We start from the raw sequence: 144179 nt of genomic DNA, 5'->3' as shown, positions 1-144179 counted from the left end.
CTTAATACCTGTGTAAACTGGGACGAGTATGAGCCTCAGTTTCCCCTTCTGTAAAATCAAGGCGTTGGGGCTAGATGGTCTTTCAGGATCCTTAAAGATCTGATAGTCTGTGGCTCAGTGACTATGCTATGACCTAACCCTCTTTTCTTCCCACCCACACAGAGAAAAAAGTCTGTACCCTTCCTCAATTCCCACCCCAATACAAAGAAAGGTCTTTGTCTCTTTCTGAAGATTTATGTATAGATTCTGATCTGAGGTAACATTCAGGAAACCCCCAATGAGAGTCAAACATAGCTAGAAACAAAGAAAAAGTCCATCATAGATGGAATTTTGGGGAGACGGAGTCTCCATCTGGGTTTGAAGCAATTTAATGTCAGTGTGAGAACTTTTCACAGACTCTATGCTTACTTTGGGGAGAGAACAGAAAATCAATCATGTTTGGTCTAGTGACAGAAAAGTTTGAATGGATCATAACCTGTAAGACCCAAAGACAAAACAGATAACAACTCTTCATTTGCTAATGATCATTTGGTATGCTAGCTGTGTGACCCTGCATGAGTCACTTAATTCTGCTTGCCTCAGTTTCCCCATCTGTAAAATGAGCTGGGAGAAGGAAATGGCAAAGCATTCCCAGTATCTCTGACAAGAAAACCCCAAATGGGATCAGGAAGAGTCAGACACGACTGAAACAACTGGACAACGGAAGCAACAACAAGCACAAAATCAGTGGAATCATAGACCAGAGAACGTTAGCACGTAGAATACCAGAGCTGGACTTTAGGACATATAATGGCAGAGCAGGCAGGCACCACAGAGCAGAGGATGTTCGAACACAGATTGCTGGGGCTGGAAAGAATTTGAGAACATAAAATGTTAAGACATAGCATGTCAAAACTGTAAGGTTTAGAACAGAATGTTATAATTTGTAATCCTTACTTTCTATCAACTGCCTCTTTTCCATCTGCCTGCAGATATGTAAGTGTCTCCTCCATCCTTAAACCAAACCAAAAAACCCACTAGACTTTAACGCGCCTTCAAGCTATCATCCTACATCTCTTTTCCTTTATCTAGCCAAACTCCTGGGGTCTTTCCACTGTTTCCATTTTCTCTCCTCTTTCACTTCTAATCCCTCTGCAATCTGACTTCCCAGCTGAAATTGCTTTCCCTACAGTTATCAGTGATCTCTTACTTGAAAGATGTGATACCCTTTTCCTTCTTCTTGACAGCTCTATAGCATTTAATACTATTGACCACTCTCTCTTCTAAGATACTATCTTTCCTCTGGGCTTTCCTGACAATCTTCTCTCTTGGTCCTCTTCCTACTTGTGTGAGTACTCATCATTTCTTTTGCTAGATTGCCATCTATATCACATTCCTTACTTTTGGGGAATCCCAAGGTTCTGTCCTGGACCTATTCTCGTCTCTCTGTCTCTCCTTTGGTGATCTTGTCAGCTCCCATGCATTCAATGGGGTCAATTACAGGTTCTCTGCAGATAACCCCGAGATCTCCATATCTAGCCCTGGTCTGTCTGCTGAACACCAGTCCTGAATCATCCACTGTTTATTGGACACTTTGAACTGGATGTCCCATAGGCATGTCAAATTTGTTAGGTAAAGAACAGAGCCCATTATCTTTCCCCTCAAACTTACCCCTCTTCTGAGTTTCCCAGCATCTCTAGAGAACACCACCATCCTTTCAGTTACAATCTTTGTCATCTTCACTTTCCCTTACCCAACATATACAATCCACGACCACATCTTACCATTTCTACCTCCACAACATTTCTTGTATTCATCCCTTTATTTCTACTCACATATCCACCACTCTGGTTCAAACCCTTATTCTCCTTTGCTTGGACTATTACAGTGGCCTCATAGTTGGTTTCTTTTACTTTAGAATGTCCCTATTCCAATCCATCCTCCATGCTACTGTCAAAGTAATTTTCCTAAAGTTTAGGTCTGACCATGACGTTCTCCTGCTTAAGAAACTCCAAAGACCCCTTATACTTCTTGTCATTCAATTGTGTCTGACTTTTTGTGACCTCATTTGGGGTTTTCTTGGCAAAGATACTGAAGTGGTTTGCCATTTCCTTCTCCAGCTCATTTTTTTTAGATAAAACAACTGAAACAAACAGTGTTAAGTGACTTGCCCAAGGTCACGCAGCTAGTAAGCATCTGAGATGGATTTGAACTCAGGGCTTCCTGACTCTAGGGTTGATGCTCTATCCACTGTACCACCTAGTTGTCCTCCCTATATTTCTAGGATCAAATAAAAACTCCTCCATTAAGTCTTTCGCAGTTTCCCCCTAACCAGAGGTCCAGAAACTCGAGTTCATCCCAGAGTTTTCTAGCAGCTGAACATACTTGGAAGACCACATGGAGTATAGCATCGGGCAGAGCATATGTACTTGCTCATGAGCAGTGGGCTTTCCATACTTCTACTGCAGAAATCTCCAATATAATTTCCTTTTAGAAATTACTATGGTACTTTGAACAGAATGATAGTATACACTTCACTAAAAAAGGCACTAATAGCCACAAAAACTCCCTCTAAGTCATCAGGGTAACATTAGAGTGTGCCCACACTGCTGAGAGTTAAAAACAGAGAGTTCCTACTAAGAGGAATACTTTCAAAATGATATGATCACATCATGTGCTCAACTGAGTGGGTTTTTAAAAAAATTTTATTTTGCAAACAGAGAAATAACATTTAATAAAGCTATGATTTTTTATGGAAAACTGTAATGATGGGCTAATAATGATTTAATTGAGAAAAATGAAAAATAGAGTAAGCTATGTATTCCAGTTGCACAGTGTAGTACCTCAGACTGCAAGAGCCTGTGCCTTTGAAATGATGACACCCTGTCACTGTGGTGATCCAATCATACTTTAGCTTGGTTTGACTCCAGCATCTCATGTAAATTAAAAGGTCTCTATTATAGAAGATTGTGCTAAAGCCCATTGAGATTCTGCATGCTGCTGTCACTCTTCTGCTCCCATTCGTCCTTGGTGTCCCTTGGGATAGTAAAAGAAGTCTGGTTTTCTATTATATGTAGAGGCTAGGCTATTCCTTCTCAATTAACGTAATATAATTAATGTGTAAAGTCATGATGAAGTTTTAAATCCCTGGTTTAGTTGAGGGAAGGAGAAGGGATAAGAGAAAATTCAATCTTTCCCACTCCCCACATTATCCCCAGGGCAATTCCTTCTTAGTAGTACTTCATCTTGGGCTAGCTAGGGTATGCAGTGGAAAGAGTGCTGGGTCTGGAGTCAGAAAGACCTGAATTCAAATCTGTCCTCAGATACTTACTGTGTGACCCTGGGCAAGTCACTTAACACTGTTTTCCTCAGTTTCCTCATCTGTAAAATGAACTGGAGAAGGAAATGGCAAGCCACTCCAGTATCTTTACCAAGAAAACTCCAAATGGAGTCAGGAAGAGTTGGACATGACTGAAAACAACTGAAAAACAACAAGAAGTCCATCATCACTAGATCTGACCACTACTTCACCAGATGGATAATCCAGCCAGACTTGCTGAGTCATAGATACACCCAGAGGTGTGTCTACTTCTTTTAGCCAATCACAAGATAACTCCTTGGAAGGTGGGATGGGGAGGGGTTGGTGGTGTGATCTGTCTACCCAATGATCCAAGCAGTTTATCCCTCTCAAATTGATAAAGAGTTTATTATACTTCTGATTAACTACTGTTTTAATGTGATCCATTGATTCAAGTGAGCCACCAGGGCCTTTTGTCATTATGCTAATTGTTATTATATTAATTTCATTTCCTTAAGCTATTACATACAATTTTTTAGCTTTGTCTCCCCAGGACCTAAGAGAGTATCTTGTTCAGAACTGGGCATTTGTCAATGTTAACGAATGTGTATTGATTACTAATTAGTTGAACAATTTTGGGGCTGTGTCATGAAGTGGTGAGTTCCCCCTCTTTGGAGGTCTTCAAGTAAAGATTGAATGAAGGTCATTCCCTGTTATGTTGTAGAGAGGATTCTTGATCAAGGAACGAGTTGGGTTGTATGGTCTCCAGGGGTCCTTTGCAACTCTGAGATTTTGGGTACATAAAAGGGACAGGGGATTCCTGTCCTCATAGTCCATGAAAATACACTGAAGATGTGGATTCTAAACCTATTTCTGCCAGTAAGGCACTGATGTCTTAGTCCCATTTTCTTTTCCTGTAAAAAGAAGGATTTGGAATAAATGCTCTCTACAGTTTGTTCCAGCTCTGACATTCTTTGTTCTGGCATTCTCTCTTCTAACATCAATCAAGCTATGTTGTTCTATATTTCAACATTCTATGTTCTAAAGCAGAGGGGTCCAATATGCTGTCTGTCACTTGTAGATGTCCTGCAATTCTCAAGAGAATGCAACCTGAAGATGAAAATGTAATTGGGAAATGTTTAAATGAAAATACAATAAAACATAGATGATGTTAAGTTATGGCTTTCTAAGACAGTATGCAGCCCCTTTGACTTTCACACCACTATGCTAAGGTACCTCCTGGCTCTAACATTCTATATTAAATGTCTATAGTCTAAAGTCCCTTCCCATATTGCTATTAATTCAATCAAACAAAAATAACTATAATGTTTATTATTTGCCAGGTAAGATACAAGTTGCAGGGGTTCCAAAGACAAAAACGAAACAATCCTTGCCTTCAAGAAGTGTACATTCTATCGAGAGAGAAAACTGGTATATATCTAGGCATATATAAGATTTCTGCAAAATAAGAGATAATTTTATGGGGTGGATGTTGACATTGGCATTAATAGAAATGTTGAATAGTGCAGGACCAGGCATAAATTTCTGGGATGCTCTACTAGAAACCTCCTGCCATGCCGATGTTAAACCATTAACAAGCTACTCATTGTATATACCTAAATCCATTGGATTCTATGGTCATGTGATTGATACATCTCCATCTTCTCAGAGAGGATAGTTTGAGATACTTTGAGAAAAGCTTGACTTAAATTGAGGTAAGCTCTATTGACATCAGTTCCTAATTCAGTAATCTTGTCAACAACAAAAAGAAATGAGGTTAGTTTGGCATGGTCTATTCCTTGATGAAGTCATGTTGTAATCATCGTTTCCATTTCTAGATGTTTGCCAACCATCTGTTCAATGATTCATTCTAGAATATTCCTGGAAATTGAAGTCACGCTAACTGGCCTATATTTTGCAAACTCTCTTCTCTTTCCTTTTCTGTAAAAATTGAGATATTTTGTTTTTCTCCAGTCTTTTGGTTCCTCTCCTCTTTTCCATAATCTTTTAAATATTGCTGACAGTGACTCAGCAATCTCTTCTACCAGCTCTTTCAGAACCTTTAGAAGGTGTAGTTCATTTGAGTCAGGTGGTTTGAATTCACGATGGCCAGCCAGGTGCTCTCTTACCACCTTCTCACTTATGTTAACTACTAACTCCTAGTTAATCATTTTTGTTCTGTTACGTCCAGGTTAAAGGTCATTCTCCTTTGAAGAAAAATCAAAATCAAAATAAGAACTGAGTATGATTGTTTTTTCTGTGTCATCAGTCAACACTGCCCCATCCTTACTAAGCAAAGGTCTTACTCAGATGTATGCCGGAGCCAGCTCAAACCAGCTTGAGAGAGCTGATTGTTAAATTTTCAGTTTGAGCATCTATACCTCAGAAATCAGCAAATACTATTAATCAGAGCCTGGTTTATTATTTTGTTGATTGTCTAGATTTAGGTGGTAGAGAACACGTTAATAATACTGATCCTACCTACTGGGTTTCCACACCACCCCCCTCCTTTGGAGAGCTGGTTGTTAAACATTTGCTAGCATTCCCCTGCTTCTATTCCTTCTTTAAGCCTCCTTTTTCTCATGATACTACTTTAAAAGTCCTATTGTTCTTGTCATTACCTTCCTTTGCCAACCTTAGCTTATTCTGAGGTTCAATGTTTCTTTTTTCTTTTTATTGTATTGGAGAGGGGAAGGCAGAGCAATTGGGGTTAAGTGACTTGCCCAAGGTCAATACAGCTAGTAAATGTGTCGAGTGTCTGAGGCCGGATTTGAACCTCCTGATTCCATGGCCGGCGCTCTACTCACTGTGCCACCTAGCTGCCCCTGAAGTTCGGTATATCTAACAGTATTTTTATGAATGTCATACTTATATTCATTCTCTGTTACCTACTTGGCTTGCTTCAATCTTCTGTACATTTCTTTTTAAAACTTTAGTTGGTCAGTGAGTTCCCTGTGTATCCACATTAGTTATTTTTTTAAACATGTCCTTTTCCCCCTTCTCAATGGAATTTCTTCCCTTTATATCTTCAGAACCTCATGAGTTCCAGATTTCCTGGGTTCCTTGCTCAGGGCCAGCTGTCCAGAGGGACGTGCAGCTTCTTAGAGAAGATCGCCATTGAAAGGATCGTTCTGAATCTGAACGGACTAAAAAGCCAGGCCTGACTGAACAGGAGACATGGATATGGGAGTTGCTCTGATAGTACAGATCCAAGGTCAGTGTGAAGTATCTGTTCAGCAGTTCTATGAACTTGTCTTTACCTTCCAGGTGAGTATCCTGGGTGTGATACATTATTTCTTTGTGTTTGAAGTATTTGGTAGCATACTATCAAATCTTACGTTTTTAAACAATTCTGTTGAAGTGATGGAAATAAATAGCTGTCCTATATCTTACATCTATTTTGTATGTTGAGTGGGTAGAGTGGATTATAAAGGAGCCAGCCCTTGAAGGGTGCATAGATGTTTCCTATCATTTTTAGACTAATTTTGGAGAAGCTTAGAGAGAATCTGTTTCTGGACTTGCATGATAGGGGCTGGTATTTTGTGACCTTGGGCAAGTCACAACCTCTGCCCACCTCTGTTTCCTTGTCTGTAAAGTGGGGATAATAATAGCACCTACCTTCCTGGGTTGTTGTAAAGATCAAATGAAATAATATTTGTAAAAAGCATTGAAAATCTTAAAGTGCTACATAAGTACTGGTTATTGTCTATCATTATAGTTATCAATTATTATTGTGTAATGATGAAAAGTCTTCTAATTGCTTGTGGAACTAAATAAATGAATAAGCAACTCACGGATTGCTTATTTAGAGCTGAGCGTATATACATATGCCTCAATTGTCCTCTTTTCCTTTACATCTATGATGAGGCAAGACTACTAAGAGCTTAACCTAAGGGCCCAGCCCATGCCCCATCTGGAAATCATAGCTTGGAGTGGCTTCTTCTCTCTCTTTTTCTTTTTGTTCTTTCCCAACTTTAGGTGAATGACTCCTGAGGTGGAATTGTCCAGGCAGCAACTCTATGTTTTGGGGATGTCTAGTGGCTCCTCCAGAGATCTCACTGAGGGCCAGACCTATGCCGGCAGCAGCAGTGATGACTGGGGCGATAGCGACCTCTGGCAATGAAAGAGGCTATCATTGGATATGGAGAGAAACACTGAGGACATATAGACAAGAAGTGATTGTCTCCACAGGGAAGATCATTCCTGGGAGCAGGACCCTCCAGGACTCTTCCATAAATGCTGGCTATAGACTCAAGAGAGGCACATTACTTGGGAGCCACACTTAAGGGGAACTGAGTGAAGACTCCACAATGGAAGAAGGGTACTCCCAGTGTCAGGAATCACAAGATACCAGCCCTGTGTGTTCTCTATGAATTGTCTCACTCCCTTTGTACTTAACTTTAAGCCCTCTCTGCCTATGGACCTTGTGTGTGCAAGGGGACAATTATCCCTAGGTTTGGAAGGAATGTTTACACCAATTGTGTTTACTGCACTCGCGTAGCAAATATATTTGATAAAAACTAATTATATCTGGATGTGTGATTGTTGCTGAGGAGCACACCAATGGGGGCTTGGGAGGGACAAGATGAGAAACCTAGATCCTTAGAGTTACCCCAAAGCCCCAAGAGTAGTAATAGTTGCTTATTAATAATATAGTAATAAATTAATATATTAAATATAAAATAAATTATATATTAAATAAATTAATTAATAAATAAATATGATTATTATTATAATAGTGCCCCAAATCTTTGAATATAAGTCTGAGTAGACGAGTGAGCTCAGAGGGAGTGCTGAACATATGTTGAACACCAGTACCCCTTCAAGAAGGGACGCTGTTAACCCCTTTTGGGGACTCCCCAATTGGTCAGTGTCTTTGCTCCAATGTAATCAGACCAGGGCCAAGTCCAGCAACATTGTTACCTCTTATTGGTTATGTCTAACCTCTCCCAGGGATTCTTGCCCTTTGAAATGCAACTTTTCTAAAAGGCTTTGTCCATGTTTAAAGAATCTCTTACCTCATTGAGCAGGCAGGAGATATTGGGGTTGGGACCTTCCTAGTGTCTGCGAAATACATGTAATAACCTACCTGTCCAAGCATAACATGGTGGACAGATGGGGTGTATTAGACCCATAAAGAAGGTATGCCCAAAGAAATCAGTAGTGGTAGTGGTGGGGATGAGGGGGTGGGGCTGCATTGTGAAATCAGCTTTGTAGTTCACAAGCCAGTCTTTTTGGTATGGATCCTCCTCTGCCCCACCCCAATCATGTCATCTATGTTCGGTATACAGTTGTTATCTTTAAGATATTAAACAGTTTTTAATTCTCCAGTTCCGGTTCCATTACTCAAACATTCCTCACATTCCAAGGAGTTCACAGGAAAGACCCTGGAGCGAGAAAAGAGGCAGGTTTCTCTTGTTGTCTCAGAGAAAGGCAAGGACTCAGAGTCTTTCCAAACTGGCAGTTCTAAGAAACATTCATCATCAACATTTTCCCATGGGTCCCTGGGGCAACTGAGGAGCTATGATGGTCCTTCAGTCTCCGGAGCAGGGGACTTATATCTAGAGGAGATAATGTCAATTCATCCATTAAATCTCATTATTTACAGGTAGATCTGCTTCAGTCCCAGGACCATAGGATTTACATTCAGAGGAGATCATGTCAATTCACCCATTAAACCTCATTATTTTATGGGCGGAAAAATTTGCCTAAGGTCACAAAGATAGTAAATGAGACAGCTGGGATTGGAATTCAGATCTTCTCCCTCGGCACTATGCTGTTTCCCATGGGGAGTACTTCCCCCACCCATAGTTTCTACAAAAGAAGGGAAAATCCATGATCCATTCTCATACTCTCAGAAGTCTTCTGTATAATCTGATCTAAAAAGGAATGGAGGTCCCCACTATGGAAATGAGAAAGTAGAGTATATGTTTACCCTTTTCAGGGTAAGCAAGGGGATCTGGTGCTTATGTCCTGTTTCTTTTAGTATAGAGTGAGCAGGACTTTTGCATGGAACGGGCCATACCCTAGGAGAATTAGACTGATTTTTCTAGGCTGGTTCAGTAGAAACAAGAATTAACCTTAGAGTAGAGTCTAGGAAAAGGGTCAGAGGCAAGAAGAGTGTCTAGCTATGGAAGACACTATAGTGGACGACAAGGAATCAATCTTTAGGTTACAAGGAGGGGGTAGGCATAGTCTCACATTTTCATGGATTTATTGTTGTAAAGGACCTTGGAGGGCCCTGATGAGGAAGCTAAGGCTCAGAAAGGTTCAGGGACTGCCCAAAGTCACAAAGCCAGCTAAGGGCAGACTGAGAACTCAAACACAAGTCTCCTGATTTCCCAGTCCGATGCTTCAGAAAGAAGAGTGGTAGATTTGAGGTGTGACAAGATCTGGGTTCAAATCCTGCCGTTGCTACTTACAGAATCATTGATTTAGAGCTTGAAGGGAGCTCAGAGGCCATGGAATTCATCCCCCTCATTTTGTAGATGAAGAAAGTGAGGCTCAGATTTACAGTGTGGTCTTGGGGATCTCCTTTGGTCTCAGTGTCCTCATCTGTAAAATGAGGAGGTTGGACTCAATGGCCTCGAAGGTCCCCTTGAGCTCTCAATCTATGTTCCTTCTAGCTCAAAATCTTAGATCCTTCAAGGAATCTGGGAAGGTTGTTGTTTTTCAGTGGCATCCTACTCTTCATGACCCCATTTGGGATTTTCTTGGCAAATATCCTGGAATGGTTTGCCATTTTCTTCTCTAGCTCATTTTATAGGTGAGGAAACTGAGGCAAACAGGGTTAAGTGACTTGCCCAGGGTCATGTAGCTAGTAAGTGTCTGAGGCCAGATTTGAACTCAGGAAGATGAGTCTTCCTGACTCTAGGCCTGGCAGGCCTGGTGGTATGCCCACTCTCCTAGCCTATGAATAGTGGAGTGTGTGAGTATATGTGTTGGAAGTTGTCAGATTCCCTTATTTTTTTTTCTCCTCTATCTCTTGAAAGGGAAACAGCTGTGTTAATATGGCAACGGACATTGGACACAGCCCAAACATTTGACCTCTTGAAGATGGACTCAGTTGAGAAGGAAGGAAGAAAGGAAAGGAAAAAAGGGAAGGAAGAAAGGAAGGAAAGAAAGAAGGGAAGGAGGAAGGAAGGAAGGGAGGAAGGAAGGAAGAGAGGGAAGAATGGAGGGAGGAAGGAAGGAAGGGAGGAAGGAAGGAAGAGAGGGAGGGATGGAGGGAGGAAGGAAGGAAGGGAGGAAGGAAGGAAGAGAGGGAGGGATGGAGGGAGGAAGGAAGGAAGGGAGGAAGGAAGGAAGAGAGGGAGGGATGGAGGGAGGAAGGAAGGAAGGGAGGAAGGAAGGAAGGACCCAGATTTAGGTGTGGAAGACACTTCAGAGCTCATCAAATCCAATTGCCTCATTTTACAGAAGGGGAAGCCAAGGCTGAGAGATTATGTGATTTTCCTGGGGTCACACAGCTTGTAAAGGTCTAAGGCAGCATTTGAATGAAGGTCTTCCAGACCCCAAATCCAAGCCATTATCTACTATGCCATGCCTCTACTGGAAGTCACTCCTTGGGTCATCTTGTCCAACTGTTTCATTTTAGAGAAGTTACTTGTCTAAGGTAAAGGCAGGATTGGATCCCAGGTTGTGTGACTGCAGGGCTCACTGTGCCATAAGCATCTCACCAAGATCTCTGGGGATGGGAATTGGGAGGCCAGGAGGAAGAAGGAGGAGGAGGGGGAGGAGATGAGCACAGTATATTCATGATAAAAGGTCTAGCCTGCACCTTCTCCCACTTGAGGCCCTGGCTCATTGATTCCAGCCAGCTCCTCCTCCTCCTCCTCTTCCTCTTCACAGCCACCTCTCATTGGTTAATGAACCTGGGTTAATGAAGCAGAACCTCACCCACTGCAGGTTTCCCTTCCTGGATCTGCTGATAATTTCAGCCACTGTGGCTTGGTCTTCTCTGCCTCACCCTCGGTCACATTTTCCTGTCTGTGAAGTCCCCTAACCCCTAGCCATGGCCCGATAGCATCAGAGGCCTCTGTGGCCCCTTCTCTGGGGTTTTTGGTCTTTTTCCTCTATAGCCAGAGATTCCCCCTTATCACTGCTTCTCACTCTCCCCCTTTTCTTTCCTCTCCCACCTAAGAGGGGGCACGAGCATCACTCTTTCCTGGGTGTAGGCATCCCTCCTGGGAGTGGCTTACCCAAACCCATAGGGTCTGAACTGGATGCTTTGCAGCTCTCTTGGTACCTGGATCTGAAGATGCATCATGGGGCAGGGACCCAGTCTTAAATCCTGGCTCTTCTATTTGTTATCAGTATGAACTTGAGAAACCCACTTTACTCTTAGACCCAGAGGTGCCTTAGTTTCCACACCTGAAATACAAAGGGGTTGGTCTAGATGGATGAACTCAGATATAAATTCTAGAATTCTATGAACAATTAACAGTGAAAATCAAATTATTCCCTATCTTTTTTGATTCTATAGAAATAGAAACCTTACCTCATGCATGGAAAATATACATATATTATTTTAATCTATTTTACATGCATATAATTTGGGTTTTTATGGACACATGGGGTTTGGGTGGTGTTTTTGTTCTTTATCTGACACTTCTCTCCAGGGGTGTCCTGGAGCCAATTCAAACTGCCTCAACCCAATTGTTAAATTTTCAGCGTGAGGATTTATACCTTGGAAATCCTCAAACCCTATAAATCAGGGCCTGATTTATTGTTTTGTTGATTGTCTAGACTTAAGAAAGTGAGGGAGAAAATGTTAATAATGTAGTTTAAACTTAAAAAGTTTGTTGTGATTATATATATGTATATATGATATATGTATATGTGTATAAATATGTGCAATATGTATATATCTATAGTATATATGTGTGTGTATATATACATGCATGTATATGCATATATATGTTTAGTATATTTAAGAACACCTGGCTGTTAAACATTTCCTAGCACGCCCCTGCTCTTCTCCCCATTACCCAGTCCACTCTATAATACATCAAGGCTGCCTCTCTCCTATAGTACTTTCTATCACTTACTTGAACCTCCATTTAACAGTGGTGCCGAGGACAGCCATCTCTTCATTCCCCATCAAATTGCACTTCAGAGTTCCCTATCATTCCCAAGAAACCTCTTTGTCCTGGAATTCACACCTCAGAAGCCCTCTCCATTTCTGTGGCCCTTCCTTTTGATTGGATGGCCCCTTTAAGAACCTCCATTTAAGAAAGGTTGTAATCATTATTATTACCCACCCTCAGCACAGTCTGACACCTAGAGGTGCTTAATAAATGCTTGTGAATGATTGTTCTACACTTACATTTCTGTGGGCCAAACCATGAGCCTGTGAACTAGTCTGAGCCACTCTCCACCCCTACCTCCCATCCTGCATCAAAAAGGCCAAGCTGACCTGTTCCAACATATGGGTGAGAAAGGGCTCCATCTTTTTCTGCTCCTTTAATAGAGATGAATAAATCCAAGGACAAATGCTTCTGTAATGTAGGTATCATCTGTTAACCCCTAGTCTTATGATACTGACCTGTAGTTAGGGCTCACAGGGTCCCCATGTTCACGGACCAACCCAGCCTCCTTGCTTTCCTTATCTTCTTATAGCCCCTACACTACTGGGGTCCTGACCCCAAAAGAAGGGTTATACTCAGGGGTGGGAGGATAAAGGAAGAAGCGATAGCTTCTGGCTCTGTGGCCTTCATTTTCAGCCCGACCTTTAACCTTTCCCCTTCCCCCAACTTCTTTTCTTTCTCTGCCCTCCCAACTCCTCTGTGGGTGGGTTTTGAATATAAAAGGGCTCCTCCTACTTTCTTGGCTCTCATCTCCTTCCTGTGGTTATTTTGGGGGCTGAGTGCTGGAGTCCGCCACATCCTCCTGAGTCAGTTTTCCATTCCCAACCCCCACAGGGTAGCATCTAGTGTTAGAACACCTCCTCTGGGCTTTAACTCCTGCTTCCATCTACATTAGCCTCCTTCCCATTCACTAGATGAGCTGACTCTTCCCATCAACATCCACCCTGGTATTCTCAGGCTCTTTTCCCAGAACCCCAGGTGTTTTGTTTCATGGCTGAAATATATTTATCTGTGCTAAATTCAAAATTGCTCACTCTCTAAATGAGACCTTAACCAGAATAAGCTGAATGGACAAGTACTGGTTGGCCCAGAAATAAGATGAGTTCACAGATAGCAACTGAAACTTGAGGCCAAGGTGCCATTCTGAGGAAATTTCATCCTTGGCCCTTTCCTCCCACTCAACAAGCCACTGGTCTTCGAATTTCCCAGAGACCAGAAGTGGTCGCAATATGTGGGAGGATGGTTGGGGGACGGATTCTCCAAGTACCTTAGTAGATCTCAGAACAGAGGTTTCCATATGACCGAAATCCAGATGTGTGAAGAGTAGTCTCTGCAGTGTTTTCAGTGCGGCAGTTGGAACAGGTGGCTTCAGTACCCTGTCCGTGGCTGTCATTAATCAAGGTCAGGTTGGAGCACTGGCCACAGAACTCATCCATCCCAAGGGACATCTCCTTCCATTCCCATCCTCAGGGCCCCATATTATTTTGGAGTCAGAGACTCCAGGTTCAAATCCTGGCTCTCCATGTCCCTTCCCCTTTCTGGGCCTCCTTTGTAAAAAAAGAGTGAGGTGGAAGTAGATGAATTCTAAAGTTCTTTTCCAGCTTCCAATCTACTATGTTGTGATGCTTCATCTCCTTGAACCATATCATCTAGCCCTCAGCTCCCCCAGCTCAGATAGTGCCAGAGGACAGACTGCCAAAGCTTCTAAGGACCTGAGCCAGGATATGCTTTGGAAAGTACTTGGTCAACTTTTAAAATGCTTGTCTGGGCCCATTTGAGATTTATTAACTTGGGTGGAGGTAACCCTCCCTCCACCCATCTGTCAGTGTGCCCATACCATATTCTGCTTTTGGTTGGGTCTTGATCAGATGCAATCCTTCCAGCACTCCAGCTTGGCTTGACATCCCAGATTGGGGAATTTACATGTACTAGGGCTGTGGGATGTGCAGGAAAAGGCCCAAGTAAAATCTAGGAATGGGGTTGAATCTTGAGGCAGGTTCTCTACCTCTCTTTGGAGTTCTGGTACTGTAGCAGGGCCTTGAATGCCATCAGTCAAATAGTAAATATTTATTAAGTACCTACTATGTGCCAGGCACTATGCTAAGTGTATAGTCATCTGAGATCTGCCCCACTGTCTCTAACACATGATCTACTGGACTGGGGTGATGAAATTCCCTCAATGTCTAGCACTGTGTAAGAATTTGGATTCAGGAAGGTGACAGATGGAAAACAGGATTCTAGGAGCAGTAATTTGTCCACTCGTCATCTCCAGTATGCCCAGTGGTCTTTCAAAGCTTCAGAGTCTCAATAATACTGTAATGTTGGATGAACCTTTCTCCTTAATAATCTCAAAAGATGTCTGTCAGACAGACTGGGGCTTGTTAACTTCTGTTACATTGTCTGGTGAAGCCTGTGGACCTCTTCTCAGGGTAGTGTTTATATATATATATATATAAAATAACATAAGATTAAAAAGGAAACCAAAACTAAATATGCAAAAAATAGTTACATATACATGTGTACTGTATCTCTCCCCCTACCTTCTCTCTACTCCTTTCTCTTAATATCTGGAGTGAGGAATTATTCTAGGAAGGCTGATCTCTACTCTCAACCGCAAATACATATATAGACAGATACTATAGATACGTAAAAACATCTGTCTATAGATCTAGCTATGGATAGATGTAGATTCTCTCTCTCTCTCGATCTATTGAGAGAAATATAGATACAGAGATACTATATCTATAATACATAATATATACAAGTCAAAATATAACATATGTATCTGTAGTATCTATCTATATATCTGCCTACATTATAGATACATAATATATAGATATATCATCTATATCTATACATTAATATATCTATATCTACAATGTATAGTATAGATAAATAACTATATATATGTTATCTATACAGTATGTGTCATCCATCCATCCATGTGTCTGTCTATCTATCTATCTGTCTGTCTATCTATCTGTCTCTCTGTCTGTCTATCTTCCTCTAGGCTGAAGGTCCATGAACTTACTATATAGTAAGTAACTTCTAGAGAGGCATGGTAACTTGGCAGGGAGGAGATGGGGTTCTCATGGGTGGGGATGTCAGAGGCCCATATGGCTAGAGGGTGTCAGTGTATGGGTATAAGGATGTTTTGGGATCAAGGCCTGCCATGTCTTTCTTGGCTTGGTTGCCTCTGCTATATCATCCTCTGGGTTGTCAGCTCTGGCAGTACTTCTCAGATGAAACATCACTAGGAATTCTAATGCCTGGGGTTGAGTTTGCAGGTGAAGATGAGGAGGGCCGTCGATACAGAAGAAGCACAGGATAAACCCTGGGAACATTGGAAGAGTGAAAGACTCAGGGTGAAGAGGAAAGTCCCCTGGTCTTGAAGCATTCCATGGCAATCCTTGGGAGGAGAAGGAGAGGAAATGAGGTGGGTGCGGAAAATGCTTTGCCCCCATTGGTCACAGGCCACATGATAGGGCAATACCCTGGAAGAGGTAGCAGGTGGGTGGGGATAGCTACAGGATGAGGCAGAGGAATAGGAGCCTTTAGGGGTCATGGGCCCCAGAAAAGGGTGGGGTCCCCCAGTGCTATAACACTCCTCCTCACCCCAAGAATGTGAATCAGAGGGGTGTCCTGGCAAAGGTGGAATGACTTTCACTTTCTCCTCTCTACTCCACAAACAACAGGGCTAACCCTCATGGAGGAGATGGACTGAGAAACTACATGGAGGAGGCAATAGGAGGACTTGGGAAAGAGGATGGGTATAGAGGTAATTTGGATATAACCTCATTGGGCTACCCCAGAGGGGACTAATGGGGAGAATAGACTCCTAGAGAAGGGTAGGCTTCACTGTCTCATGGTGTAAGGTCCAAGAAGACCAGGAATGCTGAGAACTGGACAGGAATAAGTGAACTCCCAGGTCTCATGTAAGACATAAATAATGTAATGAAGCAGTGAAGTTGGGCTCATAACCCCCCCCCACGCACACACATACAGACACATACAGTCACACACACATACACACACTCACACTCATACCCACACACATATACACACATTTACACACACATACACACACACTCACACATACACACGCACACACACACACACACACACACACAGACCTAGGATTTCATCCTTATTGAGAACTGCCAGTGAGGAAATGCATTCTCCCAATGCAGATCAGTAAGTGTTCTGCACCTGTGACCATCTTAGAGTGTTCTCTGTGGCTCTGAGATGTTAAATAATATGCCCAGGGTCACACACTCTATATCAGTGATGGGGCTTGAGTGTAAGTCTGTTGGATGCTTAGGTGGGCTCTCTGTCTGCTACTGCCTGTGAGATACACATACCAACAGACAGACATATACAAACAGACATAGACACAGAAACATACATGTCAAACATAGATGTGTGTATGTACACACACATATACCTATCTATAACACATATGTATACACACACATATACATATATATGGAGAGAGAGAGAAAGAGAAAGGGAGAGAGAGGCAGGGAGGGAGTAGAAGTGGCTATGTAGGGCAATGGATAGAGTACTGGAGACCTGAGTTCAAATCCAACTTGAGACAGACTTAACTGCTACCTGCCTCAGTTTCTTAATTTGTAAAATGGGTATTGAAAATAGCATTTACCTCTCAGGGCTGTGGCGAAGGTAAAACAAGGCAATATTTGTGAAGTGTTTTGCACACTATAAAGTTCTTCATAAATTGCCAGTTATTATTTGTTATTATCATCCCACATACAGATGCATATATACACACATGAACATACATATATGCATGAATATAATTCCCATGTGTGTACCTATGTGTATTATAAAGCAATAACACAAGTATATTATGCACTCACCATATATGTATGGGTATGTAATATTTATCTGCCTATATATTTTTGTTGTTCAGTCATTTCATCTACTTCCGACTCTTGGTGACCCCATTTGGGGTTCTCTTGGCAAAGATACTGGAGTGGCTTGCCATTTCTTGCTCTAGCTCATTTGACAGATGAGAAACTGAGGCAAACAGGGTTAAGTGACTATATATATTGGCACATACAACTTATGTGGCTAAGTATGTGCATGTATGCATATAATACATGCATGTATGCATATAGATATGGCATATATATGTATGCATTGCAGATATACATTGTGTGTGTATTTGGCTTAAAATGGTACTAAGACTTTTTGGGATATCTGTATCTATGTGTCTGTACACCAATTCCTCAACTAGACCTCGGAGGTAGGTACTCCATTTACAACTTAAAGATGAGGAACCAGAGACTGAGATTGTGACAGGTTAAATTACTAGTCCATGGCCACACAGCTAAGAAGAGCTATAGACAGACTTGGAACTCAGTTATCTCCAGATTCTGTCAAGCATTCTTTCTGCTTGAACTGCCTCAAACTTGTGCATAATCTGCTCCTATGGAGACTTGTTGAACACTTTATAGGTTATTCTTTATGGTAGCCCAGTGGCCTAACAACTAGGGTTATCTGCCTTCCAACCCATTACCCTCTGCTTTCTTGCTCTACACCTCTGCCCTTAGAGACCTCCAGGACTCAAGGCACATTCTCCTGTCAAGGTTTCTTGCTCTTTGGCTTGACACTTATTCTCTCTCTCTCTCTCTCTCTCTCTCTTTCCACCCCCCTCTCTCCCCTCTCCTTCCCTCTCTCTGTCTCTCTCCTTCTCCCTCTCTCTCTTCTTCCCCTCCCTCCTTCCTCCCTTTCTTTCTCTCTCCCCCCTGTTATTCTTATTGACACTTATCTGCTTATCTCTTCTTCTACTTTCTCTCCACCTTCTTTCTCTTAATCTCTGGAGTGAGGAATTGTTCCAGGAAGGCTGATCTCCACTTTCATCTTCAAGTGACTGTTAATCCTCTGCTAAATCCTGGTTCATGTCTGCTGCCCCTTCCCCTACCCCTCCCCATCCACCACCCATTCCTCAAAAGGTCAAGGGAGGGGGTACGGTATATGTCCCAGAGCTTCAGTGGCTAGCCCACATTTATACAACTAATCAGTAAGAGAAGCAAGACTCAAACCTAAGTCTCCAGAACCATGTAAGCAATCTTGTGTGCTCATGATGGCTTTTGTTCCCCATTTGAATGGAACCAATTGCAAGATGGCAGATTCCATTGGTGGCTTCTTATCTGTGAGACTGAGATGACTCAGTCATATCACTTGTGTTTGCCACTGTCATCAAGAATAGTGAGTCGAGTGACAGTTGTGGGGGAAACAGTCTTGGGCTTCACATTGGGGTGTCTGTCACCAGCATCCAAAACAATGTGTTAGAAATGAAAGTTAGAAACTCACTGGAAAAGCAAATGAAAGAAAATCTTTTGAATGATGCAGGGGGAATAGCTGGGAGGGTCCTTGTTGCCTTAGTCTGAACACACACACACACACATACACACACACACACACACATGATCCTGGGTCCAACTCAGACATTATTCTACTTTTTTTTTAACATTTTGCATTTTTATTGGTATCTTTGTTTGACATCATTGTCATTTACAAATGTATCCCTCATCCCCCAGCCCAGTGAGTCATAAACTTGTAACAAAGAGCTTTTTTAAAAAAAGAAAGAGAAAAATGAATGAGTCCAGAAAAGCTAAACCCCACATTAGACAACTAGGTGGCACTATGGATAGAGCACGTGCTTGGAATCAGGAAGATTTAAATCCAAATCTGGCTTCAGACACTTACTAGCTGTGTGACCTCGGGCAGGTCTGCCTCAGTTTCTCATCTATTAAAATGCCAACACACTGGAAAAGGAAATGGCAAACCATTCCAGTATCTTTGCCAAGGAAAGCCCAAGGACAAGTCCATGCCATCACTAAGAGATGGATAAGACTGAAGAACAACTACACATCAGCCAAGTTTAACAGTACATACAATGTTCCCCACGCAGAGTCCCCCAGCCCTGCAAAGAAAAGAGATAATTACATTTCTTTATCTCCTTTCTAGAGTCAAGTTTGCTCATTATAAATATAGATTGTTCATTATTCATTCATTCATTCATTATTTACCTAGCTATGTATTATTCATCCATCTATCGATCGATCTATCTATCTATTTATTGCTGTGGTGGTTGGTTTTTTCCATTGACACTATTGTAGTCACGGTACGTCTTGTTTTCCTGGTTCTGCTCACTTCTCCTTGCATCCCTGCTCACATCTCCATTGCACGTATGTCTTCCCATGCTTCTCTCCACTCTCCATAGTCATCATTCCTTAGGCTCAGTAGTATCCCATTCCATTCATTTAGCATAATTTATTTAGCCTCTCATCAAGCAAAAGTACTTTACTATCTTTGTCTACTAGCTACTTTGTCTGCAATTCTTTGCTACCCCAGAAAAGTGTGGCTATTAACATTGTAATATACAAATCTTGGGTTGTGGCTACTACACATACGGCTAATATGGGAATTTGCTTATCTATCCAACCTTGGCTACTAAAAGACTGGCCAATGTGACCACTCAGCCGTGGTTGGCGATATTTGAAAGGTTGTAGAAAATAAGAGAGGTGCTTGAATATTAGAAAAGGACAAATGTCCTGATGTTGTAAAAAGGAAGAGAACAGAGTTCACAGAAATAATAGTGCTTAATGATGATTTCTGGAGAAATTCTAGAAAGATCATTAAAGAGATAGTAGACACTGAGAAAAGGAAGCAGTGATTACAAAGAGTCCTCAAATCTTTATCTCCCAGAACTCTAGAATGCCAGAGGTTTTGTTTCTCTTCCTTTTTCTTCGTTTCAGTGGGCAAAGAACCAAGAGAGAAAATAAATATTTAGTTAAAAAAATCTGAAATAATGTCTTATATTTCTCTTTTCCTTAGCTGGGGGGTTACTTGTTGGAATTGACTTCAATATTTCAGGGATCTGGGGTTTTGTCCTTGTATAGAATCCCTCTACCAGTGTAGAATACACTTCTTTGACTTGACAAGTGATGTTGGAGAGTTTTTATGGCTGAAAAATTCATCTGCCTGCAGCCAACCGGGAATCAATGAGCTTCCCTGACTAACTGCGATGATACTGGGATGGCAGCCACTCGTTAGTCAGTACTTGAAACCTTTCCAACATGATGGGACCTGTCCAAACTTGCTCTCTGCCACCATAGCCTTCCTCAGATGAGCTAATCCATGCATCACCAGTTTGCAGTTTCTGGGAGCATGCATCAAGGCTGAATTGAAGCTTACCTTTGGCCAACAATAAGATATAATCAATGTTGTGGAATTGAAGTAAATGTTCAACTCGTTCTGGAGATCAAGCTACTTTCAAAGATTTTGTAAAAGCATACCAACATAGCACAGCCATACACACACAGATCTATCTATCTATCTATCTATCTATCTATCTATCTATCCATTCATTCATCCACCCCTCCATTCATCTATCTGTCTATAGACCTCTGTAGTGCCTGCGGTTTGGTGTGATTATCCTAGATATAACAGCCTCCTGGTCTTCATAGTACCTACTGTGATGGAATATTGGGGGGAGAACCTCAGTGATGACTTCTTTCTGGAAACCATGTCCAGTTGCTTCTAATGGGGATCCTGCTGAGCTGATTAAACAGTGGGTCCTTAGAATACCAGATAGTTTAGTCTCAAGGAAGCAGTAGTGGACTGGAAATGGGGAGATCTACATTTTAATCCCAGATCTGTCACTGACTATTCCTTGTCCCCTTGGGGAGGTCCCTCATCTTTCCTCTTCTGCAAAATGATAAAGTTGGAGTAGATTATTTTTGATTCCTCTTATTACTCCAAAATTCCATGAGTATAGGATTTTAGATTTCAGAGAGACTTCTGTGGCTACCCAGATCATCCCATATCCAAAAGAAAAACAATTATAACATGTCAGGCAAATAGTTATCCAGTGTCTACTTGAAGACCTCCAACTGGGGTTGGGAGTTAAGGGAGCCTTTCACTAACAAAATTCATTTTGGCATCTGTGTGATGCAACTGAGAGAGTGACAGCCCTGAAGTCAGGAAGACCTGGGTTCAGATCTGACCTCAGACACTTACTAGCTGTGTGATCCTGGGCTAGTCATTTAACCCTGCTTGTCTCAGTTTCTTCATCTATAAAATGAGCTGGAGAAGGAAGTGGCAAACCACTTTACTATCTTTGTCAAGAAAACATCAAATGGCGTTATAGAGAATCAACCACTACTGAAACAACTCAACAACAACACCTGTTAAGCACTTTTCCCCTGGCATCAAGCCTCAATCTGGCTTAGTACAACTTCCAGGACTCTCCAGGACCAAAGAGAACTAGCCTAATCTCCCTTCCACATGACAGCTCTTCAAATACTTGGTGGTAGTTAATGTGTTCCCCATCAGCCTTCTCTTCTTTAGACTAAACATTCCCAGTTCCTTCAACAGATCCTCTTCTGGCAAATACTCCAGCATCTTTACCATGCCCCTAGCCACTATCCAACTGATGAAAGTCTTTCTTGTATTGTGATGCCCAGAACTGCACAGTATACAGCCTTCTACATGTGCTCTGACAAGGGAGGAAGAGGAGCTATCAATCATCTGCTGATTCCTGGAAGCTATACTCCCCATGTAGCCCAAGATTGTATTAGCTTTTTTCTGGCTAATGTCATGTTACACTGTTGACTCATCCTGAGCTTGCAATTCACTAAAAACTCCAGATTGTTTTCAGACAAGCTATTGTCCAACCATTCCTTCCCCATTCTGTACTTATGAAGGTGATTTTTTTGCACTGAAAGGAAAGTCTTTACATTCATCTAGATTTAATTTCATCTTCTTAACTTCAGCTCAGTGCTCTAGCCTGTCAAGATCTTTTAGAGATCCAGACTCCGTCCTTCACTGTGTTAGCTAGCTATCCCTCCCAGCTTTGTGTCATCTGCAAATTTTTTTGATGAGGCTACCAATCTATGTCTTTATTCAGATCATTGATAAAAATGTTAAACGGTGCTAGGCCAACCACAGATCCCTGAGGCATGCCATTGCAGACCTCATGTCAAGTTTACAGAGGACTATTCACAGTTATTCTCTGAGTCATCATTCATGCCATTTTATATCCTAATTGTACACTCATCTCATCCTTGACTCCAGGTCTTTGCCACAAGAATATTATAAATTGTTTCCTCAAATGCCTTTCTAAAATTTAGCTAAAATATACCTATGGTTGGGCAGCTAGGTAACACCACGTATATGGAGTGCTGAGCTTGGAGTCAGGAAGATTCATCTTTCTGAGTACAAATCTGGCATCAGACACTTACCAGCTGTGCAACCCTGGCCAAGTCACTTAACCCTATTTGCCTCAGTTTCCTAATCTGTAAAATGAAATCACTCCAGGATATCTGCCAAGAAAAACCCAAGAGGGGTCACAAGTAGTCAGGCAAGACTGAAAATGTTTGAACAACAACATACCTATGGTATTCAGTAGCCCAGGAAGATAGAGTCGTGTGAGCTCCTTGTAACCACCACTCCCTTTTTCTCAGTGTCTACGATCTCTCTCTTTAATGCTTTATCTAGAATTTCTCTAGAATTCATCAGTAAGTTCACCGTACTAGTATTTGTGAACCCTGTTCTCTTCCTTTTTTTGAACATCAGGACATTTGCCCTTTCTAATCTTCAAACACTTCTCTGGTTTTCTATGACCTTTCAAATGTCATCATTGGCAGCTGAGTGTTCACAGTGGCCATTCATTCAGTAGCCAAGGATATACTTCACTTGAATTCATCTGCTTCAGCTAGGTTACTACTTATGATCTTTTTTCTCCTCATTAACCATTTTTGGTTGGTCATCTCCAAGACAAAGGCCATTTTATTTGGTAGACAAATAGAAGGAAAATAAGAATTCAGCAGCTCAACTTTCTCTCTGTTGTCAGTTTACATAGTCCCATCTATCCCGAGAATTGATTGTATTCCTTTGTTAATCTTTGTTTTTCCCCTCCCAGTGCAGTTAAAAAAAGACTCATGACAAAAGCCCCTAACGAAAACTCCCTGTTTTTTATTGCTCTTAGGTTGCATCATAAGGCTCAGTTAATTTCAAGCTTTAACATTGATGATGACACTATTTTTACAAGACTATGCCTGCCTTTGCATTTACCTTTCATACCTATTTTTAAAAAAGCAGAGGGTGGGAGGTAGATGGGGTTGTTTTTCTTTTATAGCTAGTTCAGTTTTTGAACATGGGTTAAGATGTGTATTTCAAGTATTGGTAATTTGGATATTTTATATTTTTGTAACTACTTTTTTAAAATTCATGTTTTGTGGCACACAATTGTACATAGTTCTGATAACTACTTTTATTCCTCCTCTGCTTGTCATGGTTCCAACTCATTCTAGTTTTTTTTCTTCTTTTGGCAATTTGGTTTTTCTTCATCTTATTTTTAAATAGGTTAGCTAAGGATTTAGCAACTTGTTAGTCCCCTCAAAGAATCAGCTTTTGGTTTTTGTTGACTAATTCTAAAGTCTTTTTTGGTTTCCAATTAATATATTTTTCCTTAATTTTAAAATTAGTTTTTTTGTGTTTATTTTGAGTTGTATATTGATTTAAAACAATCAATTGCATGTTGAGGGCATTAACTCTCTTGTTTTAAATGAACTACTATGAAATATGATTTTTCTCTGAGGAATGATTTACCTACATCCCAGAGATTTTGGCATGTAGTCTCATCACTACTATTCTCTTTCACCTAGCTATTACTTGGTTCTATGACTTCTTCTTTGATCTGCTTCATCATCTCACTATTAAGTCTCCATTTAGGTATGGATCTTTTGTTTGTGTTTCCTGTGTTAATGACTATTTTTATTATCATGGCCTATTATTAATTTATTGTAGTGGCCTTTAGTAGGGTGTGTACTATAAATCAGTCAGTTAAAAAGCATTTATTAAGTGCCTACTATGTGTCAGGAACTGTGCTAAACTCTGGGGATAAAAAAAGCAAATTATGATACTTGACCTCAAAAAGCTCATGGTCTACTGGGGGAAACAATATTCACACAATGGTGTACAAACAAGATTTACACATAACAAATTGGGGATAATCAACAGATTTCAAAAATGGTATGTTTAGTCTTTCCGCCCTTTTATATTTATCTTACCTATTCTATTATTATCTACTAAAATCTATTACTTATCTATTATTAATTTATCTATTCAATAGTTAATAGTCATTAAACATTTATTAAGTACCTACTATGTGACAGGCACTGTGCTAAGCTCTTGGGATAGAAATAAAATACAAAAAGAGAAAGGCAGTCCTGACCCTCAAGTTGCTGGCCTCAAACTAGGGAAGACAAAACACAAAAGGAAAGTGGAAAAGGTCAGGGAAAAGAAAGTATCCAACTCAAGAGCATGGTGGAGAACTCAGCAAGAGAAGTCTTAAAGTAGTGTAACCAAGTGAGAAATGAGGAGATGTCTGAACTGGACTCTCTCCTTAAATGATGATTTAGAGTTCATGATCAATACTCACATCAGAGAGGAAGTAGGTAGTGATAAAGTTGAGTATTAAACCTACAGGATGATGAGCTTATTTTAGTAATGAGCTTCTAGGGGCTTGGAAGAGAAGTCAGTCAGACAAGTTCCAAAATAATTCAGTGACTTAGAAATTCTCTAGTACATAGTCTATTTTTCTAAAAGTACTATGTAGTTTTGAGAAATATGTATATTCTTTAGTGTTCCCATTCAGAATATTCCATCAGTCTTCTAACCCTAAAATCTCTAACAGTTTGTTCACTTCTATGTCAACCTGTGATCTATGGACACATGGACTTGCTACTAGAAGTCTCCCTTACTAGATGATAAAAGATGACATTTATATAGCTGGATGTGACATCAGAGGTCATCTACTCCAACTCTTTCACTTTCAGCACTGTTTAGAGTGCTTAAGTGCCTTATTGATGACCACACAACTGGTTTCAAAGGTAGGATTTGAAATCAGGTCTTCTCGGCTCAAAGGCTAGCCCTCTTTCCCCTTGACAAGCTGTATTCCCTGCATCACTCAGTATAATACATAAGCAAACATGCCTTTTGTAGACTGAATAAATAAGTCTTCCATATAAATTATTTTTTCAAATGTTTATAGATTCTACTGGGATCACTACAGTACAAGTCCATTTAAAAGGGTTACTGTATTCTCAGTAGATATTTTGTTATCATATATTTGTGTCAGTCAAAGAATACTAAAAGGATAAACTGTTGTGTGGGGATGAAGGAATTTCTTTGACATTGAAAGAGGAACTGTATATTTGAAAGATGGGAAACCACTGAGATAAGATGAATAAGGAAATGTGACTTCTTTTGACCAGTTCCAAACCATCTCTTAGTTCTTTTGAGAGATTGGGTTTTTGAAGGGTCACACTCTGGATTTGGCCCTGTGGCTGACTAGCCTGAAATAAAGTGACAGAGCTGCCATCATTATGAAGAGAAATCTTTGGCCTTCCTCTCCCCATAAGTTACAGGTTCATTTGAATAACATTTTGCTGAAATGAGTCCTTTTTTGCAATCATTTTTTCATTTGATTCTCAACAACAGCTATATGAAGTAACCTGAAAAAGCATTTTTTTAATCCTCACTCTAAAGATGAGAAAAAATGTGGTCCCGAGAAGGGAAATGACTTGCCCAAGGTTATATAGCTTGATAGTGGGTGGTGTATTAAGGTCTCAGGAATCCCAACCTAATGCTTTCTCCATGACATTGGAGGGCAAAGAGGTGGCTAGCTCAGGATCCCAGGAAGAACTGACCACCTGCTCAATGGTGCCTCTGGCTGTCTATGAATGAGTCATTTCAAGAGTATCACTAATGAGTTTAGCTGTGACATTTCAGAAATTTGCTGTCCACTTCCTTTATCTTCTACTTAATGAGCATCTTGGAAATAATGGGGGATTTTGCACTCTGGCAGGAGTGGGCCTCCAGGTGCTGCTAAGTTGATTCTTGAAAAGTGCACAAGAAGAGGAAGCCCACAATAAACTGGCTGACTAGGGTCATTCCTACATTCTTTAACTGCATGCCAGATCTGTGGTCCTCAGGAAAAAAAACAATGGTGATTTTTAGAAGAAGGCAGACAGTGAAAAATGTTTTGGATTGGGATTTGGAAGACCCAGGCTCTAGCCTGGGCTCTGTCATGAACTTTCTTTAAGATTGTGGGCAAGTCAGGGAAGGGGCAGAGCCAAGATGGAAGCTGGAAAGCAGGGACTTGCTTAAGCTCCCCCCAACCAGGTCCCTTCAAACAACTATAAAAATAACTCTGAACAAATTCTTCCACTGCAGAAGCCAGGAAGCAAAAGGAAGCAGGGCTCCAGCCCAGGAGAGCCTGGATGGTTGCTGGGAAGGATTTATCATACAGAGCTGGGAGAGGAGCAGAGAAGAGCCCAGCATGGGCTGCACCAGAGCCAACCAGACCAGAAGCCAGGCAGAACAGGCATACAGCCCTAAATCAGTAAGCTGTTGCAGTTACCAGACTTCTCAACCCACCAACGCCAAAGACAACAGAGAAGGTTAGTGGCAAAAGCTGCTGGAACAGAGTAAAATGAGTTCGCAGTGGGCCACTGCCCTGGAGGCAGCAGAGGTGGTGCAGCTCTGAGGCTGCTTCCAGAGCTACAGCTGCAGTTGCCTCTGGCCCTAGGCCCACCTGGTGGGAGGAATTAAGCAGCAAATTAGAGCAGGAGTGCAGAGCCTGCTTGGATCTGAGTCGCGCTCCCAGATCTGAGTTCCGGTCCAGGTTGGCGATTCTTGGGGGAGGAGGAGTGCTTGTGTGGCAGAGCTGGCTGTGTAGAAGTAGCTCTGAAAATAGCAGCACAGCCCCTCAAGCTTGGGACAAAGTGCTCTCTACAAACAGTCATACCATGACAAAAAAAACCCAATGGTTAAGTAGCTGGCTGGGAACATGAACAGTCAGCAAAAATGGTCTCAGATTCAGACTCAGACTTTGGAATCTTTTTGGTGACAATGAAGACCAAAACATGCAGCCAGAAGAAGACAACAAAGTCAAAGAGCCTACATCAAAAGCCTCCAAGATAAATATGAATTAGGCTCAGGCCATGGAAGAGCTCAAAAAGGATTTTGAAAAGCAAGTAAGAAAAGTAGAGGAAAAATTGGGAAGAGAAATGAGAGTGATGTGAGAAAACCATGAAAAACAAGTCAATGACTTGCTAAAGGAGACCCAACAATACCTTAAAAAGTAGACTAACTCAAATGTCAAAAGAGCTCCAAAAAGCCAATGAGGAGAAGAATGCCTTGAAAGGCAGAATTAGCCAAATGGAAAAGGAGGTCCAAAAGACCACTGAAGAAAATACTACCTTAAAAATTAGATTGGAGCAAGTGGAAGCTAGTGATTTTATGAGAAATCAAGATGTTATAAAACAGAACCAAAGGAATGAAAAAATGGAAGACAATGTCAAATATCTCATTGGAAAAACCACTGACTTGGAAAATAGATCCAGGAGAGATAATTTAAAAATTTTTGGACTACCTGAGAGCCATGATCAAAATAAGAGCCTAGATATCATCTTTCAAGAAATTATCAAGGAGAACTGCCCTGATATTCTGGAGCCAGAAGGTAAAATAGAAATTGAAAGAATCCACCTATCGCCTCCTGAAAAAGATCCCTAAAAGAAAACTCCTAGGAATATTGCTGCCAAATTCCAGAGCTCCCAGATCAAGGAGAAAATATTGCAAGCAGCCAGAAAGAAACAATTTGAGTACTGTGGAGACACAATCAGGATAATACAAGATCTAGCAGCTTCTACATTAAGGGATTGAAGGGCTTGGAATATGATGTTCCAGAGGTCAATGGAGCTAGGATTAAAACCAAGAATCACCTACCCAGCAAAACTGAGTACCAGGCAAAATATGGATTTCAATAAAAGAGGGCTTTCAAGTTTTCTCAGTGAAAAGACCAGAGCTGAATGGAAAATTTGACTTTCAAACACAAGAATCAAGAGAGGCATGAAAAGGTAAACAAGAAAGAGAAATCATAAGGGACTTACTAAAGTTGAACTGTTTTGTTTACATTCCTACATGGAAAGATGATGTGTATGCTTCATGAGACCTCAGTATTAGGGTAGCTGAAGGGAATATGCATATATATATATATATATATATATATATATATATAGACAGAGGGCACAGGGTGAGTTTAATATGAAGGGATGATATCTAAAAAAATAAATAAAATTAAGGGATGAGAGAGGAGTATATTGAGAGAGGGAGAAAGGGAGAGATATAATGGGGTAAATTATCTCACATAAAAGTGGCAAGAAAAAGCATTTCTGTAGAAAGGGAAGAGAGGGGCAGGTGAGGGGGAATGAGTGAATCTTGCTCTTATTGGATTTGACTTGAGGAGGGAATAACATACACACTCAATTGGGTATCTTACCCCACAGGAAATAAGGAGGAAGGGGATAAAAGGGGGGCATGATAGAAGGGAGGATAGATAAGGGGAGGAGGTGATCCAAAGCAAACACTTTTGAAAAGGGACAGGGTCAAGGGAGAAAATTGTATAAAGGGGAACTGGGTAGGAGGGAGCAAAATATAGTTAGTCTTTCACAACATGAGTATTGTGGAAGGGTTTTACATCATGATACACTTGTGACCTATGTTGAATTGTTTGCCTTCTTAGGGAGGGTGGGTGGGGAGGAAAGAAGGGAAAGAATTTGGAACTCAAAGTTTTAAAAGCAGATGTTAAAAAAAGTTGTTTTTGCATGCAGCTGGGAAATAAGATACACAGGCAGTGGGGTGTAGAAATTCATCTTGCCCTACAAGAAAGGAAGGGAAAACGGGATGGGGGAAGTGGGGTGACAGAATGGAGGGCTGACTGGAGAACAGGGCAATCAGAATATATGCCATCTTGGAGTGGGGGGAGGGCAGAAATGGGGAGAAAATTTGTAATTCAAAATCTCATGGAAATCAGTGCTGAAAACTAAACATATGAAATAAATAATAATAAAAAAGATTGTGGGCAAGTTAATTATCCTTTATCTGTCCTTTATCTGCACCTCTGATTCTTCCTCTGTAAAGGATATTGGATTATATGATGTCTTAGGTGCCTTCCAGCTCCTTCAATCAATCAATCAACAACTGTTTATTGAGTGCTTCCTGAATGCTAAGCACTGTATTAGTTGTTGGAGACACAAAGTTAAAAATGGAGCAATCTCTTTAATTAATGAGCTTATATTTCATCCATCCATCCATCCACTCACCCATCCATTCACTCATCAATCCATCCATTTACTCATCTATCTGTCCATCCATCCATCCACACATGAACTCATCCATCCATCCATCCATCCCTCCATCCAATAACTTATGTATTAACCACCTGGAGTTCTATGAAGTATGGAGGAAATGGCAATAGGAAAGGAGAAAGTAATATATAACAAGAGCAAAGTAAGTGAAAGATATAAGAGGCAAAGGTCAAGGAGAAAAGAGAACTGGCTATGTCATAGGGATTGGCAATGGGATGACTTTCAGCAAAGGTTTCAGATATCCTAGAATCCCTGGGTCATATATTCAGTTGGACTTTTGAGGTCATCCTGTCTCCATGTCTTTGCAAAGCCTGTCCTCCATTCCTGGAATGCATTCCACTCTCACCCTCACCTCTTGAATTTTAACTCCCTTCCAAGCTCAGCTCAAGTGACTCTTCCAAAAGGCCTTTCTTGATCTCCCCAACTGCTAATACTCCTCCTTGCCTCAGAAACTACTTTATATTTACTTTACCTATATGTTGCATTAACTTTACTGCATAAATGTTGTTTCCCCCAATTGAGTATAAGCTCCTAGAGGGTAGAATTTATCCCATTCTGGGCATTTCCTGGCATGGAGCAATTGTTTAATTAAGTCCTCATTGATTGATTAACTGATGTATCCACTTCATTTACAGAGAAGGAAACTGAAGTCCAGAGGGATTAAGTGACCTGTCTAGTGTTACACAGGTAATAAGTAGTGGAGTCAGGATTTGAATCCAGGTCCTCTGGCTTCAAATCCAGTTCTATTTCTAGCATGGTTAGCATTAGCTTCTGCATCAGCATTTCAATATCCAAATGGATACCTGTCACACAGGTTGGTGATTTTTATGTCAACCCACAGAGGTCAACTATAGCCTTGAAAAATGATCTGTTTGTCAAAAAGCATGTCAATTTTCTTCCTGACTGCAGTGTTTTCACAAATAAAAAACCAAAAATGACATTTGTATAGAAGTTCTAATTTGCAGGGAGCTTTGTATTCCTCATCACATTTGTAGATAGAGATACTGAGACAATAAAGTATCTGAAGCCAGGAAATAATTGAACCCTAGCCTTCTTGGCTACAAACCCACAATTCTATTTATCACTCAACAGTTTGTCATATCACCCTGATAAATAACAGTGAAAGCATAACTTTCATTCCTCCTACTAATGGGGCCTTGGAGACCACATGCAAAGAAACTGTTTACTGTGGAGTACTGCACAGTGGGTCAGGAGCCTTCTTGCACTTTTAGGCCCTGATCTGCCACCAACCAGCTTGGATAAATCTCCTCACCTCATTGCACTTCACTATACTCACCTGTAAAGTGAGGGGGCTGAACCACACAACCTCTGGGGTTCCTTCTGGTAGTCTGTGGTTGTAGGTCTATGTAGGACTAGTGTCAAATAAGCTGAGATCTGCAAAGAGGCTCAGTGAGGCAGTCAGTCAATAAACATTTATTAAGTGCCTACTATATGCTAGGCACCTTGCTAAGCCCTGAAAGTACAAAGAAAGGTAAAAGACTGCTCTTAAGGTGTTCACAGTCCAATGAGGGAGAGGACAAGCAAACCGCTATGTACTAAAAAAGGTATATATGAGGAAAGTAAAGAGGGAAGGAAGAAAAGAAAGAAAGAGGAAAGGAAGGAAGGAAAGAGGAAAGGGAAGAAGAAAGAAAAGGAGGAAGGAAGGAGGGAAGGATAAAGGAAAAAGAAAGGAAGAGAAGAAAGAGAAAGAAAGAAAGAAAAAGAGAGAAAGAAAGAAAGAAAGAAAGAAAGGAAAAGGAAGAAAGAAAGGAAGGAAGAAAAGAAGAAAGAAAGAAAAAAAGAGAGAACAAGGAAGGAGGGGAAGGAAGAAAGAAAGGGAGGGAAGAAATAAACATTAATTAAAGAACTACTAGTCTGTACCAGGCACAGTGCTGAGCACTTTGCACATATATCTCACTGATCTTCACAACAACCCTGGGAGCTGGTATATTATTTTCTCCATTTTAGTCAAGGGAACCAGGAGGGAGAGAGTTTAAGTGACTCGTCTAGGGTCATATAATAAAGTCTCTGAGGGCAGATTTTGAAATCAGGTCTTGGTGATCCTAGGCCCAGTGCTCTTACTGCTGCATTTCCTATCTGCCTCTAGGCTAGATAAATTTACAGGATAAATTTGAAATAATCACCAGATGGAAGGCACTGGAAGTAAGGGTGTTCAGGAAATGTTTCCTGTTGAAGGCTGGATTTTATCTGGGACTTGAAGGGAGCCAGAAGAGGAGAAAGAGCTTTCCAGGCATGGAGATAACCAGTGAAAATGCCTGGAGTTGGGAGATGCAATTTCTTATTCCAGGAATTGCAGGAAGGCCAATGCGCCGCATCTCAGAGATTGTTTAGCACACCAAAAAGGACTCTTAAAGCTGTAGTTCATTACAACACAAAATCGAATACCAGAAACACCAACGAAAGAGTTAAATCTCTCTCTTTCTCTCCCTCTTTCTCTCCCTCCCTCTCCTTCCCTCTCTCTCTCTCCCTCTCTCTCTCTCTCTCTCTCTCTCTCTCTCTCTCTCTCTCTCTCCTCTCTCTCTCTCTCTGTCTCCCTCTCTGTCTCCCTCTCTGTCTCTCTCCAATGCATACATAAGCACATGCATGCATATATACATACACACTACACATACCGAGGCATGTGGCCCAGCAGATAGAGACCCTGCTTCATGGTCAGGAACACCTAGGTTTGAGGGATGCCTGTGACACTACTGACTGGCTGTGTGACCTTGGGCAAGTTAGTTCAGCCTCAGATTGCTTCCTCATCTGGAAAGTGGGGATCCCAACAGCACCTGCTTCAAAGGATTGTTGTGAGGATCAAAACAGATAACAGATATGAAGCACTTTGCACATTTTAAAGCACTATGCAAATGGGATTATATTATTAAATATTATTATTATTATAGACCATCCATTCCAGAGGTGCTACCTGTATTGATAGGAGGAGTTTCCTCATCTGGGAGCTCCCTGTGTCAATGACATCTCAGGTCCAGAACCTCTGCTCCCTAAGAGGATGCAGACTAGATGTGGGATGTCACTGGCATCGGGAATTCCCAGGTGAGGCATCTTGGTTGGCAGGTCATCTTGACCAGCTGCCCAGGGCCCTGCAAGGTAAGTGCCATGCCCAGGCTCACGTAGCTCGTATGTGGCAGCGGTGAGACTTGAACTTGATGTTGTGGCTCCCAGGCTAACTTTCTGTCGATTACATCATGCCGCTCCTTATTTTCTGGCTAGCAAGGCTGTATTCAAGCCTCAGTTTAAGAGAACATCCAGCTGCCCTAAACGAATTTAAATTTCTGAATTATACTCCAGGGCACTGAAATAACTTGCAGATTTAAGCACAGAATTTGCCATATGGAGGTGAGCATGTTTCTTCCCACCTATGAGTCTCAGTGATATTTGAGGAATCATAGATAATAGGAGACAGAGATGTTGGGGGTCTGGGAGGGAATACATATTTGTACAGTGCCTACTATGTGCCAACCAATGGGATAAGCACTACTTAAAAATATTGCCTTATTTGATCCTCCAAAAAAATAAACCTGTGAAGTATGTGCAATTATTATCCCCACTTTATAAGAGAGAAAACTGAGGTTAGGTGACTTGCCTAGGGTTACACTTTGCCTCAGTCAGTGTCTGAGGCTGGATTTGAACTCAGGTCTTCCTGATTTCAGGCTCTATATCTACTATGTCACCAGTTGCCTGGAGACAGCCAATGTCTCAGTTTCCTTAAAGGAGATGAAGGTTCTGGAATGACGTACCTCAAATTGAGGTCTGGCAAAATTCTAGAATGGATTATTAATTCAATTATTTGTGAGTGCTTAGAAAGGGAAGTGGTGTTCACTAGGAGTCGATCAATGAATCAATAAGCATTTGGTCAGCATCTATCATGTGCTAGCCAATAGGGGTACAAAGGCAAAGAATGAAACAACCCATATTCTCAAGGACCTGGGTTCAAATCCCACTTTAAAAAAATTTTGGTGGGGCGAAGGCAGAGCAATTGGGGTTAAGTGACTTGCCCAAGGTCACACAGCTAGTAAGTGTGTCAAGTGTCTGAGGCAGATTTGAATTCAGGTCCTCCTGACTCCAAGGCCAGTGCTCTACTCACTGCGTCACCTAGCTGCCTCCAAATCCCACTTTTGACACTTACTACATTGTGACCTTTGCCAAGTCACTTTGCCTCACTAGACCTCAGCTTCTTTTTCAGTATATGAATAAATTGGACTAGCTGGCCAATGAGGCCCCTTCCAGCTCTGGGTGTATGTGCCTTTGATTCCACCATGGATTTACTAGAGACAGATCATTTCATATAAAGGCAACAATTTATGTTCTCCCCAATACCTAGAAAAGTTCTCTTTTCTACAGGATCTAATAACAATGGGTTGAACATTATTAGTCTGCGAGAGCCTTGAGAAGAGATTGATTTTTGCCTTTCTTTTCTAGGTAGGTGGCCCAGGGGATTGAGTGCTGGGCCTGGGATCTGGAAGACCTGAGTTCAAGTCCAGCTTCAGACACTTACTAGCTGTGTGACTCTGGGCAAGTCATTTAACCTCTGTTTGCTTGTAAAATGAAAACTAATTACAGCACCTACTTTACAGGATTGCTTTGAGGATTAAATGAGACATTTATGAGAAGCACTTACCAAATTCCTGGCACATAGTTGGCGCATGAGTATTTCTCCTTCCCTTTACTCTTTTTTTGCATTCTAAGAACTTAGTACTTAGAACTCACATATAGTAGGTTTTAATATGACTTGATGTGTTGATAAGGTTACTAAATAGCTAACTTGGAAGAATGTTGTAGACAGACATGTGGAGGCCAGCAAAACATTTTGACAACACTCCTCACAATATCCTTCTGTGGGTGGAATGATACAGTATATTGGGGTGGGTTCATAGACGGTGGACTGCACACATTTGAGAGATGCTGTTTTCAGCCTTGGTCTGGTAAACACTTTTATCAACGACATAGATGAAGATAGAAAAAGCATGCTTATTTAATTTGCTGATAATATAAAGCTGGGAAGGATAGCAAATATGATGGATGACAGAATCAGGATCCTGAAAAAGCCCTCTCCATGTCTGAAACAACGGTGCAAAATCTAACTAGATGACATTTAATAAGGATGAATGGAAAGTCATGCACATAAGGCCAAAAGATCGCCTATTTGAGTACTGGCTGGAGACAATGCAGTTTATCCATAGTTTAAATGAAAACAAATATCTGGGAGTTTCGACTGCCCTCTGGCTCAATGTGACCTGACTTCCCATCTTATGCAAAGACATGAAGAATCTGTGATTGTATCAGCGTAGGGGACTTCGAGGTTGGAAACTCCCGTTGTCAATGAGATAGTTAGGTTGTATAGTAGGTTGGAGTCAGGAAGATCTGAGTTCAAATTCTCCTCAGACACTGGCTTTGTGATTCCGGACAAGTCAGTTAACATCTCCCAGTTTCCCCATTTGCCAAATGGGGAAATGATGGCACCTACCTCTCAGGGTTGTTGTGAGGATTAATTGAAATGATATATGTAGAGTGCTTCGCTAACCTTAAATAGCTACATAAGACCCAGCCTCTATGGAACTTAGGATACAAGTCCAACGGAGTTGCCTGAGGTTCACAGAGAGCTGCCCAAGGTCACACAACTAAGAATTTGAAACCAGGTCTTCCTGACTTTATGTTCTGTGCTCTGAACATCACAGTCCCTCTAGGTTCTTAAGATCATAGATATAGAACTGGAAGGGACCTTGAAAGCCATCTATTCCAGCCCCTTCATCTTACAGTTGAGGAAACTGAGGCTTGGGGGTGTCAAATGAACTTTTGCTCAAGTTCACCCAGACCTACAAGTGTCAAAGATTGGATTTGCACCAAGGTCCTCTGATTCCAGAGCCCGTGCTCTTGCTATTGTGCCACATTTCCTCTCTAGGACATAACACCTCTTGGTCCGTATTAATACAAATACAGTGTAAGGAAGGGATTATGTTGTGCTCTGGTCAGCATTCATCTGGACTATTGTACTCCTTTCTGGGAACCTCCATTTAGAGAAGACATTGAAAATCTAGAATGGCCCCAGGGGAGGGGACCAATAATAATACTGGTTGATTGATGGAAAGAATCCTTGGAAGAACAGGGAATGCTTTGTACGTTTTGTTGTTCAGTCATTTTTCAGTCATGTCTGACTCTTTGTGACCCCATTTGGGGTTTTCCTGGCAAAGATACTGGAGTGGTTTGCCATTTCCTTTTCCAGCTCATTTGACAGATGAGGAAACTGAGGCAAACAGGATTAAGTCACTTGCCTAGAGTCACACAGCTAATAAGTGTCTGAGACCAGATTTGAATTTAGGAAGATTAATCTTCCTGATTTCAGGCCCAGCACTCTATCCACTGTGCCACCTAGCTGCCTATGCTTTGTATAGATGAGAGAAAAATCAGAGGGGGATAAGATTGTTGTTTTCAAATACCGTATTTCCCCATGTATAAGATGTACCCTTTTTAAAACAATTTGGGGTCTGAAAACTGAGTGTGTCCTACACAGTGGTTGTAGATTCTTTTACTTGCATTTCCCGTTTTTTCGCACTTGTATTTGGGCTCATCGCTGTAGATTTTTTTACTTGCATTTCCCACTTTTTCACGCTTGTTGTCTTTTCGCTCAGTTTCCCATTTGTTACGTCTTGCCACGTTCTGCCCGCAAATGGCTCAGAAAAGATTTTCGTACAGTGCTGAATTCAAGTTAAAAGTGATCCAGTTTGCAAAAGTGAATGGAAATTGTGCTACTGAACATAAGTTTGATCCTCCTCCAACTGAGAAAACAATCCCAGACTGGCTATGGGAAGAAGAAACCCTACTGAAAATGCCACGGCAGAAGAAGGCCCTGAGAGGCAAGTCAGCAAAATGGCCTGATTTAGAGAGGGAATTGAAGATATGAATTGAAGAGCAAAGGGCAATTGGAATACCTGTGTCCACAAAGATGTCAGCATGAGGCAAGAAGAATTGCTGATGAAAAAGAAGTTACTGATTTCAAAGGAGGACACAATTGGAGCTTCAGGTTCATGAAGCGGAATGGACTAAGCATGTGTACATGCACCAGACTTGCCCAAAAGATGTCTGGAAGCTAAGAGCAGATGAATAAAACTTGAGTTCAATAACTTTATGTAATACTTTTTTTTTTCAAATTTTGGGCCCCAAAATTAAGGCGCATCTTATACGTGGGGAAATATGGTAACTGGAAGGCTACTATGGGATTATAGCTCTGTGGGACCCCAGGATGCAGAATTAGGAGGAATGTGAATAGCTGGGATGCCAATTTACTTGATTATGAAATGTCTTAAGCTAGAATTCAGATGAGACATAGAGCTACAAACAGAATTAAAACTGTCCAGCACAGGCATAGGCTATCTTTTAAGGTAGTGATCTCATCACTAGAAATGTCTAAGAAGAGAAGGCAGTGTGGGATGGTGGAAGGATCACTATATGGAATCAGAGCTCCAGGGCCTGTTAAAATTCCAGTCCTTCCACTTAGCTCCTGTATGACCCCTTGGGTAAGTGACTTCAGCTTTGGGGGGCTCAATTTTCTCTTCTGGAAAATGAGAGGTTTGAACTGGATAATGTGTAAAGTTTCTCCCTGCTCCGAATTTATGACCCTAAGCTGAACAACTGCCTGTCAGAGGTATCATAGCATGGATTCTTTCGGAGGGCATAATCTAGCAATCAAGAAGCATTTATTATGAACCTAATTTATGCCAGACATAGTGCTAGGCACTGGGGATACAGAAATCAGAACATGTTCCCTGTCATTATATTATATAGGCAAGACATTTACTTATTAACATATACATAGTATATATAAGGTATTTTTGTTGGAAAGGCCTTTAGTAGCTGGGAGTGGGGTGAGAGGGGAGGAAGAGGGAGGGATCTAGAAGGACCTCCTGTAGAATGTGATATTTCAGCTGAGTTTGGAAAGATACAAAGGATTCTAGGAGGAGGAAGTGAGGGAATAGTGTGTTCCTTGGATGGAGGTCAGTCAGTACAAACATAGCTATGGGAAATGGAGGGTCATCACTGAGGAATAGCAAGAAGTCTAGTCTGGCTGGAATTTCTTATTTGATCCTAAAGGCAATAGGGAGTTTATCGAGTGCCAAAGTCAGATTTGTGCTTGGCGGGGGGTGGGGGGGGAGGGCGGCATTTTTACCACTATTGAGGATGGATTGGAATGGATTGAGAGACCTGAGTCAGGATGACCAATGAAGAGGCTTTGGCGAGAGGTGGTAGGGTGTGATCTGGGATGCTCGCTATATGAGTAGAGAGAAGGGTATGGATAGGAGAGATCTTGTGAAGGAAGAAATAAGATTTGGCAATCAACTAGATATGTGGGGTGAGGGAGAGTGAGGAGTTGGGAATAAGGTCGGTGTTATGAATCTAGGTAACCAGATAAATAGCTGTATTGTTGGCAGAAATATTGAAGTTCAGAAGAGGTATGGGTTTTTGCAAAAGACAGTAAGTTCTGCTTTGGACATAGTTAATTTGAGATATCCATGCAACATCTAATTCAAAAAAATGTGACAAATTGGTCACGTGGCTCTGGAGCTCAGGAGAAGATAATGTAGTTGCATCTGAAGATTTGGAATCAACCACAGAGAGATGATGACTAAAGCAATGAAAACTAATGAGGTCACCAAGAGTGCACAGAGAGAAAAGGCCCAGACAGAGCTTTGGGGTATACCCACACTTAGGGGATATGAAACAGATTAACCAGAAAAGGAGGCTGAAAAGGAACAGTCAGAAAAGTAGGAAGATACCCAGGGGAGAGCAAAGTCATGAAAATCCAGAGAACAGAGAGGATACAGGAGGAGAGATTGGCTAGCAACGACAAATATAGCAGAGAGGCTGAGAAAGAAGAAGAACAAGAAAAGGCCATCAGCTTTGGAAATCTGTCTCTTTGGAAAGAGCAGTTTCAGTATAATGATGTTGGAAGCCAGATTGGAGACAGTTTAGATGTGAGTGAAAGGAAAGGAAGAGGAGGGGACAAGTATAAACAGCTTTTCCCAAGGAATTTGGCTGATAAGGAGAAGAGAGGTATGGGATAATATCTTGAGGGTTTATTAGCATCTTGTGAAGGTGTTTCAAGGATGGGGGAAGAGGTGGGTGTGTTTTGAGACAACAGAAAAGATTCCCACGCTAAGTTCTATGATTATTTGTGAGTTTTGATTACTTAGTTAAAAACATTTTAAGTACCACCCTCAAAATCAGTCAACCAAGAAGCATTTAAGTACCTACTATGTGCTAGACATTGTACTAAGCACTGGGAATGCTGTCTGCCTGCTGACAAGGAGCTCATAGGGGAGACAACTCCAATGGGGGAGAAACAGCTATGTACAAACATGAAGATAAATGGGAAAGAAGAAAGTCAGGAGCCTAATCCCATCCAAGGTACCAGAGCCCTCATGGTTCCATCCAATCTCACTTCTTTTGACCCTGTCTCCTTCCCATCCAGTGATGCAGAGGAAGAACCATTCTCTTTGGGGTAGGGGATTCTAAATCACCGAACCCTCAATTTTTAATTAGTCCCAGAGCTGGCTAGTTGATTCTTCATTTCAGCAGATTCTTCTAGGGATAGATATCAATTCTATACGTATCAGGATAGATAGGTATAGGAGGTTCTCTCTCTCCTCTTATTATGCAGCCCTCATATTTATCAATTGTCAAGTTCTGTGGATTCTAATCCCATATTTTCTCTCCAATCCACAGCCTCTTTTCCATTCTCACTGCCAACATTTATAGACCCTACATCTTTTCTACAAGCCTTCTTCATCTTTGGCTTGGCAGATTTCAACAGCCTCCTAATAGTCCTCTCTACCTTCAGTTATCGGTTCTGGATTGGATTTATTAATGTACAGTTCCCCACTAAAGTCTTTCCCAATTGCCTTCTTGGGAAGCAGAGGTGACTTTAGATTCTGTAAGCCAATGGAAGTAGAGCACAGGTCCTTGTTGCACTGTAGGTGAGAGAGTGGGAGATTTGAAATAGGAATGCTTGGGTTCAAATCCAACGTCTGACAGTTTTGACTAGTGTAACCCTGGGTGAGTTAATTTCTCTGGGCCTCAGCTGATATTAAAGAAGATGTTTAAAATTTTAAGATGTGAAATCATCTGCATTGCTGCTGTAACCTATGAACCATGGCCCCTTTCTATCTGACTTGCAACTGAAAATTTCTATGTCAGTTGTCTACACCAATGGTGTCAAGCTCAAATAGAAATGGGAGCTACTAACTTGTACATAATGATCCCTGTGGGCCATATTGACTAAGAAAACCACACATGCTTGTTTATGCCAAAGCACACACACACACACACACACACACACACATACATATGTATACATTATGTATACATATATGTATGTATATAATATGTGAGTATATACACATATATACACATGTATACCTATACATCACAAATATGTATACATCTGCTTTGGGCTACACTCAGGAGTGTTGGGGCTACAGGCTATGCTTGACACCTCTGGATTATGCCATTAGAATGTGAGCTCCTTGACAGCAGTGACTGTCATACTCCTCTATTTGTAACTCCAGCACTTTGCATATCATGAGCTTAATATACACTGTTTCATCCATCCATCCACCTACTCACTTATTCAGTCATTAATTTAGTTTTCTTATCAGTGTAAGGAGTAGGTTGAACAAGATGTCCTCTATTATACCATCCATCTCTTTTTTTCATTCCTACTCTTTCCAAGCTGTAAAAACTTTGAATATGTGCTAGGTTTGACCTGCCATCTGAGGGTCAGCCTATCTAAGTTTGGGAGGTCTCATCAACAAAATGTTGACAGGCAGGCAAAGAACTGCACAGGCAGATCGGCTCCCAGGCTATCTCCTCAGGAACAGCATGGTTTCAATGTGCCATGATGTCAGGGTTACTGGCATCAGTGCAATTCTAGATGTTTTGAAATTTTGAGACACAATTTTGATCATGCTACTTGCCTGCAAAGAAATTTTTGTGGCTTCCCATTGCTTCCTGAATAAAGGCCAATATTAATAGCTTTCAAAGCCTTTCAACATCTGAAATCACTTCATTTTAAAAACCTTATCTCAAACTCCTCCCCTTTGGCAAATCATTGCTCCCCAAGCTTCTCCCACACTCTCACACCTCTGCACCTTTGCTCAGGGTGCTTTCCACTATCTCAAATCCCCCTTTCCCTCAACTTCTTGTGTATTTTTAAATATATATTTATTTAATACTTCATTTACAATTACATTTATTTTTTTAAAAAAATTGCATTTCAAATTCTTTCCCTCTCCCATAGCCCTCTCCCATCCTTTGAGAAAGCAAACAATATGATATTAACTATACATGTGAAGTTATGCAAAACACATTTCCATATTAGCCATGTTGCAAAAGAAAACAAACAAAAACCCCAAGAAAAATAACGAATGTGAAAAAGTGTGCTTTCTGCACTCAGAATTCATCAATTCTCTTTCTGAAGGTGGATAGCATTTTTCAACATGAGTCCTTTGAAATTGTCTTGGATCATTGTCTTGATCAGAGTAGCTAAGTCATAATTGATTGTCATTATAGTGTTGCTGTCACTGTGTACAATGTTCTCCAGGTTCTGCTCTCTTCACTATGCATCAGTTCGTATGAGAATTTTCAGGCTTTTTGGAAACTCATCATTTCTTTTTCCCTACTTAATAGTATTTTATTTTTTCCAATTACATGTAAAGACAGTTTTCAATATTCACTTTTATAAGATTTTGAGTTGGAAATTTTCCTCCCTCCCTCTCCTCCGCCCTCCCCAAGACAGCAAGCAGTCTGATATAGGTTATACATGTACAATCATATTAATCATATTTCCACATTAGTCATGTTGTGAAAGAAGAATCAGAACAAAAAGGAAAGGACACGAGAAACAAAAAAAAAAGTGAAAATAGAAGGCTTTGATCTACATTGAAACTCCATAGCTTTTTCTCTGTATGAGGATAGCATTTTCCATCATGAGTCTTTTGGAATTCTCTTGGATCATTGTATTGTTGAGAAGAGCCAAGTCTATCAAAGTTTATCATCACATAATGTTGCTGTTACTGTGTACGATGTTCTCCTGGTTCTGCTCACTTCAGTCAGCATCAGTTTATGTAAGCCTTTCCAGGTTTTTCTGAAATCCACCTGCACATCATTTCTTATAGGACAATAGTACTCCATCATAATCGTATACCACAACTTGTTTAGCCATTCCCTAATTGATGGTCATTCCCTCAATTTCCAATTCTTTGCCACCACAAAAGAGCTACCACTAGGGTTTTTGTACATATGGGCTTGTTTCCTTTTTTAAAATCTCTTCAGAAAACAGACCTAGTAGTGGTATGCTGGTATCAAAGGGTATGCACAATATTACAGCTCTTTAGGCATAGTTATAAATTGTTTTCTAGAATTGTTGGATTAGTTCACAACTCCATCAACAATACCAGTGTCACAGTGTCACAATTTTTCCGTATTCCCTCCAACATTTATCATTTTCCTTTTCTGTCATATTAGCAAATCTGATAGGTGTGAGGTGTTAACTCAGAGTTGTTTTAATCTTCATTTTTATAATCAATAGTGATTTAAAGCATTTTTAATGTGACAACTGATAGCTTTGATTTCTTCTGAAAAGTGCAGGTCCATATCCTTTGACAATTTATCAACCAAGGAATGCTCTTATTTTTATAAACTTGACCCAGGCACATATATTTGAGAAATGAGATCTTTATTAGAGAAACTTGCTGTAACCACTCTCCCCCCTCAGGTTCCCTGCTTTCCTTCTAATTTTGTCTACATTAGTTTTATTTGTGCAAAACTTATAGAATTTCATGTAATCAAACTATGTATTTTACTTCCTGTAATAACATTTCATTTATTTGGTCATAAACTCTTCCCTTATCTGTAGGTCTGGAAGGAACATTTCCTCATGCTCCCCAAATTTACTAATGGTATCACTTTTTATGTATAAATCTTTTATCCATTTTGACCTTACTTTGGTATGATGTTGGTCTATGCCGAGTATCTGCCTAACGGCTTTGCAGTTTTTCCAGCAATTTTTATCAGAAGGTAAATACTTGTCCCCAAGGCTGAGATCTTTGACTTTATGAAACACTAGACTGCTAGGGTCATTTACTACAATGTATTATGTATGTAATCTATTCCATGGATCCACTGCTCTGTTTCATGATTGTTTTCATGATTACCACCTTGTAATGGTTTGAAACGGTACTGCTAGGCCTCTTTCCATGACATTTTTTTGCATTGATTCCCTTGATATTCTTTACCTTGACCTTTTGTTCTTCCAGATGAATTTTGTTATGATTTTTTTAGCTGCATAAAGTAATTCTTTGGTAGAATGATTGTTATGTAATTGAATACTGAATTTTTAAAAACTTAGGTAGAAATATCATTTTTATTATGTTGGCTCAACCTGCCCATGAGCAATTAATATTTCTCCAATTATTTAGATCTGTATTTGTGTGAAAAAATATTTTGTAATTTTGTTTATGTAGTCCTTGGGTTTGTTTTGGCTGGTAGACTCCCAACTATTTTATAGTGTCTGCAGTTATTTTAAATAGAATTTCTCTTTCTATATCTTCCTGCTGAGTTTTGTTGGTAATATATAAAAATGCTGATGAATTATATGGGTTTATTTTATGTCATGAGACTATGCTAAAGTTGTCATTTCAACCAGTTTTTAATTTGATTCTCTAGGGTTCTCTAAGCATACCATCATATCATCTGTAAAGAATAATAGTTTCGTTTCCTCATTGCCTATTTTTATTCCTTCAATTTCTTTTTCTTCTTTTATTGCTATAACTAGCATTTCTAATATAATATTGAAGAATAGTGGTGATAATGGACATCCTTGCTTCATCCCTCATCTTATTAAGAAGGTTTCAAGTTGTTTGCCATTATAGGTTATGCTTGCCCTTGGTTTTAGAAAGATACTAGCTATTATTTGAAGAAAGGTGTCATTTATTCCCATGCTTTCCAGTGTTTTTAATAAGAATGGGTGTTGTATTTTGTCAAAAGCTATTTCCTGCATCTATTGATATAATCATGATTTTTATTGTTTTTGTTATTGATATGGTTGATAATCTCACAGTTTTCTTACTATTGAACCAACCCTGCATTCCTGGTATAAATCCTACTGGTCATAATGTAGGATCTTTGGGACATATTGCTGTAATCTCCTTGATAGTATTTTATATATATGTATGTATGTATTGCACCAATGTCCATTAGGGTAATTGGTCTAAAGTTTTCTTTTTCTGTTTTTGCTCTCCCTGGTTTAGGTATCAAAACCACATATGTGTCATGAAAGGAATTTATTAGGAATCCTTCTTTATCTATTTTTTTCAAATATAGCATTGAGATTAGTTGTTCCTTAAATGTTTGGTAGAATTCACTTGTAAATCCATTTGGTCCTGTGAGAGTTTCCTTAGGGAGCTCAATTGTGGCTTGTTCAATTTCTTTTTCTAAGGTTATTTAAGTTATGTAGGGTTATTTATTTTATTTCCTCTTCTGTTAATCTGGGCAATTTATACATTTGTAAACCTTCATCCATTTCACTTAGATTCTCTGTTTTACTGGCATACAATTGAGCAGAATAACTTCTAATAATTGCTTTAATTTCATTTTCATCGGTGGGACATTTGTTCTTTTCATTTTTTATTCTGGCAATTTGTTTTTCTCCTTTATCTTAGTTAATCAAATTAACCAATGGTTTTGCTATTTTATTGGTTGTTTCATAAACTAGCTTCTAGGTTTATTTTTTAGTTCAATGGCTTTTTTAATTTCAGTTTTATCAATCTCTCCTTTGATTTTCAGGATTTCCATTGTGCTGTTTAACTGGAGATTTTTAATTTGTTCTTTTTTCTAGGTTTTTTTAGTTGTTGCCCAATTCATTGACTTGCTGTTTCTGTCTTTTATTAATGTACATACCTAGATATATACATTTTCCCCTGCTTCAGCTGCATGCCACAAATTTTGGTATGTTGTTTCATTGTAGTCATTCTCTTTAATGAAATTATTGATTGTTTCTGTGGACTGTTCTTTGACCCACTCGTTTTTTTAGGATTAGATTATTTGGTTTCTAATTAATTTTTAATCTATCTTTCCAAAGCCCTATGTTGACTGTAATTTTTTATTGCATTACAGTCTATAAGAGGTGCATTTAATATTTCTGCTTTTCTGCATTTTTATGTGAGGTTTTTATGCTTTGTCTGAGATCATGATTGCCACCCTTGTCTTTTTTCCCCTCTATCGCAGCTGAAGTATAATAGATTCTGCTCCTACCACTTATTTTAACTCTGTATGTGTCTTTCTGTTTCAAGGGTGTTTCTCATAAGCAAAATATTGTTGGATTCTGGTTTCTAATCCATTCTGCTGTCTGCTTCCATTTTAGCATCTGCTTCTCACTGCCTACAGGGAAGATATTCATTTCAGTCCAGAATGGACCTCTCTTCCAAAGCAAGTCTTCCCAGACTACTTTTAGTCATCTTCATCTAGATTTCTTGTTCTTTCCCACATACTGATGCCATCTTTCTTTCTTGATGGCCCCTGACTTAGGACCACAGCATCATAGATTTAGCAGTAGAGGTGTCCTTAGAGATTGTTGAATCCAACCCTTGTTTTTTTCTCAAACTTATGATTTCAATATCATGTGAAAGTCCCCATGAGGAAAATCCCCCACAGATATAGATTGACACCTGCTCTGTAATCTGGTCTTAGAGAGTTGCCCAGGGCACTAAGAGGTTAAGTAGCTTGATCAGTTGATATGTGTCAGAGTTGGGACTTGAACCCTGACCAGTTCTCACCTTCAAATTAAAGGCTAAAGGCCAAAAAAACTGAGGTCCAGAGAAGTCAGATAAGTTGTCCAACATTACTCAAAGAGTAAGTAGGCAGTGCTGAGATTCAAATGCCCATAGATGAACAGAGTTCCTAAGATTATGATCCAACAAAAGAGACTTAAGGTCTTAAATCCTTAGGGCAAAGCGTCACTGATGAGAGGGAGCCTACAATTCTGCCCTTCCCACTCTGCTACACAAGTGTGGACATATGTGTGGATAATGACACACATGGTTAGAAACACACATATACATGCATACCCCAGGCGTCCTGGTTGTCTTCCTGACCGTATCTCTACCTAAAATATACTTGTCCCATATCTCTTTAAAGTCTTAGCCCCTTTTAGAGATCAGCTCAAGGATCATTTCCTGCTTGAGACTTTCCTGATCCCTCTAGTTGCTAGCACCCTCCCCCATTACTTTTTCATACTGTATATAATTTATGCATATACGTATACATGTTGTCTCTGCCAAGAGAACCTAAAGCCCCTTGGGCAGGGTCTGTCTCATTTTTATTATCTATCTTCAGCAACCAGAACAGTGCCTGGCATACAGTAGGTGCTTAATAAGTACTTGTGGATTTATTTTGTTCAGTGTTTCATATATTGGTGTGTCTTGTATCTTTGGGCTGAATTGGCAATCAAGTAGAGTGCTACAAGAAGCCACTAGAACATTCCAGAAGCCTAGATGCTAGTGCCTTCTCATCACCTCCAAATTGCCTTGTATTCATTTCCTTTTATGTATATGTTCATATGTAACTTTTCCTCCTCTTCCAATAGGATGGAGGCTCTATGAAGGCAGGGATTGTTTCATCTTTGTGTACATTCACCTGGTGAAGTGAGTGGATGCTCGATGTATGCTTGGTAATTAATTGATTTGAAAATTAATGAAAAATTTCATCAAAAATTGATGAAAACCTGAGCTATACTTTTAGTGGGAAGAAGAAAAGGGAGAATGAAAAGAGGAAAGGGAGAATGATGGAGGAGAGGAGAAAGCAGCTTTCTCAGATAGTCACTGCTTCCCACTGCCCCCTGCCCCCACTCCACTCGTTGTTTCCCACCACACCCACTTATCTGTATTCAGGATCTAACTGCACCACACAGCTATACAGGATCTTTATCTGTCCCCTGCTGAGGGCAAGTTTTCCCCAGAGCCTTACTCTACTCTCAGGGAAAGGAGTTTTCCATGTGGCCATTGCGTCATAAATAACTTCCTTTCCTCTTGTGAGTCCCCCCACCTCTGCAGGGATGGGCAGGGAAAACCCCAAGTGCTGGATATAAATACCCCAGGCCTGGCGATATGGGGAGCCAGCAGAACTTGAAGGCGCATCACCATCAGAAGCCACAGCTCACTCCAAGATGCAGCACACCTCCGTGGTCCTGCTATGTCTGCTGCTTCTAACATCGGGGCCCCAGGACAGCTTCAGCAATAGTTGTAAGTATAAGGCTGATTACTTATTTTCTTACTGATTCTATATCATTCCTTAGAGAAGCAGAGCAGATGGCCATGTTTGAGAGACTTCCCCAGAGAACCTCAAATTAATTTCTATGCAAGATTTCCTCTGAAGAGGAAAAAGCCAGAGAAGAGAAGGGGGCACTTCTCAACTTGGGTTGCAGGGAGATTGTAGGTGAGGGCCTATGACACACATAAGGTAGAAGGAACCTCCTAGAGAGCAGGGACCTTTTAACCCATTCTCCCCCTGGAGCTGATGGACTTAGAATTAAGCTGGGTCTTAAGCATTATTGAGCCCAACTGCTTCACGTCACCCTGGAGATCCCAGAGGGCTGTGGTGAATTGCTTCAGTTTGCACAGCTTTGACACGATAGAAGGTACCTTGCAGGGTTAGAACCTATATTTTCTCATTGCCTTTCCACGGCTTCTTGCACAACAATGTGTCACTGCCTTATTGGTATAGGTGGGTGGTAAGGATTCAGTTGAGTAGGTTGAGCAGGCAAGCCCCTGAAGGGCCCTGGGGTTCTGAGCCCCTTTTCTCATTGAGAGAACATGTAGGTGATTTTCCCAAAGGTACTTTCTCTCCTTCTTTTCAACTTCTGTATGAGTGGAGAGGTTGATGACTTATATAGCTGCTCCTGTAGCCCTGCTCAAGCAATCCTCAAGCAGGGCACAATCTTGGAGATGCCCACATCATGCCAATGTTGCTGGTGAGGTGAGCAGGCTTCTTGGCAAGAGGCAGGTACAGACTGTCTTCTGGGGTTTCCTTACAGTGGTTGATTCGAAGCCCACCTGCTGCTTTGCCTTCCTGAAGAGGAGCCTTCCACACCATCTCATCAAAGGCCATGATATCACTAGCCGTTCCTGCTCCTACAAAGCTGTAATGTAAGTTTCTTGACCCAGACATGGTTTCACACTAATGGGGGCTCTGTAGATCCCTCCACCTGAAATGGAACTGCCCATGACAGAATAAGGAAAATAAGGAATAGCTAGGAGAATCTCAGGGAGCAGAAGAAACATTTTAGCTGCTTAGGCACTGAGGAGTGCTCTTAGATTATAATCAGTCCCTCTGACCTGGGACTTAATGGGATCAGAGTTCCAGATTAGGTACTGGAGGGAGGGAACTGGGCCCCCCCAGGTCCCTTCTCTGAAACATTTTACTAATAGGATTCTCTGAAGGGCAGAGGAGCCAGGGGAGCAGCCAATGAGTTTTGTGTGAGAGGAGGAGGCTTTAGTCTTTTGAATAGTTTCTGTGAAGCAGCCAGAAGTCAGATAGATGATGTGAAACAGAAAGTGTGGTTCAGTGGTAGGATCATTAACTTAGGAGTCAGAGGACCTGGAATCAAATCCTGCTTCTGACACTTGTCATCCCTGTGACCTTACAAAAAGGCAAGTCAGCTCCCTGGGCAAAATAAAGGGGTGGTGCTGAACCGGATGGACTCTGAGGTTCTGTCCAGCTCTAGATCTATGAGCCTAAGTCATGTAGACGGCATGAAGAAAAGAGCCTATAGTAAGAGGAAAGAAAGAATCAAAAGGGCTATGGGGACTTGTGATGAAGTCTGGGGTTTGAAAGGGAAGATTGATGGGGCATTATGTTCTGGAAGGAAATAAAGGACTTTGCCCAAGTATGGAAGGCATGAATGGGACTGATCTTGGTTTAGCGATCCTCTGTTATTCTAGTGGGGAGGACCTTTAACTCAGAGCCTAGGGGTCCCCCAATGCATATTCCAGGGTCAGGGAGGGACAAGTTACTACATTGGGTACCATTCTGTAAAGCAGTTATGACAGGCTGCATCCATTAACTGGGGCTGAGTTAGAAAGGAATGGGAGGGTAAGAGAATAGGAGGCAGATTTCTGGGTGATAAAGAAGAGGTGAGATTCCTATTTTATGGTCCAAGGATTAACTCTCCCTCCCATACTTCCTACCCTTTTAGGGCTTTGAGCTCGATGCCCCGTTAGGAGTATTTAACTTTTCTTTTGGCAATGGTCTTCAGACTTTTTCTTTGTCTCCATCCACAGGTTTACTCTGAAGAAGGGCAAAATATACTGTGCACATCTTGCAGACAGATGGGTTCAGGATTACTTGACTAAAATGAATAAAATTTGAAGGCCACCTCTAACCAGAAGACGATCCTGATTCCACTGGTTGCAATCGTACTCCTCCTTCCTTTGTATATATTGTATATTTAATTGTCTGTCTATGTTGTGTCTCTAGTTAGAATGTAAGCTCCTTGAGGAGAGAAAAGGCTTCCCCTCCCCATACCTTTTTTGTCTTGTATCTTCAGGACCAATCACGTTGTCTGGCACATAGCAGGGAATTGACAAGTGTTCGTTGAATTGAATTGAAAGTGGATTTCCAACAAAGAATGAAGGCAACCTGGGCAGCCTAGAGCCCTGTTTATCCACTATTCCCTTACTGACAATTTTGCCAGGCTCTGAAGCTCGAACGAGGTTTCAATAAGCTATTATTATGTCTTATTTATTGACAGGTCTAAAACCTCTTATTTCTGTAACCTATTACTTGGACTCTACTTGGAAATGGAAGTGTGGCCTCAGTTGGCCTCAAACTGAGTGTCATAAGGCAACATAGGCCTATTGGACTTGGAATGAACATAACTTATCTAAATTAAGACAAATAAATGCTTTAACTCCAGCTCCTCTGTCTTTTCTGACTCTCCTTTGTTCCTGGGGACAGTAATTAGTAGACTCTTCTGCTCCAAGCCATAGGTAGAAAATCCATATCTTCAGGCAGGTACCCAACTCAGAAGGGCTGAAGCTGGGTTTATCTGGGCTCTGCAGTCAAAATACACAAAAAATACACTCCTCTTTACATGATAAGGATCAAATACTAGAGACAATATCATTACTCACTCTACTAGCCTGACTGGAGACTCCATCCCTTCCAGTGTAGCCTTGCAAACTCCTGTGGCAAACACAGCCATCATGAGACCAGAGAGTTAGAATTTTCTAGCTGGAAAGAACCTTAGTTAGTTTGGGGCAAATCATTTCCCTTCTCTGGGTCTTAGTTTCCTCACTTATTAAAGGAGGAGTTTAGGTTAGATTATCTTCCAGGTCCCTTTCAGTGCAACATACAATGGGTGGATGAGTTTTCATTGTGTGATACTGACTGTTCCCCACAGCAGCTAGGTCCAAATCTGTTATGCTACAGCAGTCCCCCTGCAGAGTCAAGGAAGAACCCTTGCAGGATTAGAATAATTCTAGGGTCCTTCTTTCCACTTCCCTTTCCCTCTCAGAATAACCAATGCATGGAGAGCCCATCCCCAAGATACCGTTCAGTGTCTTCTGCAAGAATATAAAGAAAGAGGGTTATCTTTGATCAGTTTTTCAGTTGACTTGCATCAAGTTGAGTTATTTTGTTGGAGTACCTAAGCCATGCCTCATGTGGGTGCCTCTACAAATGCTTTGCCAAAGCTCTTTGTAGGTCAGCACATACTTAAAACCATAACTCACAAGCCCCTGAAATTTTTTTTCCTTCTCTTTCTTTCTTTCTTTCTTTCTTTCTTTCTTTCTTTCCTCCCTTCCTTCCTTTGTTTGTTTGTTTGTTTCTTTCTTTCTTTCCCTTCCTTCCTTCTTTTCTTTCCCTTCCTTCTTTTCTTTCTTTCTTTCCCTTCCTTCCTTCTTTTCTTTCTTTCTTTCCTTTTTCTTTCTTTCTTTCCTTTTTCTTTCTTTTCTTTTCTTCATCCCTTCCTTCCTTCCTTCCTTTCTTTCCCTTTCCTTCCTTCCTTTCTTTCCCTTCCTTCTACTTTCTTTCTTTTCTTCTTCCCTTTCTTTCTTTCTTTCTTTCTTTCTTTCTTTCTTTCTGTCTTTCTTTCCCTTCCTTCCTTTTCTTTCCCTTCCTTCCTTCCTTCCTTCCTTCCTTCCTTCCTTCCTTCCTCCATCCCTCCCTTTCTTTCTTTCTTTCTTTCTTTCTTTCTTTCTTTCTTCCTTCCTTTTTGTTTTACCAGCAAGTCAGAGGACACACTAATTCAAAGCAAAGAACATTTAACCAAATAGCATACTAAATGCAGAGACAAGAAAAGATTCTCTTACTTTCCTATGGGGAAAAACACTGTTCTACAGGTGACCATTCTACTGGTGTGGGAGAAAGCACACATGCTGAGGTTACATGTGACTTGGAAACATATATGAAATCATTTTGCTCAGAAACATAGAGAAAGCACACACTTGGAGACATATGTTGACAGGGTTACCATAAAGATGGTATAACTCATACTGTTGATGCTACTGCGCCACTGATGTTTTCTGGTGATATCACTGAGTTGCTCTTAATTTCTTTCTGTTGGGCATTCAATCTCTGATCTCCTCTGGATGTTGACTCCCTAGCACCATCTCCTTTGTCTTGTGCTCTTTGACCATCCTCTCTGCTACCATCTCATGGATTTTGACTATTTGGTCTCTTCAAGTTTATCTGTTGCTCTTTGCCACCATCTACTGGACTGCCGTGAATAGAAAAACCTGTGGCAAAGATAGCTAAGCCAAGCAGGCCATACAAGTCACCCAAATACCACAGGCTAAGATAAAAATCTTTTCTTTCAACTGTCTTTCTCTTCATCCTTGGTTTAGTCCCCAGCCCCAGATAACTGTCAGTTGGGACTGGGAAATCCTTTGTAACTCCTGTCAAATTTTTGATTGTGAATGGAAAATGCATTTCATGGACTTCCCCCTCCCAACTACCCTCCCACAGAATTCACAGGAGCTATTTAGGGGGCTGAGGTGCTGAGGTTCCCCTTATTACTAAGATCTTCTTTGAATGACATGCCAATGAACCCTAGGTAAAGCAGTCAGAGCCTTTGGCTTCCGTAAATGGGTTATATTTCTTTAATTATTATGTATATGATTATCTACTTACATAGATTTTTGAGGTTACGCATATAAAATTTCCCACAAGAATGTTTTCTTTCACCTCTTCCAAGAAATAACTAAGTAGTGCATGAAGGGAATGTGGAACAGTAGGAGCATAATTTGGATCCAGGTGACCTAGCTTTGAATCCCAGCTCTGCCACTTACTACCCATATGACTTAGAGGAAATTACTTATCTCTCTGAATATGTTTCCTCACCTGTGAGAGGGTTGGAATAGATGGATTCTGAGGTCCCTTCCAGTCCCAGATGTATGAGTCTATAATTTGGTGCCTTAATGATACACAAGTGGAACATTTACAAACTCATCATTTAGTCAGAAGGCTTCTTGATTGGCTGAGAGTGAGCCCAGGTTTAGAGGAATGAACCAATTCAGAGAGTCCTATAGAGACAAATCCCCAGAGTAGCCAGGAAGTTTTACAAGATGGAAGGTGCCCTTGTCAGTGAGACCCAAGAGGCAGTTAGAGGGGGGCAGCCTAGATGGAAACAGGATAGGCAGAGCCAGGCTTTGGAAACTGGTTAAGGATTAGGTCACAAAGCTTTGGTGCTAATGAGTAGATCAAAAAAATACTCATAGTATAGTATTTCTGAGAGTGTACAGTTTCTTTTCCCTTATAATTATTCATATGAATGGGTGATCTAATGGGTGTAGGTGTTGCCTTCAGTGATGAAGGTAACAATACATAGGTACCTTCTCATTCTGTGCAATTTTTATCTGTGCCTTTCTCTGAGTTCATCACAGGGTATCGACCCAATATGCTGGGCTTCAGCATGCTCACTTGACACCACAGGGATATCAGTAGAACACACAGTCTCCACAATGGTTGATCCAGTAGAATTAAGCCCCTCAAGCACAGAGACTGTTTTTGCTTGTATCCCCAGAGCTTAGCACAGTCTATGGCACTTGATAAATACTTGTTAGTAGGTGCATTGACCCCTTGCTATTGTCATGTTAACAGCCCATTTTCTTTTCCCAATCATACATTTCTGGATGCATTTATTCATTCTTTATTTGTTATAAATCCTAGAAATTGCAACTTTATGGTATAGATTGTATGGAAAAAAGTCTGGAAGGGAAAGACATAAATGGATGAGAAGAGGGCAGCAAGAAACAGTGACAATCATTCAGTGAATCAATGAACAAGCATTTATTAAGTTCTTATGATGTGCCAAGCACCAAACTTAGTGGATACAAAGAAAAAAGTGAAATAACTTCTGCCCTCAAGGAAATTGCATTCTGATGTAGGGAGGACAAGATTTATATTATGTTGTGTCATATGGTATCATATCCCTTCACATCACATCATATCATACCCTACCATATTCTATCATATCATATCACATCCCATAATATTATTAGTACATCATATCATATTACATCACACCATATCATAACTATCATAACATGATTATATAGAGAATGCATTCAAAATTAATACGGGACTATTGAGGTAGGGAGTGTTCTGGTAATTGGGTGGTGGTATGGGCAAGGACTAGAAAAAGCTTCATGAAGAAGAAAATGGTACTTGATTTGGTTCTTCAATCCCCACCAGGGATTCTAAGAAGTAGAAATTAGGAGGGAATACACTGCAGGTGTGGAGATGGGAGATGGAGTATGGTATGTGAGGAACAGCAAGTACTTGGGATCACAGAGTTCTCTCTCAGAGAGGAGTAATGGGTAAGAAGGCTGCAAAGGTAGGTTGGTTATGAAAGGATTTTATGTTGAATCCTAGAAGGATTAGGGAGTCACTGGAGTTTGTTGAGTAGGAGAGGGTGGCATAATAAGATATGCATGAGGAAAATCATTTTGGCAGCTGTTTAGAGATTGGATTGGAATAGAGAAAGCCTTGAGGCAGGGAGACTAATTAGCAGACTAGTTCAGAGGCCCAAGAAAGAAGTGATGAGGGATTGAACTAAAGTGGTGGCTGTGTGAGCGGAGAGAAGGGGACATTTTCGAACACTGTTTTGAAAACTGAAATCCTAAGATCTGGCAACTTTTATTGGTCATGTGGAGTGAGTGAAAGAGAGGAGTTGAGGATAATGCTTAAGTTTAGAATCTGGATGACTGAAAGGATGGTGGGCACTCTTGGTAATAATAAGGGGGTTTGGAAGAGAGCTGAGCTTTGGGGACAAGATAAGTTCTGGTTTGGAAATTTTGGTGTCTCCAAGACACCCCTTTGAAATGTCCAATGGGCAGCTGCTGATGCAGAACTGAAACTCATGATGGAGATTAAGGCTTGACATGGATATGGAAATTAACTACGTGGAGATGGTAGTTGAATCCTCTAGAGCTGATGATAACAGGAGGAAGGAGTTAGACAATTAGAATTTGGGTAAAGATCATCTCTGACCCTAAGGAGCCAAGTTTCCTCATGGATGAGGCAGTTCCAGGAGACTTGAGTCCTTGGATAGAGGTTCATTTGTACTGCAAATTTAGAAAGTAGTGAGGCTGGAACCAATATGATGAATTAGAGGCAGCTACCCAGCTAAACTCTCTCAACATTTCCCTCTGAACAACTTTAAAATAATGCCTCAAATCCAGTTTTGGAGGGGCAGAGCCAAGAAAAGGTCAAGGTGAGACATTTCTCCAGACTAAGGAAACTTAAGAGATCTTCAGGAGAAGTGTGTTACACCAGGGTGGAGGCCTGTTTGGATCATGCACATGCAGTGGAAGCAAATGTGACCAAAACATCAGCAGAAACAGCTTTGAGAGCTCTCTTCCTAGAGACAATAAAGGGGTTGAACAACTGGTCAGAAAGAAAAAAAAAAGATTACGGCAGACCTGTTATTGACACTGGGTACAGTTGGTGCTGATTGAAACTCTATTGGCAATATGTGGTTCTGGATCAAAGTTCCAGAGTGGAGTGATGATCAGCCACAAGGGAACAGGGGCCTGGTCATAGTTCCAGGGGCAAGAAGGTCACTAGTGTTTGCTAGGTACAAATTCTCAGTTCAGTCAACAAGCAGCAGGGTAATAACAGAGGAGGTGATATGGTACAGTGGAAAAAAGTCCTGAAGTCAGAGAACCTCCATTCAAATCCCACTTCTGTTACTTCATAGTTGTGTGACCTTGGGCAAATCACTTACTTTAGTTTCTTGTGCCTTGTTTTCCTTATCTGAAAAATCGGTAGAGTACCCTGCCTTCCCTTTCAGAACTAGATTGAAGGTCCTATTTATTAAGGACCTATTATGCTAGGCATTGTGATAGCATTTATATGTTTCTCTAGGTGTAAAAGTGCTGGTTGTTCTAGAAATCTCCAATGTCAAATATACCTCTCTCTCTCTCTCTCTCTCTCTCTCTCTCTCTCTGTCTCCGTCTCTTTCTGTCTCTCTCTGTTGGGATTTGGGTGGGGGTGGGACGCCGCTTAGGGCTGGGTGGAGGGTGGGGCAGGGACTACAGCTTTCCGGGTATAACGCTTTTCCGGTATATCGCTGGGCGGTGCCGGCTTAGGATGAAGCCGTCATATAAGGCAATGTTATAGCTCTCGCCACTGGATTGGCTGCAATAGGTTATATAATGTACGGGGATAGGGGAAGTGAGCAGAGTCGAGCGGAGTCGAGCAGTCGCCGTGGAAGATGTACCTATAAAGACCGTGAGCGAGATCCTCTGGCGTTCTGTCTGGTGAATTCCGGTCTGGGTGGAGGCCAGGCCGGCCGGTGACGACCGAAGGCTCGGTGTAGGAGCAGAAGAGGTCCCCCGGGGAGGACTGCCGCGACCCCGGCCCAGGAAGAGGCCTAGGGGGAACGCGGCAGGTTGGCGCCCGAACAGGGACCGGCCTAGGACGGCTGGACCGTTGCAGAGTTCCGGAAGAGCCCCGGTGATAGGGGGGACTAGCCCGACTAGGGCGGACCAGACAGCTTCTCCGTGCAGGTCACGGGGGAAAGGCCCGGAGATGGGGCAAGCGCGCAGCCTCCCTTTGCTGCGGCCAGAGGATCGGGACTTATTAACTTTACAGGTCAGAACTGCTTTGTCTAAACGGGGGTTGTCCGCCTCCACGGAGCAGCTAAAGCGGCTCGTGGAAAAGTTGCTGGTGGTGGCTCCGTGGCTCATACACTCGGGGTTTCAGCCGGACCGTTTTCCGGTCTTACAGCAGCAAATGCTGTCTTATCAAAAACAGTGCCCGGGTTTTCTTCTTCCGGAGGACTTTGGCTTGATGGCCGCCATTAAGGGGTTGCTCGACCCCAGGCCTCCTCCGGACACCAGCACGGCAGAGACTCAGACGGAGACCCGGCCGCTCGGTGGGGGCCCGGGAGGGGAGACTGATCTGACTGAGGTGGTGGTAACTGGGCCAAGGCCCGCGGCCTCTGCTCCCCCGTTGTACCCTTGGGAGGATATGCGGGAGGCGGGAAATGAGCGGCCTCAGGCGGAACATACAGGACAATGGCCCCTTTTAGAGATGAAAAGACTAGTCTCGGAGAACTGCTACCACGCTTCAGGCGCAGTTCGACTTTTTGGAGCGGTGGGCGCACCCAGCAAAGATGGCGCCGGTTTCCGGCCGAGGGAGGAGTCGCGGGCGGTTCCCTCCTGCGGGGAAGGGAGGTGCGAGGGGAGGGGTGGTGTGCCAGAGGGCCGCCCACTGCCCCGCCCTCCAGAACAGGAACGCAGATCTACTTCCTCTTTTCCCCACTCTGACGGCGAAAGCGAAAGCCGCTATGAGCGGCTCAGCCCGGGGGATAGATCAGGCGGGTACCTTCCTCTGATACCTCGCGCGATCCGCGAAGCTATGTGGTCCGGAGAGGTGGTGGACTCAGAAATCTCTGAGGCATTTCCATTATTTCTGGATAATGGTACCCGAGTTTTTCAGCCCCTGCCGCTGAAGACCATTAGGGAATTTAAGCAGGCGGTGCAGGAGAATGGCCCCGCTTCCCCGTTGGCACAGCGCCTTCTTTCTAATATGACTGTCTCCACAGTCTGGACCCCGCGTGATTTCGATGACCTCGCGTTGGGGGTCCTGAGCCCTGTGGACTACACGGCGTTCCAGGCTATCAAAGAATCGGAGGCTAGAGCGCTCCAAGCGCGCACCGGGGGGCCCCCGGGGCGGGTAGATCTGTTGTTGGGCTGGGGACAATACAGTGATCCCCGGGTACAGGCCACTTTTAGTAACCAGGAGCTGGAGGATGTGCGGGTAGTGCATCAACAGGCATGGCAAAGGCTGGGGCGTACCTCTGCAGGAACCCCAGCTGGCCTGGCCGATATGCGCCAGAAGCCAGGGGAGAGCGCACTTGAGTTTGCCACGCGAGTGCGGAGATACGTGGACAGCACGTTTGCAGGGCCGGGCCGGGAACTCATCATTAAGCAGATCCTCCGAGAGGGGTTCCGGGGGGAGGCGAAGACAGCTCTGGCGGCCTTGCCCCCGACGCCACCCCGGACCAAATGATAGAAAAGGTGATGTCCCTCGCTCCTCCCTGTCCCATGGAAGTCTTGGCGACGGCCATAGAACGGGACCGGAGGGATCGCTTGAAAGAGGAGGCCGCGAGAAATGACGCCCTGGTAAGGGCTTTGAACCGCCTCGCGGTCTCCCGGGACTCCGGATCCGACCGTCGGTGCTTTAAATGTGGTCAGCTGGGTCACTTTCGGGCCCAGTGTCCACAAAGCTGCGGGTCGGGACGAGGCACCCCAAATTGCTTCCGCTGCGGAAAGCCTGGCCATATGGCGAAATTTTGCCGCTCCGACCAAAGGAACCCCACCCAGGAGTCGGGAAACGAGCACGGGGGGCCGAGAAAGCGGGCAACTCGCCCCCCCCCGGGTCCAGTCCTTACGGCCCGAGACTCAACCACCCTTCCCTCGTGGGGGGCAATAGAAATCCCGGTCCAAGGGCCAGCAGGAGTGCTCCTGGCCACGGGGAACCCTTTTCAGTCTCGCTATACCGTTCCCACCCAGGTGCTGGCCCCCGGTGACCCGTTACTGGTAGTTAACCCACACCCTATTCTAGTTGATATTTTCCCAGGTGAGGTCCTCGCTCAGGCAGTGCCGTTCCAGGACACAGAGGCTGATTCTTGCCTTTGGATGGAGAAGATCACAATGGACCGCCCCATGATGATCCTCCTGGTGGAGGGACAGCCAGTGCGGGGTCTCGTAGACACGGGAGCCGATCGCTCCGCGCTGCCCCGCAACCAGTGGCCTCCTCAAATTCCACGCCGACGAGCTGGCAAGCCAGTAAAGAGAGTGGGAGGAGTAGTGGAGGCATGGGAGGCCGCCAGGCCTATGACTTGGAGACGGGACGCGCTTGAGGGCCAGTTTAGCCCTTTGTGCGTTCCCGGTCTCACCTATGCACTATGGGGTCGTGACATCCTTGCACAGCTCGAGGTTACTTTGTCCGGCCCGGATACTTTAAACTCTTGAGGGCCACTGATCGTGACACGGGCACCCCCACACCCCGAATCACTTGGACATCTACCACGCCAGTGTGGGTAGACCAGTGGCCCCTCCCGTTGCAAAAGCTCGTCGTAATGGAGGAGATTGTCCAGGGTCTGCTCCTTCAGGGCCAAATTAGGCCCTCCACTAGCCCTTACAATTCTCCTGCCTTTGTCATTAAAAAACGCGGTGGAAAAGGCCGCTGGAGACTCCTGGTGGACTTGCGGGCCATCAACCGTATTATGTTACCAATGGGGAAGCTCCAGCCCGGGCTTCCTTCTCCCACGGCCATTCCGGCTGGATGGCCTTTGGCCGTGGTGGACATAAAGGACTGCTTTTTCTCCATTCCCCTCCACCCGAAAGACACCCCCAAGTTTGCGTTCTCTCTGCCATCTACTAATGTTTCTCGTCCCCACAGGCGGTTCGAGTTCAAGGTTCTCCCGCAGGGAATGGCCAACAGCCCTACGCTGTGCCAGAGACATGTGGACGGGGTGCTGGAACCGGTCCGTCGGGACCACCCTTCAGCTCTCCTTCTTCATTATATGGATGATATCCTGGTGGCGGCGCCTACTCAGCAATTGTTGGACCCTTGCTTGAGAGATGTTCGGAGGACGCTACACCGTGCGGGCCTGTTCCTGGATCCTGAGAAGGTCCAGCTTACGGTCCCGGCTAAGTATCTTGGCTCGGTGGTGGGGGAGACCTCCGTGCGGCGCCCCTTTCCTGTGCTACAGGAGGCGCGCTGCAAGACTCTTAATGATTTTCAAAAACTTGTGGGCTCGGTGCAGTGGGTCCGCTCTTATCTTCCTATTCCCCCCGGGGATATGCAACCCCTTTATGACCTTCTCAGAGGACCCACGGACCTTAAATCTCCTCGAGCTTGGACCCCTGCAGCCCGCGATGCACTGCATCGCATCATTGCTCGAGCCACGTCCACGCTGACACGATATGAGCCAAATAAGACAGTTTATTTTAGGCCCCTGCAAGACGGCCTATTACCATGGGGTGCCTTGTATCAGGCCCATGGAGTAATTGAGTGGATCTATGTTTCAGGCGCGGCCTCCTCGCTGGAGGGGCGCTTGGACGCTTTGGCTCGCCTTGTAATAGCAGCCCGGCGTCGCTGCCTAGCGTTGCTAGGCTGTGTGCCCACCCTGGACGCACCGTACCTTGTTCCCGTCCTTCCTGAACTGATGCAGGCGTCCTGGGCGTGGGCGGTGACACTGCTTGACGTCCCGGTGGGCGGCGGCCCTTTGCCCAAACTCTTGGAGACCATCCCCCTTTTCCCCATCTCCCTCGCCCCGTCCCCGGTGAGCCCGCAACCGGTACAGGGGCCCCAGATTTTTACCGATGCTTCTAAGGACCACAGAGTGGCGCTGTATATCCCCCATTTACAACAGTGCCTGCGACTGTGCTCTCCATATCCCTCGGTGCAGCCCAGTGAGTTGTGGGCGATCCTTCAGGCGCTCCAGTTGTTCCCTGATACGCCTATTAATGTGATTTCAGATAGCAAATATGCCGTGGAGCTTGTTTCTGGCCTCCCAGACTCCTTTATTTCTCCCGGTGTACCGCTCCACCCACTCTTTTCACAGGTCCAACAGGCTCTGCAGACTCGTTCGGCCCGCGTTTACCTCCTCCATGTCCACTCTCACCGGACGACCGCGGGCCCCATCTATTCGGGGAATGCTGTTGTGGACGCCGCCCTCCGGTCGCCGCCTGAGACTTTCCTTGCTGTCGCGGATGAGGTTTCCGAAGATCCGGCCCAATTGGCCCATTCCCGTTGGCACCTCTCCGCCCGATCTCTCCGTCATCTGTACGGAATATCTCGACAGCAGGCCAGAGACATTGTCAAAGCTTGTGCCTCTTGCGCCCCCTTTCAGCCCCGCATCCCGGAAAGAGCTCGCAACCCCAGAGGGGACAGTTCTAACGCTCTCTGGCAGATGGACATGACGCACACTGGCTCCCGGGTTCTCCACGTCTCAGTGGACACGTTTTCGGGATTTGTCAGCGCCTCCTTTCAGCCTGGGGAGACGGCCCGCTGTGTTATTGCTCACCTCTACCAGGCGTTCGCACACATCGGCGTTCCTACGGAGATCAAGACGGACAATGGCCCTGCCTATGTCGCAAAGGCCTTCGAGGACTTCTGCCGTGAGTTCGGCATCCTACATACCACGGGCATCGCTTAAGGCCTCTGTGTGACGAATGCCCCTTATTCTAACTCCTCTATCGCGGCCGAGCTCAGCCGCAACCTTTCCCGGGCCCTGACCGGGACCTGGGATGAGGATTTTTGGGACACGCTGCACAACCTTCGGCGGGAGTACCAGGCCATCAATGGCACTAGGGTCTCCCCATGGGTCCCGCCCAACCTCTCCTCCTGGTGGCCTTCTTGGCTTTCAGGTCCGTGGTTCTCCTGGTGGCCCTACCTGGCTGCTGCGGCGGCCTTCCTCGCCCTGCTTATTGCGGTCCGCGTTCTTTGCGCCCGCATCTCCCTGCTTTCTCGCCGCCAGCGGGTTGGTTACCGCGCCCTGCGGGCCGTAGGTGTGGGGGAGGACCCCTCAGGTTGGTTGGATCTTGATTCCGCTTTGTGAGCACTGCCCTATGTTTCCCCTTCTTCCTTTTAATTTTAGTTTAAGGGGTGAATTGTTGGGATTTGGGTGGGGGTGGGACGCCGCTTAGGGCTGGGTGGAGGGTGGGGCAGGGACTACAGCTTTCCGGGTATAACGCTTTTCCGGGTATATCGCTGGGCGGTGCCGGCTTAGGATGAAGCCCGTCCATATAAGGCAATGTTATAGCTCTCGCCACTGGATTGGCTGCAATAGGTTATATAATGTACGGGGATAGGGGAAGTGAGCAGAGTCGAGCGGAGTCGAGCAGTCGCCGTGGAAGATGTACCTATAAAGACCGTGAGCGAGATCCTCTGGCGTTCTGTCTGGTGAATTCCGGTCTGGGTGGAGGCCAGGCCGGCCGGTGACGACCGAAGGCTCGGTGTAGGAGCAGAAGAGGTCCCCCGGGGAGGACTGCCCGCGACCCCCGGCCCAGGAAGAGGCCTAGGGGGAACGCGGCATCTCTCTCTGTCTCTCTCTCTTTCTATCTCTCTATCTCTGTGTCTCTGTTTCTGCCTCTCTGTCTCTGTTTCCCTCTCTCATAAATTCATGGTCCATGGCCCATCTCTCTCTCCTCCAGGAAGTTTTCACTTGCTTAAGACCAAGCACTATCATCAGTGTAATCTCTGACTCAGCCTTCTCTTCAAAGAGCTCTTGCAGATTGGGCAGAGTTTATTTGTGTGTATCTAAACTTAATCTTTCTGATCTCCCTATTATAGTTCTAACTTCCTCTATTATGCTCCTAAGTATGTGCTTTGTGAATATAAACAAGCTTGTTAAATGATTATGCTCCTTAATGCCAAAATACACTGTCTCTAATGGTGATCTACCTCTTACAATTAAAACTCTATTAGCAAATTGCCTGGGAACAAAAGCTTCTTCCCCACCCCTTTCCTTTTTTAAATACTAAAATTCCACAAAGTTGTACTTGCTGCTAAGGGAACTAGAAGGAGTCTGGATGTACTCAGTATTGGATTGGCAGGAGTTGAGGAAGAGGAGGAGGAGGAAGAGGAAGAAGAAGAGGAGTAGGAGGAGCATGAGCTCCTGAGGACTACCTTCTGATATTATTTAGCTGCTCCATGTCCATTAGTCTTATCTAAAAACCATAGTCTAAGAATCTTAAATTGCGTTGAAAGAAGCATCACTTCCAGGAATAAGGAGATGAGTCCTGCTGAAGAAACCCTGGACTGTTTAGAATACCTCTGCAATATTGGGCTCATTTCTAGGAACAATGGTTTAGTAATGTCACTGATAAGGTAGAGAAGGTATAGAGAAGAGCAATAAGAAAAATGAATAGGTGACATACAAAGAGGTGTTAAAGGAACTGGGTGGGGGGGGGCTCAGTGGAATAATGGATGGAGCACTTGGCCTAGAGTCCAGTCTTACACACTTCCTGGGCAAGTCACTTAACCTCTGTCTGCCTCAGTTTCCTCAAATATAAAATTGGCAAATAACAGCACCTACATCACAGGGTTATTCCAAGAATCATAAGAGATATTTTAAAATGCTTAACGCAGTGCCTGGCACATGGTAGATGCTTAATAAATGTTCATTTTCTGTGTAGCCTGGATAAGACTCAACTCAAGGAGAATAAGATTGTTGTCTTTGGGCATTTGATATCTGTTCCCCCTGAAAGGGGAATAGTCATTTTCTGTTTGGTCTCAGGGGACAGAACCATGAGCAGTGGGTGGAAATTACAATTTTAATTTGATGTCAGGGAAAAACAAAACAAAACAAATGACCCCCCCCAATTAACTCCATAATGATGAGAGCTATACAAATATGCCATTAAAAGGAAATTCTAATACCACTTCTAGGCCTGTCTCCCAAAGAGATCATACAAGGGGAAAAAGGACCCGTATATACAAAAATATTTATAGCAGCTCTTTTTGTGGTGGCAAAGAGTTGGAAATCAAGGGGATGCCCATCAGTTGGGGAATGGCTAAACAAACTGTGGTATATGAATGTAATGGAATACTATTGTGCTGTAAGAAATGAGGAGCAGATGGACTTCATAAGAAACTGGAGAGTCTTATATGATCTGATGCTGAGTGAACTGAGCAGAACCAGGAGAATATTGTGCACAAGCACAGACACATTGCTTCTGTGATGACTAACTTTGATAGACTTGGCTCTTCTCAACAATGAAAGGTTCTAAGACAGCTCCAAAAGACTCATGATGGAAAAGGCTATCCACATCCAGAGAAAGAATTATGGAATCTGAATGCAGACTGAAGAAAACTATTTTCTCTCTCTTTTTAAAAATTTTATTTTATTTTATTTTAGGTTTTGTTACAACTTTCTCATGGTTCATTTCATTGGTTATAATTTTTTACAACTTTTTGTGAACCTATATTAAATTATATGCCGTTTTGGGTGGGGAGGAGAGGAAGGAGGAGAAAATTTGGAACTCAAAAACTGGTGGAACTGAGTGTTATAAACTAAAAAAAAATTAATTAATGTATAAAAAAGAAATTATTTGTTCGGGTTTTTACCCTGATTTATGAGGCAAAACTCAGAACAAAGAGAATTAAAAGGAGTTTATTAAGATATATCAAGGTAGCCATCCAAACTGATCACTAGAGACCAGCAAGGGATTCAAGATGGAGGCAGTTTTATTGATAGCTTTTGTAATGAGATTGAGACAATTCAAAGAAGTCCACCTCAGAAAAGGGGGCAGGCCATTTCATCTCAGCTCTTCCCCAAGGTAGGAGGTATGTGATAGATGGGGAGGTGGGGGGGTGGAATTGGCTACATGATTGATAATAGGTGAGTCAAAAGCTGCAGACTGGGTGAAGCCTCTCCCAACACTAATTAGCAAGCAGGGCTTGGGAACAATGAGTCAGAGCCAGCATTACTTTCAACAATGAAACTAGTTGCTTTAGGAGGTAGTGGGTTGTCTCTCATTTTATTTTTTTTCTCTCCAGGTTAGGCCCTTTTAACGTGTGCTGAGACAGGCTGCTGAAACAGGAGCCATGAGAAAACATTTGCCTTTTTTATTTACAGTCAGAAACAGGCATAAAAATGAAACAAAAATCTACTACAGATATTTGTAGGAAAAATGGTTTTGTATATGGGGTATAACATTATATGCTCTAGACAACTCATAGACAAAAACATTAACTTCCATATCTATCACCCATCTCTGCAAAAAGTTTATATGGAGCATTTGTCCAGTCAAAACCAACTATTCTCTCTCTTGAAACGTCATCCCAGTTTTCCCAAGAAGACCTCTGGACTTCATGTTTGTCTTAGAATTTCCTAAGAAGGCTCTGCCAATGATTAGATAATAGGATAAAATCCTTAGAATCCATTCAAATAGCAGAAGAAAAGAAAATGGAGAAGCTATTCAAACTTCACCTTTTTTCCTCATTGGCTTGTTGTTTCTCCCTCTTCAGCCTCCTTAGAAATCATCCTTACAAACTTCCCAAGTTTCCTCCGCCTCTGCCACCAGGGCTGTCTTGGGTTCCTTTACTACTTTCTCAGCCACTGAACTCACAACCACCACCACGACCAGTACTTTATTCTCCAAAGACATTGGAGTTGGCCCAGTCCAAGGTTACTTTGTTTTCATCAATCTTACCATTTTCCCTGACTTCTTTCACAGCTTTTTTTAAAAATAAATTTATTTATTTATTTTTAGTTTACCACACACGGTTCTACATAGTTTTGAGTTCCAGTTTTTCTCCCCTCCCTCCCCCCTCCCTCCCCAAGATGGCACGGAATCTCATATAACTACCATGTATAACTTCGCATTTAATTAATTTATACACTAGTCAAGTTGTGGAGAAGAATTATGACCAATGGAATGAATCATGAGAAAGAAGAGACAGAAACAAAAAAAAACCCAAAAACAAAAACAAAAGAGAAGCAAAAAAGGCAAGCATGTAGTGCGCCTCAATCTGTATTCAAACTTCACAGTTCTGTCTCTGGATGAAGATAGCATTCTCCATCGTGAGTCCCCTGGTGTTGTCCTTGCACCTTACGTTGCTGAGAAGAGCGAAGTATGTCAGGGTTGGTCCTCATGGAGTCCATATATCTGTGGTTGTGTAAAATGTTCTCCTGGCTCTGCTCCGCTCACTCAGCATTATGTTGTGTAGGTTTTTCCAGGTTGTTACGAAGTCCGTATCATCCCCATTTCTTATGGCACAATAGTATTCCATTACTTTCATATACCACAGCTTGTTCAGCCATTCCCCAATTGACGGGCATCCCTTTGATTTCCAATTCTTGGCTACCACAAAAAGAGCCGCTATAAATATCCTTGTACATATGGGTCCTTTTCCTGCTTGTGTGATTTCTTTGGGATACAATCCTAGAAGTGGTAATGCTGGGTCAAAGGGTATTTTTATAGCCCTTTGGGCATAGTTCCTAATTGCTCTCCAAAATGGCTGGATCAGCTCACAACTCCACCAGCCATGTAACAATGTTCCAATTTCCTCACATCCTTTCCAGCATTTATCATTTTCCTGTTTTGTTATTTTAGCCAATCTGACAGGAGAGATGTGGTATCTAAGAGTTGTTTTGATTTGCATTTCTCTAATCAGTAGTGATCCAGAGCATTTTTTCATATGCCTATAGATAGCTTTAATTTCTTCCTCTGAAAACTGCCTGTTCATATCCTTTGACCATTTTTCAATTGGGAATGGTTTATGTTCCTATATATTTGGCTCAGTTCCCTGTATATTTTAGAAATGAGGCCTTTATCAGAGATACTAGTTGCAAAGATTTTCTCCCAATTTTCTGCTTCCCTCCTAATTTTTGTTGCATTGGCTTTTTTTGTACAAAAACATTTCAATTCCTTTCACAGCTTTAAGTAACTTCTGAGCTGAAAGACCACAAAACCAAACCCTGTCTCCATGTTTGTAACAATTATGGCACCAAAAGGGCCATGAAAAGAATCTTTCAGTGTTTCTTTTGTCATGTCTTTGGACACACATTTGATGAACAAAGGTCTAGCTTCTTGGGGCTGCATTGGTTGTCTCCTGTCCCTTTAGCTCTAGCTTGAGAGTTCTGCCTTCAATTTCTAGATTGCTATAAGACTTCAAAGCTTCTTTTGCATCTTCCACAAAGGCAAATTCAACGAACAGGTAGGTACCTTTCAGGTGAGCCTTGGTTGCTCTGGGACAAGCTGATCAATGTCTCCTCAAATACTTCCTGAGGACTTTCTCCAGTGGCACTGAAGGTATGGGTTATTCAGCACCATTGTCTTTGAGTCTGCTGGGACACCTGGCTGTTATTCCCACTCCAGGAATTATTCTTCCCAACTCTTGAACTCTCTTGACCTTGACTTTTCTCCTCTGTGCTATCCAGAATGAATATTTGACCATCAATCTCAGTCCCCTATTTCTCTTTCAAGGTCTTGTCCATGTCTGCTTTTGTCTTAAATTTAACAGGTAATTCCTGTGGGTGTCCATCCTTGGTGCAGACCAGTGCAGACCTCAATAACATCTTCAAACTTTCCTTGAGTTCTCTCTCAATTACTTTATAAGGCAGATTCTTGATGAAGAGCACCCTTAAATCTCATTTTTTTCTGTTTACTTTTGCCTCTTCCAGTTTAACTGCTCAGTTCCAGAGCCATTCCCATGTCTTCGGCTGATTCCAATTCCATATAGCCAAACTTCTTGGTGGCATCAATGCAGACACCCACATCTCTAAGGTCCTTTTTTCACAAAGAAGTCCTCAATGTCAGTTTTTAGGTCAGAAGTGCTTTTGTTACCAGTGAAGATGATGTGGTGCTTGTGCTTGGACCCTAATTCTAACATCACATTTCCCCTTAGCCTCTGTTTGGGTGCCTGTGCCTGTGGCAGAATTCCAATTTCAGAACACATCTAATTCTCAAACATATTCTTTCCCAGGTAGCCTCTCTCTAGCTAAAGGGCAGTGTGCCCCAAAATTATCTCTGCTGCTTCCTCAGTAAGCAGCTATGCCCAATTATAGATTGATTCAGGATGCTGCTAACTGACTAAACACTGAGTCTAACATATATCCTAGACATAGTCAAATATATACTGCCTTACATTAATCTTGTCTAACAAGATGCGTGATGGAGTCCACCTCGACATTCCCAGCTAGCCCTGAACTTTTGGTGACTTAGTGACGTTCCACACCCCCGGGTAGCCCCACTTTGGGCTATTTCCTAGTGAACTCTGGGTAAGATACCTGCGTAGTAGATACAAAAAGTGCATGTTCCTTTAAGAACTGACCAACCCTTAATCACGCCCTGACCACTCCCTAATCCCACCCCAACACACCTAATTGACAGGTTTCATCCCTAAATCTTGTACTTAAACTTTCCCTGTAGCCCTGTCTGGTTGCAGGTTCCCTAGGAACTCTTGCCCACTTTATTTACTTAAAGCATAATAAATCTTTGCCTCCTTGACTTAAAGAATGCTTGGGTCTGCGAATTCATTCCAGGTGGTCTTGCCTTGGGAATTTTGGTTTGGGATTTCTGCATCCCTGGTTTCATTTCTCCCTCTACAAAGAGATTGAAATTTGTAGGTCCTTCAGCTTCTAATTCCTGTGTTTTGGCTTTAGGGTCCATTTGCCATTTGACTGGTGTTTCTTTGATGGGCACTTCCTGTTCTTCCTCCTCTTCATTTTCATCTTCTTCTTCTTCTTCCTCCTCCTCCTCTTCCTCCTCCTCATCTGATTCCTTAGCTTGCTCAGCTTGTGCATGGACATCTTTCACAGAAGTAGCCTTCCCTTTAATAGGAATCCATGGATTCTTCTTCAGAGTCCTCATCTTCTTCATCTCCATCATTTCCGGAGTCACATTTGGTTAGAGCTACTCCCATTTTTACGGCTTTGGATGGCTCTTATTCTTCATCCTCATCTGCATTGTCCTCTTCTTCAGATTCATTGTCTTCTTTTCTGGCTATCTTGACATTCTTGGCATTCCTCCCACCTAGCAACCCTTCCCTTTTGGTTGGGAGAGCCGCTACTTTAGCTGGAGTGGCTCCCTTCTTGCCTGGTGTGATGACAGCTTTGGCTGGATTAGCCGTTTTCTTATCAAGATCCATGGCTACCTTCTTACCAAGAATCATGAAGGCTTTCTTGGGGCAACAAAGGCTTTCTCAGCTGGTGGTACCTTTTTATCTGATATAGCCACAGCCTTCTCACTCTTCTTCTGAGGGACCAAACCTCTTTTCTATTGCTTTCTTCATCTTCTTGCATGTCTTCATCCTCACTTTCTTCTGTCTCCTTTGGGAAAGGAGCCATTTTCTTTTGCTCACTTTGGCTTTTAGTTTCACCATCATGGTGGTAGATGACACAGGGTAGAGATCCAGGCAACATTGGTGACAGAGGAGAGTGTGGGGAGAAGCAGCCCTTTGCTGGCGGAGGCTGAGACCTCTCCTTTGCTTTAAAGGGAAGGAGTTAGATTTGATGTCCTCTGACATCCCTGTAGGCTCTGAGCCTGGGAAATACCAAGCTCACACCCCTCTACCTACATGAGATTTTTCCCGGTTGTCTTGGGTGCTAGTTATTCAGCACTGCCCCTCCTCTCCCCATGAATTACGTTGAATTTATTTTCACATGGCATAGTAGATTGGGAGCTAGCTTTGGAGTCAGAAAGACTTGGCTTTCAGTCTTGCCTCAGGCCTACACTGGCTATGGGATGCTACACAGGTCAGCCCTTTTAAACTACCAACTGCAGAGACAGCCTGCATTGGTGGAGGGAGGTTTCTCGTCTGGAAGTTCCCTGTAGCAATGAAATCACAGACCCAGTCCCTATAACTATGTTTTATATATATTTATATGTTTAGCACATGTAGGTTCTGGAGGTCTCTCCACAAACTACATTCACACCGACACCGAAAGTTTGGCTGCTAAATCTTCCCTCAGAGTTCTTGGGGGTATCCTTAAGAGACTGGGAGAGGTTAACTTTCCAAGGCTTCATAAGCTCCCATTGGTGTGTTTCCCTCCTGACTGTTAATAGATATCAATGAATCAGCCAGACTTAATTAGCTTTTAGAAAACAGTATTTACTAAGGCGAGAGAGTTATAACAATTGGCAGAAAAGTCCTTCTCTGAAAAGACTCTGACACACTCTCCTACAAGTACCTACAGAATCCAGGGGAATGTGGGCTCAAACTTGAGAGCCCATGGAGCCAACATGGTCATTCACACATCCTGAATGTCCTTTTTTGCTAAACATGTTTCCCTTAGTTATGGTATAGTTTTTCTGATGGGTTTCTTGTAGAGCCTTGAGTTGCTGTTCCTCATCGCATCCTATCTATCCTCAGCTCCCAATAAAGACACTGCCACCACTCATTGTTTTTCCAGGGACTCTGTTGGAACACCAATGAAAAGGCCTAATCCTTTAACCTCTGGAAGTTTAAAACATTCTCTTCTGGCCAAGGTGGAAGAGGTAGTTGGGAAGGAGACCAGTATTTTCCCCTCCCTTACTCCCTAAGAAATGCCTTCTTAGGGACTTGGCTAGAGGCTTCCACCACTAAGGTTCAGAATTCCTAATTTCAAACTAACTTCCTCTGTTTATACAAGCCCCACAGGGTATTACTAAGTCCCTCAAACAATCATAACATATTTCTGGTTGATAGGCAGGAGCTAACCAGTCTTTATTCACATCTAGTTCACATGTCTGATAGATTAATTCAACAGATATCTGTCTTTACCTAAAAAGAGTATCAAGGATACACAGGGCAGAGTGTGTGACCCAGAGTGTGTGACCCTGTACCCCTCAATCTTTCCATATATATACCCATTGCCTCCTTCTCTAGCATGTGATCCCTTGGAGGGAAGATAATTGCTTTAACTTTAGCTTTATCCTTGTATTGCTGCCACTTAGACCTGGTATATGGTAGGTTCTTCATAAATAGTTGTTTACTGATTGATAATTTGCGTGGTATTGCATAGAGAGGTGTTTTTTTCTAGGTGTGTGTACCATTCAAGTCTTTTCCAACTGTGCATGTGATTCTGTGATTCTATGATGCTTCCAACAGGAATAGAAATTCTCCTGGCTTCTAATTCTCCTCTAGCCCTAGCAACACCTAACACAGGTTTGGGCATACAGAAAGCATATGTTCTTGCTAAATGAATGAATGAGGTTTTCTTCCTAGTGGCTAAAATCGGATGATGGTTCAACTTGGCTACAAGTACTTGGAGATGGTGGCGTTCTTAACTCCTGTCTTTCTGAATGAGCACAAATTGGGCATCTGAGGACTTGGAAAAAGATGGCATGGGTGGTTCTAGGGATAAGGGTTGCAGGGCATTGGGATACATGACTTCCCCAAGGACAATAGGGTAACTTGGAGAGAGAAGAACTCTAAGGTCCCTTCCAGGTTTTAGATTCTATGATTCAAAAAACCTTAAAGTGTTTGTTCCTTGTCTTGAGTGTTTGGGGGAAAGTTGCCTGACAATTGTGCCCTGCTAGGTCTCTCCTTGTGGCCTGGTTTGGATGTGCAGATGTTTGGGAGAGAGAGCAGAATAGTCAGGGCACATGGGTGCCAGAATACCACCTGGTGGGACCCTGACTCTTTCCAACTTCCCATCCTTCAGACAGGTTATCTTCAGTATGTTTATAATCAGTTCCATCAACTTCCCCAGCCAACTAATAAGACTCAAAAGGTTTATTTTGCTGGGTCTCATTCTCTTGTTCTTGCTACCTCATCCCCATCCTCCAAATGCCCTGACATCATTATAGTAAGTAAAAGGACTCAACCCAAAGATTGATGATACTGATTTACTGGCAAGAGCAATAGATTTAGAATCAGGAGACCTGGCTTCAAATCCCAGCTCAGTCCCTTATATGAGATCTTGGGGAAGACATTTCTCACCTTTGGACCATAACTCCTTCATCTGTATCTTCTAAATCTAACTCTATCATTTCATTCAGATGGAATCAGCAATCTAATGTCCCTATTGATAAACGTACAGATAGAGATGGCACTCGTAAGTTAATTGTTCCAGGGAATCTCAGATGAGATTCAACTATTGCTGATTGGTAGCTTGCCTGCAACTTATAGAGAGCTGCCACTTTGTTCCTCAGTTTCTTCATCTGCAAAAAGGAGTCAAGTAGACTTCAGGTGATTTTTGATTGGTCTCATTCCTCTCAGCTTTGAAAGACCAAATTCTAAAACCAATAGCCCATTTACTCTGACATGGTGAACTGACTTAATTTAAGGCTGGTCTTAAGGTTGCTCAGGAATGAAAATTTCCCAAAATAATTAAATAAGTCAAGTAAGAAAGACTTACATGAACTGATGCTGAGTGAAGTGAGCTGAATCAGGAGTACACTGTACACAGTAATAGGAACATCATGCAATAACTAAATTTTATAGACTTAGCTCTTCACAGCGATGCAAGAGTCTGAGACAACTCTGAAAGACTCCATGTGCTGTCCATACCTAGAAAAAGAACTATGAAGTCTGAATGCGGATCAAAGTATACTATTTGCTTTCTTTTTTGTTTCATTTTTTTTTCTTCTTTCTCATGGTTTCTCCCATAGGTTCTAATTTTTCTTTACAATATGACTAATGTGAAATATGTTTAATATGAATGTATATGTAGAGCCCATATCAGATTGTACACCATCTTGGGGAGGAGCGGGGAGGAGGGAAAGAAAATTTAGAACTCAAAATCTTATGGAAGTAAATGTTGAAAACCATTAACAAACAAACAAATTAAAATGGCGGGGGGATGGGGGAGGGAAGGAGTCAGACCTAAAGGCCTTTATGGTCCTTTATAGTTCTAAATCTATCCTACTATAACTCTGAGGGATTAAGGGACTTGTCATCTTCCCTGCTCCAAGGCCAGTTCCCTATCCATGATGCTATATTGCCTCTAGTAATAAAAATAAGGAAAATGCATGTTCACAAAGATACACCATTTTTTTTCTCACAGGGATACTTTCTGATAGGCAATCTACCCCAAGCATAGGAACTCATAGAAGGGATTGGAAGGGATGTCTAAGACCATCTAGTCCAACCCGGAGCCACCCTGTGATTACTCGGTCTATTATTAGATGATAGATCCAGAGTCTGTGTGGGGAAAGAGAAAAAAAAAGTAGTGACTGGAATACTCTGAGCTTGAAAGGCCCTGTGAGGGACCAGGGTCTGGGGAGTCTCAATTTCCATGTACTGTAGCCCTCAAGTGAAATATTATTGACAGCAGGTTGTTAGCACTTAGTACATTCCTGCCTCTGAAAACATGTCCATCCTCACCCTTATACTGGGGACTCTGTGTGTGTGTGTGTGTGTGTGTATGTGTGTGTGTGTGCGCACATGCATGTGTGGTAGAATGGAGAAAAATACTCAATCAGGACCAAAAGATAGGGGTAAAGGATAAATTTAGGGAACAGGGCAGCCTGTTCCTGACCTCCATTTTACATCCTCTTATCTCTTTTCTGAGATTCAGTACTGTGTTGCTAAACAAAAGGGACTCTTAGGACTCAATTCAACCAAGTGCCCTTGAAGAGTTTGGCCTTTGTTTCCTTGATTAGATTGAGAGTCCTTGATGACCTCCTTGCCTCAGGGGAGGGCCTATTTTACACATGAGTTTGAGTGACTTTTGGGACATCAGAGGCTTTTAGACCATGTGGGTTTAAGTTGCCTCTTTGTGACAATTTTAGGTCATGTGGGTGAGTCGCCATGTGTGACTCACCCTTGACCTTGAAAAAGATATAAAACCAGGGATTTGCTTTCTATTTTTTGGAGCTCTTACCCACAGCCATGGTGGTGTGTGACTGGGCCAGCCCTTGTTATGAGCTCCTGTGCTGAACCTAGATGTTGGTAACTATGAATTGTATTTGGTCTGTCTGTCGATGTTTGTAATTTGTTTGTATTTGCTCTGAAGTTCAGGGTGCTGGCTTTTTTCCCCTGAACTAAGTGAGTGGTATTTGTATGCTGAATTAAAGTAAACTTGTCAACCCCTTAACATTGCTTTCCTTAGTAAAGCAGATCAAAAGAACCTGGGCTTTTGCAGCTAGTGTGCTTGTTGTTGGGCTTGTGTTGGTCTTTCACACCCTCTCACCCCACAACAGCTGCTAGTCAGATTGTTGAAACAAGTACCATATCTCCAACTCTGCCCACTGGCCATTTACATTCAGATGTCCCATAGGCACCTCAAACTTGACATGTTGAAGACAGATCTCATCATCATCTCCCTGAGCCCTCCCTTCTTCCTAACTCCTTTACTTCTTTGGAGTACACCACCATTTTTCTAGTCACTAAGTTCATGACTGAAGAATGACTCTTGACTCTTAAGTCTCTTTCATTCCAGCCCTCCCTCACTCAAATCAAAGTCAACTGAAGTCATGTCATCATTTACCTGAAGTCACGGTCCTCTTTGAGAATGAAGGACAAGTATAACAATAACTTCTCTCATTCAATATTGTCATATCTTGATTACATTTCCTTCACAATTCTCCCATCTGTACTCTTCCCTCTACTCACACTATGACCACCTCATTACTTCTGGATTACTGAAATAGTTGGCCTAACTGGTGTCTCTGCCTCAAGTCTCTTCCATCTCCAATGAAGTCTCCATGCAGGGGTAGATTATAAATACCACCAGTGGGATATTTGGAAAAGCATTTAGAATAGTACCTGGCAAAAGTAGGTGTTTTGTAAATGTTGATTCTCCCCACTCCCCTCCCCACAGTTTCCATAATGATATTCCTACATTGCAGGCCTAGCCATGTTACCCTTAGGCTCAAGAAGTTGCAATGGCTTCCCATTGCCTTTAGGATAAACATAAACATCTTTATAACTAAAGTCTGTCAAATTCTGGTCTCAAACTTACTTTTCCTGGCTGATCACATATGATGTATATACTGCACGTACATGTCATATACTCTACCCTCCAGCAAAACTGGTTTACTTGTTCCCCGTGTATAACCATCTCCCACTTCTACATCTTTGCACAGGATGCCCTCTCCCCTCATGCCAAAAGTGGCTTCCTTCAGCTCCATTTCTTGGAACCCTTGGCTTCTTCCAAGCCTCAGCTCAAGGGCTATTTCTTCCAAAAGGCCTTGCTTTTGTTCACTGGTAAACATATGTATCCCTGGTAGAATGTAAACTCCTTGAGAGCAGGGACTGTCACATTTTACCATGTGGATCCCTAGTACCCTGTATAGGAGTAAAACAAATATTTGCTGACTGATGACTTTTGATTGACCTCATTCTACTTAGCTTTGGAAGAGCAAATTCTAAAACCAAAAGCCCATTTACTCTAACGTGGTGAGCTGACTTTAATTTAAGGCTGATCTTAAGGTAACTCAGAAATGAGAATTTCCCAGAATAATTAAATAAGTCAAACACTTGATGAAAAACTGCCTCCTGTTTCAGTAAATAGGATACAGGATCCTGAGGGCATAACAAAATTTCACAACCAAGTGGAACACAGCTCTTATCTGTCATCATTTCACTTTATGACTTTTAAATTTTTTTCACAAAGTCTAGGGAAGGATTTCTTAATATCTCTATATAATAGACCCCTTTGGCAGTATGACTTTTATCCCCGTCATAGCTGGGCTGCCGTGAAACTGAGACAGCTTTAGTCCAGCCAAAATGGCACCAATACACTTCTTTATTCTCCTAGTGCCTTGCTCTCCCCTCTACCCCTTCATCTCAGTACCCTCCCACACTGAGTGATTTATTCTCTCCATACACACACACACACACACACACACACACACACATGCATGCATAACATGCTCACTCACACACACACACAAGAAATGCAGTTGCCAGGTTTTAGAAATGAAACTTTATTTTTTATGGCAATTCAATCATCATAGTGTAGCCTCCTTTTCCATAGTGATATTTTTTCCCAGATAACTCAAATATCATTCAAACAAATTCTTGTAATTTTCCCTTGAAGTAGGGAGGAGAACAATTTCCCCCGTTTTGAAATGAGTCGCCTAAGGCCCACTGAGGTTAAATGACTTGCCCAAAAGTTTGTTACAAAGAAAAATAAATAAAAATAAAGGTACAAATATTTATGGCATATTAAATAAGAGTAAACATTTAAATTGTAATAAATGTCTCAATGGAAAACTAAAGGGAAATAAATTATTCTTCCCTCCTGCTTGGGTGCGAGGTCACATTGGGATAAGAGGTAGTGGTTAAGATCTTCATGACCTTCATGGTCTTGGCTTTCATATTGTCTAGGTTCTTCATAAGATCCTGGACCCACCGATCCTTTGGGTTAGCACAAATGTTGAGGCCACGTTTGGTCACAAAGCTGCGGAGGAAAGAGATTTTATAAGAGCCTTTGTTGAGTAATCTTTGCGAATTTAGCCAATGTTGTTGAATCATCCTACCCTAAACCTGCTCTCCACTCCAATCTTTACCCTCTCCAAAACCGATTGGTCTCATTCCTCTCAGCTTTGGAAGAGCAAATTCTAAAACCAATAGCCCATTTACTCTAACATAGTGAACTGCCTTTAATTTAAGGCTGATCTTAAGGTAGCTCAGAAATGAGAATTTCCCAGAATAATCAAATAATTGAATAAATAGGAGAAGGAGGTACATCAGAAGCTGCTTTCAGGAGATTCTGATGCCCATTCCGGGTAGAGCCATCCTGGCTCTTGGGATACTTTTAAAGTTATCCCTATAAGTGGGGAATAGGTGGTTAAGATAGAATGGTGAGTAGTAACAAAGGTAATTCACACATTATGCTGGAGTGGATGGTTGGGGATCGAAGAAAAGACCCCAAACAAGGTTAAGAGGCCTATACACTTCATCTATTTGTGTCAGTCTTCTTTTTCCCCCAGCTACCACTGTCCAATTGCATGTACTCTCATTCCAGCTGTGGGTCCAAGAATCTTTTTGCTCTTTCCTGTCTTTCTGCGTTTGAAATCAATAAATCCCTGAGTTGTCTTTTGGATCTCCTTATATGGAATGATAGAATTACCATTCTATGGAGTATTAGAGTGGAAAGAGACCTCAATGATTATCATTTCTCATTTTTCAGATGAGTGAAATGAAGCTCAGAGTGAAATGCTTTGCTCAAAGTGACTCAAATACAAAGTGGGATGTTTACTTCCTTGGGGGAATAGGTCACAGACCTAGAGCCAAAAGAGACATGAGAGGCCATCTTGTCCAAACTTGAGGAAACTGAGACCCACAGAGGTTAAATGACTTGCCCATTGTCACACAGATATTTAGCATCAGAGCTGGAATTTGAGCCCAGATCCTCTGATTCCAGAGCCAGTATTCTTTCTGTTGTACCACTCAAATATGACTGATCTTTCTAAAGGATCACCGGACTAAGGCTCTCCCACCAAATGGCTGTGAGGCTTTGGATAAGTCCCTTACCCATCATGGGCCTCATTTTCCTCATCTGTAAAATGGGGAAGTTGGACTAGGGAGTTATCCTCTGTGTATCATTCCAGTTCTTGTGTTCCATGGTTCTAGTATTCTGCTCTTGCCTTGGATTTGCTGATGTCAGTAGTCTTGATAGTACTCCATATTCCTTTTTATTTTTTATTAATAGAATCAATTACATGGAAAAAGTCCTCTAACTAATTCTTATTTCCAAACAAATAAAATCCTAAATCAACTCTATTTTCACTTCCCCAAGTGCCAAAGACTGATTCAGCTTCCGTTGTCCCTACTTCTTTCTCCCCTTGCGTGTAGTCAGTACAGTACTGTGATTACGATGCCATTATATCGCATTAACTTACATCACTGCTTCCTTGCGGCACATGCTGCTGGTGTTCTTATAGCTGACCAGGAGTTTCAAGGGGATCTTCTTGTTGGTAAATTCGAAGCAACAATTGTCTGGCGTATAGACGCCATCTGAATCAATTGAGACAATATTTGTAAAGCATTTAGCACAACATCTGGCACATAGTGGGTGCTGAACACATGTTTGTTTCCCCTCTCCCTCCCCTTCGAACAAAGCTCCAATGAGAAATGTTTAGGATGCTATATTTTTCCCCTGAAGATGAATTATTCAAGAAAGGGAATGCAGGGGAAGAGAAGGTATTCTTCATACACTATTCTAAGCCCTGCCTCTCTTCTCCCCTTGCTTCAGATCCAAGGACAAGAGTGAGTCCCAGGGCAAGGCTGAGGATGCTACACTAGGAGTGTAAGTGGGACATGACTCATGATCTAGTTTAAGTCTTTGTCTTTGTTGCTGCACCTATGAAATGAGGAGGCTTGATACTAACACTACCCCATTTCTACCTGACAGGTTTCTGCAATGCAGTTAGGAGGTATAAGGTGAGATGAGATTTGGAGATTCAGAACTTTGGACATTTAGTTAGATATTCCTCATTGTCCAGCTAGGTTGCACAGAGGATAGAATGCTGGCCCTGGGTTCAAATCCACCCTCACTAGCTGTGTGACCCCAGTCAAGTCCTTTGACTTCTGTCTGCCTCAGTTTCCTTAATTGCAAAATAGAGATAATATGACTCCCTACCTCCCTGAGTTGTTGTGAGGATCAAACAGAATATTTACAAAGCTCTTATCACAGTGACTGATACATATAGTAGGCACTTAATAAATGCATGTTCCCTTCTCCTTCTCCTCAAATAAGTATCCAAATGTTGAAATTTCAACAAAAAGCAACTGTTCTATAACTGATAAAAAATCAAGTTAATTCAATGTCAAACTCAAATTCTGGACTTCCATAAAATGTTTTGTGAAGGTTCCTAGAGCTCAGCTCTAGAAGTACCTTCTCCATACATCAGAAGATTTCTCTTTGAGAGGGTCACCCATCATGGAGGATACTGGGGTGGAAGCCATGCTTAGCTTAAGATGGTATGATAGGAAGAACTTTGGACTGGGAGTTAGGAGTCTTGGGGTCTAGTTCAAACTCTGCCATTAACCAGCTCTTTTCTTAAGCAAGCCATTTTTTAGCTCTCTGTTAAATAAAAGGATTACATGAAGTCTAAGGCCTTTCTGATATTTAATGAAAACAAGATGAGGGCATGTGGCTCATGGGTCCCTGGGAGGGAAGGAAAGAGGGAGGACCAAGGATGCTTACCTGGTATGGCATAGACCTGACAGATGCAGTAAGCAGTGAGGAAGACCATGGGCAGAACAGTTCCAAAGATCTTCATGGTTTCGTCAGGAAGTAAGAAGGCTTTGGGATGATGTTCAGCAGCTTCTAAGGTTCTGTCTGCCTTTCTGATCATTTGGCTCTCTTTTCCTCCCTTTTAAAGGGAGAAGGAGAGGGCTCTGGAGGGACAAGGAGGGGCATCATCTTTAGGGTTGTCAATGGTGAAGAGACTCCAAAATCTGCTGAGCGCATAGAATGGATCTGGGGACTTCGCCAGGAAGTGAGAGAGGGAAGCTGTGGTTTTGGGCTATGCATGATTTCCAAGCTGGGGCTGAGATGATAAGGCTATGGGTGGAAAGAACTCTACCCAAGATGACTTCAGGAAGTGAGCTCCCAGAGCTATTCTAAGAGGCCTAGCTTTTTCTAAAATCAAACCTCTTCCTCAGAAAAGGAAGGAAGCAGGGAAACCGAGGTCAGAAAGGGGTCTGTACAGATTTGAGGATCTTTCTGCTCCTGCCCAATATTGGAGCAGAAGTCAGATCCTCTGAGTGAAAGAAAAAGGAGACCCTCCTTGGGAAGGACTCTGGCCTCTGTTAAAATAATCACCAGTCCTTAATGTGGAAATATGTTTAACATGATTGCACATATATAGCCTATATCAGATTGCTTGCTATCTTGGGGAGGGAGGATGGGAGGGAGGTAGAAAACTTTGACACACAAAATCTCATAACAAATGAATATTGAAAGCTCTCTTTACATTTACATGGAAAAAAATAAGTGCTCTTTGCTAAAATAATAATAAAAAATAAAATAATCACCAATCCTTTACGATTGCCAGGCTAATGGACAATAGTGAGACAGTAGAAGAGATAAGGGACCTTCTTTCTCCAATGGGCCCTCTCCAAGAGATAGCTGGGATGATACAGAGGAGATTCTGCAGTGGCATGCATAGGGTTAACCACACTAACAATGCCTTGCACATGTTTTCTTTGTTGTCCCCTAAATGCTATATGCTCTTCCACAGCTGCAGTTTTGCTTAAGCTGATCCTGATCCCGCTTCCTGGATCCTTCCCTTCTTTCTTTTACCTATTAACACTCTAACAGACTTGAAGGCTTAGTCTAAGTCTCATTTTCTCCATATAGAATTCCTTGAGTATTGTAGCCAAACTTGAAAACATCATTCAAAGAAAGGGTCCACAGGCTTTGCTGGGCTTCTAAAGGGTTCCAGAACACAAAAAACCTAAGAACTCTTCTTCTATGTGCTCCTCTTAATGACCTCATCCATTCTTATGGCTTCAGCTTTTACCTCCACGTAGACAATTCATAAAGGCTTATATCCAGCCCCTGCTCCTCCCCAGAGCTCCAGGTCCATATTCCCAATGACCTGTTGGCCATATCCAACTAGATGTCCCCCCTTGTATTTCAAACACAACACATCACAAACTAAAATCATCTCTGACCCCTTTCCTAAATTTTCTTCTTCTGACTTCTCTATTTCTGTTGATAGCACCACCATCCTTCTGGTCACCATGCTTATAACTTCAAAGTTCTATTATTCTTCCTTCACTCTCATCCCTGACATTTAAGCAGTTCCCTCAATTCTATCACAGCAATCTGTCTTGCGTAATCCTGTTTTTAGCTCCAGATGCAACCACCTTATTTCATGTCCCTATCTCCTTTTCACCTTGCCTTCCCATCAGTCTGCTATTCAGTAAATTCCCTTTGATTGATTTTTCCCAAGATTGCCCAAATTCAGTCTCTGATCATGGCACGTTACTTGGAAGCATTCAGTGGCTCCCCATTCCTTACTGAATAACATATCAATGACTATTGTCATTCAATGGCCTCCTCTATCTGGTTGTAATATACATTTCTCATATTATATTTCTCATTATACTCATAGGATCATAGATTAAAGATTTAAGGCTCTCCTAGTTCTACTCCCTCTCCATTTTATAGAACAATCAAATATGAATCAGAGAATGTAAGTGATTTTTCAAGATCACACAGGAAGTTTGTGACAAAACTGGGATTTCAACCCAAGTTATCTGACTCCAAATCTAATACCGTTTCCATAGAACCACATTCCCTCACCAATATGATATCCCTTTGGACTGCTCCCCACCCCTTACTCTCATTTATTTTCTTACAACACTTTTTCTTACTTAAGAGAGAATGTTGTGCAATATAAAGAACATCGAATATGGTGGGAGTATTGGACAAGAGAAATTCAAATGTCCTTTGCAACTTTGACTTTCTCTGGTCATATGGTCTGTGGATTTAATAGAAGAGAATTTTTATTTCTATGTTTGGTGGTGCCATAACAAAAGCAGATTCTAAGCCACGTACAATGAGCAGAATTTTCTGCAGGCTTTCACTTGATGACTTTTTAAAAATCATTGTTATATCATCCGCAGCAACTGTGGCAGTATTATTGGATGCTGACTGATTACTCATAGAAGTGTCTGCTGTTTCACTTGCCCTTTCCTTTGGTGGTGGAGTATATTCTCAAATGTTTAGCAAACTTGGCTCTCGCTGCCACGCTTATCTCAGAGTGGGCTCTTGGGGGAAGAGCTGCCATCTCGCTATATCTCCATTTCTCTTGGATTCCATCAGACAATGCTTGATTGCTTTCCAGGTGAGTTCCTGTGGGACAGTGCAGTAATTGATGGCCACCATTTTATACAGGGGTAGAATTGGCTGCTGGGGAGTTATATTAATGGAAGGAACAAAAACCATTTTGCTAATGTAGTTTCACATGTTGCAGAGTTTGTGAAATTTGAAATAAATCAGTGACCTCAAGGAGTTCCTTCTAAATCTTGATGTTTCCTTAGGACTGGGAGAGACTTGGAGCTTCTTTGGGGAGGCATAATGAGGTTTTTTTTAAAATAAAGCTTTATTGATATCTTTTGGTCTCACATCATCTAAATTTTATCCCATGTTCCTTTTGCTTTCCCTTCCCCCTCTGAGAGAGCCATCCCTTATAACACAGAATGTGTTCGCAAGCAAAAGAAGATGATAAAGATCACCAAACCCAATCAAAACCTTTAAAAATGACAACATATACAATGTTCTCCATCTGTGGATACCGTATTGCTGCAAAGGAATTGAGGGATATATATTCTCATATCTCTTCTCTGGGGCCAAATTTTTTCTTTGTAACTTTGTGATATTTTTAAAAATGGTTTTGTGATTGGTTTCTTTCCTTTACATTATTGTCATTGTATATATTGTTTTCTTGGCTCTGTTTGCCTCTCTCTGCATCAGTTCATGTAGATCTTCCTAAACTTCACTGCATTCATCAAATTTGTTGTTTCTTATAGTATATTAATGTATGAAAATGCCCAATAGGTGGCATCTACTTTGTTTCCGGTTCTTAATTACCACATAAAATGCTTCTGGGCAGCTAGGTAGTGTCATAGTGCATAGAGTGAAGAGCCTAAAGTCAGGAAGATTAATTTTCCTGAATTCAAATCTAGCCTCGATGCTTACTAGCTTTGTGAGTCTGGGCAAGTCACTTAACCTGGTTTGCCTAAAAGGAAATGGCAAACCAATCCAGTGTCTTTGCTAAGAAAACCCAAGTGGGGTTATGAAGAGTTGGACAATTAAACAATACAAAATTCTGTTATAGTTTAGTGTATGTTATATTTGGCCGTATTTCTATCAGTGACCTTTGGTCATAAGCTTTACAGTGGAATTTCTTGATCAAAGAGCATGGACGTTTAGCTATTTTATTTGCATAATTCCAAGCAGTTTTTCAGAGTGGTTGTATTAATTCATAGTCTCACCAACAATGCACTAGTAGTATGCATATATGCCCACCAAGAACTCCAACATTGACTATTTCTGTGTTTTGCATTTGCCAATTTCCTGAGTGTGAGGTGAAGCCATAAGGTTGTTTTGAATCGCATTTCTCTCAAGGGCACATTCTTCCATATAGTTGTCAATAGATTGCAATTCTTCTTTTGAGGGCTATTTGTTCATATCTTTTGATGACTTATCTATTAGGGAATAGGTCTCTGGGTGTGTGTCAGTGTCTGTGTGGGTTTGTGTCTCTGTCTTGCTGTTTGTCTCTGTCCGTCTCTCTTTGTCTCTGAGAGAAGAAATAGTTAAAAATCCTTTTTGTCATGAAATCTGCTGGATTTTCTCCTTGATGGTGGAGAACACCATTAGTGAACATATCCTCTCTTTTCTATGTCTAGCTTGATATTAATGATGAGAATTATCACATAAAATTATCTCTGTTGTCATATCTTTCATATAATTTAGTATGATTGTGACATGCACTTAGCATACAGTTGAAAAAAGTCTTTGAGGTAGATTTTTTCCTACTGAAGTGACTGTGTGTATGTGTGTGTTTAATAGTCATCAAACAAGAAACCCAGTGGATTTTGTCTTCTTTATATGTTTTCAACATCATGTGTTGGAAGTGATGTGACCCACCATGGTATATCACTTGTGAAAATGAGCCTGTTCTTTTTTGTTCCCATTATTAAAGTTGCCTTTAATCCATTTGCTGATTATTTTCATAAAATTTGTATATAGAGAGGAAAGCAGGTAAATCTAGGTTAGTTCATATTCTCATGGACCCTGCTCCTTTGTTGGAGGGTATTATTAAGGTCTATGGATGCTTTTTGCTATATTTTTAGTGTCTTCCCTTCATTGAAACAATACCTTCGGAAAAGTAATAATACCTAAAAATCCCATAAAGTTTCAACCTTTAAAGAATGTGTCAAAACCCAACAGAAAGAGTCAGAAAGAGAACCTAAGCAATCTAAGGGAAGCTAAGCTATCAGGACACACACAGGACCTATGCAAATATAACCATAAAACATTGTATTGATGTAAAGGAAGACATCATATTCACTGTTTATGGTTAGGTTGTGCTATGTTCTTATTCTTATTCTTACTCCTCCTCCTCCTCTTACTATTATTGTTGTTGTTGTTACCAGACCTATGATTTCTTTGGTGTAAGCCTTTCCAGGTGAGAAACTTCTACCAAAACAAATTGGCAGCTTCCTTAGAATATATAGTCTGAGTGAGTTGCCCATAGCTCTAAAAAGTTAACTAAATTGCCCAGGGACACATAGCTAGTCAACACCAATATGAGACTTGAACTGAAGTTTTCCTGACTTTGATGTCAGCTCTTCATCCATTGAACCGCGATACTTCTCTAAAAATTAAAATCATGCCATCTAAATTAATTTAATTCATTTTTAAACAGTTCAGTAGTATAGTGGATAGGATGTTGGATCTAGAGTCAGGAAGATCTGAGTTCAAATCTGGTCTTAGATACTTAGTAGCTTTATGAACCTGGGCAAGTCACTTAACCTCTATCTGTTTCAATTTCCTTATATGTAAAAAGCAAATAATGATAACACCTACTGTCCAGGGTTGTTATGAGGATCAAATGAGATAATATTTGTAAGGTACTTTTCAAACCTTGAAGCGCTACATGACTTCTAGTCGTTGCTATTGTCTATATGCCAGTTAAACTACCAAAGAATGAATTTATAGGATGAGAAAAATCATATGAAAAATAAGAAGGTAAGAATGTCAAGTGAAATCATTGGAAAATGGAGACACCAAGGGGGAGGTGGCATTACGACAACTTTATCCAAATTACTTGGGAATGGCTTAAAGAACAAAACCAAAAAGAAAAGTATATCAGTGGAACAGTGGATAAGCAGGACTCAGACTATGAACTCCTGGGGAAAAGACTCCTTATTCAACAACAACTGCTGAGAAAATTGAAAACCAATTTGACAGCAATTAGGTTTAGAGGGCAATCTTATACTTCATACTTCAGTAAGTTCCAAGTGGATATGTTACCTCTATATACAAGATCATATCAGAGAAAGAGGAGAAAGGAATTACTTTTTATAACTATAGCTAGAAGAGAAATTCAAAACGAGAGAATAGATAGCTTACTAAAGACAATTTTGATTATAAAATATTTCAAGGCTTCTGCATAAATGAAAGTAATAAAACTAGATTTTTTACATTGAAAACTGTTGATTAGTGGGAGAAAAATCTCTACATCAAATATCTGCGATAAAACCCTCCTACTAAATGTATAAAAGGAATTTTTTTTTGAGGGAGGAAGGCAAGGCAAGGGGGGTTAAGTAACTTGCCCAAGGTCACACAGCTAGTAGGTGTCAAGTGTCTGAGACTGTATTTGAACTCAGGTCCTCCTGACTCCAGGGCAGGTGCTCTACTCACTGCACCTCCTAGCTGCCCCCAGGAATTTTTACAAATATATAAGACCACGGGCAATTTCCCAGGCAATAAGTAGACAAGGGAAATGAACAAATAGCATTCAAAAGAAGAAATATGAACAATCAACAACAACAACGTCAAAGATTGCTACAAATTACTATTAGTAAAAAGAGTACAAATTAAAAATTAAAAACAACTCTGAATTTTCACCACATACCACCAAGCTGGAGCATATAAGAAAGGACAGAAATACTCAGTATTGGAGGGTTTGTGTGAAGACGAGCATAATAATACATGGCTTGCAGAGGCTTGAAGATATCACAGTAAAAGTCTCAGTTATCTCTGCATAGCTAATCAACTCAATTAAGGAAACCCCTATCGAAAGTCTACTATGCATAGGGAATTGAATTAGGCACAGAAGACACAAAAATAATAATAGTAATCGTTCATATATTACTATCAATATTGCTAATAACATAACATCTGTATAATAATATGTTAATATGTGCTTTGAGGTTTACAAGGTATTTCACAAATGCTATCTCACTACATCCTCACCATGACCTGGGAGCTAGGTGACATTTTTATTCCCATTTTACAAGTGAGAAAACTGAGGCAGGCAGAAGAGAAGTGACATATCCAGGGTCACACAGCTAGTAAGTATCTGAGGCCAGATGGCCACTCAGGTCTTCCTAAGTCCAGATCAATTTGTGCACTCCAAGAGCTTATGTTCTCCTGGATAATCTTCCTCTTTTTGTGCTTATCTATGGTGAATGTTTCATGCCAAATCAGCCTTATTCTGGAACCAATTTGTGGAATCTCTGCTCTTGATCATTGCAAGGCTTTGAAAGCTGATGAAATATGTAGCCAAATGTTTTTTCCAGTAAGTAGTAGTGTTTAAAAGGCCTGTGTGTTATCTGATTCTTATTCTCATTTGGGGTTTTTAAGAGTACCCTTAAAACAAACAAAATAATTTTTAAAAACTTTCTCTGACCAGACAGCTTGGCATCTTGATTCTATTTCTTAGAATAGTGACAGGAAGCTGGGAAAGTCCCAGGACCACGGCAACACCATGCCCAAGGACCAATTGTGCAATCCAGCTGGAGAGTGCCTTATTTTACAGAAATGAGAAATTCATGCAGCAGCAGGTGGTACGATCCAATCCTCTCAAATCAGCAAGGAAGCAACGAAAGTGAAACTGAACTAGCTTGTACCGGGCATAAGGCCACTCAGTTCTTAACCCTGCATGACAGGCAGGTGGATTTATCACTTCATTTCCCACCACTCATCCCAGTATTTATTGTAGAGAAAACAATGATTTGCATTTCTAGTGAGAAGTAGGCAAGGCTGTGCTGGAGCCAACTCTTGCTGACCCTTGGATCATTCAGTGTCAATGTGAGCCCTTACCCTTTGGAAAGCAAAAGCTACAGAGCAGCACATGATTTCTTGTATGGTTGGTTGTTTAGAATTAAGAAAGTGAAGGAGAAAATATTAATAGTACAGATTAAACTTAAAAGTGTGTCCTATGTTTCTGGAAAGCTGATTGTTAAACATTTAGCAGCATACCTCTGGATATAGGGCAAAAGTTGATGCTCTACCAGGCCCTTTTCAACTGTAGCTCCATTTGAATCCAGAATTGATTTGCACGGCAACTGGGGGAAAGATGGAGGTTTGTTCATAGTGTCTTTGCATTTTTGCAAAGTGGGGTTCTTAGGCCCATTTGAGAGGACTCATGTGTCCAACTCAAGGGTAAGATGGGGGCTAAAAGAATTTTCATACCATTACTCATAAAAGAGTTTGCCCACTTGGTGTCATTGATAGTCATTTGCTCAATCCTGTGAGCATATGGGTTTGGGGGAATCCCATGGTACTGACTTTGTCAGTTTGTGCCTGATCCATTGAATGGAAGTACTGAGTTAATGTTACTGGAATGGAAGTACTGAGTTAATAATACCAAAAATTATTGATAGCCACTGACCCAATCCTGTTCCATTGTGAGAATCTGCAATGTCTCTGTGCTCTGTCCTATCCATGACTCAATGGTTCCTACCTAGCTGAAAGGGGGCAACTCACTCAAAAAAGGATGATCGTTTCCCATAGTGAAAGCCTTACTTGCCAGCTTACACTCCCATTCCAGGTGACAACTTTTTCCTTATAATTGAGTTGCATAGCCTTTTTACGCAGTCCTTCCATTGCAGGAGGTCCTTGAATTTTATCTCTATTTCTTTTTATTCAGTAAAGGATTTAGAGATTAGTTTCTAGGTATTTTTCCTTACTCTAATCTCTGTAGGGATGCTAGAATGTGGTTCAGATGCATGGAGTTTACAGACTACCAACTGGGCTTAGTATGTTTCCTATCAATATTTAATAAGATTTCATATCATCCCAATTCATTCACTGCTCCACCCGACCGTTATTTTGTGATAGAGATTCTTAACCTGGAATCTGTGAACTTAAAAAATAGATTGATAATTATATTGTCGTTGAGTTATTTTGGATGTGTCTAACCCTTCATGACCCCATTTGGGGTTTTCTTGGCAAAGATATTATAAGAGTTTGTCATTTCCTTCCCAAGCTTATTTTACACATGAGGAAACTGAGGCATAGAGGGTTAAGTGACTTGCCGAGGCTTACATAGCTAGTAAGTGTCTAAGGTCACATTTGAACTCAGGTCCTTTAAGACTTCAGGACAGTGCTTTATCCACTGAACTACCTAGCCATCCCTGTTGATAACTAACTGTACTTCATAATAGTTAGTTTTCTTTGCAATCCTGTGTATTTTATTCTATTCCTTTAAGAACAGTATCTTGGGAAGAGATCTATCGGCTTGAGCAGGCTTCCAAAGGAAGATATGACACACGCATACCAAACTAAGAACTCCTGCTCAATTGCTTCATCTGCAATGTTATCAGGCTCCCCAAATATAAAGAATCCTTGGTGAGACCTTGATTCTAATGCCTTACAACAGCACAGTAAAGTTGGAATATCCAACAGTAATATTGAAACAACCAATAAAGCATAAGCACACAATGAGCAAAACCATGTAATTTCAGAGCAGCAGCATTCCATCTTACTCAGCACAAGTTTAGGCTATCATATAAAATATACCTTCCAATATCTGTGGCATTAAATTAGGAAATTAGCATAATTTTAATGTCCGATAAAATGTAGTAGTTAATTTCACAAAGTTAATCATCAGGTAAAACAAAATAAACAAAAATATTAATTTTTAAAAATTTCAAGGAATTTTTTTAAATTCTAGGGACATGATATATTTGAAAAGACCTGTGAATTCCTCTTAATCTTTGAAAAAAATTCATAAAATAAATTCTTGGCAACATTTAACCACCAAGAGTCATTGATGACTACTTGGTCAATCCAGTATGAGGATCTGGGTCTGGATGTCCTCAACAAGAATAGGGAAGTTAGGATGAGTTCCATTTTGTGCATGTTGAGTTTTATATGATTATGGAACACCGAGGTAGAGATGTCTAGCAAGCATTTGGAGATCTGGGGCTTGAGTTCATGAGATAAAGAAAGCTAGAGATGAGAGTTAATAGAGCATCTTTCTTTTCACTTACTTAACTTTGCTTCTTTGAACTAATGTGTCGTCTGGTTTGCCTGATTTAAAAAAAAAACATTGGTGTGGACTCATGGTCTAATTTTAAGTCATTGTAGATCTGTGAAATACAACAAATCTAGACAGCATTCTGGGGGATGTATATGTGAAGGGAACCATTGGTATTACACATATATAGAACCTTTACAACACAGAAATTACCCACCCTAAATACAATATAATCATAGGAAATATAGTAAGAAGAGCAATGCATTTGGAATCACAGTAACTGGTGTCTAACTTACTACGTGCTTCCAGTGTGACCTTGAGTAAGTCAGTTCCCTGATTTGGACTCAGGTTTACTCATCTATTGCATAAGAAAATTTGGCTAGACAATCTCCAAGTTTCCTTCTAGTTCCTAACATATTAACCAGAATTCTTGAAAGTTTTTCTTTTTAATCCTATTTCACCTAAACTCTCCTCCAGATTTAGTCTTAAAAGAGAAAACTGTTCCCTCCCTCCCTCCTTCCTTCCCTCCTTCCCTCCTTCTCTTCTTCTTTCCCTCCCTCCCTCCCTCCTTCCTTCCTTCTTTCCTTCCTTCCTTCTTTCTTCCTTCTTCCCTCCCGATTGTCAGTAATGGTTGGGTTTCTAACATAAATAAAAGAGAAATAGTTGCTTTGTTGATTTACTTTTTCTCTTCTTCCATTAAGAGGAAAGTAAACTGCAGACACAAGGTATATTTGAAAAGATTTCAGTCTGACCTTTTGTATTTATCTAATCACGGTCTTATAAATATCGCCCCCCCCACACACACTTTAAGCCCTGAGACAAGGTAGGGATTCTTGATTTCAACTGGAAAAATACCTAAGGAAGGAATCTCAAAAAGTAAGAAGAAATTGCTCATTAAAGATTGAATGCTGATCAATAGGATGATGGGCTCTTTTTTTCACCATGGTGAAATGAGGCAAAGAAAAGTTATAGTTTAAAGAAAAAATTTTCAACTAGTGCACTGATATATTACCATGACTAACAGGAGGAGGAGATAGCAAGAGGTTCTTGGAGTGGTCCTTCCTTTTATGAGATCAGAGATGAAGTCCTATGACCAGTTTAAAAAAACCCTTGACTGAAATCCCATTTGGGCTTACCTGAGTGACCACTCTGGTCCCTTTCAACTTTGAAATTCATTGTTCCCATAATCTAGCATTATATGTAGAAAACATGTAATAGCCACTTGCCAGTACTTTCAAATTCAGTTCTACCATCATCTGCTCTGTACGCGTCTTGAATTTCATCTGTCTGGAAGAGATGGCAGACAGAAAGGAAGTGACTTAGGAGGTAGGATTGGCACAAATTTTTGAAAGCTAATAGAAGGATTGATGAAAAGTGTGCACCAGCAGTATACTTTTGCTTAGATTATCATGATGAAGTAACTCTTTAGGGCAAAGTCCTCTAAAAAGTGGGCGAAAGACCATCTGTAAGTTGTGAACAGGGAAATGACCAGGATTATTGGATATTTTCAAGTGCAACTCCAACATAAATATACCCACTTTTCCTATATAAATAAAATTAATCTAAAGTTGACAAAAATAAAACTGACAAGGCAAATTGTTATCTGAACTGTCAATTAATTAAGCACAACATTAGGCATTATTTGGGTTTGCATGTGTCTGCGGGTATGATTTCTCACTGTCACCATCAGTTAAAAAGGGATCACGACACAGCTGAATTATAGATTCATGTTACTACTTGCTAGATTTAATATGAAATGTGTAAACCCCAAGTTAAACAAGCTGTGTGTGGGAGTTAAATGTTCCTTGATATCTCTTACGTTTTTCAATATCATTCAATTTGGCAAGTGCAACATAAAATGTTGGTTTCCAAAGGTACTACAACTTTTTAAAAGTTAAAGTGACTTGAGAAGAGCTATAATCATTTAAATTTAAATTTAACTGTCTCAAAATGTTAAATTGTCTCTTTTTAAGGCAGGTAACATGTTTCATCATAACTCTTTTATGATTGTAGTGGGTTATTGTGTTGATCAGAATTACTAGATCTTTCACCATTGTTTGTCTTTAAAATATTGCTATTATTGTATACATTCTTCTCCTGTTTTCAATCACTTTGCTTTGTATCAGATTGTACAAGAAAATGGAATTGTCTGAAAACATTTCCATCATTTCTTACAATCCAATATGATTCCATCACATTTATATACTGTAACTTATTCAGGTATTCCCTAATCGATGGACACTCCCTCAGTTTCCATTTCTTTGGCACCACAGAAAAAGAGATAGTATAAATATTTTTGTACATATGGGTCCTTTTCCTCTTTGTTTGATCTCTTTGGCATATAGATCTAGTGGTGATATTCCTGAGATCAAAGGACATGCATGATTTGATAGTTTTTGAGAATAATTCCAAATTGCTTTCCAGAATGATTAGACCAGCTCACAGTTCCACCAACAGTATATTAATACCGCTCCCCACCTTTTGCCCACAGCCTTTCCAGCAATTGTCATTTTCCGTTTTTTGTCATCTCTGCCATTCTGATAAGTATGAGGTGGAACCTCAGAGTTTTTTAAATTTATATTTCTTTAATTATTAATTGTTTAAAGCATTTTTTGTATGGCTATTGATACATTAGATGTCTTCCTCTGAAAACTATCTATTGATATCCCTTGACAATATATCAAGTGGGGATGGCTCTTATTCTTACAAATTTAAATAATTTTCCTATATTTCTTAGAAATGAAAGATTTATCAGAGAAATTTGCTGCAAAGATTCCTCACTCTTGATCATTTACTTGCTTCATTATTATTTGCAGTGCATTGGTACAAAAGCTTTTAAATTTATGTAATTAAAATTGTCAGTTTTACTTCTTGTGAACCCCTTTATCTCTTGTTGGATCATGAACTCTTTCCCTATCCATAGAGTTGACAGGCATTTCTTCCATCATTTTCTGGTTTGTTTATGATGTCTATATCTAAATCATGAGCTCATTTGGAGCTTGTTTTGGTAAAAGGTATGAGATGTTGGCTAATACCTACTTTCTGCCATGCTCCTTTCCACTTTTCCCAAAAGTTTTCATTTGTTTGCTTGTTTTTGCTGAATAGTGATATTCTGAATACTTAACATATAAGATCATTTGATTTATCAAACACTCTAGTATTGTCTTTATTTGCTTCTGTATAGTGTATACCTAATCTGTTTTACCAATCAGCCTCTCTATTTCTTATCTGGTACCAGATAGTTTTAGAAGAGGCAGAGGAACTGGAGACCAAATTGCCAGCATTAACTGGATTATAAAGAAAGCAAGGGAGTTTCAGGAAAAAAAAAAAAACATCTTTTTACTTCATTGACTACACTGAAGCATTTGATGTGTGGATCACAATGAAATGTGGTAAGCCCTCAAAGAGATGAGAGTACCAGATCATCTTTTCTTGTCTCCAAAGGAACCTGTATGTGGGCCAAGAAGTAATAGAACTGAACATGAAACAACTGATTGGTTTAACATTTGTTAAGACTATTTGAGGTTGGTTAAGACAAGGCTGTATGGTGTCACCTTATTTATTTAACTTATATACAGAATACAACATGCAAAACACCAACCTAGATGAATCAAAATCCAGAATTAAGGTTTCTGGGAGAAATATCACCAAGCCCAGATATACAGGCAATATTACTCTGATGGCAGAAAACAAAGAAGAATTAAGAATCCTCTTGATAAGGGCAAAAGAGGAGAGTGTAAAAGCTGGCTTTAACATAAAAAAACCTTGGAAACTGGTTCCGCCACTTCCTGGAAAATGAAGGAGAAGCAACGGAAGCAGTGTCAGATTTAATATTCTTGGGCTCAAAAGTCACTGCAGATGGTGACTGCAGCATGAAATTAAAAGATGCTTGTTCCTTGGAAGGAAAGCTATGGAAAATCTGGATAGCATGCTAAAAAGCAGAAATATCATCTTACCAACAAAGGTCCATATAGTCAAAGCTATGGTTTTTTTCCATTAGCAAGGTATGGCTGTGAGAGCTGGACTGTAAGGAAAGCTGAGTTCTGCCATATTGATACTTTTGAATTACAATGCTTAAGAAGATTTTTGAGAGTCCCTTAAAGATCAGCTCAGGCAATACTTGAAGAATTAACTCAGACTATTCATCAGAAGATCAAATACTGAAGCCAAAGCTTAAATACTTTGGCCTCATAATGAGAAGACAAGACTCATTGGGAAAGACCCTGACATTGGGAGAGACTGAAGGCAAGAGGAAAAGGGGACAGTAGAAGATGGAATGAATAGATGGTGTTATGGAAGCAATGAACATAAGCTTGGACAGACTTTGGGAGATAGTAGAGCATAGGAGGATCTGACATGCTATGGTCCTTGGAATCATAAAAAGTCAGACATGACTAGACAACTGAACAACAAAAAACAAATTGTTTCAATAATTATAGTTTCGTAGCAAAATTTGAGATCTGGTAGTATGAAACCTCCTTCCTTGGAACTTTATTTTCATTAATTCCCTTGATAACACTATTTTTAAAAAGTGAAATAATAACCCTTCATAATGAACCTATAACTGGTTTGAAGAGGGAATCCACTGAACAACTGAACTAGTTCAAACATAGTCAAAGGAGATTATAATTTATGTAAATACAAAATCACAAAGTTAGATGCCTAAAGCCAAAAATATGTCAATGATATTTATTATTGGAATTTACAAGTATTGATATTGATGGAGAGGAAACATTACTGGGTTCATGTTTTATGAATGTTTTTTAATTGATAACATCATGAAACCTACTAAATTGTCATCTTAAACACATACATTGATAGAGTATTATAGTAAGACAAGAAAATTTTCCAGAGAAAATTTAATGGTTCTAATAAGCAAAAACAAACTTAAAAATGCCCGTAATATCAAGAGTATTGCTTGCACAATATTTCGTCCATTACAGAATTGCTAAGTGTAAAAAAAAACTTGTTCAGTAGGAAACATATTAGCTCTACTATACTTATTTATGTGGGTAAAACAATGCTTGGTGAAGTATATGGAAAGCTGTGCTGATCAGTTCCATTTGAAGAAAATATACTGGGTTAGAAAATTGCCCATATATCTCTCAATTGTCCTCCTCAATTAACTGAAAAACAAAAATCTTTCTATGTGGCATTGCAAGTGAACAAAACAACAAATTTATTTAAAGATGCACATCTGATCACATTAAAACAATATGTTATGGAAACTGATGTTTGCAAAGATGTCAGTGTATAACTCAGTTGACGGCAATGCAACTTCAGGAGAAATTTGAATATAATTTGTAGATCTTAAAAATGAAAATGACATAAATCAGAAAATTGTATTGAAATTAGCAGTGATGGAGCTCAGTTGATTGCAATGTGAAACACAGCCTTATAAGCCTTAGTTCAAAATGTGTGCCTCCTTCTCCTACCTCAATATACAATTTAGACAGATTGAAATCCTCATAGAAAATCATTTTTATCAAGAAATTTGAGTGGAAAACTACATGCATTTTTTAATTGTTAAAAGACTAGTAATCTTAAGAAAAAACACCTTTTCATTGAAAAGGGAAAAAAAGGCTCTTTGAAAACCTATGCAACATGGGGGCAGAGAAGAGAGCATTTCTTATTATTGTGAAGTATAACTTTTTCTTCTAATTTTTTTCTTTTTTTTGGAGCAGGGGGAAGGCAGGGCAATTGGGGTTAAGTGACTTGCCCAAGGTCACACAGTTAGTAAGTGTGTCAAGTGTCTGAGGCCACATTTGAACTCAGGTCTTCCTGACTCCAGGGCCCGTGCTCTACTCACTGCGCCACCTAGCTGCCCCAAAATATTCCTTTTTTATGCAAAAGTACTTCCAAAGGTATTTTGAGCTTAAAAAAGCTCCCATTTTTCTTAATGATAATAATTAGAATGAATTAAGCACATTATGTCATGAAAATTTCCCTCTAAAATGTGCCTACTTGGTGGATACTTCTGAAAAACTTAGTTCTCTAAATAAACCATAAGAACAAGATCCTCAATTTCATTCTCTGACCTAGAAATGTAAAGCATATCTATCTAAAGTGATTGTATTTCTGGGGGAAGAAGTGGAGCTATGAATAATATTTGAATACTGAGGTACTCAATTGAATCTTTGGTCTCATCCCATCACTACCTTTTCATCCAGTTCAACATTCACTCACCAATGTACTTCTATAAGTATGGCATGGGCGTCCCACCATCAGAGTTCTACTTCAATTTCTCTTGACATTGAGAGGGTACCAGTGGAGCACCCTAGCTATCCATCTGTCATCCTTTACCCTTGCTACATGACCATCTGGTCTTCATTTCTTATTACATCTTTCCCAGATGGCATATTTTATTCCCATTCCTCTTCAAAGTTTCTCATTAGTTATGTGTTGCTTCCTACTCACACCAGCCTAACACCTCTCCACTGTCCTATGTAGTATTCACTTTTAATTCTTCTGAGACTTATATTCCATGCATTGCTGCCCTATAACAATTAAAATATTGTTATGAAAAAAGACCTCCAAAGAAGAGATATGTAAGAGCATTGGCTCCCATTTCATTGTAGAGATGGGGGACTATGGATATGGAAAACTTAATATAATGGCATTTATGCTTTTTCCATATGTTAGTTTTGCCAAACTTTCCTCCTTTTAAAATTTTCTTTATTATAAGAGATATAAAGAACCAACCTTGAAGCTCAGAGACCTGGGTTCAATTTTTACCTCTCTGTGGTGCAGTGGATACAGCATAGGGCCTGGAATCAGGAAGAGCTGAGTTCAAATGCGACCTTAGACACTTATTAGCTGTGTGAATCTGGCTGGTCAAGTCATGTAACCCTGTTTACCTCAGTTTCCTCATCTATAAAATGAGCTGGAGAAGGAAATAGCAAGCCACTCTAGTATCTTTGCCAAGAAAATACCAAATGGGGTCATAAAGAATCAGACAAGACTGAAACAAGTGAACAACAATCCATGCTTGAGATAGATATGACTATAAACTGCTAATAAATTACTAACCTTCATCAGTAGGACTTTCCACATCCATGAATTCCCTATCCCAAAGAAATCAATTGTCCATTCCTTATTCTTACCCCTCTGATTGTAGGCAGATGGCACAATGAATGAACCACTGGACCTGGAGTCAGGAAGACTTAAGTTAATATATAACTTCAGACATATACTTTCTATGTGGTGCTGGGCAAGTTAGTCTTTGTCTGTCTCAGTTTCCTTTCTAAAAATTTATTTATTTTTAATTTATAGAATAAAACAAGCATTTCCATAACACAGTATAATAAAAAAGATGATAAATCTATTATGTATAACTGGCTGTTCCTTCTAAATATATAATAAACTTATTGTGTAAATTTCTTTTTTCCTTTTTTAATTCCCTCCCTCTCCCACCCTAGAGATGGCTACCATTAGATACAAATATGTGTTTGTGTGTATGTATATACACCTATACCTACACCTATACCTATACCTATATCTATACCTATACACACATATGTGTGTGAATATATATGTGTATATATATATATATATAATACACACACACATACACACACGTATCATTCTACACATACTTCAATTTATCTGTTTTTTCTGTGGGTGTACAGTGGAGATAATAACAATACCTACTCCCCAAGACTGGTATGAATAAATAAAATGAGACGATAATTGTAAAGTACTTTGCAAACCAGTGCTATCTCAAGTCTAGCTCTTATCATTATTATTATATGGAATGGCTCTCTGGGATGAGAAGAGGTAAGGGATACACGAAGAAATATAGAAATATAGGTGATATAAAAATTACTGGTAAGAGTTCATATTTTTTTTAAAAAATGAGCCTTTCTTTCTAAAGAAAGTTTGGGGTTATTAAAATAACTTTGGAACTCATATCTACACATGACGTACAAATCAACATGGACATAAACAATAACTATTGCTCCTAATACTGACTCTCCCTCCCCTTGAAAGGGCCATCTTTCCCTTTATTGACCATGCTTTGCTCTATTGATTATCCTAGCCACATTATAGCAGAAGTAACACTTGTTTTGGAGTCAGAGGACATCATTCTGGTTTTACTATTTGCATTCTGTGTGGCCTTTGACCAAGGCATCTCACCTCACTGAGACTTAGTTTCTGTGAAATGAGTAGGTTTGGCTAGATGAAGTTTCAGGTCTCTTCCATCTCAATGTCTTAGGGACATCGGACATCAAATATTCCAGTATAAATTAAATTTGGAGTCAGAGGACCCAACTTTGAATCCTAGCTCTCCTGCACACTATCTGTGACCTTGAACAATACACTGTTTCAGCAAGTGACTCAGTTTCTATAGCTGTAAAATCAGAGGGTTGGTCTTGATTATTTATTAAGGTCCTTTACATCTTTGTTTCTGACCCTGAAACAACACTCTCCTTCCCTCTTCCCACCTCCACTTCCAGATTTCTTTTTTAAAGAGGAAACCACTTCCTTCCTTCCTGAGTATGAGTAATGTCGGGTTTCTCACTTACATGAGAGAGAGGCAGTTGCTTTGCTGAATTACAGTTTCAGTTCTTTATAATCAGAAGGTAAATCTGTAGATACAATGAATGTCTGAAGCAGTTTCATTCCTGAAATTTTGTATTTACCCAATAGCATTCTTCTAAATATGTGCTCTTCAAGCACTAGAAGAAGTTGGAGAGTCTTAGAACTGACTGGAAAACTTCATAGGAATGGATTCTCCATAAGTTGTTTGCCCTTCATTCTTGAAGAGGACCGTGACATTAGAAGGTGATACCATGACTTGCATGTGAATTCGATTTAAGTGAGGAAGGGCTATGCAAAGTCACCAGCCTCACCTTATCCTCCAGACCCATCTGGGTCCAGTGGCAAGCTATAGATCAGGATGACTGGAGATGGTCCCCAGGTGCTTAATAAAAGTTTATTGACTAACTAACTGAAACCACTGAAGGAAGTTGGTAGTTACATTGTGGTGCATCAGTTCTATTTGGTTATATGAATTTTGTGATTGACAATGACAGTGATTTGTAATTTCAGATGTCCCTGATCTAATCAGCCTGGTGGAGGAGGCAGTTCCAACTTCAGTTCAGATATGTTGCCTGGAACAAGTCGTTTAATGCTTCTAAGTCTTGGTTTTCTCAGCTGTAAAATGGGGATAAGAATAATGCCTACTGATTGTTGTATTATGAGAAGCAAATGAGATAATGTATTGATGGCACTCTGCAAACCTGAAACCATTATATCAATTTAAATTATTATTGTAAATTAAAGAAAATGACAGAATTGGCTAAAATGGTTATATTTATAAATTATTAGTGTGTGGCAAGAAGTGATAAACATGAGGAATTCATAGAAACATGGGAAGATTTGTATGAACTAATGCAAAGCAAAATAAACAGAACCAGGAAAACAATATACACAGTGACCATGACAATAGCTCATTGACAGGAGGTCAATCTCTGAGAAACTAGAAAAAAAAATAAAAGTCCTCAAGAATAGATAATGAAACATACCTTGTTTAAAGGTGGGATCCTACTGGGACAGGATACTGAATACAATGTCAGAAATGGTCACTGGATCAGATGTTTTTGGTTAATTGATTTTCTCTGTCACAAGAGAGGGTGGAATATAAAGTGGTTGAAATAACCATGATGTAAAAGACAAAAGACATCTATAAAACTTTTTTAAAAGCAAATGAAAACTAATATGGAATACTTTGCATATACTATATATAAAGATTAAATTATATGCTAGGGCCATATCAGATTTCATTGTAGAAATTTTTTTAAAAATCTTTTAAAAATCAATAAATACTCTTTAATATGCAACCCCATGACATATTTATATTTATCAGTAAAAACGATACTGTGAGGAAACTATCAAAAACAATGAATGTTGACTAATGGGATTTTGTCCCTTTTTCTAGTGTATTGGAATAAGGAAAATATATTCCTTAACTTTTTCAAAAAAATTTTTGTCAAATATATTATCGATACTTTTTCTTTACATATTACCTTCATTTCCCAATACAAGGTGTCCCAAGAGGCTTAGTGCTATTTTAAGTTAGTTAAGCTATTAAAATTTGTGATATTCTGCCTATCCTTTCTTGTGTTCTATCAAGAGAGTCATCCTTTATAATAATGATTTTTTAAATAGAGAAAGGAACAACAGTTCAGTAAAATTAATCAACATATTGATAGTCTAACAACACTTATGATGTTCCATGTCCATAGTAACTAACTTCCTCATAAAATTTGGGTTCATTCTCCTATCTCTTGCCTAAGATTGAGCTTAGTAATTATCATTACACAGGATTCATCTTTGATTTTGTTTTACTCTTTCGATTTTCGTTGTTGAATTCTTTGTGCATATTGTTTTTCTGATTGTTGGCTTTGATTAGTGTTAGTTCATATCTTTCTGTTTTTTCTATAGTCTTTTATATTCATTAATTCCAACAGTTCAGTAAAATTTACGTAATGGGTGCTCCAGTGCTCAGGACAAGTGCAGGGGACTCTACTTGTTGCCAACTCAAGTGGGGTGTTGGTGATCTAGCTTCTGAAAGTAAATGATGACTTTAATGGAGGGTCCTTCCTACAGTTCAGGGAATTCACAGTGTTCTGTGACTGTTTCCTGACCACTTAATGGTGAAGAAAAGCCTATTAACTGGTCACTGAACTAGAACTGAGAGTACTGTCTGTCTGTCATACCCACTGAGGCCAAGAAAGAAAAGTCAAGTGTGTCTTCTGAAGACAGCCTTTCAGACACTAGAAGACAACTATATAAAGACAGCTATATAAAGCCTTGTTCCCTCAATCAACCAGTCATTGTATGCCATGATCTCAAGGTTCTTCACCATCCAGACTGCCCTTCTCTGTGTCCTTTTGAGTTCGTCAGTTCCTGTCCTAAAATGTACCTTTTAAAACTGAACACAATACTCCAACAGAGAAAGTCAATCTCATTTTCCTGGTGGTGATTAAGGGAAAAATGCTATAAGCTTCCATGTGGTGAGAGGGGCCTCAGGATTTTATTTCCCCACTTGTGATGACAAGTGGCCATGGATGTATGGCCTTGCTGTTTCTTCTCTCCCTGATTTATTTATTCTCTCCTGCCAGTTAATAAACATTTAAAGAGCCCACTATGTTCTAGGCACCATGCTAAGTGTTGGCAATATAAATCCAAACAAGAAAGAAAGAAAGACTCCCTGTCCTCAATGAGCTTATAATCTACTGGAGGCAGGGTGCAGGGAGAAGACAATACACAAAAGGAAGCTAAAAGGGAGGAAGGAGGAAGGGAGGAGGTACCTGGCATGAAGGTGATGACAGAGAAGTCCAGAGGAATGTAGCCTGATGAGAAATGAAGAGATTGCCAGCCTGGGTTGTTTCCCCTAATAGAATATAATAAATATGTGCTCTTCAAGCACTAGAAGAAGTTGGAGAGTCTTAGAACTGACTGGAAAACTTCATAGGAGAAGGACTTCTTGAGAAAATAGGCTGTTTTATTTTGTCTTGTATCCTTATCACCTAACACAATCCTTGACATAAAATAGAGTACTTATAAATGTTTGTTAACTAACTGCCGGTCACTTTTGACAAGCAATGTAGAAGCTATAATCAGTGACCCTTGCCCTTTGAGGTGGGGGAAGAAATGCTTTTTTCCCCAATTTAATAAAAGTAGAAGGAAATTTTTGAATTTCTTTTTTGGATAGTGAGTTTGAAATCTACAGCCAAGCCTTCTGCAGAACTCTAAAGTCACCATCCTGGGGACCATTTTAATAAGATAATTGAAATATCCTCTATGTCCACACATGATTAATGTAGTGGGGGATGAAAATTTATGAATGGGCAGAAGTGAGAAAGATAAATGGAGAATTGTAAAAATCATAACCAGAAAAAATAGATGCTAGAAGTTCTCTGAAAGGGAAGCAGAGATATGTATTCTGCTGAGGCATAGATATGGGAAGGATTGGTTCTCACCCATACATCCTAGGAAACGGAATAGGTCTCAAGGACAAAATCAACTCTAGTGCTTACTATTTGTTAATGGTTCTAATCTTTATACTTTTCCTCATATTAGGCCTAAATCTGCCTCTCTGCAACTTCTACTCATTTCACAATGCCTGATAAATAATAAGTACTTATTAAACGTTCCATCAATCCATCTATCCATCTGTTTGTCTATCTGTCTGTCCGTCTGTCATGCCCACTGAGACCAAGAAAGAAAAATCAAGTGTGTCTTCTGAAGACAGCCTTTCAGATACTAGGAGACAGCTATAGCCTTATATAGCCTCGTTCCCTAAATCAACCAGGTATTGTATGCCATGATCTCAAGATTCTTCACCATCCAGGCTGACCTTCTCTGTGTCTTTTTGAGTTTGTCAGTTCCTGTCCTAAAATGTAGCTTTTAAAACTGAACACAATGCTCCAAATATAATTTGAATTATGTCTCCAGATGTGGAACAGGAGGACTATTGGCTCTAATTTGTGGCACTATGTCTCTCAATGCAGCCCAAGAGATCACTAACATATTTGCCTGCTGTGTCATATTATTGAATCATATTGAGTTTATAATCCATTAAAACCTCCAGATCTTTCCCACATGACCCATGACTATCTAGACTTAAGTCCCCCATATTATAATTTCAAAGTTCAGTTTTGGAACTTCAGTGTAAGACCTTACCATTATCTTTGCAACTTGCGGTTTCACAGAACTTCCCTGCCTCTGTTCAGCCAACCATTTGTGCTAGCTCAGCACTTAGTCTCTGGGGATAACAAAGACCCTAGATGTCTCCAGCTGACCATATGGGACAAGATGCTAAAAGGATTGAACTGTGAGATGATGAAGAAACTCTTTTATTGGCCAATGAGTAGGAAGAACCACAGATGCAAGGATCTTTGAAGAGAGTGATCCACTATTAGCTATCTCTTCTTGGCTGTAGAGTAAGTGAGGGACATTTGTCTATCCTTGGAAGAGTAGAGTAGGATGGGGGAAAGGCAACTGCTTTTACCCTGTCCAGAGCCAAATGATCAATATAGTATCTGTTCCATATGAGATCTAGATTGAGCAGTTGTCTAGGTGAGCTTTACTTTGGGTGTCAAGGTGTCTGGATGCCTTTCCTATTGGGTGCTCCTTCCCCCAAAAAAGGTAACTGAGCATCATTATCAGGTTGGACCTGTCCTGGATGAGGTAATCTTGTTATTTCAAAAGGTCCAAAGATCCTGGATTCCATGTTTGGAGCTGAGTTGAGACAGAGGTTACTTCTGCATTAGAGAAGATGACTACCCACAAAAGGCTGAGTCTAAGATCTGGATTTCCGGATAACATAGACCTGAGATTGTTTGGACAGCACAAAGCAGAGGTGAAATGTATTACACCTATTCAGCAGTCCCATAAATTACTTCACGTCCTGTTGTTTAAATCTCAATCTCCCACAAGAGTACAATAGGTATTACTGAGTTATGCTTTAAAATTTTTCTATTAATGTGTTATAGAGCCTTTAGTGATAAGTATTTCTTTTATCCATAGGAAATACATACCTTTCTTATGTGCAATTTTCATGGTACATTGAGAACTACTGCTTGCTTTGTAGAGAATGTAGACATGAAGAAAAATTTAAGCTTTAAGTAATTTTTCCATGAAGTTTTCAAAGAATTTTTTTTCCACATTGTGGAGATGTAATAAGCCAAATGTGAGAAAAAGCATCTCAACCTCTTTCAGCAGAGGCCGGGTTCCTCTAGGACTGAACCTATTTGCTAAGTTCATGGTTCTAGAGTAGAGGGGCTACTTAGTGCAGAGGGAGGGGATGTAATGATCCAGCCTCTCTTGACTTAGCAGTGGTTCCAATAGTCAGATCCCTATTAAATGTCATCTTAAATTTGCTCAAATATTTTAACTTTTAGGGACCTTTTTTATTTTTTTTTGGAGGGGGTTAGGCAGGGTAACTGGGGTTAAGTGACTTACCCAAGGTCACACAGCTAGTAAGTGTGTCAAGTGTCTGAGGCCGAATTTGAGCTCAGGTCCTCCTGACTCCAGGGCCAGTGCTCTACTCACTGTGCCACCTAGCTGCCCCCAGGGATCTTTTTAGACCCAGACTTTGTCATCCAATGCAGTGTGTTACAGTGAATAAAACACTGAATTTGAAGTCAGATGATACCGGTTCAGATCTTACCACTTACTACCTGTATGATCTTGGGCAAGTTACTTATCTTTTCTGAGCCTCAGTTTCCTCATTTACAAAATGAGGGGCTTGACCGAGATGGTCTCTAAGGTCCCTTCCAGCTCAGGCGGCTGGTCGGAGGGGCTCCTTTGGATTGTAGCCCTCAGCCTGCTTGGAAATCTTTAGAAAGCTGTTGCACCCTGGTTCTAATATCTAAGTTAAAACTTAAACATCAGAGCATGAAGCAGTTTGCAGGACTGCTCATCAGATGTTTTATATTTCACCTCAGCTTTGCGTAGAACACACACTGCCCTGACAGTTCCATCTAGCTTCCTGTATTCTCAAGGTGCTACTGATTGCTTCCTTTAGAGAAATGCTCAACCAAAGCCAGGGTTAACACTTTTACAATCTCATAAATACTTGACCTACGCAGGAATAACAACACCTAGTTTCCGCTGATGATATGGGTCATTTCCTACCAAATGGAAACTCAGAGGGTTATGTGCTTTGTTTAAGACTACAAAACAAATTCAGGCTCTAAACCCAGGTTTTTGGGTTCTAATCTAGACAAGTAAACTTGTGGCCACATGCCTTCTGTCTCTATTCTTTCAGAATCTTTTAGGCTCCAGTAAATAGTAAATAGGGAAGAAATACTTCAGAGCAGGGCCAATTCTTTGCAATTGTGGATTCTCCCCACCAGCTGTGAGACTAACCAAAGGAAGTGCTTTGGCTTCCGAAATTTTCCCTTCTTATCATGCAACATTTTGCAGTGGGGTGGGAGGGTAATAATTGCATAGTAGGAACTAGATCAGCTTTTGTTCTTTCCAATCCAACCCTTCCCAAAACTATTCTCCCATCTTACTTAGACAGATATCTCAGCTTAGTTTTGTGGTAAGCAAAGAAAATAAGCATTGTTAACTCTTCCTTCTTCCATGCTCTGACTCTCAGCTCTCTTCTCCCCCCTTTCTCCATCTGATTTTTTCTCTGTTACTCTTTCTCTCAATCTTCTTATCCCTGTCCTCCTGTTTCTGTTTTTTCTCTCTGTCTCTGTCTCTGTCTCTCTGTCTCTCTGTCTCTCTGTCTCTCTCTCTCTCTCTCTCACCCACAGACTTCTTACTAGTAAAGCACAAATCCAACTAAAACATTCTGATGTCTTTGGTCCATTAACTTGTCCTATGGGCTCCAATTCAGGAAAGAAGTTGGGCTTCCTAGGATAGATGATGACTCAACTTTGCACTATAGGCTTCAGTTGATGACTCTGATGCTATTTCATCACATGACTTCAGGCAGAGTCCATCTCCCTCTCTGTGAATCCATTTTTCTGTGAGAACAATAGGTGCCATCATCTCCTTGGAGCCAGAAGGGATGAACTGGTCTGAAAAGTAATTCAGAATTTCAACACTTCAGTGGACTGTGATTTGGTACAAATGTGGCCATTGTCTCTAAGCAGGGCAAGTTACAATGCTTTCTCAGTATGTGTTTTGTTTTGTTTTTCTGTTTGTGTCTTTCTACTCATACCCACATCCACACCCATGCCCACACCCGTGGTCACACACACACACACACACACACACACACACACACACACACACACACACTATGGTCATTTCCAAAACCAATAAGCCTCCCTAGGTTAGAAAGCCTGCTGAGGCTGGATAGGGAGGTGGCGAGGGAACAAGATATGAAAGGAGAGTCTAACCATTCCAGCTGAATATGGGAGAAGAGATGAAGATGGTATGAATGGAAGAGGCTGGAGCTTAAGTAAGATGAGACAGACTGCAAGATGGGAAGTCTGAAAGCACTGTCCCCTCCAAACAAAGCAGGTAGGGAGAGAGAGAGAGACACGGGCCCCACCCTTTACTCGGTGATAGTCACTTTTTGAATTCAAAACATGTGGTGAACCACATTCAAAGCCTTAGGGGATTTACCATGTTGGCCAGCCGCCAGAGATGATCCACAGAAATGGTGAATGTGAAAATGACTCACACACACACACACACACACACACACACACACACACACACTGCTAGCTCTACAGGTTTCTGATACACTCAGGCTGGGGCAAGGATACTCATTATGATAACTACCTGCCTGAAAGCTTTCTGAAGTAGCTCAATTTTCCTCCTGCTTTTCTTTCTTTGCTAACTCTTGAGTCAGAATCTCTTTGTGGAGATAAACCAGGTGTGCATGGAAGGATGCTGGGCCAGGGTCACTGTGTAGTAAGAAGACCATGATTATTCACCAAAAAAAAGAATAAAAAATTGTCCATTCTTCAATTGATACTGTGGAGGAGAGAGAGTGAAATTTTGGAGGAATGGAAAGCTTCTGTCTTGGTGCCATAGGATTTTAGATTTACTGTTGGAAGCAACCATGGAGGTCATCTTGTCCAAACTCCTCATTTTGCACATGAGAAACAGGACCAGAGAAATCAAGTGACTTGCCCAAGGTCAAATGAGTAATAAGTACCAGAAATGGGATTCAAAAACAAGTCTTCTGATTCCATAGTCAGCATGAATTTACCGTACGATATTGCCTGCTCTTTGCCCTCAGGGTCCTTAGTTTATCCACTTCCAAGGAAATTCCCCCAAAGAAAAAGCCCAGGAGAAGTTCTACAGATCTACTTTCTCCTGTGGAACTGTGAGCCTATCCAAAACAATTGGCCTTCTGGCCTAAGATGTGGTTTGCGTGGAGGCTTCTGGGATAGAAGCCAACATTCTAGGACCTCTCCAGCCAGAAGAATTCTCTTTGCCACCTTCTGGGAATTTCCCACAGAGATATAATTTGGGAATTCCCATTCCCTTCTCTCCAACCCTTTTCTCCTCCATCCCTAACCCACGAGGAGAGATAGATAGTCTCTTCTGTCATCTGACTCAAAAGGTGAGAAGAAGGTTCTACAGGAACTATGCTTCTCTGATTGTTCCCGTTCACTCAGATGGTGTACATACAACTAACTCTATAAATGGCACAGTATCCAACACTTTCAAGGGAAGATTTCATCAACTGGCTTACAAATATGAGAGCATCTTAAATGATATAATATGAAGAACTCAAAGAAATGGTTGGAACAGTAATCCTGTGTGACCTTAGATAAGTCATGTGGTTTTTTGGGATCATCTTGCCTTCTTCTCCACTTTCCCCTGGGCCTTAGATTAGATTTGGTTCAATTTAACAAATAAGGTGAGAAGAATATTGCTTTTGGAATCAGAGGTCATAGGTTCAAATCCCATCTCTGCTACTACCTGTGTGACCCTAAGCCAATTTTCCTGCCTGGGCCTTAGTTTCCTCATTTCTAAGCATAATCGTAGATAGATAGCATTCCAGAGGCACCAGGTATACACAGGAGAACAAATTTTAATTCACACCACAAAGGGGATGAGCTCTCCAGGGGAAGAGAGAATGGAGAAAAAAGAGTAGAGGGTCAACATTAGAATTGTTGAGATCACCTCCAATGAGAGGAAAAAGGATAGAAAGGAGCCATTGAAAGAGACAGAAAATGAGTGGCCAGCGGGGACATCAAGAAAATGTTGTCTTAGAAGCCAAAGGGTAAAAGAGTTTCTAGGAGTAGGAGATGTTTAGCAGACTTTGGTACTGTAGAAAAGACAAGAGGAACTTTGGATTTGACTCATGAAGTCACTGATAACTTTGGAAGAAGGTGGAGTTGGCAAGAGGGGAGAGAATAAACCAGATTGCAAGGTGTAGAAAAGTGAATGAGTTGTCAGAAAGTAAAATCATTGAGTATACTCCTTTGAGAAAATTTTCAGTGCAGAGAAAGAAAGATGAGTAGTTCATATGGAGTAGTACATAGAGTGTGTGACTTAGAGTTAGGAAGACTTGAGTTCAAATGTCACCTCAGACACTTCTTAGCTTTATGTCTTTGGGCAAGTCACTTAACTTTTGCCTGCCTCAGTTTCATTATATGTAATATGGGGACAATAGCACTTAAATACTATCTCATTATTTGAATAATAATTATAATTATACAACATTAAATACAATCACACAAATGTAATGCCAAAATTATATTTTATACAACATAATATATATTATAACATAATATAGGACATTATAGCAGCTAGCATTTAAATGCCATTTTCTTATTTGAGTATTGCGCTATAATATAAATGGTATAATCATTTAGTATATTTTGTCTCATATAATGTAATACATATATTATATAATATGTTGCAATATAATAATAAGAAGGCATAGGCAAGGACTTTTTTAATATTAGGTAAACTGTAGTGTCTCTGTAGGTTCAGTTGAAGGAACCAGTAGAGTGGGTTGGTTGAAGATAAGGGTAAAGAAGCATGTTTTATCAAAACTAGTAGAGTGCCTTTTATGCCTCACACCTTAAACAAATGTTTGTCGAAATAGCAATGCACGAGAAAGGGAGTGTAATGGATAGAGCACGTGAAGAGCATAGAATCAAGAGCATGGAATAATAGCTGTGGTAAGATGGAGGAAAATTACTTGTTCCACTGAGGCAGGGGACAAAGTTGGATTTTAAAAAAATGGATTGGAAATAGCAAGGAGGAGGAAGGAATATGATGACCCATCTGCCTCTTTTTGGAGCTTTACAGGGATAGGAGAAGAATTACCTTTTATTTGAGGAGGTTGGGTGGTGAGGAGGGACTGGTATCATCGTGGGGAAGCTAGATTTGGTAAAGACAGGCCACTGAGAGCAGAATTTGGGGGAAGTCTGCTAGTATTAGTAACTAGTAGAAAGGTGGTGTGAACCCGTGACATCTAAGTAGGTAACATATAGACATAGTAGATAACAAGGAGAAGAGAGTGGAATCTAGTCTAGTAGAATTATGGGATCAAAGATTCAATGCAGGAAGAGACTTTAGGGGCCTTCTAGTTCAGCCACTTTATTTTACATATGAAGAAACTGAGGCTCAAAGAGGGTAAGTGACTTGCCTAGACCCACCCAGGTAGTAGGCATAAGACTTGGCAATCAAACATAGGTTCTCAGACTTTTTCATTTAAAAAAAACCCTCACATTTATTTCATTAAACATAAATAAAATGAAGGTGTTAGGAACAATTTTAAGGTCCAAAAAGATGCCCAGTCTATTTTAAAGCTTCCAGTAGCTGATAAAGCATCTCTTTGCTACCTCCTCCAGCCTTCTCCAAGAAGTACAGTGATACATTTCAAAGCCTTTATCTACACAGGAGGTTGTGAACACCACTCTATATGTTCTTCCCCTAATCATTGCCTTTCATACCTGGTTGCCTGTGGGACTTGTGACATGGGTGATCAAAACCATTTTGTCCATTTCAGGAAGCAAAAGATGTGTTTTACTTTTCTTCTTTTTTAGGAGTAATGGGCAGTACCTTACTAACTAACATGAATTAATAAACCCTAAATATTGTAACAATAAAACAATAGCACTTGCCTCAAGAAAGTGCCAAGATTCAAGCCCTGCACCAGCCAGAGAGAAAGATACCCATCTGTTGGGGACCAAGGAAATTTTGGATGCTCATAGCATTTCCATGTGGGTCAAGGGAGGTTTTGAGAGTGGAAGTCTTCCCAAATTATGTCTGATCTCAACAAGTCAAAAGGAAAAGGTCAAGTTTGTCATGGATACACAAGGATTCCTTCTTTTACCCACTGATTCAGCATTAATACCAGCCCCCACTTCCCCAAACACTCAAGTCCATCAGTCCCATGTTCTACACTTGGTAAAGTATCTCTGACAAGGCAGGAATGATGCCAATAGACAAGAAAGGACAGATTCACATACATATGATAATGAGCCATCCCATTTATTCTATGAAACCTTATAAATTAATTTTAAAAGATGCTCACCCACTTACTCTACCTTTTAACCTCTACTGGAATGTCTCCAAATCGTATTAAGAGAATTATGTAAGAAAAACAGGTAACCTAATAGATTGGTTGGGTTTTTTTTTGTTTTGTTTTGTTTTAAAGAAATTTTTACTGATGTATTTTAACACCGCCATACATTCTCCTATCGTCCTTTCCCCTCTCCTTCCCAGAGAACCATTCCATATAGCAAATAATATTTTAAGACAAAAAAGAAAAAGAAAACAATCAGTATAATTAATAAATATGATTTTAAAAAGGTATAAAATTATGTGCAAAGAATTTGTGGACCTCTCACCTCTGCAAAGGGGAGAGATGGAGATGTCTCATCATATGTCTTCTTTTGAGACATGCTTGTTGTTTATAATTTTGCACTATTGAATTTGATTTTTTGGTGGGGATAAGAAAGTAACCATAAAGGAGAGTAAAGGGAATACACTAGTATGTAGAAAGGAGGAAGAAGGAAATGGAACTTATTTTTTTCATTATTAAGGTGTGTGAGGAGAAGATACACAAAAATGGAGAAAGGGATATGGTGAATGGGAATCAAATAAACCTCACTTATTTGAAATAGACAAAGGAGAGTTGAACGCTGACATAAACAATTCAGTGTAGAAATACATTAAACTCAATAAGGAAAAATAGATGGAGACAAAGAGAGGGGAAGTTAAGAGGCAGTCAAAGGAGTGCTAAGCAGGAATTGTCCTAAGCAAATCAAACTTCCTAGTCCCGAGGGAATGGAGTTAAAAGGAAAAACAAAGAACTAAATCTAAATGGGGCACCCATCAATTAGGGAATGACTAAAAATGTGGTTTATGAATATGAAGAAATGTTATTGAACTGTACGGAATGACAGAAGAGAATCCTGGGTAGTATGAACTGATGCAGAGGCAAGTGAGCAGAACCAGAACTATCTATGGCTGAGTAGTAAAGTCAGCCTGAATTTCAATGAGTGCAATGACCAATCCTGCCTCTAGAGGGCCTATGATAAATATGTTGGTCATTTCCTGAGAGAGAGGGGGTGGAATCAGTGTGATAAAAGAGACCTGTATTTTTGGACATGGATACTATGTGGATTCATTTTGCTTTTTTTTAATGCTTATTTGTTACAGGAGTCTCTCTCTTGTCTCTGTTTATTTATCTCCTCTCCTTTCCCCCCTTCCCTCTTTCCCCCTCTTTCCCTTCTTCCTTCCACCCCGCCTTCCCTTATAGTCACTATGTGTCAGAGGTGGAATTTGAACTCAGGTCTTCTTTGCTCTGCTAACTCTGTATCCACTCTACCACACCCTTCTTTTCAAAATTGGTAATGAAGGTTTAAAATGCTTTACAAGGTTTTAAACATCTCGGAGAAAGTTCCTTTTTATTTTAGGTGACTGGTGGCCTTTAAGTTAGAAAGGTCTGTGCTTGAAGCTGGACCAGGACATTTCCCACCTGTATGACCCAGGGCAAGTTATTTTGTATATATTTTCTCTCTCTGAGAATATCTCTTCATCTGTGAAATGGGGGTAATAAAAACCCCAAACTAAAGTTGCTGGGAGGATCAAATAATACATTGTATGATCTTAGAGACATACACCAACATGAGCTGCGGCTGGTAACTGCTATCTTTGTTTTATAGTTATTTGTATCTCTTTCTCCTCCCCAACTATATTGTAACATCCTTGAGGGTAGGAAAATCCATTCTTTTCATCTTTGTATACCCAGCATGGAACACTGAACCTTAGAGTAGTGGTTTAATACTTTTTGGACCAAATGGGATGGAATCGGCCTTGGGCCAGTCCCGTCCCCTCTCTGGGCCTCAGTTTCCTTGCTGTGAAATGATGGGGGTGGACAAGATTCTCCCTGTAGTCTCAGAGATGATATGATTCTGTGATTTCTAGGTAAACACGGGCAGGTTCCAGACTTGAAGCTACAAGTCCTGAGCTCCAGGCTGCGTTCCATCCACTGAGCCTGCTGACTGATGCTTATCATCTGATCACAGCTTAGTTAAGGGGATGACTGGTATATGAATTTTGCAGCATGAATAATTTTCATCAGCCATTTTTTAAGTCACAGAGCAGTTGTGACTGGTGTTAATAAAAGGGAATATCCATATGTAGCCAGAATGGACTTTGTTTTCTTTGAATGACTCAGCTTGCCTCGTTGAGCTTCCCTGGACGCTGGGGCTTGCTCTTCCGGGGCAGGACCAGAGCTTCCTGTGTGATGAGTCATGGCGCTGGCTGAGGGGAGGTGTGTTAACGTGGCTACGCTGGGGGAGGGGCCAAGTCAAGAACCAATCGGCCCTGGTCGTTCAGGCAGAGCTTGATGATGTCAAAAACTCTATAAGAGGGGAGAGGACAGCTTGAAGATCCTCCTTTCCTTTTCTGGTTGGAGCCAGAGACGCCTACAGCCGAAGCTGAGCTGCCGGTAGCAGAGCTGACTAGAGGCTAGTGGGTAATCTTCTTACCGTAGAGGGGAAGCATGTATACGATTTTGCCTTATACCATCTCACTTCTCTGTGGCCTCCTAGTTACTCTTGTGAGGCGGACTTATTGGGCCTGGAAGCTTTTGATGAAAATATCAAAATGGGGACGCTGGTTTGTGGGATTGTTACTGTGGAGTGTAAATACATGCTTTAGTTCTCCTGCCTTCTGCCTAGAGAATTCCTTATATCCTGCGGTTCCGGACCTTTTAGGCACATGTGAGACTCTCTTTGAAATCATAAATTCTGCCTTCCTAATATACCATATCGAGAGGGTCATGAATACTTAGTCTTTACTGAGTCATAGGCTTTTCTAGTTAGGGCTGGTAGGGACCTCAGAGGCCTTCAAGTTCATCTCTTCTGATTGGCTGTATTAGGAGACTGAGGATCAAACTGATTAAGTGGCCTGCCCAGGGTCACTTAGCTAGTGTCCAAGATGGGATTTGAACCTGGGACTTTCTGAGTCCAAGTCCAGTGCTCTGTTGATCATACCACATTGTCTCCTCTGTTGGGTCGCTCTGCCAGGCATTACTCTAAGCACTAGAAATACAAATAAAAGGTGAAATAGTTCCTGCCTCTGAGGAGTTTACATTCTATTTGAAGCTCATGAAGCAAGATTACATATTTTTTATTCTGTCATTTCAGTTGGATCTGACTCTTTGTGACCCCGTTTGGGGTTTTCTCGGTAAAAGTACTGAAGCGGTTTGCCATTTCCTTCTCTAGCTCATTGGACAGATGAGGAAACTGAGGCAAATGAAGTTAAGTGACTTGCCCAGAGTCACACAGTCTTAGTCTCAGTCCAAATTTGAACTCAGGTCTTTCTGACTCCAGGCCCAGCACTCTATCCACTGCACCACCTAGCTGCCCTGGAATATTATCTCCAATTTATCCTGTCTGTAGCTTATTTGTACATTTTTGTTTGTATGTTGCCTCTTCCATTAAAACTCCTTTAGATCAGGGACTGACTGTCTTTTGTTTTTCTTTGTATACCCAGCACTTACTTAGCATAGTACCTGGCACACAGTAGGCACTTAATAAATATTTATTGATTGATTGATCTAGCTGTGCTTGGTGTGTGATCCTGGGCAACTTTCTAAAAATCCTAGCTGCAGATTAGGTGTTGGTCTTCATTGATAGAGGGAGATTCCAGGTCCAGTCCGTCTATTCATTTTAGAGGGAGCAGGTTCAAGATACTTCTTGTCTAGACTTTGAGTAGAGTCATTGAACTGAACCATCTGAGCAACTGTCTGTTCCCTGAATTTATCCTGCTCTAATGACTTCTCTTCAGTTGCACAGACTCTCCTCTCCATGTGGAATGCAATCTCTTGTTATCTCTGTGTATCGAAATTCTCCTCTCTCTTCACGGTTCAGTTGAAGTGTCACCTATTCCATGAAGCCTTCTAGAATTCTGGCTTGTTTCTCCTCAGATCATTGCTTATTATTACCCTCTGTCCCACACCTGTTGGAAGGGTTCTCTTCTTCTGCAACCTTTCTTATTTTGGTCCAAATGTGTCCAGAAATCATCTTTGTATTTATCACCCCCTACCTTGTGTTACACTTATAGGTGAACATAACATGTCTCCCCTAGTAAACTCCTTGAAATTAAGGACGTGTCATTATAACTTAATGTTTGATGAATTCTTGAATATGAGAATGTTGGAGAAGAAGGTGGCCTTAAAAACCATCATTTTATAGAACAAATTGAAGCCCAGGAAAGCACAGTGGCTTGTCTAAAGTCACTGAGCAAATTTGCAGAAAAGATGGGTGTCCTAACTCCTAGTCCACTCGATGAGCTGAGGATGGGAGTAGGGGTGGAGGCTGGTGTAGAGAAGCATCTGGCTGGCTCTAGCCATGTGGAAACTCTTTTATCTTCACATGGCTATTGCAGGGAAGTCCCTTTCATGACCTCCAAATGAACTGGCTCCCTCCACCCTTCCCCTGAATTGGAAGGTCAACTATACATTATTAAGTTTCCTTCCCCAAAACAGCTGCTTATGCTTTCTATTCATGGGGTTTGATGAGTTCAGGGTATAGCGAATAAACTCTGGCTCTACTCTTGCGGGACCAGGCAGGCTACTTCTACCCCTCAGGGATCTAGAGTACCCTAAGGGATTTCAACTCATGCAAATCTTGCACAATTTAAAGATGCACCAGCAAAAAGGGTTTCTCTCCTTTTCTGTATCCCCTGAAGTCATAAACACTATTTCCCCCCTCCTACTCCCACAATTAACATGGTGGGTATCAAGCGCAGGGCTGTGCCCGCACCAGGAGCAACTGGGCATTTCCCCAAGGAGCTCAGGAGAGAAGATAGAGAAAAATTTCACTTGGTGATATTTGGCCCAGGGATAGACGTGTGGAGAAGGTGAAATGTCAGCCAGCCTCCCTGATCACTCGAGGATATCCCTTGTCCCTTTCATGGAAGCATCTGAACCTCCAGGTACTTCTGTGGGTAATCACTAGGTGCTCAATTTTATGATGATGATAATGCTTAAAACGTAAGCTCTTTTAGAATAGAGACGTTCATTCTTTATGCACAGGCCTCCAATGTTTATTAAATATGTATTGATACATTGATTGGTGATAAAATCTTGTGGAAACTCAGAGTAATCCCTGCTTTCCATTTGACATGGTTTGGGGTGCACTGCCCACCAAAATAGGAATTTCCATCACCGAAATTCTCAAGGGTTAGAACTATAGGATTTCAGTCAGAAGAGATGTTAAGACTCGTCTAGTCACAATCCTTCATTTCACAGAGGTTTAACACAGTTCTTGGCACATAGTAAGTGCTTAAAAATGCCTGTTGCCTTGACTGAAGCTCGGAGAAGGGAAGTGAATTGATCAACACCATACAAGGAGTCAGTGGCAAAAGAAGCTTTGAGCCAAGATTTAGATTTGGAGCTGGCTCCGAGTTCAGAGCTCTTACCACTATGCTACACAGTTGCCAAAAAAAGGCAATGAGATGCCTGAGAACAGAATGAGAATGGTGAGTAGAGACTAGTCTAACTTTACTGCTATGTTGAGCATGTGAAGGGGAGCAACGTAAAACAAAAAAAGGCTGGAATTAGACTGTGGAGGGGCTTAAATGGGCCTTAATATGAGGTTAAACTGACTTCCTTAGGCAACAGGGAGACCTTGAATGTTTTGAACAGAGGAATGGCAGATGAGAGCAGACTTGTGCGTTGGAGAGATTATTGCAGCAAGAGCATTCTGGATAAAGGGGCTGTGCTGGCCAGAGGCAGGAAGACCAATCAGGAGTCTCTACAATGGTGGAAGTGCAAAAGAGATAAGGCTACCAAAATAGAGATACTGTAGCTTCAATAAAAGTGGAAAAGAGAGGATTAATATGTCAAAAGGAGACTTTGATATAAGGTCTTCCCGCCACCACATCAAACAAGCAATATGGTATGTCCCGATATCTCTCTAGGAAGGTTTGGAGCATGCAAAGACAGTGACAGACAGAAACATATTGAGACAGAGACAAAGACAGACAGACAGAGACATAGAGGAGAGAGACAGAGAAGTAGGAGAGAGACAGAGACACAGAGAAACAGAGATAGAGGCAGATAGATGCAGAGAGACTCAAAGAGATGAGAGACAGAGACAGAGAGGAGAGAGACAGACAGAGATAAAAGAGAGATGGAGGGGTAGGAGAGAGACAGAGAAGGGGGGATATACAGAAAGACACAGAAAGAGAGACACAGAGAGAAGAGAGACTGAGAGACAGAGAGAGAGGAAAGAAACAGAGAGACAGAGACAGGGAGACAGAGAGAGACAGGGAGAGAGACAGAGTGAGGGAGGAAGAGAAAGAGAGACAGAGACAGAGAGAGAGACAGAGACAGAGAGACACAGACAGAGACAGAGAGACAGAGATAGAAACAGACGGAGAGACAGAGAGGAAGACAGTACTAAAAGTAATGAGTGTGAGTGACTAATAGGATGATGGGGCTATCGTAAAAGCATGTTGGAGAAACAGGATTTGAGGAACAAAGATGAATTTAGTTTGAGACATCTTGATTTTGAATTGTTGACTGAATTTGCCATTGGAGTTGACAAAAGAAAAGTCTTTTTCAGTGCAATAAGGTTGAATGGAGGAGGCTGGGCATGAAGCAGAGCTGGAAGGACCCATAGGATTTGAATAGGTGGAGAGGAGAAGGAAGGCATCCCAAGCAGAAGGAACTTCATGAGTAAAGAGCTGAATAAGTGTGTGTGTGTGTGTGTGTGTGTGTGTGTGTGTGCATGCACATGTACACATGGGGAGAAGATTGTCAAAGAATATTCAAGGTCTTGTTAGTTTATCCCATTTCAGACCTCCCCCTGCCACCTCCCCCATTCATGCATGCTCCAAATCTTCCTAGAGAGACATTGGAGCATGGCAGAGAGGGTGTTTGATGTGGTACGAGGAAGACGTGATATCAAAACCTGCCTGTGGTGTTTTCTAGCTAGGTGACTCTGGTCAAGTGTCTTCACTTATCTAGCTTGTTTTCTCATCTGAAAAATGTGAATGACAATAAAAACATCTATCTCGTATGGTGGTAACTCAATAAACCCAATGTGTGAAAAAGTGTTTTGCAAACCTTGAAGCAGCGCTATAAACATAAGTTATTATGATTATTCCCCTACAGGGATCTAGTCCAAGGGTGGGGAACCTGAAGCCTCAAGGCTACATATGGCCTTCTAGGTTCTTGGCTGCAGCCTATTGACCGAGTCCAAGTTTTACAGAACAGATTCTTTTATTAAGGGGATTTGCTCTGTGAAGTTTGGATTCAGTCAAAGGGTCGCGCTTGAGAACCTAGAGGGCCACACATGGCCTTGAGGCCACAGGTTCCCCACCCCTGATCTAGTCATAGAAGAGGAGAGGGTCTGTCACTGATTGACCTTCATTGCCCTGGGCATCTAGCAAGAGTAGGGACAGCCAGGGGCCAGGGCCTGAGTAGGAGAAGGCCTCTTTCCTTGAGAGACTTGGCTACTCCTACATAAAAGTTGCCGTTCTGACTTAGGGTTCTTTCCTTCTTCCTTTTTCCTTTTTCTGAGGAAAAAGGAATAATTTCAGAGAAAGTTCAGGGAGCTGTAGTCAGCTTTGCTATTTTCTCTTACCACCCCTTATTGTCTCCACATCAACATGAAAGTCATGCTGAGTCCCAAACCACAGCTTCCTAATTTTGTTTCTTGGAAAACTCCTCAGAACCTTGCCAGGCACTCATTTGGTTTAGGCATCTCCTCACCATACTTTCCCAAAAGATATTCCCAGTGATGACCACCCTCTCTCCAGAGCACTCTTACTCCCCATAAAAGAGGTGAAAAGATGACCAATCAGTGAGGCAGAAAGAAACTTGGAAGCTTTTGAACCTAGTTCCAAGGCTTTGTTTCCACATGGCATTAACATGAAGGTCTCCAGAGCTGGTTCCCCACCCTCCCATCCTCATTGTTGGTGCCTTCAGCTGTCAAGTCCATGCCTCCAACACTTAAGTGTCCTCAGTCCCTTTCTCGTCTTCTGTAAGGGTAGCATGGGGTGCATTCATAGAATGTGAAGGGAACTTAGATATTTGGCCCTCTTGTTGTACAGCTGAGGGAACTGAGAGAGAGAAGAGGAAGGAAGGGAGACAGAGAGAGAGAGAGAGGGAGAGGGAGAGGGGAGGAAGGGAGAGAGAGAGAGAGAGAGAGAGAGAGGGAGAGAGAGAGAGAGACAGAGAGAGAGAGGGAGAGGGAGAGGGAGAGAGAGAGAGAGAGAGAGAGAGAGAGAGAGAGAGACAGAGAGAGATTATATACCCAAGGTTATATAGCTATTAATTGAGCAAACTGGAATCTAGGTCTCCTAACTCTCAGCCCAGTGCTCTTTACATCACAACATTCTTGTTCTTGGAAACTGGAAAGGTAGGAGGCAGGAAACATGGTGCGCCTACTGGTGGAGGTGGTGGGCATGTAGTCCAGCAAGTCATTCATCCAGGGTTCTGCGATAGGTACTAAGGCTCTGAGCCCCTTTTCTCATCTCAGGAACTTGTATGTTATTTTCCCAGAGGACTGCCTCTTCTTTCTTTCAATATTCATCTCATCCAGGGGTCTTAGGGAAGTTAAGCACTCTTAGACACTTATATTGCAGTCAAGGACCTCCTGGTTTGGGTTTGGCCAGAGTCAAACCTTGATGTGCCCTATAGTGCCCGCCCTGGTTCCTTAGGAGTCAAACCTTGATGGGCCCTATGGTGCCCTCCCAGGTTCCTTAGGTCCTGATCCTTAACCACTCTGTGAGTAGGGTGACTGATGGCTTCTGTAGCTGCTCTTGTAGCCCTGCTCAGCAGTTCCCAAGATGGGCCTAACCTGGGAGATGCCCACATCACCCCAGTGCACTCATTGAGATGAGATGACTCTTAGGCAAGTGACAAAGTCCCGATTGTCTTTTGGGTTTTCCTTACACTGGATGATCTAAAACCCACCTGCTATTTTGTCTTCCTGAAGAGGTACCTTTCACACCATCTAATCAAAGGTTATCTCTTCGTGCCCCCAAAAGGCTATGGTGTGAGTTTTTTTTTTTCCCCAGCCATGGTTCCACACTGATGGGGACCCTGTAGTTCCCTCCACCTGAAATGAAACTGTCCATGAATGAGGGACAGCTAGGAGAATCTTAGGAAACAAATGAGAATTTTAAGTTGCTTAGTAGAAAATGGGCACTAGGGGGTGCTCTTGATTTAGAATTAGTTCCTCCTACTTGGGGTTCAGTTGGAGCAGAGCTCTGGACCAGAACTGGAGTAGGTGAACAGGTGCTAGTTCCTTGCTCTGAAGTAATTTACATAAAGTACATTGGTGGGGGTGGGGTGCAGAGGGGTCATGACAATGTGTACCAAGTTCTATCACACATCAGGGTGCGTTGGTTCTCTGCATAGCCTCCGTGGGGTGGCCAAGAATGAGAGAACCTCAGTTTTAAAATCTGAACTGTGCTCTTTTATTATTTCTGTGACCTAGGATAAGAAGCAACACTTCTGTGGGCTTCTCCCTATAAGAAGAGGAGACTGGACTAGACAATCTCTAAGGTCCCTTCCAGTTCTGAATCAATGAGTGTATGCAGTTAAGACAGATAGGGTGGTAGGTCAGAAAAAGACAGTGTGGAACAAGACATTTTTTCCCCCAGCTAGGTGTTCCTCTATCATGTTGGGTACCATTCTCTAAAGTGAGTGGGAGTTTATCAGGGCTGAGTAGGGGAACCATGGGAGGTGAACGAGTCATAAAAGGTAGCTCAGGGAAGATTCCATTGTATTGAGTCCAGGGGAATTTCTTCTCTTTCCACCACAAAATTTGTTCTCAATGGAGAATTAGGAATCAGAATTATGAATCAGATTTCAGTGTTCATTTGGTTTCTCTCCTCAGATACTGGTCCCTAGCTTTCCTCTCTGTCTCCATTCCCAGTGAAGAGGGGGGTAGAAAACACTGTGTGAAGCTTGAGGACAAATGGGTTCAAAATTTCTTGATTAATAGTGAAAACGCAGAAGACTCTCAGATCCTCTTAAAGTCCAACACGAGTGCCATCTTCTACAGGAAGGCTATTCTGGACCTCCCTTGCTAGTGCCCTCCCTTCAAACTGTAGTACCACCATTCATTGTACCATGTCTGGTTGGTCACCATTCTGGTGATATATGCAAAAAATCTTTGTTTCTTAGAATTTTGCAAAGCAAGTGTCACTTTTCCTCTGGGGAATGTAATTGAAAAAATATTGCTTGCTAGGAAAAATGCATCAGCACACACATTTATTTGTATTGTGCATTATATGTACAATGACTTATTAGTTAAGACCTTTCTCCCACTGTTAGAACCTTTGTGTTTTGGAAGTTTTTGTCTTTTCCACTATAGAATCTAAGTTAGCCTTCATATGCAGAACCCGTAGGGAGAAAAGTACACTCAAGGCCAAGCTACTGGCACTGTCCAGAGGACTCAGAGGCAGAACTCCTTGGAAGAGGTTTGTCCATATGAATTAGCTACCATGCTCTATACTGTGTAGTTTCATTGCTTTAGTATTTCTTTTGCTTTTATCCTTGAAATGAGACAAGAAAATCTTCCCTATTTTATCCAACTATAACTCTATGGATAATTGTCCTCCTGGGCCCAAGTCTCCTCTTAGCTTTTGAGAGTATAGAGATCTTTTATTAACCCCTTGATAGCTGATCTTTAGGGCAGCTGGGTGGTACAATGGATAGAGTGCCAAGCCTAGAGTCAAGAAGACTCATCTTTCTTAGTTCTAATATGGCCACAGACTCTTACTAGATGCTTGACCCTGGACAAGTCACTTAACTCTGTTTGTCTCAGTTTCCTCATCTGTAAAATGAACTGGAAAAGGAAATGGCAAACCACCACAGTATCTTCGGCAAGAAAATCCCAAATGAGGTCACTAGGAGTCAAACACAACTGAAAATGACTGAACAACAACAAAGCTGATCTTGAGTAAATTGGGATATATTCCAATCCCATATTTTCATCCCTCTCAACCAATTACTGGGCTCATAGATCCCAAGACATAGATATAGAAACAGAAGGAGCTGATAACATTTTGTTCCCTGCCAACCATCCTTCAAGAAACGCTAAAAAGGAGGGTTTGTTTTGAATGTATATCAGAGATGGGACTTTTTCTGGATGAAAGAAAAAGCTTGGAAGGAGGAGGCCATTCCAACCCAGACTCAGATTTGCAAGACTGCAGCATCTCCATTCTTCCTTCAGCTGAGCATGGTATAGTGGAATAAAAATAGAAGCTACAGTCTAGAGAACCCAGGTTCAAATCCCAGCTCAGCCAATTGCTTTTGTGACTTTGGGGAGGTCACTTAATCTCTCTGGGCCTCAGTTTCATCATTTACAAAATGAGGATGTTGGACTCACATGTCTCTAACATCTCTTTTAACTTTAAGTCTATGAGAAATTAGAATGAATTGAGAAAAAATGATTATTTTCTTACAACATTAACAACCACTTTTATATACAGGACCTAAAGGTCCTCTTTTTACTATTAATAACCAATTTATTAGTAGTATAGTTATTGGCAGAGTTTTTTCTCTTGTGAAAGACAGGGCTGACAAGGAGATGTTCTTCTCAATCTTGGAGGACCCTACCCAACTCAGAGAGCTTATTTCTGATTAAAGGGTAAAGAGAGAGAATCTAATCTAGCCCATTGTTCAACTCCAGGTAGGACTGGATAGAAAATACATTCTTTTATATAGATTGCTGGAGGTTGTATTGGTTGCAGGAGGTGAATGATCTGAGAAAATGCTGATATGATCAGAGTCACATCCCCTAGACTCCCTAATTAGAATAAACCTACCACTCATTATAATATTCATTTTCTCATTAATTGTTAACCAATCAGAATTTTCAACCTCAGGGCACCCCCTTTTCCAAGAGTATTTAAACATTCAGCAGCCTCCCTGCAGGGTATTTGGTTTCTGAAAGAACTACTGACCTCAACTTATTGATTATCTGCTATCCTTATTAATAAATTGATTATTAGTTACTCAGAAACTATGTCTCTCAGACTTTTCATTCTTTTCAAGTACTAATAAATTTTATTTGGAAATATACATCTTGTGTGGATATTCTCCTTTTCTCTTCTACAACAGATGCTGAGAAAACAAAAAATCACTTATTGGTTAGTCTTCGCCACAAAAATGTAGTAGTCTCCTTGTTTTTAAGTGTCTAGACCTCCAACAGAGGGTGGAAAGGTTCATAGTGAGGCTTAAGCAAGACATTTCCCTGTTCTTGTCCTCGGTTTCCTTGCTTGTGAAAAGTCACTTAGGATAAATTGTGTCTAAGGCACAGTTGCCACCTCATTGTTCCACACAATTTCCTGGTACATAAGCTCATAGTTTTAGAGTTAGTAAGAATTCTAGAAGCCATCTACTTCAACCACTTTATTTTACAAATGAAGAAACTGAGGCCTAGAGAGTGACTTGCCCAGGGTCACAAAAGCAGTTTCAACCTCTGCCCTAGCTAAGTTCTCCATTCCCACATTCATATCTGAGATGCTGCAATTGCTAATTAGCTGTGTGACCCTAGGCAATTGCTTAACCTTTCTTAGCCTCAGTTTCTTTAGCTGTAAACTAAAGGGACAAGATGGCATTTGCAGTCCCTCCAAGTTCTATATCGATGATCCTAGGATCTTTATTTCCTTCCTATTCTTTAGTTTCAACCTATCAATATACATTTATTAAGCAACTATTGCATACAAGGCCTTGTACAAGACTCTGAGGTTGCAAAGACAAAAATAAAATTGTCTCTGCCCTCAAGTATCTTACAATTCACTCAATCAGTCAATAGATGAAAAGGCAGATAGATTGATAGATTGATAGACAGGTGGATAGGTAAATGGATGGATAGATGTATGAATGAACAGATGGATAGATGGATAGATAGACTGATAGCTAGATGGAAGGATAGCTAGAGTATATGTGTGTGTGTGTATATATATACATATATGCATATATATGTATATATATATATATACACACATATATGCATATTATATATATTTTATACACATACACCCACAGCAATAGCAGAGCAGTGATTAATATGTGACTAGACTTCAAAAAGCTGGAAAAAGTGACAAGGAATCAAGATCCTCGGTTTAGTGTGAAAAGGAAGCTTAGAGGCCATCTGGTCCAGTTCCTCTCAATTTTACAGATGAGGAAATGAAGGCCAAGAGAAGTCAAGAGGCTTGCTCAAGGTCATATAGGTAGGAAATGACAGAGGCTGCATAGGGATTTTCTGCTTTCAATTTTGACCAAAAATGAGAAGCTAGTTGCTAATATAGAAATGACAGTCGTTTGAGAGATAGGAGACCACTAAATCATAGTTTGCGTTAAAAGAAGAAGAGAAATTCCAGGCAAATAAGTCAAGTCTGATGTTCTCCTTAGATTTCATGAGAACATATATCAAAATGTTAAAAGGAAGGATAGGTAGGCTCTAACAGCCTAATATTTTGTTAGACGTCAGCCCAAGAGGGATGACGGTAAGCACTTAAGAAAGAAATACTAAAGACACGAGTGAAAATGATTCTTCTAGGAAGAAAAATGGGAGCTGTGTAGAGAGAGATGTGGCTCCAGAGGGGAAGCATGAGCAAACAGACTTTTAAAAAGATATGTAGAGGAGATAGATGCAAATGTAGAGGAGATAGATGCAAAGACAAGAAGGCAAGCAAATGAGGACAAATACAATGTGAAAATAGTGTCAAAATGATAAACACCAGAATGAACCAAGGCTGCAAAGAAATGCCCAAAACAGCATAAAATCTATAGGTTAAAGACTTTTAAAGCTATGTTGGGGCCAAGAAGAGGAGCAATGTAGGGACAGGACCAATGATTGAGGGTCGGGGTGGGGACAGGTAGTATAGATGACAGTGAGAACGATGAGCCATTCAACTCTTACATGAGCTCAGTTTTCTTTTCCAAGGATAATGGTCTTGGAAATAGAAAGAATAGAACAAAAATGGTCAGGAGGGTTGGAAATCTAAAGCTAATGAGGAGACAGCAAGATAGCTACATCAATGTGGCCTCAGTGAATCCCAGAAGAATTATATACTTAGTTGTTGAAACGACTGGTAGATACGATGACTGGGTTGCTATTTATAATCTTTGGAGAGTCTTGTAGGATGGGAGAGTTGCCATAAGACAGAACAAGGATAAATATTTTTATTTTCAAGAAAGTGGAAGAGAATAGTTTGCAGACTGTAGGCCACTGAGTTTAACATCTCCATTTCTGGCAAAATTTTGCAATTATTAAATAAAAAGTTTAGCAAGTACTTCAAAATGGTGGACAATAAACCAGTGATTGCTTATTATGGATTCACTGAGAACAGATCATTTCAGAAAAATTTCATTTCCTTTTTTCACAGAGCAATCAGACTGTTAAATTAAGGGAATGCTGTAGAAATAGCATACTAAGATTTAAAGAAATCATGTGATAAAAAGTCTGAATCTATCCTTGCGAAAACATAGAGATGTCTGTTAGACGAGTAATAATAGTCATAAATTTACAGAGCATTTTTCATGTGTTATCTCATTCGATCCTCATAACAACTCTGAGAGGTAGGAACTATAGTTACTCCACATTTTACATATGAGGAAACTGAGGCTGAACTCTATCTTTGCTGATAATACAGAGAGATGTTGGTTATATTTTGTTGTTGTTATTGTTGCTATGAAAAATAATTCTGCAAAGAATTTTTATATATTATCTCATTTTTCCTCATAATAACCAAAGAAATAAGTGCTATTAATCTGCACTTTAGTGCTGAGTAAGCTGAACCTGACTTTTCCAGGGCCATAAGACTGGTAAATAAATGAGATTTAAACTTGTCCTTTGGACAACAAGCCCATTGCTCTTTCCACCATGACATGAACTCTGTCTGCCATTATGGAGCTTACACTTTGGGCAAGAACCATAGAACCTTAAGGCTGGAAGAGATTTGAGAAATCATCAAGTCTAACCACCATGCTTATCTTCAGAGTCAGAGTGTTAATTAATACAGCACACTGGCTTTGGAGTAAAAAAGACCAGAGTTCAAATCCTGCCTCAGGCATTTACCAGATGTGCAAACCTGGGTAAACCATTTACTCATTCTCTGAGTTTCCTCATCTATTAAATAATGAGGTTGGGGTAGGTGTTCCCTAAGGTCTTCCTGGCTCCAAATCTATGATGCTATGACTGCATTAAGAAAAAAAAATAAAGGCTAAAGGACTGTTATTTAGCCAATTATCTTGAATCTGTAATAAGGTTACAAAACCTGGTCTGTAGGCCCCATGTGCCTTCATGAGATGAAGCTCAGAAGATCCAGAGCTGAATGGGAAATCAAGAGAATGTCTAATGCTAGTCCAATCTCTTCTTTTATAAAAGAAAAGAAAAACTGGGTTCTAGAAAAGGGAAATTACTTACCCCAGGTAATACTCTTCCTTGGAAGTAAGAGATTCTAGATTTGAACTCAGGTCATTATGAACCTAAATATACTCCTCTTTCTACCACACAGCGCTACCCTCAAAACAAAAATGACAAGATACCTATCTAAAAGTCTAATGGTATCACCAAAAGATGCTACTACAGTCTTCCAACTAGAGGAAATTCCCAAGTTTTAGAAGGAATTCCTGATGACCCCTGATGTATTTCAAATTCTGCAACTCCTTCAATGTTCAAAACTGTCCCCACAAACTTGCTTGTCTTCTTTTCATTAAATAGTATTTGCAGCAACCACAACTACATATCCTATCATAACCTATGGAAGACATAACGGTAGAGCTATGCCTCTGTAGCAACTAACCTGAAATACAGTAGAGCACTTTTCCCATGGAGCCCAAGATAAGAAAAACAATGGAGGGGAGGGGGAATCTTCAGCAGCCAGAGTTCCAAAACACTTGTAAATATGCCCTGACTCCAGTGGGGAGCGCATCTGAGCTTGGAGTTATGTCTATGAATAAGCAGTCAGCACTGATTGCTGCTGACATGAATGATAATGATGAAATCGTCCTGGGACAGTCACGAGCACTCTTTTTCCCTTTGAGCATGACTTGGAAATTGCCCTTGGAAGATCGGGAGGTACTATACATTAAGTAAATATGTATCCCCCTCTGTGGAATCCCTGATCCATAAAACTATACCACTTCAAAGCTATAATGGACCTTAAAGCTCAGGTAGTCCAACCTTCTCATCTTCCAGAGGAAGTCTAGTGAAAGAAATGACTTTCCTGAGTTTAAACACTTAGTAAGTGACAGAGCCACATTTTACATAAAGGTCTTCTGACTTGAAATTCAGTGTTTGTTTTGTTTTTGTTTTTTGGTATCAGAATGCCTCCTGAGCAAATGCACAGAGATACAAGTGTATGGAATAAGAAAAGAATGAGGAAGCATTTTTCATTCAATTTCAATGAAATGAATCAGGCTTGAAATGTGGGGCAACCAGTGAAAGATGCACCTGGATCAACTTCACTGCTCAGAACACGCCACTTTTCTTCTCAATCCTTAAGCTACTCCCTCGTGCCGAATGAAGTCTATGCTCCTGAAGCTGCCATCCAAGGTCCAATATCACTTGGCTCCAAGTCACACATCTTTACTATGCCTCCTCTTAATTTTCCCTTGGAGGGAACCAGTCCTGGGAAGAAAAGGGCACCCCCTTTCCATTGACTCATTACCCTCATTAACGTGGAAATCCAGCAATATCTGAACTGCATTACCAGGGTTCAGAGTATAGCAGGGGAAAAGCCTGATTTTTTTCATCTCTGTCCTCCTCCAAAAGGGAAAAGAGAAGAGGAGAAAGCCTCTTGAATATCACCATTGATTTCTTCTCCAACTTAGTTTACATAATTCCTTTCTTTTCTGGGCAAGATTTCTTTTTTCCTTTTTAAAAAATTTCAGAGAAAGCCAGGCCCAAGAAACTTACTTCCTGCAGTCAGACCTGGCATGGCTTTTCCCCTCATTGCCTTTCTGCCTCAGTAGCAATATGGAAATTTTGCAGTCCCTGGCCACAACTTCCCTCTTGAGCTTCCTGGCATACTTCAGAGCTCAGCTGTGTGCTCAGCAAATTCGGGAGTGTCCTTATCATTCTTTCCTTGTGACGTCTCCGAGGGAGGGGGAACCTCTTTCCCCCTCATTCCTTTCTTCTCCCAATAAAAGGGAGGAGAAGAGAGCCAGATACTCAGAGAGGCTAAGAGACACTTGGAAGCTGTTGAACCTCCTCCTCAAGCCTACCTCCTCACTGACAGCGCCATGAAGGTCTCCAGAGCTGTTCTGACCCTGGTCCTTATCGCTGCAGCCCTCTGCTGTCAAGTCTATGCTTCGCCTGGTAAGTGTCCTCAGTCCTTCATTCCCATCTAACCAAGGATGCATAGGATTGATTCTTTCACTTCTGTGCTGCTATCACATATGAGAGGTAGAAGGGATCTTAGACACATATAGTCCTCATTTTGCAGAAGCAGAAATTGAGGTCCAAGAGAAGTGACTTGTCTAAGGTCACACATGGCTATTTGGTAGGAGACCAGGGGACAGAACCCAGGGCCTTTCTGTCAGTCCATATTTTCAATGTTTTTCTCTAGAATAGATTCCTCAATGTGGCTACTATCTCAGCAATCCCTATAATAATTGGTGACCGACTTAGGGCATTTCTGGAGCTGAACAGAATGGTTCCTTTGCCAAATTTTGTTTGAAGGCCCAGAACTTTAACTTAACAATGAGTTTGAAATTACATTGATTAAAGTGTTGGCCTTCTCTGCTCCTCCAATGGATAATGCCCATGGAGGACAGAAAGGTCAGAGTGACATTTCCTTACCTGGCACCTGTTTGCTTGCAGATGATAAAGGACAAATAACAGATTTTCTAGGCCCCAGTGTTTAATTTATCTTAAATGCTTTTAATGATGAATTCTTCCTAATTGCATTTTAGAAGCCTATTAGGTTGGAATAGGATGCTATTCATACAACGCATCCCTATTTCATTGGTTGGCAAACTGAGGAAAAGGGTTTAAATGTTTTAGCACTGTGCTCAGCTAGAATATTCCCATTCTTAACCTAGAGTACACAGTAGTCCTGGGACAGAAAACATGCTTGAAATTGCAGAGGAAGGCATTTATTCTCTATACCTTCCCTTTTCTTCCCTTCTCTTTCTTGAAATACTCATATTAAAAAACAAAAACTAAATGGAAACCTCCTAAACTGGCATTTCTTGGGCTCCTTTCAGATGGTCCTGGCACACCAACAACCTGCTGCTTTGACTTCACCAGTAAGAGGATCCCTTCAAAGCTGGTGGTGAGCTATGGGACCACCAGCAGCAGATGTGCCAAGGAAGGTGTGATGTAAGTTAACCAGATGTTGCCCCCTTGTTCCCTGTACTGCATTGGCCATTTACTATGGGTATAGGGGACTGAGGAAATAGAAATCAGATTTCACAGGTGAACTTGGAGGAGTCGTAATATGCAAAGTTCAGACCTTTCTGTAGTCAGAGAAGAATTAGGGTACACCACTCATATCCCAACCCATAGTCAGCCTAGAACATGGAGAAACAGGCAGAGGTAGCTTGTGCAGAGAGAGCCCTTTCCATAAAGTCCAATGGGGATTGGCCTTCTCACCTTGGATTTTTAGTTACCACCCATAATTCCTTCTTAACTTGCTGGTTATTGTAACTGGTATCGGAGTGGGATATCCCAAGGATCAGGACAACTCTTCCTAGGCAAGGGGGAGCAGCAGATGGTTCTTAAGAATTGTTCCCATTGGGTTCCCTTTTCTAATCCCTACTTCCTAGAATCCTAGTTTGTAGAATTCTAGGATCGGAGTAGGGAGGGAGAGCAGGATTAGGGTAAGATGATGCACCCTTTTGGGATGAATGCACAAAGCGGCTCACCAAAGGCTCTTTCTTCCACAGCTTTACCACAAAACAAGGCTACAACATCTGTGCCAACCCAAAGGAGCAGTGGGTACAACATGTTATGAAGCAAGTAGACAGCAAGAAAGCCAAGCCCCAGAGTCCATGAAGGCCACTTCTACTTCCTCTTGCCACTGCCTGCTTAGAGACTGAAGCAGGATAGAAGGATAATTTATTTCCCTCCCACTTCCCACAGCTGCTCTGTGTAACATTTTATTATAATTTAAATATGTTTTGTCTTATTTAAATTATTGTTGTTTAACTTCATGTGTCACAAGAATTTGTGCTGAAATTATGATTATTTTTTGTAACCCACTCTTGGGCCAGCACTTCACCTCTGTGCCTTAACTTTCTCATCTGTAAAATGGATGAGGCTCCATTCCTCTCCTCTCTCTTCATAAAGAATTGTATTAAAAATCCATGTGAAAGTTATTTGAGCCTTTTACAGGGAAGTCACTCCCTTAACCCAAGATATTGGTGATGAATGTTATTATGGAAAACAATACTACACTACGGCTATTGAGTTTCTGTGGACAAATATATTTTTGTTTAAGAAACCTTTCAGTTGTGTTTTCTTGTGTGTATATGGGGAGGCTATAGCTCCCAGGGTGAGAGGGTGCTAAGGTGGGGCTTGGAGGGGATGGCGATTCTAGAGGAGGCAAGACGCTCATGGTTGCTATCCTTCTTGGTTTAGCTGGAAAAACTTCAATTCTAGTGCAAACCAACCAAGTTCTACTTTCTAGGAAGCCATATAAGACCCAAAGCTGCCTCCCTACACCTTCCATTCGTGTATGTTCTCAACTCGCCTACCCCCAGCTCTAACAGCCCAAATCTAACTTCTTTCAAATCCCAACCCTTCATGTTTAAGAAGACAACTCTTATGGCCCTTTGCCCTCTGCCCAAGTCATCCTTACCCTGGATTAATATCTACTTTCTCCAACTGGTTCTCACAAGGAGAATCTCCCATCCTCTCCTGTTCTCACCGCGCCCTAGGCTAGCTCCAGCTAGTAAATATCCTTTCTTTAGTGTGGAAACTTGCTAACCATTCCCAATTTGCTACCCAATGGGTAGGGGTTTTCTGAAGATTCACCAGAATGGTGCCTGGGAATTTTCGCACCCCAAACCAAGGAGAAACTGAATAAGTACAGAAGACTGATTCTTCTGGGCAACCCCAGGGAAAAGGTGAGGAGCAATGGTGAAAGACGGCCAAGAGGAAAGTCTCCTCCTGCTCCTATAGGCACAGAAAGCCATCATTTTGTCACCTGCTCAGCAGTTGCCCCTCCATACCTATGGACCTTCAGAGCCCCTGCCCTGGGACATGTTAATTCACTTAGCTTTGGAACTGCCACCCTGAGGCTAAGATGACTCAATTGGTGGGGGAATAACTACACACCCACAAAGCCCCCTATATCTAAGCAGCTACAAACTGGACTCATCCCCACATTCCATTTAATCTTCCATCCAGGCCACTTTCTTTTTTAAAAAAAATACTTATCTACTATTTTGTTTTTCCCCAATTACATGTAAAAACACTTTTTTACATTTGTTTTAAAAATTTTGAATTCCAAATTCTCTCCCTCCCTCATTGAGAAGCCCAGGCCATTTCTCTTGACATATGCCCTGTAGTTATATACCTAAAGCCCAATTTATCATCAGAAAAATATCAATGGGGAGGGGAGAGGAAGCAGAGTGGTTGAGGTGGGAAGGTTTGGGCATTGATTGTGTGTGTGTGTGTGTGTGTGTGTGTGTGTGTGTGTGTGTGTGTGTGAGAGAGAGAGAGAGAGAGAGAGAGAGAGAGAGAGAGAGAGAGAGAAAGCCAGAAGTCAGATAGACAGACAGACAGGAGATAGAGAGAAAGATATTGTCAACAATGAGACAAGAAAGAAGCAAACCCTCTTGGGATAATATAAGATGGGAGGCCTTCAGGGAGTTAGTACTCAAGATACAGTTGACAAGTTTACTTCTTTTTTTTTAAAGAAGAGTCCCATTCCAATTGAATGTCTCATCCCTCTATTTCTCACTGATACCAATTTACCTATTTACCATATTATATTAGGATTTCTAATTCACTTTCTTCATTTACTCATTGCAACATCATCAGCTCCTGCTCCCATCTTCCTCAAAGCTGGGATTCCGAACATCTCTGAGTCATGGTGCCATGAGGCCATGATTTCTCTTGCAAGCAGGCTCACATTCCAGCACCTCCCAGAAACAGCACCAATAGATTGATGCACTGGACAGTTAAGGTCCCTGATGAGATCTGAAGGGCCACAGGGGGACCATGATTGCCTAGACTTGATCCCCAATTCTAAGTGTACCTCTGCCTGCTCTTATATGCCACATCACAGAGATTCTGAATCTCCAACTACCAAAGTACAAACCTCATTCCTCTACTCTTATTGTCTATTCCCTCATTCTCATTCACTTCAAGCCTACCCCCAATGCCCCACTCCAGGTCTCCCCGTCCCTTCCACTGTGGCCTGTGGAACTCCCACTCTGTAATGAACACATTTCTTTGCATTGTAAATATTTTTCTCTCATGTTCTTTTCACTCTCTGGTACTCAGTTAGACTTGATTCTGCCCTGAATGCCAGAATCTCAAACTTTCCACAGCTGGTTGGGCCTTTGCTCAGACCACCTTGACTCACTGTGGGTCCTGGTGAGAATCAGCATATACTTTACTTGGCCATTAACACTTCCAGTCTATGTCCTAACCACTTGTCATTGTTGTTGTTGAGTCACTTCAGCCATGTTTGACTCTTTGTGGCCCTATTTGGGGTTTTCTTGGCAAAGATACTGGGGGGCGGGGTTGCCATTTCCTTCTCCAGCTCATTTTACAGATGAGGAAAGCAAGGCAAACAGGGTTAAGTGACTTGCCCAGGGTCATGCAGCTAGTAAGTATCTGAGGCTAGATTTGAACTCAGGAAAATGAGTCTTCCTCACTCCAGCACCAGGGCACCACCTAACTGCCCCTAACCACTAACACTTATCAATCTCTCCTCCACTGAGGTTCTCTCCATCTAAATATTTTACCTAAATCAGATCAAAGTGGTTATTATCAAATAACCCCTTCTCCTATCCCAGGCATTTCCCTTCCTTTCTCCAAGAGTTTGGTGCAGAGCTCATAATCACCTCTAGCCTACCTCTTGAATTACAAAAGTCCTGACTCTTTCTCTGGGGCCCCCACCTTCTGCCAAGAGAGCTTCCTCTCTTCTTGTCTCATGGTTGGCACCCACATCCCACCGCATTATATATTTCCCTCTCCTCTCTTTGCCTTCACCCTCCAGGTATGATCTGGTGCCATTGGGAAATGAGTGTTCCACACAGAGATATTAGTGAACCAGCTCACATGGGCTCCCAAGAGAGCTGATGGTCAAATTTTCAGGGAGAATTTACATTTTAGCAAATGCAAAAAATAAAGGCAATTTATTGCTTTGCTGATTATCTAGACTTAAGAAAATGATGGAGAAATTATTAGCAATGCATATTAAACTTAAAATTGGTTCATGCCTTTGCAGAGAGCAAAGCACAATCCTGGTGTTGGATGTTCAAGGTGGGGCCTGCTGATTCCCTTACCTCTTCTTCAAGGGATCATCCAGCCTTTGGGAGAGCACCAGACTAGACCAGATGGTCTTTTGAATTCATCTAACCATACCTCCACCACCTCTTTTCCTTAATGATGCATTAGGAGGGCAGAGTTTATAATCTCAAAGAGGATCATATACATGTCTAAAAGGTTCGGAACCGCCGGATATAAGAAACTCTCAAAGTAGAAGGCAGAAGAATCAAAAAATATATTTAGGCTCCACAGTAACCAACCCATGAACCAGCAACCCCATTTTGATATATTGATCAAAAGCTTCCAGGCCCAATAAGTACGCCTTGAAAGAGTAACCAGGAGGCTACAGAGAAGCATGATTGCATAAAGCAAAATCATGCTTCCCCCTCTATGGTAAAAAGATTACCCACTGGCCTGAAGTCCTTGTTCAGCTTCCTCCCGTAGGTCAGCTCTGCCACTGGCAGCTCCTGCTTCAGCTGTGGCTGTGGCTGTGCTATAGCAGCCTCTGGCTCCAACGGGAGCTCCTTTTAACCATCCGGCTTCTGCGGGGGGGGGGGGGGGGTGGGGGGGGGGTGGGGGGGGGGTGTAAGGTACGCCGGGGAAAGCACAGGTTCTTTCAATCTGCTTAAGCAAGGTGAAGGGGTTGACCGGGAAAGCACAGGTTCTTTCCATCAGCTTAAGCAAGGGAAGCAAGGTGAAGGGGCTGACAAGCTTACTCCAGTCCAACATACAAATAGCATTCAGTTCAGGGGAAAAAAGCCAAACTAGTCAAGGGCACTTGTTGACTAAGTGCTAAGGAGCCCATTTTTGGTTGCCAACACAAATGAATAAATGATTGAATGAAAAAACCTTTATCAAAGGCTTGCTCTGTGCCAACCACCATGCTAGACACTGGCAGTAAAAATACAAAACTGAGATAGCCCTTGCTTTCCAGAAGCTTACATTGCAATGGAGGAGACAATATATCAAGGGAAATGTAAGCCTGGGCTGGAAGACATCTTCTGGGAAATCACCAGGATAGTGAGTGTGGATATGGGGAGGTGGATTGTTATGCCTTCTCCAGAAGCCATAGTAATATTGATTTGATTAAGGCTCCTAAGTGAAGAAGGGAAATGGGATGAAAGGTGTATTAGGTATATGGCTGCAGGGTACATGGCAAGAGGATGGCTTGGCTAACTGACTACACGGGATGTGAGGACAAGTCTGGTGTGGGGCTGCTCAGCTACTGGGGCCTTGTGAGGTGAGTTCGCGCCTTCATGGACAAGGACAGCTTAGCTGGAAGGGTGGAAGTCTCAGTGCTGAGTGGATTAACACCTCCAAGGCATGGGCTCTGGAGGGACTCCTGTCTGAAAGTGCATCTTCTGAGCAAATGGCAAGGCAATGTCTCGGTGTGACTGCAGATCCTGAAAGAACTTTGTTCCTGGCCTTCCTCTACACTTGTTCCTCACCTCTTCCCAAGTGTTTCTTCCTTCTTTGCTAATTTTCCTTCTCCCCAACTTTTCCCGGGGTACCCAGATTCCCAGTTACAGTTCTGGTAAGTCTTTAGAACATCCCTGTCCAGTGGGGAGCAGGTTGGGGGAGGGGGTTGTAGTGAATTTTCACATTAATGAAAAGACCCTGATAAATTGGAGCAAAAGTTCAAGGCGCGGTGAGCATATGAGAAGATTGGAGACCCTCCTTTTGCAACCATTTGAAAGAAGTGGGGATGAATATTCAGGGAAAGGGATGATGTATGGAGAGTTGAAGAGCATGAGAGATGTCTTCTGATATATGAAGGGTTATGATTATCTGGGTGTGGGGAGATACAAAAAATCCAAATGAATGCCAAGTAAGAGGAAACAATTTTTAAATTTAATATATGGAATGACTTCTTAGGAAGGAGCATGAGTCAGGCAGGCTTTAACAAGTGTCCCTTAGTGGAGCAACTGAAGTTGGAGTTTTATTGTGGAGGGAATTCTGGCTTCCAGTGCTATTACCCTGCATTTTCTCTGAGGCCCCCTCGGACTAAGATTCTGTAACTTTAGGATTCTAAAGCAGGACTGACAATGGAGAAAGCCATGTAGCAAACTGGCTCATTTTGAAGTAGATAGGATAGGTGCCAGGATAGCAAGGGTTGAGGGAAGCACCAAATTGGAATAGCAGGATATTTCTCATCCTATTCCTAGTTGGGTTGCCCTGAAATGAAGGTACTTTTTTTACTAAGCCAGGAAGGATAACAACCATGAGATTCTTGCATCCTCTGGGGCCTGCTGTCCCTTCCAACCCTTACCTTAGCTCCCTCCCACCCTGGAAACTCTGGCCTCCCCACATATACGCAAGAAAACACAGTTGTCAGGTTTTATGAACAAAAAGATATTTTCTATAGATATTCAATAGTCATACTGTAGCACTGTTTCCCATAAGGACATTCATTATCTGTACCGTGGGTTCAGAGTGGGACTTCTCTTCTGAAGGTTCAAACACCTTTCACATAGATTTTCATAGCAATTTTCACAGCATCTCTTTGAGGTAGGGAGGAGAGGAAGGGAACATCACCTATTCTACACACACCAAAGGTGAAGGCCTGGAGGTGAAGTGACTGACCCAAAGGTATTACCAAACAATTATAACAAAGACAGAAAGCCTTGAGGCCCAAAAAGCTAAACACTAACAATTTAAATAGGACAAAATATATTTAAATTATAATGAAATGTCTCAAAGAGCAGCTGTGGGAGGTGGGCAAGAAATAAATTATTCTTTAAGACTGCCTTGGCATCAAGTCAAGCAGGGCTGGGAGGAAGAGTCAGGAGCCTCCCTGGACTATGGGTCTTGGCTTTCTAGTTGTCTACTTGCTTCATAATATGTCGACCCCACCCCTCCTTGGGGTTAGCACAGATGTTGAGACCTTGTTTTTCGAGGAAAGAACCCTTGCTGAGTGGTTTTGTGGATTCAGGCAGGAGGATGAAACATCCTACTGTAATCTTACTCTCCCTTTTTCCCTTGACCTTCCTAGAACTGGGATTGGAAAAGGAAACACAATGTGAACTGTTCTCAAGAACATCCCCCTTCCCAAGTGGAACTATCCTGTATCCTGGGATGTCCTGTTCAGACATGAGCATGATCAGACAAAGAATGGTGGTGAAGATTCAAGGAGAGAGGATCCATCATTTTCCTCACTTTGCACCCGGCTTCCTCCCACAGGTCCCCATCACAGTCACTGTGATCCAGCTCTGGATTAATTGTGGATTGTGGGTGACATATCCCATCCCAAGTCAGGGACAAAAACCATTTCACACTTTTCCCCTTTCCTGGATTTGAAGTTAACTGTATTCCTCCTTGGGCTCCTTATATGAGAATGTAAGAGGAGGGAGGGACATTTGGCATATTTCTGTTCCCCTCTCCCCACCCCCATTCTACAGATAAAAGCATCAAGGTCCAGAGAATGGAAATGGCTTGTCCAGAGCTGCTCAGGGACAAAGTCAGATATAGATACTCAGACTGTCTGATCAGAGTAGATGTGGTTAACATTTCTGAAAGAGCACTAGGGGGGAGTCAGGGGACCTGGGTTCTAAAACCAGCTCTTCTGCTAATTTGCTATGTAACCTTGGGGGGAAAAAACACTTCAATTGTCTGGGCTTTCATTTCCTCCTTTGTCAAATGTAGATTCTGTTCAGTCACTGCGATGGTCCCTCCCACTCTTAGCATCGTTTGGTTCTGGGATAGTATCCTATGTGTGAATTAATTAAAAGAAGTGGAATTGATATGCAAATTGTTCATGGTGCTTGTTCTTTTCATTAGTAGCGGCAGTAGCCCCAGTATGGGAACTGGTTTTCATGGTTGACCACAAAAAAGGTCTGAAGGTCTGAGCTCGTCATATTCTACCTCCCACCTGTCAAATCTGACTTCTGCCTTCCCTAGGCACTAGTGAATGACCATTGTACAACAGTAGATGAGGGGTAAAAATCTAATTAACTTATGCAACTCCTTTCTTGCCACACTGGCTACTGGCAGTCTTATAGGTTACCACCAATTTTGAAAGGAATAGTTCTTCTGGTGAAGTGGAAACAGCAAATGGTTGGGATGCCAGGACTAACTGACAGAAACCCAAGAAGAATGGTTTAGGAGGATTTATCATTTGTTCTCCTAAGCGTGAATATTTCAAGAAGGAGAAGGGAAAAGAAGGGAAGGTATAAAGACAAAACCTCTTCAATCTCCATTCCAAGTAGTGTTGTCTGATCCCAGAACTATAGTGCATTCCCAGGACAAGATCGAGGATATTCTAGGTGGGCACAGATGTGTATGATCTTTGGCCCACCATAAGTTACGTAAGTCCCTTTTCTCAATTTTCTCATGAATAAAATTGGGAAGCCTTGAAACAATGCTTTTCAATGCCAACCTGCTATGTTCCTAAGATATGATCAGGAAATATTAATCATTAAAGGATCTGAGGGGAGTTGACCTTTGGGACTTCAGCACCCTAGCTTTAGTACAAAGAGGTGCCAGATTTGGAAATGTCGCTATGATCTTCTTACTCCTCCCTGGCCACTATCCATGGGATTTCTGCTGATACATAGAGAAGGACAGAACTTTAACTAATACTGTGATACCTGAGTAGCCAGCTATTGCTAGAAAAACGCTACCCCCAGCCCCTAACTGCAAACCCCAGTCTGCATAAGAAAAAAAACAGACTGAGGTCCTGCCGTTTGGCGAGTGTCCTGGGCCCCTAAGACATTTCCAAGGAATGTAAGCTAATTACCAGGAAAGCCTAACGATCTTCCTTTGTCTAACTGAGTGGGCTGAGAGACAACTCTATCTCTCCTCTCAACAAAGCCAGCTGGAGCATCCCTCAGTCTGCCTATGGCCTTGAAGGATGAAAGCCTCAGCCCCAGATATTCTTTTGAATTATGTGACTGTTCCTAGCTCTTATCTCATGAGTCATGTTGTGGGATGTATGGCAAACTGGACACAGAGATCCTGGGTTGTAATTCCAATTGACACTTTGTCAACTATCTGATATGTTGTATTTACAATCTATTCAGGAGGTTCCTCTAACGTATCATGGTCATAAAAAGTGAAATAACACAGGCTTGCTGAGTCTGCAAAGTAACATATGTAAACTTTAAGAGATAATTAAGCACTGAATCCTGTATTGTCTATATAAACTACCCTCTCGGTTTAAACGTGGTCATTTGCTTTGGGAATTTTCCCCGAATGACCGCCGGCTAATAAACTTCTCCATTCAAAACTTATACTCTGTGGCGTGTCTCACTCGCTTCTGGTATAACAATACAATGTCAAATTCATGGTCAAGTTAAATTTCTAGGCTCCCAAGCAAAATACGGAGAAGGTTTTGGGTTCCTATCCAGCTTTAGAAAAATCTTTACTATACATGGAGAGAATTGTCTTCAAGTGTGTTATCGATCATTGTAGGGGCTGCTGAAGGGGCAACTAAATTGAGGAGCTTTAATTGAGACATTGACAGCATGGGGAAACAGAAAGGTCACTGGACTGGATATAAGGACACTTGGGTTCTAGCCCCAGGTCTACCACTAACTCACTCTATATAACCTTGGACATGCTACTACTTCTCTCTGGATCTCAATTTTCCATTCTGTAAAGTAAGAGGGGGCAGCTAGGTGGCACAGTGAGTAAAGCACTGGCCCTGGAGTCAGGAGGACCTGAGTTCAAATCTGACCTCAGACACTTGACACACGTACTAGCTGTGTGACCTTGGGCAAGTCACTTAACTCCAATTGCCCTGCCAAAAAAAAAAAGTTAAAAAATTTTGAAAAAAGTAAAGTAAGAGGTCCGTTCCACCTCTGATATTTGAAGGCAACACAGAAATGAAAGAATGTTCCCTATGCATCCCTGGGTGGGAGGGAAAGAAATAATAACACTTGTAGGGTGAGGTACGGATGTGGCAGGAAAGGGCAGCAGCAGTGACAACCAAGAACGGCTCCAGAGACTTTCACGGTGCTAGCAGAGAGAAGGCAGGCTTGAGCACTGGATTCAGCAGCTTTCCAGTTTCCCCTGCTGAATGTGTGGTTCTCTTCTCCCTCTTATCGGGAGAGGGCTGAGGGGAGAAGAAGAGACACATCAATCGGAGATATCATGGAAAAAGAATGACAAGGAGACTCGTAAGTCATCCAAGCACACAGCTGGACTCTGAGGAATTTTCCAGGAACTAAGAGAGGGAAGCAGTGGCCTGTAGCTCTGCATAACTTCCATATGACTACTGAGATGATAAGAAATGGTCATGCCACGTCAAAGTTGACTCCGGGAACTGAGCTCCATGTACCATCTATTCTTAAAGGCCCAGCTTCTCTGAAATTAGAGACCTTTCCCATGAAAGGAATGAAGCAGGGAAACTGAGTTGAGAAAGAGGAGAATAATTCCATTTTAAAATCTTTCCCCTTTTCCCAGTTTTGGAGAAGGAGCAGCCCAATCTTAAGGACAGAGATGAAGGAAGCAGGCTTTTTTCCCAGCCAGTCTCTGGACCCTGGTGCATAGTTTTGCTGGATCTCCAGGGAGTGGGTCAATGAAAAGAGAATGCCCTTTTCTTCCTTAGACTGGCCCTCTCTGGGGGAAGTTGAGAGGATGTGAAATAGGGAAATGTGACTTGGAGCCACATTATAGAATGGCAGCTTCAGGAATTTAGACTTTATCCAATGGGTACTGGAGAGCAGCTGAAAGTTTTTTAAGCAGAAGAGTGCCATGTTCCAAATAGCAGTTGATCCAGCTGAATCTGTCTCTATGATGGCCTAATTTTCCAGCTTGGTCTCATACTACTCCCCTTGAGAGCTCTGTCTTATATTACATTACATGGGTGATTTTCCATCTTCAGTCTTATCTTATCCTTTTGCATCTCTGTGTCTTTTTGCTCAGGAGACAATATGATATAGTATAAAGAGCACCGAACTTTAAATTAGAAAGCCTTCTTTCAAAACCTGACTCTTCCACTTACTAGAGCCTTGTAGTTATTGTTCAGTCATTTCAGTTCTGTCCAACTTTTCATGACCTTATTTTGGGTTTTCTTGGACAAGATACTAGAGAGATTTGCAATTCCCTTCTCCAGCTTATTTTACAGATGAGGAAACTGAGGCAAACAGGGTAAAGTGACTTACTCAGGTTCACACAGCTAATAAGTGTCTGAGGTCAGATTTGAATTCAGGAAGATGAGTCATCTTGACTTTAGGCCCAACACTCTGTACACTATGATGCTTTGACTTTGGGATAATTACTTACCTTCACTGGGCCTCAGTTTCCTCTTAGTAAAATGAGGAGGAAGGACTGAGTTTCAAGGAGCCTTTCAGCTTTGACACTGTCTAGTTTTATGGCTGAGAGATTTCCTAGATGGGGGTTTGTATTTATTTAGTGTGCAGTATCCCCCCCATCCCCAAAGGACAGTTTCTAAGCCATGTCCAATGGGAAGCAATGACTGCCTCTTCCAGGATGATTTCATTATCATTCACATCAGCAGCATTGAGTACTGACTGGTTACCCATAGAGAAGTCTTCAGACTCAGATACTCTCCTCACAGGCTGAGGAAGACTCTTCCCTTTCTTTTTTCTATCTGGCTTCTTAGAAAAAATGCTCAACTATATTTCAACTAGTTTGTAGTTTGTCTCTTCAGGAATTCCCTCTAAGGAATGGAGATTTCCTCCAGTTATAAGGGAATCATAGCATCTTTCTGTGATACCTTTATATTTTATGCATGTGTTCTGTCATCTTTGTTATGGTAAAAAGAGGAGTCTATTTAAATTCATGAGGACCTTGGTTCAAATCCTGCTTCTCCTACTCCCTACAAGTGTTTGACCTCCAGCAAATCAACTTCCCTTCCCTAGGACTTGGTTTTATCCTCTAAAAACTTAGGAAGTTGGACTAGGTGATCTCTAAGATCCTCTATATCACCTGAATAGCACATAGGAGGTATAAATGGGTACATATGTGGGGCCTACTGCTCAGGATGTATAACTTTATTCTGCAGTTATTTGGCTTTATAACAGTACCCAAGCCTTTCTTCTTTTCCCAAAACTAGGTCAAAGGATCATAGATCTAGGACTAGAAGGCACCTTCCAAGTCATCAAGCCCACCTGCATAATTTTACAATAAGGAAACCAAGGTACAGTGCAGTTCAATGACTTGTCCAGAATCACATATATCTAGGAAGTATCTGAGGTAATATTTGAAATCAAGTTGTCCTCCCTCCAAGGCCAGAGCCCTATCCACTACATTAGACATACCTATAGAGAAGGTGCTTCTGAGCGTAGGGGAAAACCAGTGTCCTGAAGTAGGAACAATTATTTAGCAAATATTCGGATTTCATCCGAAAGCTTATCACACAGCAGCTTAGCTAAGGAATTCCTAGATGAATTAGAAGACCTCTGATATCCCTTCCAATGCTATGGTTCTATTTTTCTTTCCCAGAATGTAAGCTATTTGAGGGCAGGGATCTTTTCATAGTAGAAAGGGTAGTAAGATTTGCTGTCCAAACATCTTGGTTCAAATCAATTTCACTCATTGTTTGTGTGACCCTGAGCAAATCACTTAACTTCTATGAACCTCATTTCCCCATCAATTCGATGCTGGTGATGATGACGATGATGGTGATGATGATTTCTCCTCCCAACCTTGGGGTATTATGAGAGAAGTACTAGTAAACTTGAAAGGGCAGTTATTTTCTATCTAATGATCTTAGCTGCTGACCAGACATTAACTGTTGGAGTCAGCCTAGAGCAAGCAGTTGGTTATGGCAAGACAGAAGTTTAGGTTACTGGAATTCCTGATTGTTAGACTCAATTCTCTAGCATATGGCAGGCAGCTAGATGGCAAAGGGAACATCCTCCTTTCTGGCCCTGGAGTCAGGAAGACCTGAGTTCAAATCCAGCCTCGTTAACTTATTAGCTATGTGACCACAGGCAAGTCATTTAACCCTTGCTTGCCTCAGTTTCCCCAATTGTAAGATGGTGATGATGATAATACCACCTATTTTCCAGGGTCAGTTTGAGGATCAGATGAGATAATATCTTTAAAACATTTAATGCACTGTTTCTAGCTCACCATTATTATTATTATAATTACATTTCTGAGAAAAGAGATGAGGCTAGGGAGAGCATTTGTACGTGGTTTTTGTATGTTGGTCACATGATAAAATGGACTAAAACAGATCTCCAACAGAATAACTGCTCAGAGCTGAGAGCTTTCAAATCGGAGAGGAGAAGACAGAAATTGCTGTGAAGCTTCAGAAGCCTCAGGCAATTGGGAGCTCTTGTGGATAGAGACACATTTCTCTATTGGAAACCACACTGGACTCGGAGTGAGGAGACCTGGGAACCAGTCCCATTTCTGCTCTTAACTTGCTGTATGACCTTGGACAAGTCAATTACCTTTCAGACCTTCAGTTTGCTCTCCTGTACAAATAAATTATCAACAGAGCAAAGGCTAGAGATGCTTCCAAGTGGCTAATGGGTGTCCCTCAAAATTATGTAGAGTTGCTTCCACCAGCCAGCCTCCAGTGAAGAAGCAACTGGGAGGAGAGAAAGAGCAAAGCTGGCCAGACTGCTGGAGATGGCCTGGAGGGCTGCCAAACTTGGGAGTTCTGGCGTTTCATTCTAAGTACTTGCGGGAAGGTTTCTAGCCCTTGGATTCAAAAGTGAAACTCAAGGAGAGAAACTGCAAAACAAATTCATTCCCTGATGAAATTCTCTGAAGTCTCCATTAAAATAATATGGTCCTCTGGGGCCTTTTGTCAAACAAGTACTATTCTGGATCTCCTGGTTCTTGATTTGATCACAGTGCCCGTTTGTATAAATCATTTAAGTTCCCAAGTGTTTGCATGCATTATCTTTGATTCTCGTGGCTCTGAGAGACAAATACTGTCATTATTATCCTCATTTTACAGATGAGAAAATCCAAAAGGGAGCACTGGGACATCTGAGGAATCCTTAGGTATGCTTCCTTCCTCCACCCTCCACTGTTGTTGTTGTTTGTGCTTCACTCTAGAAGAGGACTATGGCATCAGGGAGGTGATTCCCTGACATGCAAGTGAATTGGATTTAAGTGAGAGAGGGCTGTGCAAGGTCACCAGCCTCACTCTCTCCTCCAGAGCCATCTGGGTCCAGTGGCCAGATGTAGATCAGGACAACTGGAGATGGCCCTGGATGTAGCGGGGGAAGTTGGCTTTTTTAAGCTAAGGTCTTTAACAAGTTTCAGTTTGACTGAGGCAATTCAGTGATTAAGGTTAGGTAAGAAATGAGGTAGAGAATGGCCTCTTTACCTAGTTAAAAAAAATCAGTCTGGGAGGGGAAGACTCTCAGGGCCCAAACAATGACAAGCAGGGCTTGGTCTGGAATCTATTGCTGGCCAATCAGTGAGAGCCCAGAGTGATTTGGGTTTAAGGCATGGTTCTTAATGGAAAAAAAAGGTTTCAGTGATCAAAATATACATTCATTTAGGCAGAGCACCCATAGGTAATGGTACAATACCTTATGTGGAGAAAGAGAAAGGAAGGAAGGAAGGAAGGAAGGAAGGAAGGAAGAAGGAAGGAAGGAAGGAAGGAAGGAAGGAAGGAAGGAAGGAAGGAAGGAAGGAAGGAAGGAAGGAAGGAAGGAAGGAAGGAAGGAAGGAAGGAAAGGAGGGAGGGAGGGAGGAAGGAGGGAAGGAAAAAAGAAAAAATCAGTCTGAGAGGGGAAGACCCTTAGGGTTTCTAGCCAAAAGGAGGTGTGTAGTACATAGAGTGCTAGGCTTGAGATCAAGAACACCTGAGTTGGATGCTGCTTCTCCTTGTCACCTGTGTGATTCTTAGGAAGTCAATTCACCTTGTTGAAACTCAGATCCCTCAACAGTAAACCTCACAAGGTTGTAGTCATTGTGGGGATCAAAGGAGACAATGCATGCAAAGCTTTTAGGGAACCTTAAAGAGTTATACAAATATGAGAGGCATAAATCTCAAGTAGCATTTAGCTGACAAAGGGTCTGTGGAGCTTCTGAATGAGAAGACAACCTCCTTTCAGTGAAGACTTTGGACCCAGAATTTGGTCCTACTTTGCCAATCCATCTCTTTGGGGGATTACTTTTGGTTAACATTTGATTTATTTCTAAGACCATTTGATTCTTACCCTGCTGGCTTCCCTCAACTCAACTCAACAAACAGTTACTGAGGCCACTCTGTGTAAGGCAGTATTCTACTACTCTGTGGGCTTGTTGTTGAGTCGTTTCAGTCATGTCTGACTCTTCATGACCCCATTTGGAGTTTTCTTGGCAAAGATACTGGAGTGGTTCACCATTTCCATCTCCAGCTCATTTTACAGATGAGGAAACTGAGACAAACAGGGTTAAGTGACTTACCCAGGGGCACAGGATTAGTAAGTGTTTGAGGCAGTCTTTGAACTTGGTTTTCCTAACTCTGAGTCTCTACTGTATCACTTAGCTAGAGTATAAAAGAAATCCACATTGCTATCCTTCCAAGGAACAGATGTCTATTTTACTCTCATGTCCATCCAGGAACTTCTGTCCCTCAGGCTCAGTATCTTAATGGCGTCACCTCTCACCTTCCATCATAACTATCTTGCCCACCATCTTACTGCTGGAGTTCTTGACCAGCCCGCCCACAACTTTCTCCCAACAGTTACCCTGCTGAATCTCCCTCCTAAGTCTGCCTACTATACCTTGCATGTTGAGACTCCAGACCATCTTCCCCTGCAGGGTCCCACACATCCATCTCACTGCCACCTTGCTGTTCTGTACCCCTCTTCCCCAGGTTTGCTTTGTGGGAAAGGAGCAGAGTGTGATTAAAACAGACTGTCTTCTATGTTCTTCTATCACCTCCTCTCTCTCTTCCTCTTCTACAGGGTTGCTTGGTGTGCCTGCCCCATGAGGGTACCACCTCTCTACTGCTCCACAGGTCAGCACCCATCTACCTTGTTGCTTCCCTCTCTCTCTATCCCCTTCCAGGGGCTGTCTGACATATAAACACCAATCAGTGAACTGTATCCCCCTCCTAGTGGTTTTGTCAACTGTATAATGGAAGTATCCTCCTCATCTCCCGAGGCCCCCACCTTCTGCATATAGGATCTGTTCCTCCTCTGCCTCACTTTTGTCCTCCCCGCCCCTCACAACTTCCTTCTTCTCAGTCACTCAGCCTCCAACTCCCAGAAGTGACACAGTACAGTTGGGGAATGAGGATTCCACCCCACCTCTGTGCTGCCAGCTGACATCCTCACCTCTCCTTCAGGGGACTGTCTGGCTTTAATGACAACATCAGACTGGAATTTACTGGTTTTTTTTTTTTTTTTGCATTCATCTACCCCTACTCCGGCTTTCTTTCCTTAATGAATGCATAAATGAATGAATGAAAAATCATTTATTAGAGGCTTATATGTGAAGCACTGGACACTGGGGATATAAATACAAAAGTGAGACAGTCTTTGTTCTCAAGTAACTTCCATTTCAGCGAGTGAGTGAGTTAATATAGCTAGGAAAGTGGGGGCCAGGGAAGGCAGTTTTGTTCTGGGATGTCTCAGGGACAGTCAATGGAGCCATAGGATCGTTGATCGTCACACCTTTCCCAGAAGTAATAGTAGTATTGAATTGATTGAGGTGCCTAGATCAAGAAAGGAAAGAGAACTGAGGAGTGCATTAAGTTTATAGCCACAGGGCACATGGCAAGAAAAGAGTTGAGTAAATGATCAGATAGGATTTGAAGCCTTATCAGTTCTGAGGTAGATTAAATACAAAGGGCTTTGTGATTGTGTAGTTACTCTGACACCAATCAGATCTTCTTGGCCCAAGGAAAGTAGTTCCAAAGATAATATGTTAACTCCCCACCCCCCACCCCGGACCCCGCCCTGGGGCAGGAGCTTTGAAAACCCACAGGTCTGGAGGGGGCTGCCGTGGGACAGGTGGAAAGACAATGTCTCCTTGAAACTTCAGGACCAGGAGGGGACTTAACTCTTGGGCCTCTCCCACCTTCGCCTCTCACTTCTCAGTGGCCACCCAGGAAATTTACTTTCTTCAGTCATTCTCCTCTTTACTTTGGCCTGGGTGCTAGAATTCCTACTTACTGATCTAGAAAGCTGACAGAGTACCCTATCCTCTGGGCAAGGTTGGGCAAGTGTTGTTAAGTTCCATATTATTGAAAGGGGGCTGGCAAGCTGGGGTAAGTCCCAGATAAGGGATGATTTGGGCAGGGGAGTGGAGGGTCACAAGAGCTACTTGCTTATCTATCTATCCATCTATTTATCTATCTGTCCCGGTCTGTCTGTCTCTCTATCATCTATCTATCTATCTATCTATCTATCTGTCTATTTATCTTTCCTTCATTCTTTTCTATCTTTCATCTATGTAGCTATTTATGTATATCTGTATAGCTATTTATCTTCATTTTTCTCTTTCTTCCTTCTTTTCTTTCTCTTTCATATATGTATCTATCAATCAATTTGACATGTCATTTTAAAGAAGGACTAGATTGGGCTGTTGGTGCCCAGGGAGGGAGTAGAAGGTTTAGAGGGGCAGCTTTGAGGTTAGTATAGGGACTGACTTCTAAGGAAGGAGAATTGTCTGAACGCAGTAGGTAACGAGCCCCCTCTCTATGGAGGAATTTAAGTGGGAACTCTTTTGATGTACCTCTCTTGCAGGGGAATTTCAGCTTCTAGTTTGGGTAGATTTCCTTAAATGGCTTCTGAGGGCCCTTCAGATTCTGAGATTCTAGGACTTTGGGATTCTAGAAAAGTACGGGTGGAAATGAAGCACATGGTAAATAAGGTGGCTTTGAAGTGAATGGGGCTGGTAGTTGGAGTCCTGGGGGTAGAATTTGGGAACTTTCTTTTCCTATTCTTTTTTGGTTTGCCCTGAAATGAAGACTTTCTCATTTAAGCCAGGAAGGATGATGACCATGAGCTGTTTGTCTTTTCTAAGTGCCTGCTGTCTCCTCCACCTGTCACCTCCCACCTTATGAGCTGTAGTCTTATATATTTGCAAGAAAATACAGTAGTCAGATTTTTATAAACAAAAATATATTTTCTGTGGAAGTTCAATAGTCATAGTACAGCTTTATTTCCCATAACATCATTCTTTATCAACTATGAAATAAAGACACAAATATTTGTCACATAAAGTTAAACATTAATAATTTAAATAAGACCAAACATATTTAAATTATACTAAAATGTGGCAGAGAGCAGCTTTGGGAGGTGGGAGGGAAATAAATTATTCTTCAACCATGCTTTGGGCAGAAGGAAGTATCAGAAGGCTTCATGGACTCTGGGTCTTGGCATTCTTTTTGTCCAGGT

At 41.5% G+C, this 144179-nt stretch overlaps 4 protein-coding genes and 1 pseudogene across 4 annotated transcripts in view; 2 read left to right on the top strand and 3 right to left on the bottom strand.

Moving 5' to 3' along the window:
• The first annotated feature begins 46839 nt into the window (after positions 1-46839).
• CCL1 (C-C motif chemokine ligand 1) lies at positions 46840-49385 on the top strand. The gene is made up of 3 exons (XM_036766073.1): positions 46840-46921; positions 47713-47824; positions 48959-49385. The coding sequence occupies exons 1-3, from the start codon at positions 46846-46848 to the stop codon at positions 49044-49046; spliced, it is 276 nt and encodes a 91-aa protein (XP_036621968.1). The 5' UTR covers positions 46840-46845; the 3' UTR covers positions 49047-49385.
• Positions 49386-65575: 16190 nt separating this feature from the next.
• On the bottom strand, positions 65576-67793 carry LOC118857483 (annotated as a pseudogene).
• Positions 67794-74642: 6849 nt separating this feature from the next.
• LOC118858547 (C-C motif chemokine 13-like) lies at positions 74643-77878 on the bottom strand. Its single transcript, XM_036769112.1, has 3 exons — positions 77728-77878; positions 76421-76535; positions 74643-74976 (listed from the first exon to the last, which is right to left on the bottom strand). The coding sequence occupies exons 1-3, from the start codon at positions 77876-77878 to the stop codon at positions 74805-74807; spliced, it is 438 nt and encodes a 145-aa protein (XP_036625007.1). The 3' UTR covers positions 74643-74804.
• Positions 77879-124666: 46788 nt separating this feature from the next.
• On the top strand, positions 124667-126910 carry LOC118858392 (C-C motif chemokine 3-like). Its single transcript, XM_036768892.1, has 3 exons — positions 124667-124782; positions 125673-125787; positions 126354-126910. The coding sequence occupies exons 1-3, from the start codon at positions 124707-124709 to the stop codon at positions 126460-126462; spliced, it is 300 nt and encodes a 99-aa protein (XP_036624787.1). The 5' UTR covers positions 124667-124706; the 3' UTR covers positions 126463-126910.
• Positions 126911-143914: 17004 nt separating this feature from the next.
• Positions 143915-144179, bottom strand: part of LOC118858347 (monocyte chemotactic protein 1B-like) — a 2093-nt gene continuing 1828 nt past the window's right edge. Inside the window, exon 3 of the mRNA XM_036768845.1 lies at positions 143915-144179. This exon is cut by the window's right edge and continues 71 nt beyond it. Coding sequence (XP_036624740.1) covers positions 144142-144179 — 38 coding nt within the window. The 3' untranslated portion in view covers positions 143915-144141.

The sequence above is a fragment of the Trichosurus vulpecula genome, chromosome 7 (assembly GCF_011100635.1).
Source record: "Trichosurus vulpecula isolate mTriVul1 chromosome 7, mTriVul1.pri, whole genome shotgun sequence".
NCBI classification, from domain to species: domain Eukaryota; kingdom Metazoa; phylum Chordata; class Mammalia; order Diprotodontia; family Phalangeridae; genus Trichosurus; species Trichosurus vulpecula.
The sequence above is the reverse complement of the archived record's forward strand: the minus strand, read 5'-3'. Positions and strand labels throughout refer to the sequence as shown.

Coding starts and splice junctions, on each gene's coding strand:
- CCL1 (XM_036766073.1), top strand. CDS start 46,846: ATGCAGCACACCTCCGTGGTCCTGCTATGTCTGCTGCTTCTAACATCG. Junction 46,922..47,712: donor GGACAGCTTCAGCAATAGTT/GTAAGTATAAGG, acceptor GTTTCCTTACAG/TGGTTGATTCGAAGCCCACC. Junction 47,825..48,958: donor TGCTCCTACAAAGCTGTAAT/GTAAGTTTCTTG, acceptor CTCCATCCACAG/GTTTACTCTGAAGAAGGGCA.
- LOC118858547 (XM_036769112.1), bottom strand. CDS start 77,878: ATGATCAGAAAGGCAGACAGAACCTTAGAAGCTGCTGAACATCATCCC. Junction 76,536..77,727: donor TCAGGTCTATGCCATACCAG/GTAAGCATCCTT, acceptor CAATTGATTCAG/ATGGCGTCTATACGCCAGAC. Junction 74,977..76,420: donor TGCCGCAAGGAAGCAGTGAT/GTAAGTTAATGC, acceptor TTTCCTCCGCAG/CTTTGTGACCAAACGTGGCC.
- LOC118858392 (XM_036768892.1), top strand. CDS start 124,707: ATGAAGGTCTCCAGAGCTGTTCTGACCCTGGTCCTTATCGCTGCAGCC. Junction 124,783..125,672: donor TCAAGTCTATGCTTCGCCTG/GTAAGTGTCCTC, acceptor GGCTCCTTTCAG/ATGGTCCTGGCACACCAACA. Junction 125,788..126,353: donor TGTGCCAAGGAAGGTGTGAT/GTAAGTTAACCA, acceptor TTTCTTCCACAG/CTTTACCACAAAACAAGGCT.